Here is a 144,179-nt window from a genome sequence, read left to right as displayed (position 1 = left end):
AGTACTAAATTTTCTTTAAAACCGAAAACTTCACCTCAAGTTTTGAGGAGTATTTCATATCTCTCTACTTTTTTTATCTGTGTATTGTGAAAATATGTGACGTATCTTCGGTCGCAAGAAGAAGAAGAAGAAGGAGAAGAAGAAGACAGAAGCATGGGTAAAGGGAGAGCGAAAAAAATTGTACAGGCAAAAGGACATGGACGTGTCTACATTTCACGTGGCTTAACCGCTCAGGATAGTTAGGTTGGGTAAGTTGAGGATGCATTCACAGCCCGGAAGTGGGCGGAACTGCAGGCTGCGCTTCGGCATTGTAAGAGAACTTTTTTCCTTCTTTCTATTTCTTTCTTCCCTCTTTTCTTCCTTTTTGTAAAAGCCTTTCATCACAACAGAGGCACCAAGCTACTGGGCCAAAAAGACATTCGATATCCGCAATACCGTAATAGCATGCAACGCGTGATGCATTTTTTTGCAATACGTATAGGCATGCACCCACCGTTTTTCAAGAGTGATTTCAAGCATGGCTCTTATGCAGCTCAAGAATCTCGGCCACTTTTGTATCCAAAAAACGCATGTTTCGCAGGTACTTGTGAGCTGTTATTCTTGATCAGCCGCTTAGAAGAGAGTTTTAAAGCAAGCTCCATTCCTATCTAAAATTCCCTTCATTGATTTGCCTCTCCCAAGTTTATCAGCTTTAAATAAGTCTCAAACTAATTAAATACCGGGTTCGTTTCTTCAAAAAATCATGCCACGAACACGATGAGGCTAAAGACAGATAAAATTATTGGAAAACGAGATCCTTGGGGTGACCCTAAGGGTTTTTTCGTTCACGATGCCAAAGTTCAACTTTTCCGGAGCCTGAAACGCACGTGGTTTTCCGCCCCATCACCGCCCCTATCTTTCTCGCTCCAACTACGCAAGATCCACCAGACTTCTACAGGGTCGTATAGTCTTTTTACGACAAGCTTGGGTAGCTGACATTTGACGGCAGATCGCGTAATAAAATGCAATCGCAAATGGCGGAGTGTACCAGGAGTAGGCAGAGCAACACGTGTTGGAAAAGATCGGTTTATCTCGTCTGCCGCACCCTCGTATATAACCTACTCGTTTTGTCTTTATAACTCGAGCGCGCGCAGACTGTAGAAAAGAGTTTTGTTTGGGAGAGGCTGGAAAGTTCTCAGAGTGTATAAGTCATGCAGCGACAGCTACGACTTTCGAAATTTTGTCCTTGTACCTACATACTTGCTGCGAAAATTTCCCCCCCGCCAAGCCAATGGCTGAACATCCTGAATATCGCGAAAACTCAAGTTACTCAGGCTTGGCTCACAGGCCGCACGTGGTGCCCATGGCAAAAATCTCGGGTGTCTATTCCAGAAAGCAATACGTCGCAAGGAAGTGGGTGGTTCGGGGTGTGTCCGGGTGTGCCCGGCCAACTCCATACATCCTCGAAGCCGTCACATGGCTGTGAGCCATATACGTAACGCACACTAAGTGACGCGTTCACCGACGTGGTTATGGCCCACCATAAAACTGGGCACGTATACAAGGGTGGAAAAACGTTTTACTTGTCTTCTCCTGTAGGCGAGACGCGCGGACGTGATCCCTGGGTGTGGTTGTTTCGGAAATCAACCCTTATCCTAGGCTGCCTCCAAAAACATAGATGAATAGAGAAAAAAAGAACGAGACATTTTTCTTTCGATTCGAAGCCTAGAGTGACCGATCCTCGCCGAAGACCTCACACGTCGAAAGCCGGTGCGATAAATCGAGCTTCTCTTTCTCTTCTGTCCTCTTGTTCAAATCTAACACTCATTTTCCGGCCAAACTTTGTCTATCCTGTTTCCTTTTCTTCTTCAACTTTTGCATTATACGTTACATTTATTTTTCAGTGATTGGAGGAAATCCTGCGGGCTGAATACAAGCATAGTTTCACCCTCTTCTGGGGACTGCAGGAAGTCTCAGAATTACACAGCCGCAATCGGTGCTCCGACACACCTAATTATTGACCGCGGAGGTGATCTGGACAATCTCAGTCGGCTGTCGAACCGATGAAAGATGAAAGAAGGAGCCTCGAGGAGGAAGAGGAAAAACGGTTCAGCGACGCAAGGCAAAAAGTCGAGCACGTTGGTTCGGTTGCGGGGGAATCGGAGTGACCTTCTGGACGGCAAGTGGTCGGAAACGAGACACCTAGCCAGAGAAAAAAGATTTAGTGGGGCTGCGCAGCTAGTCCAGCAGCGGTCTTCAGCGGGACCAACAACAAACAGGAACTGAAAGGGGCGGCCCACTTATCGGGTTACGGACTCCAGTCTCCACGGTAAACTGACTGATTTATTTGCGGAAGTCGATTAGGCGCAATCTTACACTTAATTATTGTACAGCCTCGGACTCTCCCAGCACATGGACACACGTGGAGATTGCTCGAAAATTTGTGGACTTTGGTTTCGATCCACTTTTCTCTCAAGATGGTAAGTATCGGCCTTGATAACGATACGTCTCAGCATTGAGTGGGGAAAAACTGTTGAAACTGGAAGACTACTTTTGTGGAAAGTATCAATATCTTGAACCATAAAATCTTCTCTACATATTTCTCTCTGTATTTTATCAGTTTCCTATTTCTTTTATTTTCTACTTTTTGGGAAAGTGTGTCGGGTTTTAATATAGAATAAGGGAAAAAAACTATGGTTAATATTTTTGAAACCTCACGTATCTCCTTATCAACCATTACTTTAAACCGTAGGAGCTAAAATAGTATTTCCAAAAATGTTAGAGTACGAATAATAAATCACTAAGCCCGAAATTTTCCGGCTATCTTTTTTCGCAGCCTGGAAATTATTACGAAAAGGTGCAGAGGTTCGGACGGAGGGTGGCATTGCGATAGATTCCATCAGCAAAGGTAACGTGGCTAATCCATATCATCCTGTGGGGATATTCAGGATTCCCGAATCGCCGACAAGGATGGGGGTCGGATGATCCTGAATAAACACGCGATGAGCCACACGACCTCTACCCCCGCTCCGCAGCCTCCGTGGACCAAGTCCAGCACAAAGCCCCGGGTGCCCCTTGAGCAAACAACTCTCGACAATGATCGTATTGTAAGGGTTTCAGCCCCTGCCTGTCGAGGGAAGACGCCGTGGCAAGAATTGCATCCGTACCTAGGCTCCTGGGACACACTGCATACCTGCCTGCCGGTCCTGCATAAAGTTCGCGTGGAATATTCGCGCCAGTGAAAGAATCGGGGGTGCAGAAGGGGCGGGGAAGCCGGCCTTCGCCAGCCTCCACAGCCGCCCTCGTACTCTGCGATTCAACGATTCTTCGGGGCTCGTTGAATGCTCGAAATACACGATGTATCACGGCCTGTGGCACCCGGGTTACAGAATTAGTTGTGAAAACGTCAGTCCCCGGCATCGGGGCACGACGACGGGATGTGGCTGTAAGACGGAGGAAAACATCCTGCCTTCCAGTTCAAAGTCTAGCTAGAGATGACGGATGGTATCAACTCTCTCGCCCGGTGAACGCGTCGACCGTCAGTGGAAAGCTTGCAGTGATTTTAAACAATTTACTCCTAGTCAAAAGACTAATCACTCGTTTAACCGAGTTTGAATAACGTTTTTGAAGCTGCATCTACCTACGCTACGCGGTACGACTGAAGGCTGTAACGTCGCAGCGACTTAATGAAGATATTTTTTTTCCAAACTGCATGGTTGACCCGGCTTCGCCTTGCGTGTCTTCTAAGCCTATCTTGCTCAGGAAGACCCTTCACCCAAATCGGCAACTGTATATTTACTGTTCCGGTGAATGGACATTGATCGTTACAGTCGCTCGTTGGCGTTGCGGGCTGGTTCAGTAACGACAGGAAGTGGGTCGGACGGATCAAGGGCTGAGCTGCCCTTTTCTATTCTACTAGATCTCATTCAGGTGTAATGGTCAGTTAAGGACTATACAAACATGAGAATCGGTATTCCAGTTTCAGAAACGCAAAACCTCGTCCAGTCCCACGGATATTTAGGCGTCGCGTCGGATCGAGTTGAAACAGTTCAGCTGCAGGCTCTGTTGGAAATCCAGAGCTACCGTGGAGTGATCGAAGTAAGCTGCATTCATGGGCTGATTAAAATTTGATGGAAGTGCCGCCGGTTTGAAGGGAGATGCTAAAGATCAGGGAACACCACCCACGAGTACCTATCTAAATAAATAAATCGCTTCGAGTGTATTTATCCACGTGATCTTTTAATAACAAACGGAGAAATCCTTAAATCCTAAATCAACCTGCCGCCAGCCTAAACCAAAGGCCGACTGCAAACAAGCCGCGATGGACAACTCGAGGGTTGTGCGAGCTGTGGACTCGCGGCAGGATTCACCGAAAGTCAAATATTGGGTAAATAAATACCCTCCTACTCGAGGCTTCTTTACGTTTCCTTCCATCTTTAACGAAGATGTCGTTTCAACGAAAACCTCGAGGCTCACTTTGAAGAATGCCTCTTCAAGGTGACCCTCTCGAGTCAAGAAATCCCACAAAGAACGCTCTCCCCATATCATTACTCACTCAGTATTCATTCGCGAGTGAAAATTTTCACGGGTAATAAAAAAAATTCTTATCCTTTGACAAAGCCTGCTAATCTTTTCGTCGGGAGTTTCACGATTTACGTTTTATATCTCTCGATCATTTCCGAACGCCCGCTGGAGGGAACACAACTTTTCATCCAAACATCATTTATCTCTCGAAGCATTAGCGTGGCTCTGACATGATTCGCGCGGAAGCATTTAGAGCCCCCAAGGTCCAATTCCGCAAAGTGTTTTTCCGCAGCCTTTAAGACTAACTGAGGCAGGCCTAAAGCTTAAGGACATCCGGGGGCTGAAATAATAAATATTTGAGGACGAGAAACGGCAGAGTGGAGACGCGGTGAACCCTTTCATTTGTACGGACGAGCTGAAATTAGTGGAATTAGGCGGAAAGAGTTATTACCAAGGGACGAGGATGTTTTACTAGGACATTTCAAATACGGGAGTAACTCCATGCACTGCGGGGATAACCGAACCGATGTAAATACAGGTGCTCCTTCTGGACGGCGTCGAAAACTGCACGGGCGTTCCGAACACGTCTGAAGAAGAGAAGGAAGAAGAGGGGGGAGAAGAAACCGAAACAAAAAAAAGGATTCACCTCGACCTTATCTCCATGTCGAAGCTCTCCGGTCCGGATCTGCATACTCCGATCCTCTTCGCCTTGACTGACGAGCACCGCCCTCCTAATCTCTCAATCGTAAAAAAAATTAGGAAAAAACAAACGCCTGACGTTGAGGCTTGAGAAAAAGCTAAAACGATATTCGGAGAGACACGCCCTTACTCTTCTATCTTATTTTCTTTTCTTCGTCTTCCTCTTGTTTTTCTTTCCGGAAGAATCTCAATACACGCATCTCGCAGCGTACAAAGCTGCCCTGGATTACACCGGCGGACATGGGGTCGAGCTGCGACTGAGCTAGACGAACGGGGTGCAGGATATATTCGTTCTTCTTCCCAGGCATCGTGCAAATACAGCTCGCGTCGGAGACCGGAATATACCTTAATCCCAGATTTGCACCTGTGTTTACCCGGGCGGCTTCACCGGTTGCACGCGAAAGCCGCCTGTATTTTGCCAACAGCCACTTGTTCCGACTAATTCCCACTTGTCCAACAAATTAAAGGATTCCGTGGTAGCCAACTACCGAAACAGCTGCTCGCTTATCTCCGGCGCAGCAGCAGAGCTAAGATTTATTCAACGCGTGGCGAGCTACCTGTAGCTTACATGCGAAATTCCTGCCGTCTTCTCAGACTCATAACCGTGAGGCTAGCCGCGTCGAGATGCTGCAACACGGCAGAAATTGGTCGGGTTTACAAATTTCCTTTTTGCTCTTTTTTTCGGTTTTTGACGAACTTGGGCTCCAGGCATCGGGGATATTCTACGGGGTGGTTTGAGCCAAGAGGAGCTGGGGTGCAGACAGGCTGTGATGAATGCCTCGTAATTACCGGCTCTGAGCAAACAGTGCTCCAACACAATCGGCCATCGTTCACGAACCTGCATACAGAGCGCAGCTATGCATGCATGGAATTATGAACGGTTGGTGGGCTCACAAGGAAAAACGGGTTTCACTTTTTGCAAAAAGAGCCCCGCGCCGAACGGGAAAAGCCCGTAGAATTTTCATACTGATTCTTCAGCTCCGTAATACAAAGCTGGGAACTAGGAAAGGTCATGAGGAAGTTGCTTTCTTTTATCTTCAGGCTGCAGTTACGTTAACGTTCGGAAATAGCGTGGATGCCAACGAAAGTGGGTTCCTTGCATAAGCGATCTGGAACCAGTGGTGGTCGGTGAGACTGTAAAAAGTCGGAATCTCTTGTAGGCAGTGACTCCATCTGCTTTGAAAACTTTCGTAAGAGTTTGAAGGTGGTACGTAAGCCTTGTATTATACGTTTTTCATCCTAGGTTTCGTGTTCCTAAGGGCTTTAAAAAGTGCTGCGATTACTTCTCTAGAGCACTATTCCGACGTAATTTTGCAGGAGAAATCGATGTAGCGCAGTCCCTATACGCTGGAAGCAACGGATTGAAAGTTACAGCCAGAAAACGAAAGGCGTATTCTTTCAGCTGCTCGAACAAACATGAAGAACCATGATGGAAATAGCACTATACAAACCGGAAGACTCTCCAACAAAATAACTATAGAGAGATAGCCAAATCCTCGACCCCAGGCAGCAAGATCTAAAGGATATCATCATAAGACTCCATAAAGATCCAACTGAAATAGCTTCAAGGTAAAAAGAACTTACCTATTACATGAGATCAAACGGAATGGGGAAGCTAGAAATTTCGAAAACGCACACCTAACACGGACAACGAATGGGAGGAAATATTGAAAATTAAGCATGCAATGAACTACCATCAGTGATAAGGAACATGACGATGTACTCCTTCAGAAAATCAGTCACACCATAGCTCCTACAGACAGGCAGAGGACTGTATAGAAATCTAACGAACCACTATACATGGAAAACGAGAATCAAGGAAGTGACAACAATACTGGAGAAACCAGAACAAAAGGAGACCAAGGAAAGAAGTAGAATAGATGAAAAAAAGAGAGGAACACACTTTACATATGACACAGTTTATTCATAGCACATACAAGATATGATACAGTTTTGATACAACAACATACGTGAACAATACAAAACACATCACTCAGTACACTTAGGAAAATACTTAGGCACACTTACCACCTTATGCGATACAGATTTGTAAAGATGAAAAACATGGACAACACAATACACTTGACATGTTATCCTTAGGCAGGCGCGAGAAAAATATATATGAACACCTCAAAAACGAGTCTCCGTTCATGCAAAAAATGATAATCTAAGAACAAGAATGTATATACACAACATAAAAAATAAATCTATATCTAAATCTGAATCTATGTTCTGCATTTTTTTGCTGCTGGTCTTTGTATCCCGATTTTTCTGCTGTTGTTCTACGCTCTTTTTGCTGTATTTTCTGAGTTTCTGTGCGTCCAATTAGTCCAGAAGGGGTCATACAAATCGATTCCAAGACGAAAGGATTTCAGCTCCGAGAATGACCAAAAAAGTGAGGCTTACCCCTTTGGATTTTTGGCCAGAATTTCGACGAGTTTGAAAAGTGCTGCAATTAATTCTTTGAGGCACTATTCCGACGTAATTTCGCGAGAGGAATCGATTAAGCGCAGTCCCAATACGCTGCGAGCAACGCTTCAGAAGTTAAAGGCAAAAAACTGCTTATTTTCGTCCTCATTTCTCTGCTGTTGGTCCTACGCTCTTTTTCATGTGTTTTTTGAGTTCCTGGGGGTCGATTTACTCCGGAAAGGGTCATACAATTCGATTCCGAGACGAGAAATTTTCAGCTCCGAAAACGAGGAAAAAACTAAGGCTAACCCCTTTGGATTGTTGGCCAAAATTTCGACGAGTTTGAAAAGTGCTGCAATTAATTCTTTGAGGCACTATTCCGACGTAATTTCGCGAGAGGAATCGATTAAGCGCAGTCCCAATACGCTGCGAGCAACGCTTCAGAAGTTACAGGCAAAAAACTGCTTATTTTCGTCCTCATTTCTCTGCTGTTGGTCCTACGCTCTTTTTCATGTGTTTTTTGAGTTCCTGGGGGTCGATTTACTCCGGAAAGGGTCATACAATTCGATTCCGAGACGAGAAATTTTCGGCTCCGAAAACGAGGAAAAAACTAAGGCTAACCCCTTTGGATTGTTGGCCAAAATTTCGACGAGTTTGAAAAGTGCTGCAATTAATTCTTTGAGGCACTATTCCGACGTAATTTCGCGAGAGGAATCGATTAAGCGCAGTCCCAATACGCTGCGAGCAACGCTTCAGAAGTTACAGGCAAAAAACTGCTTATTTTCGTCCTCATTTCTCTGCTGTTGGTCCTACGCTCTTTTTCATGTGTTTTTTGAGTTCCTGGGGGTCGATTTACTCCGGAAAGGGTCATACAATTCGATTCCGAGACGAGAAATTTTCGGCTCCGAAAACGAGGAAAAAACTAAGGCTAACCCCTTTGGATTTTTGGCCAAAATTTCGACGAGTTTGAAAAGTGCTGCAATTGATTCTTTGAGGCACTATTCCGACGTAATTTCGCGAGAGGAATCGATTAAGCGCAGTCCCAATACGCTGCGAGCAACGCTTCAGAAGTTACAGGCAAAAAACTGCTTATTTTCGTCCTCATTTCTCTGCTGTTGGTCCTACGCTCTTTTTCATGTGTTTTCTGAGTTCCTGGGGGTCGATTTACTCCGGAAAGGGTCATACAATTCGATTCCGAGACGAGAAATTTTCGGCTCCGAAAACGAGGAAAAAACTAAGGCTAACCCCTTTGGATTTTTGGCCAAAATTTCGACGAGTTTGAAAAGTGCTGCAATTGATTCTTTGAGGCACTATTCCGACGTAATTTCGCGAGAGGAATCGATTAAGCGCAGTCCCAATACGCTGCGAGCAACGCTTCGGAAGTTACAGGCAAAAAACTGCTTATTTTCGTCCTCATTTCTCTGCTGTTGGTCCTACGCTCTTTTTCATGTGTTTTTTGAGTTCCTGGGGGTCGATTTACTCCGGTGAGGGTCATACAATTCGATTCCGAGACGAGAAATTTTCGGCTCCGAAAACGAGGAAAAAACTAAGGCTAACCCCTTTGGATTTTTGGCCAAAATTTCGACGAGTTTGAAAAGTGCTGCAATTAATTCTTTGAGGCACTATTCCGACGTAATTTCGCGAGAGGAATCGATTAAGCGCAGTCCCAATACGCTGCGAGCAACGCTTCAGAAGTTACAGGCAAAAAACTGCTTATTTTCGTCCTCATTTCTCTGCTGTTGGTCCTACGCTCTTTTTCATGTGTTTTCTGAGTTCCTGGGGGTCGATTTACTCCGGAAAGGGTCATACAATTCGATTCCGAGACGAGAAATTTTCGGCTCCGAAAACGAGGAAAAAACTAAGGCTAACCCCTTTGGATTTTTGGCCAAAATTTCGACGAGTTTGAAAAGTGCTGCAATTGATTCTTTGAGGCACTATTCCGACGTAATTTCGCGAGAGGAATCGATTAAGCGCAGTCCCAATACGCTGCGAGCAACGCTTCAGAAGTTACAGGCAAAAAACTGCTTATTTTCGTCCTCATTTCTCTGCTGTTGGTCCTACGCTCTTTTTCATGTGTTTTTTGAGTTCCTGGGGGTCGATTTACTCCGGAAAGGGTCATACAATTCGATTCCGAGACGAGAAATTTTCAGCTCCGAAAACGAGGAAAAAACTAAGGCTAACCCCTTTGGATTGTTGGCCAAAATTTCGACGAGTTTGAAAAGTGCTGCAATTAATTCTTTGAGGCACTATTCCGACGTAATTTCGCGAGAGGAATCGATTAAGCGCAGTCCCAATACGCTGCGAGCAACGCTTCAGAAGTTACAGGCAAAAAACTGCTTATTTTCGTCCTCATTTCTCTGCTGTTGGTCCTACGCTCTTTTTCATGTGTTTTTTGAGTTCCTGGGGGTCGATTTACTCCGGAAAGGGTCATACAATTCGATTCCGAGACGAGAAATTTTCGGCTCCGAAAACGAGGAAAAAACTAAGGCTAACCCCTTTGGATTTTTGGCCAAAATTTCGACGAGTTTGAAAAGTGCTGCAATTGATTCTTTGAGGCACTATTCCGACGTAATTTCGCGAGAGGAATCGATTAAGCGCAGTCCCAATACGCTGCGAGCAACGCTTCAGAAGTTACAAGCAAAAAACTGCTTATTTTCGTCCTCATTTCTCTGCTGTTGATCCTACGCTCTTTTTCATGTGTTTTTTGAGTTCCTGGGGGTCGATTTACTCCGGAAAGGGTCATACAATTCGATTCCGAGACGAGAAATTTTCGGCTCCGAAAACGAGGAAAAAACTAAGGCTAACCCCTTTGGATTTTTGGCCAAAATTTCGACGAGTTTGAAAAGTGCTGCAATTAATTCTTTGAGGCACTATTCCGACGTAATTTCGCGAGAGGAATCGATTAAGCGCAGTCCCAATACGCTTCAGAAGTTACAGGCAAAAAACTGCTTATTTTCGTCCTCATTTCTCTGCTGTTGGTCCTACGCTCTTTTTCATGTGTTTTTTGAGTTCCTGGGGGTCGATTTACTCCGGAAAGGGTCATACAATTCGATTCCGAGACGAGAAATTTTCGGCTCCGAAAACGAGGAAAAAACTAAGGCTAACCCCTTTGGATTTTTGGCCAAAATTTCGACGAGTTTGAAAAGTGCTGCAATTAATTCTTTGAGGCACTATTCCGACGTAATTTTGCGAGAGGAATCGATTAAGCGCAGTCCCAATACGCTGCGAGCAACGCTTCAGAAGTTACAGGCAAAAAACTGCTTATTTTCGTCCTCATTTCTCTGCTGTTGGTCCTACGCTCTTTTTCATGTGTTTTTTGAGTTCCTGGGGGTCGATTTACTCCGGAAAGGGTCATACAATTCGATTCCGAGACGAGAAATTTTCGGCTCCGAAAACGAGGAAAAAACTAAGGCTAACCCCTTTGGATTTTTGGCCAAAATTTCGACGAGTTTGAAAAGTGCTGCAATTGATTCTTTGAGGCACTATTCCGACGTAATTTCGCGAGAGGAATCGATTAAGCGCAGTCCCAATACGCTGCGAGCAACGCTTCAGAAGTTACAGGCAAAAAACTGCTTATTTCCGTCCTCATTTCTCTGCTGTTGGTCCTACGCTCTTTTTCATGTGTTTTCTGAGTTCCTGGGGGTCGATTTACTCCGGAAAGGGTCATACAATTCGATTCCGAGACGAGAAATTTTCGGCTCCGAAAACGAGGAAAAACTAAGGCTAACCCCTTTGGATTTTTGGCCAAAATTTCGACGAGTTTGAAAAGTGCTGCAATTAATTCTTTGAGGCACTATTCCGACGTAATTTCGCGAGAGGAATCGATTAAGCGCAGTCCCAATACGCTGCGAGCAACGCTTCAGAAGTTACAGGCAAAAAACTGCTTATTTTCGTCCTCATTTCTCTGCTGTTGGTCCTACGCTCTTTTTCATGTGTTTTTTGAGTTCCTGGGGGTCGATTTACTCCGGAAAGGGTCATACAATTCGATTCCGAGACGAGAAATTTTCGGCTCCGAAAACGAGGAAAAAACTAAGGCTAACCCCTTTGGATTTTTGGCCAAAATTTCGACGAGTTTGAAAAGTGCTGCAAATAATTCTTTGAGGCACTATTCCGACGTAATTTCGCGAGAGAAATCGATTAAGCGCAGTCCCAATACGCTGCGAGCAACGCTTCAGAAGTTACAGGCAAAAAACTGCTTATTTTCGTCCTCATTTCTCTGCTGTTGGTCCTACGCTCTTTTTCATGTGTTTTTTGAGTTCCTGGGGGTCGATTTACTCCGGAAAGGGTCATACAATTCGATTCCGAGACGAGAAATTTTCGGCTCCGAAAACGAGGAAAAAACTAAGGCTAACCCCTTTGGATTTTTGGCCAAAATTTCGACGAGTTTGAAAAGTGCTGCAATTGATTCTTTGAGGCACTATTCCGACGTAATTTCGCGAGAGGAATCGATTAAGCGCAGTCCCAATACGCTGCGAGCAACGCTTCAGAAGTTACAGGCAAAAAACTGCTTATTTTCGTCCTCATTTCTCTGCTGTTGGTCCTACGCTCTTTTTCATGTGTTTTCTTAGTTCCTGGGGGTCGATTTACTCCGGAAAGGGTCATACAATTCGATTCCGAGACGAGAAATTTTCGGCTCCGAAAACGAGGGAAAAACTAAGGCTAACCCCTTTGGATTTTTGGCCAAAATTTCGACGAGTTTGAAAAGTGCTGCAATTGATTCTTTGAGGCACTATTCCGACGTAATTTCGCGAGAGGAATCGATTAAGCGCAGTCCCAATACGCTGCGAGCAACGCTTCAGAAGTTACAGGCAAAAAACTGCTTATTTTCGTCCTCATTTCTCTGCTGTTGGTCCTACGCTCTTTTTCATGTGTTTTTTGAGTTCCTGGGGGTCGATTTACTCCGGTAAGGGTCATACAATTCGATTCCGAGACGAGAAATTTTCGGCTCCGAAAACGAGGAAAAAACTAAGGCTAACCCCTTTGGATTTTTGGCCAAAATTTCGACGAGTTTGAAAAGTGCTGCAATTAATTCTTTGAGGCACTATTCCGACGTAATTTCGCGAGAGGAATCGATTAAGCGCAGTCCCAATACGCTGCGAGCAACGCTTCAGAAGTTACAGGCAAAAAACTGCTTATTTTCGTCCTCATTTCTCTGCTGTTGGTCCTACGCTCTTTTTCATGTGTTTTTTGAGTTCCTGGGGGTCGATTTACTCCGGTAAGGGTCATACAATTCGATTCCGAGACGAGAAATTTTCGGCTCCGAAAACGAGGAAAAAACTAAGGCTAACCCCTTTGGATTTTTGGCCAAAATTTCGACGAGTTTGAAAAGTGCTGCAATTAATTCTTTGAGGCACTATTCCGACGTAATTTCGCGAGAGGAATCGATTAAGCGCAGTCCCAATACGCTGCGAGCAACGCTTCAGAAGTTACAGGCAAAAAACTGCTTATTTTCGTCCTCATTTCTCTGCTGTTGGTCCTACGCTCTTTTTCATGTGTTTTTTGAGTTCCTGGGGGTCGATTTACTCCGGTAAGGGTCATACAATTCGATTCCGAGACGAGAAATTTTCGGCTCCGAAAACGAGGAAAAAACTAAGGCTAACCCCTTTGGATTTTTGGCCAAAATTTCGACGAGTTTGAAAAGTGCTGCAATTAATTCTTTGAGGCACTATTCCGACGTAATTTCGCGAGAGGAATCGATTAAGCGCAGTCCCAATACGCTGCGAGCAACGCTTCAGAAGTTACAGGCAAAAAACTGCTTATTTTCGTCCTCATTTCTCTGCTGTTGGTCCTACGCTCTTTTTCATGTGTTTTTTGAGTTCCTGGGGGTCGATTTACTCCGGTAAGGGTCATACAATTCGATTCCGAGACGAGAAATTTTCGGCTCCGAAAACGAGGAAAAAACTAAGGCTAACCCCTTTGGATTTTTGGCCAAAATTTCGACGAGTTTGAAAAGTGCTGCAATTGATTCTTTGAGGCACTATTCCGACGTAATTTCGCGAGAGGAATCGATTAAGCGCAGTCCCAATACGCTGCGAGCAACGCTTCAGAAGTTACAGGCAAAAAACTGCTTATTTTCGTCCTCATTTCTCTGCTGTTGGTCCTACGCTCTTTTTCATGTGTTTTTTGAGTTCCTGGGGGTCGATTTACTCCGGAAAGGGTCATACAATTCGATTCCGAGACGAGAAATTTTCGGCTCCGAAAACGAGGAAAAAACTAAGGCTAACCCCTTTGGATTTTTGGCCAAAATTTCGACGAGTTTGAAAAGTGCTGCAATTAATTCTTTGAGGCACTATTCCGACGTAATTTCGCGAGAGGAATCGATTAAGCGCAGTCCCAATACGCTGCGAGCAACGCTTCAGAAGTTACAGGCAAAAAACTGCTTATTTTCGTCCTCATTTCTCTGCTGTTGGTCCTACGCTCTTTTTCATGTGTTTTTTGAGTTCCTGGGGGTCGATTTACTCCGGAAAGGGTCATACAATTCGATTCCGAGACGAGAAATTTTCGGCTCCGAAAACGAGGAAAAAACTAAGGCTAACCCCTTTGGATTTTTGGCCAAAATTTCGACGAGTTTGAAAAGTGCTGCAATTGATTCTTTGAGGCACTATTCCGACGTAATTTCGCGAGAGGAATCGATTAAGCGCAGTCCCAATACGCTGCGAGCAACGCTTCAGAAGTTACAGGCAAAAAACTGCTTATTTTCGTCCTCATTTCTCTGCTGTTGGTCCTACGCTCTTTTTCATGTGTTTTCTTAGTTCCTGGGGGTCGATTTACTCCGGAAAGGGTCATACAATTCGATTCCGAGACGAGAAATTTTCGGCTCCGAAAACGAGGAAAAAACTAAGGCTAACCCCTTTGGATTTTTGGCCAAAATTTCGACGAGTTTGAAAAGTGCTGCAATTGATTCTTTGAGGCACTATTCCGACGTAATTTCGCGAGAGGAATCGATTAAGCGCAGTCCCAATACGCTGCGAGCAACGCTTCAGAAGTTACAGGCAAAAAACTGCTTATTTTCGTCCTCATTTCTCTGCTGTTGGTCCTACGCTCTTTTTCATGTGTTTTTTGAGTTCCTGGGGGTCGATTTACTCCGGAAAGGGTCATACAATTCGATTCCGAGACGAGAAATTTTCAGCTCCGAAAACGAGGAAAAAACTAAGGCTAACCCCTTTGGATTGTTGGCCAAAATTTCGACGAGTTTGAAAAGTGCTGCAATTAATTCTTTGAGGCACTATTCCGACGTAATTTCGCGAGAGGAATCGATTAAGCGCAGTCCCAATACGCTGCGAGCAACGCTTCAGAAGTTACAGGCAAAAAACTGCTTATTTTCGTCCTCATTTCTCTGCTGTTGGTCCTACGCTCTTTTTCATGTGTTTTCTGAGTTCCTGGGGGTCGATTTACTCCGGAAAGGGTCATACAATTCGATTCCGAGACGAGAAATTTTCGGCTCCGAAAACGAGGAAAAAACTAAGGCTAACCCCTTTGGATTTTTGGCCAAAATTTCGACGAGTTTGAAAAGTGCTGCAATTAATTCTTTGAGGCACTATTCCGACGTAATTTCGCGAGAGGAATCGATTAAGCGCAGTCCCAATACGCTGCGAGCAACGCTTCAGAAGTTACAGGCAAAAAACTGCTTATTTTCGTCCTCATTTCTCTGCTGTTGGTCCTACGCTCTTTTTCATGTGTTTTTTGAGTTCCTGGGGGTCGATTTACTCCGGAAAGGGTCATACAATTCGATTCCGAGACGAGAAATTTTCGGCTCCGAAAACGAGGAAAAAACTAAGGCTAACCCCTTTGGATTTTTGGCCAAAATTTCGACGAGTTTGAAAAGTGCTGCAATTGATTCTTTGAGGCACTATTCCGACGTAATTTCGCGAGAGGAATCGATTAAGCGCAGTCCCAATACGCTGCGAGCAACGCTTCAGAAGTTACAGGCAAAAAACTGCTTATTTTCGTCCTCATTTCTCTGCTGTTGGTCCTACGCTCTTTTTCATGTGTTTTTTGAGTTCCTGGGGGTCGATTTACTCCGGAAAGGGTCATACAATTCGATTCCGAGACGAGAAATTTTCGGCTCCGAAAACGAGGAAAAAACTAAGGCTAACCCCTTTGGATTTTTGGCCAAAATTTCGACGAGTTTGAAAAGTGCTGCAATTGATTCTTTGAGGCACTATTCCGACGTAATTTTGCGAGAGGAATCGATTAAGCGCAGTCCCAATACGCTGCGAGCAACGCTTCAGAAGTTACAGGCAAAAAACTGCTTATTTTCGTCCTCATTTCTCTGCTGTTGGTCCTACGCTCTTTTTCATGTGTTTTTTGAGTTCCTGGGGGTCGATTTACTCCGGTGAGGGTCATACAATTCGATTCCGAGACGAGAAATTTTCGGCTCCGAAAACGAGGAAAAAACTAAGGCTAACCCCTTTGGATTTTTGGCCAAAATTTCGACGAGTTTGAAAAGTGCTGCAATTAATTCTTTGAGGCACTATTCCGACGTAATTTCGCGAGAGGAATCGATTAAGCGCAGTCCCAATACGCTGCGAGCAACGCTTCAGAAGTTACAGGCAAAAAACTGCTTATTTTCGTCCTCATTTCTCTGCTGTTGGTCCTACGCTCTTTTTCATGTGTTTTCTGAGTTCCTGGGGGTCGATTTACTCCGGAAAGGGTCATACAATTCGATTCCGAGACGAGAAATTTTCGGCTCCGAAAACGAGGAAAAAACTAAGGCTAACCCCTTTGGATTTTTGGCCAAAATTTCGACGAGTTTGAAAAGTGCTGCAATTAATTCTTTGAGGCACTATTCCGACGTAATTTCGCGAGAGGAATCGATTAAGCGCAGTCCCAATACGCTGCGAGCAACGCTTCAGAAGTTACAGGCAAAAAACTGCTTATTTTCGTCCTCATTTCTCTGCTGTTGGTCCTACGCTCTTTTTCATGTGTTTTTTGAGTTCCTGGGGGTCGATTTACTCCGGAAAGGGTCATACAATTCGATTCCGAGACGAGAAATTTTCGGCTCCGAAAACGAGGAAAAAACTAAGGCTAACCCCTTTGGATTTTTGGCCAAAATTTCGACGAGTTTGAAAAGTGCTGCAATTGATTCTTTGAGGCACTATTCCGACGTAATTTCGCGAGAGGAATCGATTAAGCGCAGTCCCAATACGCTGCGAGCAACGCTTCAGAAGTTACAGGCAAAAAACTGCTTATTTTCGTCCTCATTTCTCTGCTGTTGGTCCTACGCTCTTTTTCATGTGTTTTCTTAGTTCCTGGGGGTCGATTTACTCCGGAAAGGGTCATACAATTCGATTCCGAGACGAGAAATTTTCGGCTCCGAAAACGAGGAAAAAACTAAGGCTAACCCCTTTGGATTTTTGGCCAAAATTTCGACGAGTTTGAAAAGTGCTGCAATTGATTCTTTGAGGCACTATTCCGACGTAATTTCGCGAGAGGAATCGATTAAGCGCAGTCCCAATACGCTGCGAGCAACGCTTCAGAAGTTACAGGCAAAAAACTGCTTATTTTCGTCCTCATTTCTCTGCTGTTGGTCCTACGCTCTTTTTCATGTGTTTTTTGAGTTCCTGGGGGTCGATTTACTCCGGAAAGGGTCATACAATTCGATTCCGAGACGAGAAATTTTCAGCTCCGAAAACGAGGAAAAAACTAAGGCTAACCCCTTTGGATTGTTGGCCAAAATTTCGACGAGTTTGAAAAGTGCTGCAATTAATTCTTTGAGGCACTATTCCGACGTAATTTCGCGAGAGGAATCGATTAAGCGCAGTCCCAATACGCTGCGAGCAACGCTTCAGAAGTTACAGGCAAAAAACTGCTTATTTTCGTCCTCATTTCTCTGCTGTTGGTCCTACGCTCTTTTTCATGTGTTTTTTGAGTTCCTGGGGGTCGATTTACTCCGGAAAGGGTCATACAATTCGATTCCGAGACGAGAAATTTTCGGCTCCGAAAACGAGGAAAAAACTAAGGCTAACCCCTTTGGATTTTTGGCCAAAATTTCGACGAGTTTGAAAAGTGCTGCAATTGATTCTTTGAGGCACTATTCCGACGTAATTTTGCGAGAGGAATCGATTAAGCGCAGTCCCAATACGCTGCGAGCAACGCTTCAGAAGTTACAGGCAAAAAACTGCTTATTTTCGTCCTCATTTCTCTGCTGTTGGTCCTACGCTCTTTTTCATGTGTTTTTTGAGTTCCTGGGGGTCGATTTACTCCGGAAAGGGTCATACAATTCGATTCCGAGACGAGAAATTTTCGGCTCCGAAAACGAGGAAAAAACTAAGGCTAACCCCTTTGGATTTTTGGCCAAAATTTCGACGAGTTTGAAAAGTGCTGCAATTAATTCTTTGAGGCACTATTCCGACGTAATTTCGCGAGAGGAATCGATTAAGCGCAGTCCCAATACGCTGCGAGCAACGCTTCAGAAGTTACAGGCAAAAAACTGCTCATTTTCGTCCTCATTTCTCTGCTGTTGGTCCTACGCTCTTTTTCATGTGTTTTTTGAGTTCCTGGGGGTCGATTTACTCCGGTAAGGGTCATACAATTCGATTCCGAGACGAGAAATTTTCGGCTCCGAAAACGAGGAAAAAACTAAGGCTAACCCCTTTGGATTTTTGGCCAAAATTTCGACGAGTTTGAAAAGTGCTGCAATTAATTCTTTGAGGCACTATTCCGACGTAATTTCGCGAGAGGAATCGATTAAGCGCAGTCCCAATACGCTGCGAGCAACGCTTCAGAAGTTACAGGCAAAAAACTGCTTATTTTCGTCCTCATTTCTCTGCTGTTGGTCCTACGCTCTTTTTCATGTGTTTTTTGAGTTCCTGGGGGTCGATTTACTCCGGAAAGGGTCATACAATTCGATTCCGAGACGAGAAATTTTCGGCTCCGAAAACGAGGAAAAAACTAAGGCTAACCCCTTTGGATTTTTGGCCAAAATTTCGACGAGTTTGAAAAGTGCTGCAATTGATTCTTTGAGGCACTATTCCGACGTAATTTCGCGAGAGGAATCGATTAAGCGCAGTCCCAATACGCTGCGAGCAACGCTTCAGAAGTTACAGGCAAAAAACTGCTTATTTTCGTCCTCATTTCTCTGCTGTTGGTCCTACGCTCTTTTTCATGTGTTTTTTGAGTTCCTGGGGGTCGATTTACTCCGGAAAGGGTCATACAATTCGATTCCGAGACGAGAAATTTTCGGCTCCGAAAACGAGGAAAAAACTAAGGCTAACCCCTTTGGATTTTTGGCCAAAATTTCGACGAGTTTGAAAAGTGCTGCAATTAATTCTTTGAGGCACTATTCCGACGTCATTTCGCGAGAGGAATCGATTAAGCGCAGTCCCAATACGCTGCGAGCAACGCTTCAGAAGTTACAGGCAAAAAACTGCTTATTTTCGTCCTCATTTCTCTGCTGTTGGTCCTACGCTCTTTTTCATGTGTTTTTTGAGTTCCTGGGGGTCGATTTACTCCGGAAAGGGTCATACAATTCGATTCCGAGACGAGAAATTTTCGGCTCCGAAAACGAGGAAAAAACTAAGGCTAACCCCTTTGGATTTTTGGCCAAAATTTCGACGAGTTTGAAAAGTGCTGCAATTGATTCTTTGAGGCACTATTCCGACGTAATTTCGCGAGAGGAATCGATTAAGCGCAGTCCCAATACGCTGCGAGCAACGCTTCAGAAGTTACAGGCAAAAAACTGCTTATTTTCGTCCTCATTTCTCTGCTGTTGGTCCTACGCTCTTTTTCATGTGTTTTTTGAGTTCCTGGGGGTCGATTTACTCCGGAAAGGGTCATACAATTCGATTCCGAGACGAGAAATTTTCGGCTCCGAAAACGAGGAAAAAACTAAGGCTAACCCCTTTGGATTTTTGGCCAAAATTTCGACGAGTTTGAAAAGTGCTGCAATTGATTCTTTGAGGCACTATTCCGACGTAATTTCGCGAGAGGAATCGATTAAGCGCAGTCCCAATACGCTGCGAGCAACGCTTCAGAAGTTACAGGCAAAAATCTGCTTATTTTCGTCCTCATTTCTCTGCTGTTGGTCCTACGCTCTTTTTCATGTGTTTTCTGAGTTCCTGGGGGTCGATTTACTCCGGAAAGGGTCATACAATTCGATTCCGAGACGAGAAATTTTCGGCTCCGAAAACGAGGAAAAAACTAAGGCTAACCCCTTTGGATTTTTGGCCAAAATTTCGACGAGTTTGAAAAGTGCTGCAATTGATTCTTTGAGGCACTATTCCGACGTAATTTCGCGAGAGGAATCGATTAAGCGCAGTCCCAATACGCTGCGAGCAACGCTTCAGAAGTTACAGGCAAAAAACTGCTTATTTTCGTCCTCATTTCTCTGCTGTTGGTCCTACGCTCTTTTTCATGTGTTTTTTGAGTTCCTGGGGGTCGATTTACTCCGGTAAGGGTCATACAATTCGATTCCGAGACGAGAAATTTTCGGCTCCGAAAACGAGGAAAAAACTAAGGCTAACCCCTTTGGATTTTTGGCCAAAATTTCGACGAGTTTGAAAAGTGCTGCAATTAATTCTTTGAGGCACTATTCCGACGTAATTTCGCGAGAGGAATCGATTAAGCGCAGTCCCAATACGCTGCGAGCAACGCTTCAGAAGTTACAGGCAAAAAACTGCTTATTTTCGTCCTCATTTCTCTGCTGTTGGCCCTACGCTCTTTTTCATGTGTTTTTTGAGTTTCTTGTGGTCCAATTACTCTATAGATGGTCATACAAATCGATTACGAGACGAGAACTTTTCGGCACCGAAAATGACTAAAAAAGTCCGGATTACCCCTTTGGATTTTTGGCGAAAATTCCGACGATTTCGAAAAGTGCTGCAATCAATTTGTTGAGGCACTATGCTGACGTAATTTTGCGAGAGAAATCGATCGAGCGCAGTCCCAATACGCTGCGAGCAACGGATCAAAATTTCAGCCGTAAAACGCAAGACGCATCCTTTTAGCTGCTCGAACACACCAAGAAAATCTTGATGAAAATAGCACTACGCAAATCATAAGACCGTTTAACGGAAAAAGTATCCAGAGACAGCCGCATCCTCGAATACGAGATCGAACGAAATGGCGAATCTAGAAATCACTAAAACACACCATACACGGACAAAAAATAGAGGACTATATTGAAAATGAAGCACACGATCAACAACGATCAGAAATGAGGAAAAATCTGATGTACTTCTTTTAAAAATCCATAACACCATGGCTCCCACAGACAGGAAGAGGACTATATAGAAATTTGACGAACTACCATACATAGGAAACGAAAATCACGGAAGTGACAACAATACTGGAAGAACGAAAACAAGAGGAGACCAAGGAAAGAAGTAGAATGGGAAGAAAAAAGAAGAAAAAACACTTTACATATAACATGGTTTATTCATACAACATACGAGATATGATACAGTTTTGTCTCAACAGAATACGTGAACAATACAATACACATCACTCACTACACTTAAGCAAATATTTAGACACACTTACCACTTCATACAATATAGATTTGTAAAGATAGAAAACATGGACAACACAATACACATCACATATTACACTTAGGCATGCACGAAAAAAATTTATAAAAACATCTCACAAACCTGTGCACGAGTTCATATTTATGTAGGAAATAATAAAATGAAAACAAGAATGTATATTCAGAACATGAGAAATAAATCTAAAACTAAAAGTATTATCTCCATTTTGTTTCTGCTGGTCTTTGCTTCGTCATTTCTCTGCTGTTGGTCATTCGCTCTTTTCGCTGTGTTTTCTGAGTTCCTGAGCTTTCAAATAAACCAGAAAGGGTCGGAAAATTTTCGGCTCCGGAAATCACGAAAAAAGTAAGGCTAACCTCTTTGGATTTTTGGCGAAAATCTTGACGACTTTGAAAAGTGCTGCAATCAACGGAACTGTAAAAAGTTGGAATTTTCGTAGGCAGTAACTCAATATGCTTTGAAATATTTCGTGAGAGTTTGAAGGTGGCACGTGCGCCTTGTATCATACGCTTCTCATCCTAGGTTCCGTGTTTCCAACTTTTTGGCATATGAAACCGTCATAGTTTGTGGACAGAAAAAGACACGGAGAATTGTTTAGAGCACCGATTACCGTAGAATCAACAGTAGGCACGTAATACAGGTTCAATCAATCGAAGCGGTCGAATCGCGGCTTGTAATCTCATGGCTATTTTCGGAACATTCATCATTTCTGTTCAGATTAACATCTTAGTCTTTGGAATTGGTTAGCTCGGTGATCGTCTACCTCGGTGCTGTGCGTATAGCCTCTTGTCTGTTAATTACTACAAGCGTTTAGGCGTTGCTTGACACCTGCAGCCGGCTTCATCAATCTTAAGTCGATCTACATTTACCGTTTCCACAAGGAGAGTGTCCAACTATTTTTTCGTAATGGCCGCCCTCGTATACTTCGGTAAATTAGACACAATGTCCCACGGGCTATTCGGCTAGTCGTCGGACGAGCTTTTCTAATTCTTCAGAGCTGCATGAACAGCTTGAAAATCAAAATGTTGTAGAAAAAATATCATATTCCAAAATCATTTGGATATTGTACAATTGATATCTAGCTGCGCGATACTCATTCAAAAACTCAAAAGTCGCTCCTTGTACACAGCTTGAGAATGATGAAACGCCCGAGAAAGATGCAGCAAGAGTCTGAGAAAATCCGATCCGGACTGAATCACGCCATGGCTAGAATAATAGCAAAGCAGCCAGAAGAACTGAGTATCGTGCGAGATGTTGGGCTGCCTAAGATGAAAGACTCTTAAGTAACATGGACGTTGAAGCCTTGTGCGAGGAAAGATGAGGAAAGGGTGGAGTGAGAAAGTTCACAAGTCAGCGTCGAGCCACGTCGTTTGAAGGACCAGTATCTACCTGTATACATTATACATATACCTAGGCTACTTCTCATGATGATGTTTTGTGTCGAGTATCTTTTTCTCTTATTTCCTTTTCTTCTTCCTTCTCCATTTACTCGGGTTTCTTTTATTTCTTATTTTTCATTCTTCATTTCTCAGCTCCGAGTGGGAGGCGATCAAGCGTGCTTTTCACCCGACAGCCTGATACAAACTTTACCTTTATTCAAATGCATCGATTGATACAGACTCCGACTCGCGCGACGATTTAAAGTCTTTTTCCTTCGCCTGCGCGAACCATCTCTAATCGATAATCATTTTCAATTCAGTCGAAAGACCCGCCGTTACGTTCTCATTACCCCGAGCATTTGTGACTTTGATAGAAGAAATTCTCATTATTACGCTAATTAGGGTGAAATTAGAATGAAGGGATAACGCTAAGGCATCGAGTAATTAATCAAAGCATATTGCTTTCATCCACCTTATGCTGGTATATATATGTGCACTCGATTCAGTTATAGCCAGGAAAAGAGTATCGCTTCTTAGCTATATCGTGATCCGTCATAGCACCGGGTGTTACTGTTCTCTCGGAATGAATTTGCGGACGAAATCTGCGGATTTTCATGCTCACGCGTCTCTCTTTCTCTCTCAATCTCCTGTCTCTTTGTTTACATGCTTCCTCTTTTTGAATTCTTTTTTCCATCTTCTGGAGTGCCTCTCGCGCCACGCCCGTCGCCCTTTCATCTTTGCCGCGTGAAAACAAGGCCGACTTGTCCGCAGACACGGCGTGTATTTAGCAAGGTAACGCGGAGTCGGAGGCTGCGAGCCGCCGGGTTAACCGGGGAATCGCATCTTTCAAAAACACACCCATGTGACAAAAAGCCGTGGAAGATACGAGCCTCGGCCAATTTCGAGGATGACGAAGAGATTTTCAAAGCGCCGCCAGGGGAGTTAGCAACAGTTTGCGAATAAATCATAATGCATAAGGACCCTGCGCGGAACGTTAACGGGGCCAGGAGTAAAAAGTCGAGCCTGCAGCTCGAGGTCCACTCTGTCCTGTCCGCGTGGCGTCAAACGAAACAAGAACCAAAAGTCACCGTGACAACCTGCGGCTCGCCTCGTTAGAAAACCAACAAGAGACTAGAGGAGGAGGTTGTTAATTGCATGCCACGTCAAGTAACCGCCACTTGCTCGCCGTTCATGCTCGAGTTTTTAACATAAATATACCCGCCGCGGCCGTGATGCTCGTTACTTAATTTTCATTACTCCTCTTGCCGCCGTTAAGGTAATGCGTGATTCCATCCGTCTCGACGCGTGGCTAGAACGGGATAATCAATTACATCAGAGACACACCCAGCTCATAATTACGTTATAGAATTGGACAACGAGGAGAAGAAAAAATAATAATCTAATGACTAAATGATCAAATGGTAGAACTGGAGTGCAAAACGAGTTCAAGATGGCGTCATTCTGGCTTGGAGCAGGCGTATAATGCAGGCTGCGAATGAGTGGGTACACGATGCATGTGGATATACGTATACACCTACGTATGGTTCGTACAAGATTCCAAATATTTTCGCCATCGGCTGCAGATGGTGGGTAAAAATTATTGAAAACACAGGTCTTCGTGATTATAGGGTTCGGCGTGTTGGTTTTTGAACCTTTTGCGCGAAGACCATCAGGAGATACGCGTCTCCTGTAATTACCCTCTAGGGCTGAAAACACGTTTCCAGGCAGCGGGGGCTGCTGCTCTGTCTAGCGTCGATCATCAGAGCCACCTTCTTATTTTACCTCCAAAATCGAGCTCCTCTGCAGCGCGTCGTCTTGCCCATGAGAAATCAGCCACCGCCTCCCTAGACTGACGTTGCACTCCAACGCGGCTAAGTAAGGAGTAATCAGTCACTGCGAGCGAAGAAGGGCGTAAGTGAATTATACGTACCGATTTGTTTGTCGTTATTGAAAATAACGAAATGAGAGAGCGAGTGAGAGAGAGAAAGAGAGATGAAGTCAGTGAGAGAGACGGAGAAGGAAACGAAAAGAAATTGCCTCATGTACACGAACCGAAGTAATCTAGTCGCAGTTATGTGGACTTACAAGATATTATACACGTCGTTCGAAGATAAATTATTCGAGTAATAACTCTTCCGCAAAATATCAGTTGTCCATGGTACCATCACCAGAACCCTCTTCAATATACGGCAAGAATGTTTTCTCAAGTGCCTCAGGATGGGAGGGGGGGGGGGGGGGGGGAATCTCTTTTTAGGATGAAAAAGGTTCTCCTACAGGGAGAACGAAGAGTGAATCGGAGTGGCCAGGGTATGGGGATGATTACACGTGTCTTGTTAACACAAAAGGCTCGAAAACCAACACCATAATACGGCGGTGGAACGCTGCCCTGTAATCTATTCCGAAGGGAAGAACAGGAATGAGACAACCATTTTGAAAATTACGATAGCTCTCCCCACGACTTAAAATGAAGGAAGATTGGTGCGGGGCTTGCAGGATGCTCGATAGACAAATCGCACCTTCTGCGGTCGACCTTCCTTTGCTTTTGCCCAGGAACGTCTGATCACCTCTGATGTGCCGACCTCTCAACCGTGACGAATGGTAATTGTCACTCGAGCCTTAATCGCGCGTCGCAGCAAAGTAACGAGCTGTGAAAAAATGCAGTTTTCAGTTCACCTCTAGCTTGAACTGTCACTTTCGCGACAGTATAAGGAAAAAGAAAGAGAAAACCGATCGTAGGAGACTTGTAAGCAAATTGGTTGCCCAGCATCACGGCTTCACATCACGCCTTGGCAATCTCAAAGTTGGCGCCTACCGAGGACAAGAGATAATTGATATCACCTGCCATGTAAATATTGGGTTTCATCCATACCGTAGCCGTCGAATAAAGGGGGAATCTTCGGAACCGAAGAAGACGACGACGACGAAGAGGACGAAGGGAGAAATTACCAAACAACGGTCAGCGGGATAATTACGTGTTGGTTTTAGAAAATCGTTCCGTTAATTCTACACTCGGTCGAGGCGACCAACGGCCGGTTTCGTCCCGGCACAAATCGGCGCGCAGGACGAGCGTGATGATGGGACTTTAACAAGTATGATTTTTGTAATCGAGTGCAGACTGAGCGTGCGGCCCAAGTTCGTCCTCGCATCGACCAAAGCAGGTTTTTGGAGATAAATTCCTGGCGCATGAACTCGCGGAAGCACACCTCAGAAATCGGCGGTTCCATCTGCGGCGGGTCGAGAACCCCTAATCTCGGGCTGAGTAATGTCTCGGCGATAAAAACGTTAACCACAACGTGCAGGGTATCGGGATATATCTCGCTTCGCTCAGCTGGGAGCTCCAGATTTGAATACGTCGAAGGCGCGGCGTCGGGACGCGAGCGTAACCATACACTGGCATGGCAGTGGGCCGTAACAGCCGGTCCCTCTCGCGTCGCAATCGAGCGATCTCTGTATATCTGCGCTCTCAACACCTTCCTTATCGATATCTTACACCTCACTTGTGCCTAATGACACGTTACCGCGGTTAGCCCGGGGTGATATTGGTTTTGAGGAACGTACACACACGCATCCACCACGCGTTTGCTTAGTAACCCGATATACATATAGGCAACGCACTCTCGACGTGCCCAAAGGTGCTAACAGCCGTTTAGAATCTTTGGAGCCTCGGAGCGCGGCGCCTCCTCCACTCGATAGCCTCGATAGATCATCCCCGATAGATTCATAAATCGCTGAACCCCGAACCTAGGTACCGAACATCCGCTGTGAACTGCATTATGGAAATTCTCATGCCTCGGGTTATTGGGCCAGACGCAGCTAGGTGTTTGTAGACGGGGGACGGACCGACACCCGACTTAACATCGCGTTCCCACAACCGCGAGCCCGGCCACGAAGTGCCTTCGAGGGCCCGGTTTATCACGCTTCGTAATCTCGGACACCTTGCGCAATTCGTTCGACTCTCTGCTGCACCGTTCGAATTCTCATTTTCGACATTGCGTTTGAGAAAGAGTCAACCTTGAAACTTACGGCGCCTCCTCGATTGTTTAGGGATGAAAAATTGAGCTGGGCAAAGAGGAGTTGACCAATCTCCGGCAGGGGTCCGGATCCATGGGGTGGAGCGAAATCGGCTGGATAGAAGGGAATCCTTTGTTCCAGGAGATAAAACTGTCAAAATTGTAGGCGTCGACCGACGCGGCTGTTGATTTGGGTCCCTGGGAGATTCAGCGTTTTGATAATTAAATGTTTGAACAGTGGCCTGTAATTAACAGCATTAAGGCTGCAGACTTTCCCTCGGAAGGCGTTGCTGCGTGCAGGTGCCCTGCTCTACCCTGCCCTGCCCTGCCCTGCCCCACGTGCACTTCTCGGAGAGGCGTGAAACTTCTGCCAGCGATATGCTGCAATTAAATCGACTGGCTTGCAGAATTTCGTATTATACCACATTTCAACCTTGCTGGAATCTCCGATCCCACGAGAGGAAGGAGCTCGGCTCTTAACATTTATGGCGTCTTCGGATCGAATCTCTTTCTCTCGACGTCAACACCTGTAACAATATCGAGAGATAAAAATCTGTGAAACTTTCTGAAACTAATGAAAGTATCAAGTGTCATACATAATTCCAGAGTATAAACTAATGAACAAATGCTTGAAAGTAAATTAATTCTTATTGATATGAATTTAGCTGAGGAAATGCAATTTGTTGAACAATTGATCGCGTGGCAAGGGAAGATTTTTTTAGATGCTGCAACGCAGGTCCGGCCTGCATCGTCAGGGGAACTGGCATACGTAAACAGTTATTATACAAACGAGCAATTAATAAAAGATGAGTACGAGTGGGCAAGATTAACTAAATAACATTATTTATCGCCTAGCTGTACAAGTATCGGGAGAAGGTTTATTTTGAGAAGTGAAACACGATCGTGTGGATACAGGCGGCTAATGAATAACGAAAATTGGCTCGCTTCCGAGAAGAAATCGACAATAATGAATATTCATGACGGCTGGACCAGCGAACGCTTGTAACACACGAGACTTTTAAGCTCGCGTAACGCTGTACGATCAGCAATTTTTATTATCACATAATAGTATATAATATTCCTCGAAGACGCGGCGCTCCGTCGCTGTGTTTAAATATTTTATCAGCTCATTTATATCGCATGAAACTCTGCGAACGAGGGACCAATTTGCATGGTAACTGGCTTAAAGCGTAACATAGCAATCGATCAGATGATCGAAAATAGTCTGCTTGTCCATCAAAAAGAATTTCGAAATTTTTTTATTTGCATCTAATGTCTATCTATACTCCATCTCTTTTATCTAAAATTTTTCAATTCTATCAGGACGAATGATTGTAGAAAGCAAAAACGCAGTTCAATTGCAATTCTATTACATGCGTGTAAAACGGCGTACAATCGACCTACTGAATACGACCTCATCGCGACCTGAGAGCGCGGAATTGCACGGATATAATATGGGAGCAGAGGCAGCAATCTCTGAGGCAAATGATGCCTCGGTGTAATCGTCGAAGGTACTCCTTAGAATGCGGTGGTGGCGTGCTGGCGAGTAGCTGGAAGGGAATGGCGTCAGCTAGAAGCCGCAGAGCGGAGGCTAAGTGGCGCGCAAGAAAGTCTCGTGTCTACACAAAACCTGCGCCGAGGCAAAGAATCGCATAAAATTAGCATTTATATCAGCGGGCTGCAGTTTCCCACGGCGTGCGAGTCGCGCGGCTCGCGCGTCTGACTCTGGAATAATAAAGATCCAGCCCACTCGCCCAGCTCGCTCCAACTTTCTTCTCCTCTCCTCTCCTCTCCTCTCCAAGGCAAAGGCGAAGGCGAAGGCGAACTCGGGGTCGGAGATCGAGCCGTACGGTGGAATAGCTAGGCGCCCAGAGTAGGAGTGGAAGTGGAAGTGGAAGTGGAAGTGGAAGTGGAAGTGGAAGTGGAAGTGGAAGTGGAAGTGGAAGTGGAAGTGGATGTGGATGTGGAAGTGGAACACGTGACACGTGCGAGCGGCACGCGCGGCACACGTTCTGTCGTGCGAACCGGAGAACCAGTTTCGAGGAATAGAAACAAGACTTGGATCTCCCACACGCGTGCGCAGGGATTACGCGTGTGCGACGTACGAATGCCAGCACTCTCTTTGGTCGCCGAAGATCAACGGAGCGAGAATCGAGGAGAGAATGACGTAAGACATGCAGACGCGACGCAAGGCGAGGAGAGACGAGGTGAAATCTGTGTGAGATCGGAATCGAGATCGTTTTCCGGGCCCCATTTCTCGGGTTGGTTAACGAGCTCCTTTCGATTTAATAAGGCCCCTGGCAATAACTCCGGGAGTAACAATGAGCACGAATACCGATTAAATCCGATTCGAATTCTCGACCCGAATAACAATCGCGCAATAACGGTTGGTCTTTAATTACCGATGCCATCGCGGCCCCGTTCAACTCCCAGTACTCGAGAGCACGCATTAATCAACCGAATCTCTACTCTCTCGGATGAAACGTTACAGCTGATGCGAGAATTCCATTTATCACCTAACAGTCCCACGTTCTTTCAACTATCGGAACTGTACTGGGAATATCTACGCACGGCCACGAATTCCATCGATATTATCACCGCGATGATTTGAGAGGTCAGGCAGCGATGGCCTTCCTATTTTTCATCTGGTATTCGAATCGTGTGAACGTTTACAAACTCAGCTTGCCTGCCTCCCGGGTCGTTCTATACCTACTTGATAACGGATAACGTTTCTATGATTTTTAAGTGCTGATTGTCAAAATAGGATAAAACTATTTTGTACTTCGATGTCTGAAACTTTCCAAAATTAGAATTTTTAGCTATTATTTGATGCCAAAAGACCATAGAACTCCGTGTCAATGGAATAACTAGGGTATAACGTTGATAATTGAGAGAAGCGAGTGAAAATCACCGGCATTTTCATAGTCATAATAATTATCACAGACACTGCGGGCGCGTTTCGCCTTCACCTGCAGCTGATTTGTAGAACCGTATCCCAACACGTGTCGAGGTCGTACCTGCAGGTTGAATAGAATTGCAAATTTTTCGACAGAACCTGCACACGGTGTGGTCACCCAGGAAAGCCGCGGAGGCAGAGATACCCGCAACAATGCGGCCTCATTGTTGTGCCGCTTACGGAGAACTGTGGGAGTATACAATACAATAGAGACCAGATTTTCAATAGAATACATCCGAAATAATTCTATGGGGATTTCTGTTTTCAGTTATTTTAGTCTTTTATAATATAATGCGGGTTTTTGTGGTCCGAAATAAACGAGCGAGGAGGACGAAATGGCACACGCCTGTCGCATGAGCGCGGAGGCGGAAATGTCCAGCCAACCTCCGGTTGAAAACTGCGAAAATAATCCCGTTGAGAATCGATTTGTTTCAACAAAAGATGGGAGGACTGCGTGAGGCGAAGTAATTCGTCCCTGGAAAGTAAATGCGGCGACGAAAGAGAGAAAGAAAGATAAAAAGAGAGAGAGAAGACTCGATTTACAGATTAAGCAAATACCGATTTTCGGTAAGAATGCCGATATTCCGATCTGTGGGAACAGCCGCGCGGCAGCGGCCGCACAAAGGAATCGTTGAAATTTGGAGAAACGGAAATCCACGCGCGCGACAAACGCAATCGCCGCATCTTCGAGTCACCGTTCGAGTCGCCGCGAGTTCCTAGCGCGCCGAACACCTGCGACCTGGAGGCACATCAAAGATCCTCGCGGTTGGTCCCGCGGTTTCCGGCTCTCTCCCGGTGGCCCGCATAGAAGTGAAGAGAGAGAAGATAGAGAGAGAAAGAGGGAGATTATGATTTAGGAGGTATTTAAACCAGACGAACGAAATTCGGGAACTTTCTCATCTCGTACAAGGTATGAGAACTTGCTGCACGCGCGCTCGGGATGTTGAAAGGAAATTTTTTAATCCCTTGGAGATACCCACGCGCTCCTGTAATTGAAAATCATTGTTCGATGCGCAAGTCCCCGGTGCTTAAAGGTTATTACTGCCTAATACCGGCAATAAGCCGGCCATGCTGCGGTACAACGATGCAATGCTTTGCGCAATCCTCAGGTAAGTCCGACGGGTCTTGGATCAGCTAGGATATATCAGTGACCAGCAGCGGCTCTCAGGACTTTAGGGACCTCCGATATTGCAACCGGTAATTTCAATCGACGAGATGCACGAATAAGATTGCACAGGATGACTATATACGCATACAGTCATCTTTGTATCTTATTTCTGTTTGTTATAGCACTTCTACGAAATTATACTTGAAATCGATTTACGAAATGTCATAGAATCGTTAAAAATTTCGTAAATTTTTTTGCGAACCCCGTGATTGTCCAGAAATCTTACGACCTCTCGTGAATCCCGGTGACTACAATAACACTCCGCGAATGAGAACGGCTGTATTTTTTCCCGCGGCGTTATCCGAAGCGGTGGTTCGATCATGCCTCAAAATAATCAAGATCGCATTGGTCTGTCCCGCTCGATCAAAAACATTAATTTTAAATTATCGAGATTGCACTGGCGCAGCAGAGGAGCGTTCGTCGTAAGGATAAGGGGTGCACGGACCCGAAGGCATTGGTCGGGATCAATGATGCCGAAGACCGAGGCATAGAGATCGAGCCGGTGTATTTCGGCTGATAAAAAAAAGCACTCCGCAGCAATACGAAAGAATACTCACTCTTGTAGCCAGAGAACAGCGATCGAGCCGACGCGATTTCGTGGCCGATTTTACTACCGATGTAATTATTAATATCTGGCCTCCAGCCCCCTCCACCAAATTCTTAAGTATATACACAGGGGCCCCGGAAATGGACAGGGGCCCGATGATCTCGACCAATAAAGCTGCGCCGATCGATCGGCGTGTTTTGCGTTCCGTAGTTGAGGCTGGCAAGCCGCACGGTGCAGATGGGAATCAGGGATATAAAAAAGCGAACCGCTACATCCGCACAAAGCTCGAGCATGAGAGTCGAGCGAACGAAATGCACGTTAGCCACACATACATATTTATAATGGGCGCGAAATGTACTTGCCGTGAGAAATGTCGAGTGGAGATACGGTGCCCCGATTGTAAGAGATATCTCATCAGGGTTGATTACAAGAGGAGGGGCGGGGGGAGAGAAGACATTGACGGTTCGTTGGTAAATTAAAGATTTCTATCGCTGATATTTGCTTAGTAACATTGAATTAACCTCTTTTCATGCGGTTTAATTAATCGATTGCACGATAGGACAGCTCGCTCCGGCGTTTTACACCTGTGAAAGGCTGGCCAACGCCCCCCAACGAGGGGAGATTTTTTTTATAGATAAAACCGACTGACCTATTACTCGCACCTCGAAACGCCCGTTAACTCGCATCTCGCGAGCTTTTGAAACCCACGTCGCTGCTTCAGTGGCTGTCGTGAGGAATGATCGCGATCCACTTTTGAATCGGCGCAATTTGTCCGAATTAGCTTAGCTAAGAATTCATCATTTTTCCAACCGACAAACTCCGCACTTTTCGTAATTCATCACTAATTACCCTCCATGAATAGATCTTTAATTAAAGCGTGGAATAGCCCCGCTGGTCACGTACTTCCATGATCGATCACGCGTGCAGCGAGAGTTCGTGATCTTTGCATCAATTCATCGACGGGACATAATCACAGAGGACGCAGTCATCAATTTTAAACACACGCTTCTTACATCTTGACGTTCAATTCGTGTCGACGGCGTCGATCTCGGCTCGAAGGACGAGGGCCGAGAAAGTAATGGATTTTCATATTCGGTAAGGCTTGGTGTAAGATACGATGTGAAAGTAATAAAAGTTGGAGAAAAAATAATTATTTAATCAGTGTAGACAAACGGATAGACTGCAGACTCGAGTGCTGTAAATCAGGACCTAAAAGACCCTGATTGTCGAGGTTCCGTTGGATATGAGTGACGTTCGTGTGACCCAGTTGCTCAAAAATTGGTAACACTATATCGCTAAGTCCTCGAGATATCGAAGCTATTGAGTTTCATAATCTGACTGGATTAAAACGGTGGTATTTGTGGTAATCCTTTCTTTGCTGAAAATAACACCGATTCGTGCAGGAATCCGACACCCACGCACGCCACGCACCTACTGCATAACCCTCGGGGCTTTGATCCTCGATCGAATATTGAATTTCCCCTGAATATTAACCGGCATGTTTTTGATACAGAAGGAAAAAAAGGAGCGTGCTGGAACTTAAAATATTGGGTTCCACAATATGCATTATAATACCGCATGGGCGATAAAAAGGGCGGTGAATCTCGATCCCGTTTGGGCGGAATCCTCTTTGCGTTAAGTTTTTCACGGTTTTTAGTTTCGTATAAACACGAAGACGAACAACCGCGGCCTGCCGAGGCTTCTTGCATTTGAACCCTTTTTTCCCTCCTCCTCCCCCCCGAGAAAGGTATGCGGCAGGACAAATCTTTAAATCTTGTTTACAACTAAATCCCACAATGCGATATACACAGCTCACCGTCATATTCGTGTCCTGAAATGCAAAGTAAGCGCGAGTCTGGATCCTTTTATGAGTGTGTAATTCAGCCCGAAAGGATTACCCCTTCCGTACGCCGAGAGATACGTACGATGTTTGCCAAAAATGTTTGCTAAACTTATTTCCCCTTGTCCTCGAACAACGCGCGAATTAACCCGAGAAATTGTCGGCCTTACAAGCAATGCAGGACTTGAAAGGGTTAGCCGCGTTGGTTAAGCTCGGGGTTTAGGATTTTAAATCGGTAGAGTATAGCGGTGATTTTTGGCTTTGAGATTTCGGGACATCAGACCACAATACAAACATATTCACCCACATGTACGACTCGACCAACGCGAAATCGATCATAAAACGTCGCTCGATCTTATGGATCTTTTTTTTCGCAGTAAGAAAAAGCTGCGCAAAAAAATTTGACGAACTCGTAAGCTACCGGAGTCAATTTTCAAACGCCCTGCAGCGTTATCGCCAAGCGAAAGCAGGCCGATCCCTGCAGTTATTCCTCCCACGCGTCTGCACCCCCGGGACTCAGCGGGACGCCCAACGGGCAGCGGAGCGTCTCCTAACAGGATTACGCTGACGTGATTGTGTACGTGTCAAGGAAATAGGGTAGCATTGTACGTTGCGGGGCGAGATTGGATGTGGGCTAGACTGAAAATTAGGAATGCGGTCCTTTCAAATCTAAATGTAAAATATTTTGTATTCCTTTATTTGCTACAAGCCATCTGCCGGGCGGGAAACGACGCGACGCTCCAGGACTCTTTGCCCAGCACTTCGATCCTGCCGCCGCTGTCCGGCTGAGTTACACCCGCACCGATCACGCCTCGATATCCGGAGACCTGCAGCTCCTGATATCTCCCGCTGGAAACGAATCACCGTTTCACCCGCACGATGCTCCGCTTCGCTCGACGACGGGATCGTCATCGCCGTCATCGCCTTGGGGTCCTATCTTTCCACCGCGTGAGAAAAGCCCAATTCCTTCGCGCCTCCGCTCCCCGGATAAATCCAATGCCGGACCATAAGCGCCGAGCCCTCGAGTCCATTCATCGATCGGCACTCGACCAGCCTCGTGGTCCTTGTCTTTTGTACAGATAAACGGGACCCGGTCTGAAAGCTAAAACCTATTTGCCAGATAATCGTGAGAGCCGTGGCAGAGAATCACCCGCGTCAGATGGATATAAAACGCGACAAATGTCGGGACGTGGCTGGACGAGAGAAAAATAGGGGATAGAAAAGAGACGAGAGTCGGAGACCAGCGCGAACCAAACCTTCCGGCTTTTACTGGGATGCCAGAAACGATTGTGTGAATGATAAATTGATGACAATTTGCTTTGAAACTTCTGTTAAAATTGAGGGTTGAATTTATATATATTATTAATAACGCCGCGAGAATTTCCGATCCAGATATCTCTCGAGAGGCGGAGCTTCCTGCCTTCGTCACTTAAAAATGTTCCAAGTTTAAAGAACGTCAGGCGATAAAACTATCGTAATTTTTCAGTCGCGCCATCCCACTGATAGGGCGATACATAGAAAGGGGCGAGAGCCACGTGTTTCTTGGTAGGCAGCAGCTGTCCCCTGACTTCCAGGCACCAGACACCTAACACCCCATTTGTTCTGAAAACCCAACTCATTTGTAAGCGAAGGGCTTGTAACCCTGCCTCGAGATAAAAATAAACCGCGGAAAACGTCGATCATCAATTCGCCGGTGCCACTGCCGCCCCTAAATGATCCGATCAATATCACCTCCAAGCTCCAGGCAGTGCTTTGCACGATTTCGCGAAGGGAGCAGCGTCCCAGATTTTTTAAACGCTTGTTAGACGCAAGCGTCCCTCAATCGCCACCCACGCGGTAAATTTCTGCCCGAAAAAAAGGAAGAGAGAAAGAAGAGAAGAAAATAGAATCCGTTTTCGCCTGCCGTCTGTATAATTCTTGAAAAGTTGCACAATATCACAGCGTGAGGCCAAGGTGTCCGGGAGCACAATGTCGAAACGGTGAGAATATAAAGGAGTCCAAGAAATCCAGCGATCCCAGAGCCGGGACCCCATCGATTCACGGTTCACTTAGTTCGAGCCCCTGTTAGACATTTTGTGTACAACTCACTCCAATGTTGTTAGACAACAATCTGCCCATAACGATCGCGATACCAGCGGTGGACGACGGTCAACTGGCGTCGTCCAGTTTTGCGGGTCAGGCCCGAAGTGTATGTGTCGAGAAAACTCAAAATAGACGATTTCTGAATGAAGACGACATTGTGCGAAACGCGCCATTATGGGTGTCACTGAACTGCGCACAGCCAACACAGAAAACGCAACCTTCCTTCGTTCATTTCCACCTCAGCGAGGTTTTTTCAAAGCGTTGAACTTCGCAATTTGGAAGACGAAGACGCGGTCTATAAAGAGATAATATCGGTCATTAAGGAGTTATTTTTGTCACGTTTGGTCGTTTGGATGGTTTATTATTTTTTTTTTTTTTTCATTTTCTTTTTCTTTACTGAGAACTCTGACTCTACCTCACGTTTCAAATTTCAGACGTTAAGCTCTGAAAGCGACTAATCCGAAAGTGTTGAATTCACCGGAAAATATTCTCCGGGTCGATATATCCAATTAGAGGGAAATTTATGGGTCGTATCTTCCTTCCAAGGTTCTTTTTCTTGTTATTATAATCACATCGCGCGTGACGGAAAGTTATGGTTTTGAATTTTCGGTTTCTTTCTCTCTTCCTCCCCCTCTCTCTTGCCTCTAATTCTTTTCTTCCTCGACTTTTGGATTTAAATTGGTTGTTTTAGGGGGCGTTACTAATGGCAAATTTAGATGGTAATTCACAGAATACCCGGTACAGCTGGTTCTAGAAAAAAATTATGGAAATTCGAATTTCGGTCTATCGCAGCCTCCACGCCTCGTGCCATGGTTGAACCCACTCTCTTCACGCCTTTGTAACCACGCCACGCGCTTGTTCAAAAATCGTAAATATCGTTTGACATTGAAATTCATTCCCTCGTCTCCGCCCTTCGCTTCTCCCCGTCGTCGTCGGTTCAATCGAAATGCCCTTCGCCGCAACCGAATCACAAGAAACGACCACGTCTTCGACCGCACGCATGGGACTATAAACGGTAACGTTAGAGCTTACGCCGGTACAGCTGTTTATCCGTAGAGACAAATCGATTTCAAGAAAGTGAAACGAGACGAAGATCGATCACTCTTCGTCATGCGTCAGAACTTAGCGTCGGAGAAACGGACCAACTGGCCAAATACGCGCAACTGACGAAACACAGTAGAATCATTAGACCGGCTTGATTCGGTGGTTCTAATGGTTTTAACGTGTCCCGCGTTATAGGCGTGGTGGGGCACGTATTTTCACAGGCTGGCCTAAGCAAACAGTTTTTATTTGCATTTCGAACTAATCAATCTCTCCACCGCGCACCAGCCACATGAAATTAGGTGTCAAAATCGTCTTATATTTACCCTACTTTTTTCACTTCTTTACCGTAGATGTTCTTCCCTTTTTCTCATTTTTTCCTCTCTCTCTCTTTTCCCACCCCTTCATACGTGACAAGAATTATTACTCACGTCGAGGCTCGCTGCACCCTCAGACAAATGAGCCTGCAGGTATTTTCTTAGCTCTCCGCTAGCAGGATGCGGCTATGAATGACACACGATAAAAACGCGGTTCCATTTACAGGTTCCTTAATTTTTTCAAATTTATTTTCATTAAATAAGTTCAGCGAAGAGCTTCGCGAGACTTGAACTTGAACTCGGGGTTACGAGGTTGAAATCGTAAAGTATTATCGCCAGGCGTACGTGTAACGCGTTGTTTGGCGGCAGCCAAGCATTTGTCGTTAATTACCAGAAATAAAGGAACGATGGAGTCTGATTTATGGGTATGCATTGGCGAAACGATGAAATATTGAGAGCCGAGGGTTCAGAGGTCAGGCACTAAGCTTCGGAATTTTTTGCGTTGTTTTCGCCGTTGGCGTCGGCAAGCTGCAGATTCAAGCCGGTTCAACCGCAGCCGAGAATCGCCCCTGCCATTTGCTGTTAATCTATACCAGAACTCGTTTCATCCTCCGGACTTCTCCTTTTCCTTCTCCTTTTCCTCCGCCTTCTTCTTCTTCTTCGCCACGCTCGCTAATTTTAATCAGTTTCTTATTTTATATCCCCAACTTTTATTTCACGCTATTCGCCGGCCTCGCCGAATCTCCCTTCGTTATTTTATTATACCTACACCCACTTCCTTTACCTTCAATTCCGTGCCCGCCGCCGCAGCCAGACGTGAAACATTCGCAGTATGTCGACTGAATTTTGTGTATTGCGAATGGAGTTTTGCAAATGGAACGTTCCTAGAATTTAAACCTTTGAATTCGTGTTCCGTATGAGTGGCTACATACAAATATTGAAAATTAATTTGAAATAGGGTGCTCGAATAAGGTACCCGTGATGGTTTCTTTTACCTGGAAGCGACCATAAGTCGTAAATTAACAGAATTGTTCGAATCGGTTGGAGCTCCGAGTATTACATCTACGCGTGTTACTGCACGTGTACAATCGTTAAACAAAGGTTCGATAGTGTTGAGCTGAGCGTATCTCTGATCTCCGTTTGCCGAAGCATACATCATCGAGAGATAATCGGGAATAATTATTTGTTAGATAAATAAGATCGCGCTCGATGATAACCCAAGAAATTTACGACGAACCGCGAGGCCGCGTATATATGCACGGATGTATGCACAGGCAGCGAGTAGGTGGCGGGTTACGATTCGCACGCGGCATTAAAGCGGTTCAAAATTCAGCAATAAAAATTTCCAAGTATTAATTGTCCGGAATAAATTATCTTTGTAGATTGCAATCGCTGATTTGAATTCAGGGCAGCCATCTACGTACATCTTTCTTGAATTTGTGTGAAACCTGAAAAGCAGAATTCGTTCTTTTGGCAAATGCAGATGTACAAAAGATCTTTAAATATCACTGCAGCATCCTGCTGGACGCAAGTGGTAAAGCAGGAGATTATTTCTGCGAGGATTAGTCTCACTTGGGAATGGATAAATTTTTTTAAATCTTGAATTTACACTCCTTATAACGTCGCGAATACCGTGTAAAATATAATAATGTGTATCCGGCGATACCGCCTACGTCGAAATTATATACGAAGACCGGTATACTTATACAAAATCTTATACCTCTTAGTGTAATCGAAAAAGCAGTCTTTTCTCCGTCCTTAAGCGTGAGTTCGAGAAAATCAGTAAATTGGTGATATGTGAGGGTTTCAGTTACGCTTCGACGAGAACAATCGGTGCTAATGACTTGCGGTGAACTTTCCGAGAATGACGTGAAAAAATTATCGATTCGAAACGACGTGCGGTGATGATTTTTTTTCTTCCGTTTGAAAACGAAATAATGATACGCCTCAAGTTTATCGCCAAGAGACAAATCGGAATGAGTCGAAAATCGCGGGTGAAGGGGAAGAAGGAGGGTGAAGAAGAGAGTCCGAAGTAGCGTGTCGTATATCAACTTGGTACCGGTGGGCGGACACGACGTCAGTCGTTGACGCCCCGCGAAATTGAATCTAAAGTTTAATTTCGAATCCCTGTCCCCCACCCCTCGCTTCTTTCCCGGCTCCAAGATCTTAGGCCGGACGGATATACCGAAGGAGGCTGCAAATCATCACCTCCCGAAGTTTACAGCAGATTATATGTGCAGTACGACGATGGTAGTAGACTCTGCATGAGCGACTCCGGTGAAGATAATCAAAGAAGGTAAATACACAAGACGAGTTCTCGCCGTGCAAAGTGAAGTACGTAAATTGCAAGGCTGATCTATTCGTGGAATTTATGTGACGTAGAAATTGGACTAATAATAATTTCACCTTCGTCTCAATGAAATCTCAAAATAAAAATCTGACGCAGAGATTTCTGTACGGATATGACATGTACGTATACAATATACAAAGGTGTGGGTATAACGCACGCGGCGATGCGCTGCTCAATGCCGAATAGCTCGAGATTATATCAGGCGTATAGCTGCTGCCATGCTGCAACGGATCCAACAAACGCGAGGCTGTCGATACCTTCGGATAGGTTTTTTACGCCTCCGACGAAATCCTTTGAGGCTTTGTCAGGGCTCCTGCATTTGGCGGTCAAATGATGTCATTAGATATACTTAGGCCGAGTTTATTGGCGTCTTTGTGTCGCCTGGCCGCTCCTCATTCCGGTTAATTCCAAGCCCTACCTGCCTGATACACGATCCGTCAGTTATCGGACCGAAATACGGCCCCAAGCCTAGCCGCCGTCCTTTTACGGCCACGGAATCCTTTATATTAACTTTTATTACCGATGCCTCGGGATCACGCTTTTCTTCCATCCTGCGTCGCCTTCTCAACACCTCGATGTAACTATACTCTACATATCCTCTCCCCGTCTGTCTTTATCGCTCTGATATTCGGACACGCTTCCGATGATTGATAGTAACCTGAATACCCCGAAATAACCACGTGGTTTTGAAGAAACAAAGTTCTATTTTTTCCAGACGTTGCAGAGAAGTTCGTTTGAGAATCGCGTTTCTAGAAACGCGTAGTTCACACACCATGAGTGTAGCAAACTTTCGCCTTCAGCTTGGAACTCGGTAGCGTCACACTGGAAACGATTGATTTTGTATATTTCTTCTCGTTAACTAATTGAAACCAATTTTAAAGGCACAGCTGGGACGAGATTAAATCGATTAGATCGATTAGACGTGAAACACTATACGCCTCTACTTGATATTCTACACACAACGGCGGTGGATAAGTATCATCATTCCCGATCAAAGAATACCAGAATTTTGGAAATCAATATATCTGAAACGTTATTCAATAGCGGAATTGAGCGTCTTGCCGCAGAGAGATAAAGAGTCGCCGCATGTGCGAGAAATCGTGTGTGAGCTGTGTATAGGGTAACGTGATATTGCCAGATGGAAATTGGATAAGAAATCACGCGGTACTTCCTTTACCCGTAAGGCTGTTCCATCAGGAGACGATAAGATCAGCAGGCCGTCTTGTCATTTTTCAAAATCTTTTTCAAAATATGTCCACCAATAATCATTTCCTCCGACGGTTAAAATTCTCGCGATAAATTCATCGCTGATAATTCTCCTCTTTCTTCTTCTTCTTTTCGTCCTTACTTCACACGAAGCCATGTTTGTTTTCGTCTGGCAGCGTATTGTCGGAACGACGTATAACGCGTATTAGAAGTAAACAGAGGGATCGATCGATCGATCTGAGAATCGGATTAGAACACAGCTGAGTTGGCACCTGCGAAGGAGACTCACTCGGAGGAGAAGGAGCGTGCCAAACCAGACAGAAGACATCCAAGCTAATCTGACGCAACTTCTATGGTGCAGAGGCAGGCAAGCACGGTGGAATTCAAGTGAGCGAGTAACGCTCCGTCGGATATTTGAGGCAAACCACTCACCCAAGTACCAATCCAACACATTCATCCTGCTCCCTGCATGTTTTCGCAACGATTATCGCCCTCACGAATCATTTAAGGTTCAACATCGCCTCGTTGACCCTTAAAAACTATTCAAACGAACCGCAAAACGCCCCTGTTACAGCCTCCTACACGATCAACGGCTGGAAAGTGGGTAAACGAATGTGAGAGGTACCATTCTTGCTGAAAGACATCGCCAAACCGTGTCTATACACTCGAGTGTTGTTGTCATAGTCGCGAAACAACACCGGAAAGGTCGACCGAAACGACTCGAGGACGGTGTTATCAACAGTAGAGCTTCGACGCTGGTCGCCATCGGTCGCGTTACTTTGAACAAACGGTACGGAAATTTTTGTTGTGCTAATCACGTGGGTGATTTACGGGTTAAGAATCTTACGATGTTTTTATGTGTCAGTGCGTTGTTACGGTTGTTTTGTGAATTCTGTGAGTGTGCTATAACTTGTGTTCGGAAGATGGAACCATTGGGCTTTGACAACATTCAATGAGGGCATTCCGATAGCCGCATATGCAGAAAAGGTAACCATTTTTAATATTTCTATGATTGTGATGCGTTGCAATTGTCTATAACGCGTTTCATGCGTTTTAACTTTATTTGATCTCACTTGCTCAGCATACAGATAATCAATCAATGATTTTTTCTCAAGCAATTTATCTGCGCATCAACGATGACGGCATAGAGATATAAATAATTTCCAGTAATAATTTCATGTACGAAACACATGAACAGTGTTAATAAACTGCGAATTTTTTTAGAGACTGTAATCCAATATTGAAAAATGAATACAATATGCTGAAAATAGCTGACTTGATAGTTGAATGAGGTCATTGTATCGGATGTGAATCGTTCGGATAATCTTATTGTCACACCGATGGATGTACTCACGTTTACGATAATTTAAAAGAGTCCCCGGATCCCCGAATCACTGCGAGAGATTAGCCATGCTTTTTTTTATCGAAACATGAAAGGAGTAAAAGTGGTTGGCAATCAGGGGAGGGTAAACAGATCTGACAAAGGTTGAATCCGGCACGGTTTTGGTGGGTGGGATGGATGGAGGAATGAACTGCCTCGTGTGTGTTAGAAAAACATAATAAATGTTCGAAAGGCTTTCGATCTGGTGAAGGTAAACCTTGATCCGCGTCGCAAGCAGCTATAATAACACATTAAAGGTAAATTCCAGGAACTTTTGTCCAGGCAATCGCTTTTTGATAATTCGGTAAAGGCTGCGGCGCAGTGTTGTGATGCGCCTCTGCACACGGTGCGCACAAGACCGGAGTATAGGTACCTTGTACGTTCCACTGCCGACCAATACTCCGTTGCCAAGGCTGCAGTAGACTCTTGGACGAATTACATTGTGTAAAAAGTACAATAAAAGCCGTATGAAAGGACCGGGCTTTGTGGCCAGCCGACCATGTCCCGGGAGTCCTGAAAAGATCTTCTCAGACGTCGACCACGTCTCTTCGGGGCCTCCGCAGCCTCAAGCGCCAGCTGAGAAAACATTCTCAAACATGTCGACGCCGCCCGCTACATCGCCGAAATCTATTTATATCGCAATTCGCAAAAACCTTCCGAATGCCCAGCCTCTCCCCCTCCCCAAGTTTACTTACTCGAGAACATCAAATGCACTTATCCCCGATGTTTTATGCACTCACACGCGCACACGGAGTAGTGATTTTTTTTTACCAACATTCTCGACGAGGCAATAAATCTAGTCCCTGTGGCCCTTTTTTTTACTTGAAGACTAAATATTGTATAGAAATAATTAATATCTTGTGACACGGTGTCTAGTTATTCTGAAATGTCGAAGGCTCAAATTGAAAGGGTGTTAATGTATTTTCTGCACCATTCGTAAGATGATATGCTTTTCACTGAGGGTGAGTAAAAAAAAAAAAAAAAACCTGCGAAACGAAAAATGAGCGATTAGCACATTCGCGCGAACCTTGCGGCCGCTTTTTTCACCCGAGAAGTATAATTCTCCGAGGAAGGTTTGGGCGCCGGGTGATTTGTCTTCGTCCTGGTGGGGCGAGGGCCTAGGAAGTGTAAGGAGCCGGTAGTCCGTGAGATAAGAAGATGGGAGCGTAATATCTCGAGACGTATAAATCATAATCAAGATCAGAGAAGAGCTGGCGCGCCGTGATCGCGGCTGGGTGGGTATAATTTCACCGAGAACGTGTTGAAATGCGAAGGAACCGATTTGTATGCCGCACCCACGCGTCAAAGGCGCCGCTCAGGGGCGAAGCGGCAACGAGCCGCTCATCAAAAGGATTACTAAAATATGCCCCACGCTCTTTATGTAACACGCTAATCCCTCGCGCCCCAAAACGGTGACCATAAGGGCTGAGCGACGTGTCTCCGAGGGAATCAGGCGAGTTTTCTACGTCAGCGGAGAGAATTCCCGTGGGGAGGGAGGGGGGGGGGGGGGGGGGGGTGTGTTTTCGAAAACCGGTGCTACGCGGCGACGCTCGTTTCCTTCGGTTTTTCCCACTGCGCGGGGAAAAAAGCCTCGAAAACACGATAAATCATGGAATTCATTAGAGAATCTTCCCGAATACCTACATTTGTTTTCCTCCTGTGTCAAGGCTCGTCGATCCTTTTCTCCGCTCTTGCTCTCGGTGTCCTGTTACTCAGTTCTTGACTCGCGGAGCAACGCGTGGTTCGTTTAGCGACGTATTCCGCATCTGCTTGCCTCTATACATGTACAGGCCATTCCTCGATTTTTACGCCTCAGTAAAGTCTGATGCTACGATATTTCTCATTTGCATTAGAAATAATGAACGAATAAAATTGAGGGAAAAGAATTAAAAAAATTAATCTTGCGGACGGAAGATGCGCGGCAAAAATTTTAGACCAATCAAAATCGCAGGGGACGACCAACGCGACGTGGGACAGCCGCATTAAGTCCACGATGATGTCTAGATGATCCTTTTTTCGGGTCAGTTTCAGTTTAGTACAAGGGATATTGCTGCTCGTGGAATATAATTAGACGGCCGATGCACCGAACATGACGTTTGACATGATTCCCTCTGGACCGGACGGGATCCAAGTCGTGTACCTATAGGTATTATACACATTTTCGTGTAACACACTGCGCTGCAGTCACGTGGACCGATCCCAGAGTTCACTGACTGTATACGTCAAATTTATATTCGGACAGTGCAGATGTCCCGCAGCTGGAAGCCACGCGTAGTATTCTATTCGCGAAAAAAATAAGAAATTCACGACTTCTCATTCTCTCTCCAGTCACTTCGCTTTTTATTTTCTCAGTTTTGGTTTCTTCTTTCAAATCACGTATGCCTCTTTGACTTCGGGCTTCGAGACAGCGTAAAAAACAGATTCGCGATACCACCGGCTCGTAATTCTTTTACTTGATCCACGTTCGTGATTCACGTTGTTTTTTCAGCAACCAATCCAGTTCGATTGTCCCTGAACAATCAATTATAAGTAAATTGGTATTTCTACTTCCCAAGCAAGTTGTGTATTATACCTTAAAATTGTAAAAAGTATACAATTGTTTCTTTCCTTCAATGTGTCAAGAATCTTTATCAAAATAAACGATGCGTCGTCTCGATCTAGCGCAATATATTAAAGCCAAACGTAAAGTGCAGATATTTTAATTTTGCGTGGGTGGAGGAACTGATCACGGCTTCTTGTATCGAAGCTTCTGCCTTTGTCGCAAATATAGATTTGCTGATTGATTAGCATCGTCTTTTTGGAGCAAAACATTTTTTATAACTGGTGGGTGTCGGGTTATCCCGAAGATTAGCTGCTGCGACGCAAGGTTTCTGCACGAAGGATGCTGCAGTTTTGAAAATAGGATTACGCCAGTATAACACAGAAGCGAATATCCCCTATGTCCTGCAAATGTGCATCGTCCGAGTTTGAACGACCCTTCGTAAATTCTCTTTTTTTCCCCCACTTTTTAGGGTCTCTCTTCGCCGAGAGACCGAGGATTATCTACATCCGGTCAATTTTGTTTAACCATTTTTCTTCTCCTTGGTTGTCGATTTTTTTCTCAGTTTTTTTCTCTCGTGCTCGCTTATTTATATTTCAGAATTCCATTCGGAAAATCGAGTGGTTTATTGATCTATTCAACCGTGCAGGAGCGCTCGTTCACTTATATATACGGCGAATGTCCATATATACACCTGAATGCAATTCACCATTTTATTATACTCGTATACACGGCTCCTTTTTCCCAATGAATGCTTTTCTAGTACGATTTTTACTCCAGATTTTTTTCGATGTTTCTTCCCCTCGTTTTTGTATCCTGCACTTTCGGAAAAATATAGATATACCTTTTCTGCTTGGGGTAAAGAAACCAGAGAAAAGGTCGTGCGCCGAGAGGATCACCTGTACCACTTACGCGATCCTTTCCGTGAACTTTGAAAATTCTTAATAAACTCAAATTCCGTACCAGCAATCGCTTCGAAGCAACGCGTGAATGACTTTTTCTTATTTCCACTCACCACGGCTGCAAGAGGGATATTCTTATCCTTTAAGCGTGGCGCAGTCTATCTGCACGATGGAATGACAAGTCTCAAAAAAGCAGGTCAGGGGGCGCAGGTATACGAAGGCTAAAATATGGCGGATTAGCATAATGTGGAAGATGGGTAAAAAACATTTTGACTCGACAAGAGATATACGCCCGGTCCACGGGAGTGGAAAATATTCTGACACGGGTTTAACATTTTTACGTATAAAGGCTGAGGCGAACCACATTTTCGGGATTAGCGCTTTCGTCCTGTAGACTGCAGGCTGGCTTCGACCACGCGGGAAGACGTTGCGTATGCACGAAATTTAAATATAGAATTCCAGACGAAAATTCACGGTTTTATGCCTCCATAACACCCACTGCCCTAACGATTATCCCCTTCACCCTCAGCTGCACATCCGTTTGACGAAGAAGGTGACGCGCTAATTAACCGCACGTCCTCGAGGGTGCAGAGAAATCGAAATTCTTCCGGCAATAATAATTAATCCCTGCCTATCGAGGTCGCTGCGCCCTCCGAGAGCTGATATCCTCGTCCTTCCCTCTTCTCGAATGAAAAATGGAAACCGGTTGAAATAAATGCCGGTAATTATTCGTATAGAAAGTCTTTGAGCTGGGGAATGGGAGGGAGTCGCGGCCACCTGTGCGCTCTTCGCCCTCTCAAGAAAACGCAAAGCTCTTGGTTAAATATGGCGGGGAACCGCGTTTATTTATCACGCTAATGGCCCTCATCCCTCAGACTAAATACCAGAAGTATGTTGGTATTCCTGCCGCGCAAAATATCCGAGATTCGAACAGAGTTCAGGAAGCTTTTCATATGTTAATTATTAACGGCTCATAACGTACTTCGAATCGCGCGAGACTCGCGGTACAGCATGCGAGATTAACGCGGAAAGAGAAACGGAAAAACTTTGCAAATTCCTGTTGTTTTTCTTTTTCTCGGTACACGTACACTTCGTCTCCGCCTTTAGCTGCGTCGTACTTCCTACTAATATTGTTCGAGTCCAGCAGCTGTGCGCCTGACATCAAATTTCAATTTGCAGAGAGTGTAATTTTTCATTTTAATGACCGATGTCCACCTGAACCGAAACGCATCCTTCCTTCGCTCCCAGCGATGAATACGTAAAGAGCACCCTTTCAGTCCAGTCCCAGGGCGGAAATGGTCGCAGCACCTTTTTTCGATTCTCCTTTCACCGCCGTTCGGTTTCATCGTGTGACGTATACGTGAGTCCATAACGACGTATGATTTGCATATCAATTGCGATTGGCTTCAACGATACGGAGCGGGTTAATAATTTTTGTGAAACTAGTTTTTGGCGCTAACGAACGTGGGCTGTATCGAAGGGGAGAAAAGCCCCCGACGAAATTGGGACCGAAATTCTAGTCCATTCGGATTAAAGTTCTATTTAAAATATGAATCATCCCCGCATTTCATAATTTACGGTACAAGTCCCAGTATTTGAAGACCGTTTATTTCCCGTCGGCATTGACGTCCAGATGCTGCGCGAGACCATTAGTCGTTAGTTAAACCATTATGCGGATGTCGTCACGCGTCTCATAGTTGGAAATTTCTTATATATACAATTTTACCTCTCTCTCTCTTCCTCAAATAGACCCACGCGTCTCTCGAGACTCGTCAACAAAAGCACGTAATTTGCAAATATTTTCTAGCCCATTATGTCAAACGGCCGCGAGGCGCGCCTTTCCTCAGTGACAAAGAAAGCCCAAGTGAAATGGGCGTCATTGTACCTCAGGCTAGATCCTCGCATACCTCCGCTGAACCCGCGTCGAATTCGTACTTTGTCAATTTTTGAACAAAATATCAATAATATTTTGAAAATATTTTGAAATTCATACTTTCGGTCAGCTTATATACCTGCTGACTGTCGTCACTCGGGCGTATCAAATTTTGCTAAAATTTCTAAACTTTGTATGGTATTTGTCTGTTTCTTTAAGATCCCTTTTCCCTAATTGAAAAGCATTCACGTAGCCATATTTTCTCTTCTCTTATATTCTCCGGCGAAACGTATTCTCCGTGTAACCAAATACCGACTCGAATTGTATGTCCGAGCTCGTTTGAATCTAGTTATTCCCGATGACTAGCACAAATTTCTCCGAAAGTTACAATAAAAATTACGTTTACGATCGTTCTCTTCCTCGCTTCTAAAACGCAACTTGCCGCACTCGGTATATATATCCTTAACAGCATGATTATTACGCGTCGTTTCACGTGTTAACCAGGAACGGATTGGCATAAATTAAGGGATAAGAATTTATTAAAATCGGATTATAATTCCTCACTTCTAACCATCGTTCAGTGCGCGTTATACAAGGTCTTAATCCTGTGAAATACCGACTGACCTATTAACGATCCGAGGAATAAGGCGTATTATAACTCGCTGCTGGAGTCGAGTTAGCCAGCGATGAAAGGCGGCAATAGGAGTAACCTAAGATACAGTTTAATAGATTTAACTACTTCATTGCGTCAGAGTATAGCCTGCGTGAGTTCGCCTCGAAGTTAAAAAATGTATATAAAAAAAAAATCAGAGGCGGCGCGCACCTTCACGCGAGTCGTGTTATAATGCATCGCGTTGTGAAAATAGGTGTCTAAGGTAGTAAAACGGTGCAAGGGCGTAACACGGAATTGTGAACCTATCGCGTTCGCCGTGAGGTTTTACGGACAGTAATTATGATCGTGCCCCCCGGGCCCCAATTCTCTCATCCGGGGTTGCTCGGATATCATTAAACTTCGATTAAGCCGTACGGATCCGTACCTTGAGATCTTCCGGATTCATTCGCGCTGCAGCTCGTCTGCGTCAATTACGTGATTACAAGACCCGCGCAACCAGCCGACGCCCCTTCGAGCCTTTTTATCGGTCCTCATCACTTTGTACCGATAGTCATTACCTGACTCGGCACTGTACACTTTTCGAAAATTACGACGAATCCACTGCGCGAAAGAGCGAAGAGGAGAGAGAATCCTTCAGAATACCGATTTCCTTTAATCTTGTTATAATGTGTTACTTCGGGTAATCGTTAACAGAGCTTTCACCGAGCTGTTTGAGCTTCCAATTACTTAATTTCTTTTCCTTTTAATAATCCATCATCGTGAAATGTTCGAAAGCTGATCGTACAATCACTACATCTTTCGACTTAGGTATATAGAAATATTTGAATCGAAAGAAATTTTTTTCCACTTACACCGCAGACTGTGTGAATTTCACAATAATATCGTGCATCTTTCTATATGTATAATAATTAAGGGGAGGGGATGCTTGAGGTGTTTCGAAAGTGGATGAACATCTCCAGTTTTCATTCTTTTGTGAATTTTTTCCTTCTCCCATCTTTTCGCCTCGCCTGAAATTATTCATCATTGTTTCCTTTTTCCCATATCTTCTCCACCCTTTTGTTTCGCTTGTGCAACGTGTACGAAATCCAAGGGGCAAAATTTCCCGCGTCACGGTCAGCAATTACCGGCGGCCTCCGCGGTAAGTGAAGGCGGGACGACCCTTGACCTCCGCACTACGCTCTCGCAGGAACAGAGGCTGCCGGTAATCACGTACCGTGCGATGCACGCCTGCCACGCCACGCCAAGCCACGCCACGCCACGACCGAGTCGCGCCAAGCTTGCCGCGTGCGTGCTTGCCAATGGTACACGGGCACTGTAATTTTCTCACAATTTGAAAAATAATTCGCGGATCCAACGCCGCTTCCACGGTGATGCTGCGGTACCCTTGCGATGCTGCCGGTGCACTTCACCTGCACATTCCGAGAATCTAGAAAACGGAACTGAAGAAGCCGCGAGTCTCGTGTACCAACCTTGGAATTCAGGATAATTATTTTGTGCTGTACGGTATTGTAGTCTGCTGTAGCCGCTGCTTTCTTGGTACTGAATTAAGAAATTGCAGACTGTTTTTTTAACCCCGCAGAGTTCATGGTCAAGTTTTTCATTTCTCCTGGTTAATCATCTGCAAATAAACTACCCTGCGTCGTTATTTCTTCTTTCGAATACGATATTCCTCTTGTACAGTTGTAAGGAAAATTCCATGATCATTTCTAAGGTGAAGAGAAAACGCTTTGAACACGAATCTTCGCAGCTGTGCTTATCGAATAGAAATCAACAATCTTTATCTCGCAGAATAAATAATCAACATTCTATGCGCGTTTCACTCAAGTACCAAGATGTTATTTTACCAATTTGCAACGCGCAAATCGTCGTGCGATTTTTCATATCCTGCCAAAGAAGTATTTCTGAAATATGGTTACCCGTGGGATCACTGCCAAATTCCCTTATATCGGGGGGCCGAAAAGTCGAGAGATTATAGACGCAACGAAGTACAACGAAGCTTTCGCGTAACAGCCGTTAAATGGTAACTGCGGAAACGTGGTTTGAGATAAACATACGTTAACCCCGAGTGGGTGAGAGAGAATTGCGCAACTCGCTGCAGGTTGCAAGTTGCTCCGGCAATCACCGCACGTCCTGCAGGACGGGGCATCGAGGAGGAGGGGCCCGCATGTCCCTGCATCTTTACACCTCTAGTAATTCTTACGGTTACGGTCCGTGGGCCGTACTTGTAGATACGTACGCAAATTCCAACCCGTATGAGCATCACGTATTCTCGCGAAGCGGATACTTCCTTATGGCGCATCACACAAACATGTCAAAATTAAAAATATCGATATTCAGACGCGCCTTGTGCCACCTGATTCGCATCTATATTTTATGACCCAAGCGGCTGCACGCCTTGGATTCTTACGGTGAGAGTGATTATCATTTTAATAACCAATAATAATGCTTCATCGCTTTTTTCGCCAATCGTTTCCTTCCTCCCTTTCACGCGCATCGCTCAATTTCACAATGGGCAATTTAGATATTTACATATTATTTCGAGTTTACGACTGTACAGTCAGCACCAACGCGTTATATTGATCGTTGAGGTTTCGCAAGGATGATGGCAGGTTAAATCGCGTGTAGCGTTTAGGCGGGCATTGTTGAAACTGCGGTGAAGATTTCTTTTTCTTTTTCCACGGATGCCTATCGCGAGCGCTGCAGTTCAATTCGAAAATTATTATCCCTGTACACCTTAGGACTTTTTTTTTAAATTTGTATACATGCGCCCTCCAGAAATACGACGCTAGTTATGGCTATTTACGAACTAGCCACCTTTTACGCATGGGGCGAGTTCTTTGTCAATGAATATTGCTCAATATCGTGGAAAGAGAATGAATGAGGACCTTCTCGCGACTCTGGTAAATTTCAAAGAAAAACATTCTATAAAAAATGCACTCCTGTATAATGCCGTCAGGATAATAGAAAATATTTTACCATCGGGTATAGTGCTTGGTTCTATACGAGGATACCTGTCAAATTAAGCATCTTGGTTGTCATTTCAACTGATCGAAATTTATATTCTTCAACCTATAAAAACTAGTGCAAATACCAGTAATCACAGTTTTCGGGGGAATTGACTTTTACAAAAACATGCAAGCGGCTGTCCGATTTATGCATATTCAAAAAGTTAACCTTCGCTGTCACCGTACAGCCAGACGTTCGATTCAAATGTCCAAATTACCATACTTTGCCACGTTTCTGTAATCCGTAAGAGCCTTGCAGGTAGTCTCGCGAGTGCACGATGAATTCAATTTGATCCTATCCAATTTCCTCGGAATCGTTCTAGAAAAGGGTCTGCAATCTCGTTCCTCGACGAGGAGGTTCGTGTGGAGGACTGAGGTCATGCATTAACCAGGACCGAGGGGCGTCGGTGAGGCGGTCATGGAGTCGCAAGTCGTGACCGACTTAAGCAGCGGATCGACACGGAGTGATCCTGTTCCCCGGTTCTCCGTGATGTCTGCTTTCTGTTCTCCGCTCGGAGGCTGAAGTGCCGCAGTTCTCTTCCGCAGCAGCAGCAACAGCAGCAGCAACAGCAGCATCATCATGAACTCGGCATGCGGTATAAATGCAGACGAAGTATATACCCGATCCGTGCCCTCTGGCTACAATAATGCCCATCCCATTATTACGGCAATATGTATATATAAATCACGTTACACGTACTGCACCTTCGGCTCGGCTCTGCTGCAGCGCTTTCTTTCCGTTAACGCTGCACTTGGTCATCCATTCGCGATTTTACCGAGCCGTACGTGGCGGGTGAAAGGTCGAACTCTCTGGCTATTGCCGAAATCATACGGAAAAAACTTGCGCTCTTGGCAACCACTGGATATTATACTCCTGATGATCCCTCGGGAGCACGCCGCGTGCCATACCGTAACGTTAGACTGGTTGCGGCATACAGGCGTTTTAGGACCATGGAACGCTGCCGCGTCCCGAAGGCTTTGGTCATTCGAGCTTTCGGCATATTGTTTCTTTTTCTTCAAGCAGGTGGCATGAAATGTATGAAATCTAAGGTGGCGGAGGTAAGAGCTAAGGGATTTAGTAAATTTCAAAGAATTTTTCATTTATTTGCTACACGGTAACATCACTTTGATGATTCTTTGAGAGAAGTGTATTAGTAGTTTTCAAAGGTAATTTTAAAAACACATAAGTTGTTGCCTATTAAGTTCTTAAACCTCTGTGATCTTTAACGGAATGATTAGAACACCAACAATCAGTTCTGGAATAAAAAGTTGAAATTGAATTTTGCTTGTTGAACTTAAAGTCCGAATATTTTATACCGATAGTATTGAATACCTTCCGTATCTCATAAGATTTCGATGGTTACTTTCGGCCGAATCTCAGCCATGTTTCACAGAATTCCATTCGCCTCACTTTTCTCCCTCTCTCTCTTCCTCTCTTTCTCTTTCTTTCATCCGTGGGTTGTATCACAGTCCGCTGAAGATAAGGACCGCGCCGAAGCCTCAGGGGTATTTATATAATCGATGTAATTACTTAAGGACCAAATTTACGAATCTTGTTTCCGATAACCCCCTCACCGATTCAAACCGTGGTATTTATTCACTTCCCATGCCCGCATGCCCAGGCGATGGATGCTCTTTCTACCTTTTCAATTCTCTATTTTGTTCCTATCTTCATCGTAGATCTGTGTTTAGATCGAGAACCGCGCCTGGCCCGTGTCCTCCGGGGGTGAGGAATCAATGCAGGCGCGCATACATGGATGCATGCAGTCGGGTCGGGGCTGCACAGCCCGAAGTATTCCACACGCGATAAAATCAATTATACGTCGGTAGATTATATGAGGAGAGGAGGAGGAGGAGGAGGAGGAGGAGGAGGAGGAGGAGGAGGAGGAGGAGGAGGAGGAGGAGGAGGAGGTTGGAGGAGGAAAATAAAAAAGAGGAGAAGAAATAATCTAAGACGCGACTAACCGCCGCGCACAATCTTTACTCCCCGTGAAATATACACTGCGGGTGTATCAGGCGCAGGCATAACCGTATGTGAGCAAGCTACCTTATAGAACCAGCAGGCAGGCAGACCACCACGTAACGTGATCATAACTTCAAGAGGGTCCATAAACAAGCAGACTGAAAGTTTCTGGGAGCGTGGCGAAGACCGCTGCAGCACCGCATATACGCGTGTATTGAAAATCCGCAGTAAATTAATGCAAGCGCTTATCTCCTGCTGAAGGTACCCGTGTGTATAGGTACATGTTGGATACGACATGGTGTGCCATAGAGTAGCTACCCCAATCCCTGCATTTCCCGTATCTTACAGGCGAGCTGGGATATTTTCGTATCACGTTGAGTCCGTGTGCCTGCGAAGTAAGGCTGCTCAAACTATCAGCCATTAAATTTTAATTAACGCCCCCTTCTAATCCAGACACCATCACCAGCCCGGTCCGGTCATAATTGCACAAGGAAATTTAATGCCTGGTCCACCGGGTTGTGCACATCTGCAACGTATCTCTACCGACATTGGCGAAAAATTTTCAATCACCATAAACTTTATCGCGAGGAGTATGAAGTTGGTTTAATCGAGACCATAGCTCACCCCCTCCTTAATCTTTACCAACGGTAAGTCAATTTTTTTTCCCAACATTGAAAGGCACGCGTTCCTCGACTCATTTGCGGATCACTAAACTCGAGTTTACTTTACGGAATTCTTTGTCCCTGGAGCACAGGGGTCGAAAAGTCGAGGCATGAATACCTGATTTTTAGGTGCAGGGTTCGGGTCGTTACCTGCACCTATCAAGTTGCGCAAAAATGCGGAAACGGTTGGAATATCGCGACGGTTTGACGTCGTAACACGAGTAGGAGCGAGGAACGAGGGACCCATGGACCATGTCGAGTCCAGATTTCATTCCGAGTCGAAAGCGATTAGCGATGGTGTAATAAAGCTCCGAAGTAGGCACTTTCTCACCGTACGTAAGTGAAAAGTAAGCTCTCCGCAGGCATCTCCTCTACCATCCTAGATGCTGTACGGTTGTACAACGAATTCCAAGAATTACACAACGCCCATCGTGCGTATGCTTCGGTGTATGTAGCTGGTATGTACCCACCTACCCATACGCCGTGGGCATCGGGACGATACGGTGGGTCGCGTTACGCGGGTCAGGCAGGTGCGTGCCGGGGTCAATCTTCTCCCTCTCCTTTGACCACACACGCGAGTTGCCCGCTAATGAGATTCTGCGTCCACCGAAGTGGCCGGCAGGCCTCGGACTTACAGCTCTGCGATACATCCTACCTTGTATAATCTCGATGCTCCATTCCTTGTGGGAAATTAATCCGGCGTTTCTTGCGTAATTTGTTACAACGCCGGGATTCGGCTACGGGTTCATAACGTAACCATAATATAAATTTTTTTCCCTTATTCAAGTTGGGCTAAATCAGCTGCACCGTTTAGGCGATGATGAGTCGAAGAGTTTTGATCTCGTTGGAATCCAGTGGAGAAATAATAAGTGCGAGGGTGTAAGTTTATACGGACAACTTTTGTCGGGATTATTTTCAATGGCTGCAGGGCATTTGGTCTACAGGTTCATTACACAAGTTAAGTGTTACTGAGCATTGGTATGCCGTCGTGTGTTATTTACCTTTCAAAGTAATAAGCATCGGCTGGATCAAGTAGCGGTTTCAACTCTCCGGAAAGACCGACGCCATACCGATTCGGCGAGCTGGAGAGTCTCGGTGAGGCGATCATGGGAGTAAAATTAAGTTAGAGATCGGTGCAGAATCACCGTAATACCGCAAGCGATCCACGGTGAATTTGTTCCGCTGTGCAGAGGTTGAAAAAAGGTTCTTGCGAATCGGTAGATCGCATGTGAATTCTCCCCAGGACGTATCGTATCATTACCTATTGGCTTCCCATCCTGAAGCAGTTCGCCTGCAGAAGCTCTAGGATCCGTAATTACGGCATGCATTATAAACTGCTGCGGACCGGTGCAATTTGTACAAAAATCATGACACGCTCATTATCCATCAGTCCAGGAAACGCTCTCCGTCATCCCTTGCGCCGAGTCTAATCACTTTCACCGTTTAGCGAATCGCGAACTAATTCTTCTTTCATCTCAAACCACTCAATTTTCATGCCCTCCAAATCGTTGCTGCAGCTATTACTAAGTAACCCATGAACAGACCATTTTTTCCAATATTACAATTTTACTTCTTCTCAACTGGATTCGAGATTGCGAAATTATCACGTTGACGTGAGTATTCTCAATCAGTTTTAATAAGTTGCACTCGCTCTCCGGGATATGGAGACCTGTAATAAGTTTCAGACATTGCTCGTACCGACTGGAGTGCTTTTGCCGATGGACAGCTCATTTAAGCTCGAGCTTATATAACGACGCAATACGTACCTTCCACTGTTCTGTATGGGTGCGGGTTACTCGAGCACCGTTGACTTTCGGTCAGCGTCGATCAGCCAGCTCGTTCTCATTTCGACCTGTAATAATACCCTGCTTCGCTCGGCATGTAGATACTCGCGGTGATCCATAAGTTTCACTTCCTAGTTCCCACACTACCATGCGGCCTCATGCCCAACGGGATAATCATACACCTCCAGCCGCGAGGAGTCGGCCATTAATTCATTACGGATTCCGGCAACAATCCGTCAAACTTCATCCCTGATCCTCGTCTGCCTTCGAGCCTCTCTGCGGATGATTTCATTAACGGTGATATTTTGATTGGATTTAAAATTCATCTTATATACATATTTTCTTTTTCAAATATAGTTTTGTTTATCCGATATAAACTAGAACCTCTTTCGTGACTCTAGGAAACAAAATTGAGACTTAGCAGTTGTTTAGTTCTAATACTTGTGCTAACCATTCGAAAACTCTTGGCCTCTGCAACTCTCCGTTACCTGTTTTTGGCCCTGAAATTTATATCTTCCAACCCCTTTCCCTCCAGGACGAGAATCCTTCGGAGGGCGGATCGCGTGGCGCACGTATGACGGACAGGTGACCCGCACCATGGGACGCGTTGCGCCACCCCCTCGGCTGGCCGGAGTGAAGGTGGTTAACTACCAAATAACCATCTCCGCAGACGAACGTAGGAAATAAATTCAGGGAAGGAGAGTAGAGGAGGCCTGAAGCAGACACGAGCGTTATTCGGATCCCCGAAACCGACACGCTCTCTTAATCACCAGCCTGGCTCCGCGCTGTACGTTGTGTAAAAAAACGAGGGGAAGTGGGAGGGGAGGAAAAGGAAAATACAAAGAAACCGAAAACCTCCGAATTCCTTTTTCCCCTTTTTTCGAGGAGGAAGATCAACCCAGTGGTTCTCGTAGCCGCGAGTGAGAAATTAAATTAATATTAATCTGGAGCAGAGCTCGCTGGCTGCGAACGTTGAGACGAAAAATTCCCGGTCCCGGACAGACTTTGGCTGTAATCTACATAATTTCGTATTTTATCCCGGTGCTTTATTTTTATTTCTTTATCTTTATTTCTCTATCGTTACGTTATTCCCGATCTAAATAAACCCGCCGAACGCCAAGAAGAACTCGAGACTCGCTTATAATCCCGTCCGTGCAGACTTGACTTGTCCGCCTCTCTTTGTAAGCGCACCGTAATTTAAGCCGCGCTCGTAATACGCCTACGTGATCCGTCTCCGAAAACGACTCGACCGCCACCCCGTTTCACTTAATTCCCTTTCCACTCCCTTATTCTTATACTCTATCCTCGGATCATTCGAGCGGTCCAATCAATCCGCGAGTAACACACGCGTCGCGTAAATGTGCGGATCAAAAGAGAGCCGACGGAATTCCGACGCTCGTCGTCGTACCGACCGACGCGACGGCTCTGAAATCGCGATGTGCTCCGTCGCGCTCGGCGTCACGGATGCAGCATCCTCGCCTCCTCGCCTCCTCCTCCCTCGTCTCATTTATTTCGTCATTCTCGGACGTGACTCTATGCCTCTTCACTTCGCCCCCGGGGGACCGGGTCTCGTGCCGAGGAAGCGCCCGTGGGACGACGGAGGTCCGATCGTTTCCTCTTCGCGCTCGGCCGCCCATCGACCAAGTGACGGAGTGACTGCCGGTGGCCGCAGCCACGAGGTTTCAGAAAAACGGAGCCAAGGAACGCGCGCAATTTACTTTTGGGTCACGATCTTTGTCCTGCACGCTTCGCTGCCGGTGCAAACTCGTGCTGTACTTATTAGTCCTTCACGATTCCTCAAAGAGATTGGTTGCGGACAAAAATCGGTCATTTCTAGTCATTTTAATGAAATAATAATTCCGAATTATAAACGAAAGTTTAGACGTATCGATGCTTGGTTTCAGATTTCATCGGTATTGTTGAAAATTTAGTAGGTTCGTTCGATTCTACTCTATACGCGACTTTTTACAGTTAACGAAAAAGCTTCTTTATGTGTTTATTGATCGTAATCAATATCGGTGCAATTTTTAAAAATCCATGATTTTAAAAAGTAACTCGCTGAACTGGTGCGAAAATATTCGTTTGAATGAAATTAGCAGTCGTAGAGTGAAATTGAACAAATCTGTTAGATTTTTAACTATTCTATTTTTGTATATTCAAAGAGATCTTCATAGCAGACGAAAGTTGATCGATGATTACCAAATGCCCGAGTACCTCCGAATAAAATTGCAACCAACAAAAAGTATCGACTTACCACCAAACCATCCTCCTTGGAAATAACAAACCTGAAACAAGTAAAGCGATTTCTTCTCGACCGACTTTAGCTGATCTCCAATCTCTCCAAAGTATCTTGCTCTAATTTTCCGCTCGCGAATCGCACACGGAAAAATTTTCTAGTCTGTATGCGGTAGCAACACCACATCGTAGAGTTGCGGTCGTATTTTATTCGGAGGTTATTCCTGACGGAAAAAGGTCGATTGATTGGACGACCACCGCAGCGGGACCACCGACCGATCACCTGAGCTATACTTCAGTCTGTTAATAAGCATTTCCTTGGTCGATTTTCACGGATCTCGTGCCTACCGACTGTAGCGTGGGAGTGAATAGCCTCCTTCTGTGACCACCCGTAGCAAACCAGGGACTCCGGTAACCACGTCCTCTCCACGGTTCAATGAGACATCGAGAATTGTCACGGAATAAACTTGCGCGCACCAACCTCGACACGCTTCCACTACCTGCAGTACCGATTCTCTGCTTCCTTTTGGGGACTTTGCGGTCTTCCGTTCAACGTGATCCGACAAATCCTTGCAGCATGATGTTCCAGGCTATGGATAATACTGCTACGTTTTCGGAAGGACAAAATTTACTCATTGCTTGACGGTTTCAAGACGAAATGTATTTTAACGTTGGGATAACGCTTTTTCACTTGCTTGAAATAGTAGTAATATGATAGAGTGATATTGCGGCAGTCGATTCGAGTGTAAAAACCGAGCATTGCCCGGAAGCAGTAAAACCGTATGAATTATTCACCTCGGCGAATGCGTGAAGGATTTGCAAACGAGGGCTGGTGAGAGAAAAATTCAGAGTAACGCCTTTTCACATGCTCGAAATAAGACGTGAAGGAGCTGCGAGGAACGCTGGTGAAAAACAAAGAAAGAAAAAATTCAGGAACGCCCTGAAAGCATGAAGACGTGTAAATTATCCGCGTTTGTGTTTGGTTGAAAAATTTCAAAATTCAGATTATCTCAGAAAAATTTTAGCTGTCGCTGAATTTCACACGTATTGTTCTCGTTGAACATCCTACGATTTATTTTAACATTAAAATATACATTATTTTTTTCTCATCCTCATCCTACAATTTTTTATTATTATACCCAGCATGGATTATCTCGTCTCACCGAAAACGTGCATTATCCGCCATAATTCAGCTGGTTTCGTATCAAAATTGGCTTAAATTGCAGTCGCGACCAAGCAAATAAGCACTGATGCCATTTTGCATATTTTTTGAGACAGTTATAACGAGGAAATTACTTATAAATCAGAGCTTTCTCGCTGTTATTGCTCATGAAAGTTCAATTTAAACATAACACGATGGCGTGCATATAAGTGTTGGGCCAGGCTGCGTATAGTTAGCATAATCGAATTATAACGAATTGGTTTAAAGCCTTCCCGAGCCTGCGGAATAATTTCAGTTCAGAACGAAAATAGCATGTCATACCTACGTGGCTTCGCAAAATTAATTATACATTAGAATCAAATTTTTAAGAGTCCTGATGCGAGTTTTTACCCTCGTAAACGAGCCGCCCGATCACCGTTATTAATTCGGCAGGATGCTGCTGCAGCATTACCTGAAAGGGTCCAATATTTTCTAATTAAGAGAATGTTCCACTCTCCAAGACAACTCTCCTCGATATATATAATATGTATGTGCGTACAAAAGATAACCTCACGATCGTCAATCCTGACGACTTTCTTGTCGATGTAAATCCGAAGCATAGTTTTTTTTTTTTCTTTTCTTTTCCTCGCCATCGTTTATTCGGCACCTTTGCACGTGCCTCGTTATACCGCCTCCGCTTCTTTTCTTTCAGACTTTATTACGTACTGCAGCTGCTAATTTTTCCCAAAATGGCACAGCTCGATTACCATTATATCCGTAATGAATATGAGGGGGCTTTAAATTTTGTGGCATGATAAACGTGCTGCGAATGCAAATTTTCTTCGACTTTCGAAAAGAGTTATCGGTGCTGAATTAATAATTGATCATTCAGAAAATTATCTTACAGTGTAAAATTTGTTATTGTAAAATCTGCATATAATTGCTGATTTATTCTAGTAAAATTCACAACATTATCCTGTTTTCAATTATTCTATTAAAATTTTAAAACAAAAAAAAAAGCAAACTTCCCTGCGTGATTATTTCTATCAATTTGCATCTCGAACTACGAAGAAAAAGGAAACAGAAGAGAGAAAAAAAAAACAAAAATCAAAAAAGTTAACCGTTCCTCGATCTTTTTCCTACCTCTTAAATACAATTTTTCGGTAATCCGAGCGCGTCAGAAGTCCAAAATTTTCCTGCAGCATACACCTGGGTAATATTTCACAAAGGTTTTTTAAATTAGTTCATTCATTCATATATATATACCCGGGCAAGTTGCTGCTGCCGTCGCGTCTTTTATCCTCGAGGGCTACCGCTGGTAGCACAATTTTGTATGCATAGGGTAGCACAAACCGTCTTGCCGACCGCTCGGGGCACCGACGAAGCGTCTTTGATTTGAAAACGAAAGCCCTTCACCCCCTCCCCCAATTCGGCCGAACACGTTACCAATATCATAATGTTCCGGCGCCTGCTCGCGGAGCCTATACATCTTCCCTCTGGCATTTTTCGGCATTCCGTTGGATGATAATAAATTGCCCTAAATTGTGGGCGTCTCGTTTGCACCTGTATTATATCTCCGTTCCGCGCGAAGAACACGACGCTCTCCGCATCACATAGATAGGGTATGAAGTATTACCGCTGCAGAGGTGTGCAATTCACCCCGAAGTGAGGAGAGATTCTTCGCGGCAATTTCTGACATTTACGTCTTAATGGAGCCGAATATTTTGCCCGAAACGAGTCCGATTTCATGCCTCGAGGAGAAAATGAAAAAGGAAAGAAAATATTTAATTCGACATTCTTTATTCTTTCGCTGATATATATGTATACATATATTTTTATATTATAGATAGGTGTAATACCTACTTCCCTTGAATCTTGAAATCTGTTGCATCGTTTCATCGACCTACTGAGTGATATCGAAAACGCAGCTGGCTGTGAATAATGCGAGGATGAAAGGAAAAAAATAAACTATACCTAAGCGATGCATCCATCGAACAAAACGATATTGCAGCAGCAGATCTCCGCTGTTGTCGACGAAGTTATAAGGCATTATTTTAGGCACGTTCCTTAAGTTCTCGGTGTATAAGTGGAAAGTGAGATTGCGCGACGGGTCGGGAGGGGAAAGTGGTAATTTGTGACGGCACGATTAAGACGTGGAATTACAAACCGTGTCGCTGTCGTGTCGCTTCGGCCTCAGCAGGTCCCGTGCGTGACTCGTCCGCTGGTGCAGCGATCATTAAGGAACCACTCGAATCACGTGCAAGGTGCCGAGTTAATTTGTGGAAGTCCTGCCTGCGAGGGGCGCAAAATCACTCCTCGGGGCACGTCTAGTCTCCATTGACGACAATAAATGGCTCCGGCGAGTGATTGGGGAGATTAAAAAATGAAAATTACGACTGCCGAGGAAGATGCTCGCATAAAAAGGATGGCCTTCCTTGGACATTGGATCTCCGGAGGAAGGTTTTGCGAGGTGAATTCCCCCAGCTATTCTGCAACGCCATAATAACGCCGCTGCCAATACCGCGCGTCTATTGCGCAATTACGCACCTTGATTGCTCCGCTAAATGCACAAACAAGATAAATTCTTCATGGCTTGTGCCTACGATGGGTGATTAGCCGGGAGTCAGGAAGTTGCGCTTGTATATTATGGTATGGCATCTCTCTCTTTCTCTCTCTCCCTCTTTCTTTTTATTATCCTTAAGAGGCTCGCTGCTTCAAGAAACTTTTAATAAAATAAATAAAAATAAATTTCTCTTTCTCTCTCTCTCCTGCAGCCGTTAAGACAATCGCTTATGCCCGTTTTCTACCAAGCCCTAACTATCTCACGTCTCAGTTGTTCTCCAAAGTCAAATTATGGGCTGGTATAAGATTTAAATCACAACGAAAAAGAGAAAAAGAAAAATAAATTACAAACGTAATATACTGTGCAATTTTAATAAACTCGAATATCTGACATTTTTACGCTCTACATAATGCCAGCAAATTTTCTGCACCCGGGAGCGTGGTTTACGTTCTGGTTGCACGTGAAATATTTTTTATTTATAAAAAAAAAAATTTTCTCTTGTTACGAATATTTTTTTTTTTTTTTTGTTTCTCAGCCTGTATAGGTTATTCATTTATTCTCTCATCTTTAAAACATCGGCAAAACTTTGGCCTATTTTCGCCGGTCGTAAGTATATATAATACCTACTACCGTGAAAATTGCTCAGCCTCGAGCTAAGAGAAGAGGTGAATCGACTATCAACGTAAATCAATAAGCTTGACCGGTATACGCGCTTATAACAACGGGCCTCGATTCTTCATCGGACACTGACCAGCTGCTGCTGCTCCTGTCGTCCGCGCATTCCTTCAGCATCGGTTCTACTTCTCGTTGAACGTGATGCTCCGGAGGAAGCTACGTGGATATTGTGAACCGAGATCGAGACGGGATACATCCGATGGGCGAGAACTGAATTGCCAATTTTTCGGACTGATATTTGACCGCAGATATATATAATAGATATAATGTAATGCTGTGGTCCAAATTTCAACGTTGCCTTTAAATTGCGGTCAGCCGTTTTATTACACGAGAGCTGCACAGATCTTCAATGTTCGATCGACTCGCTTATCCTCCGTTGATATTTTCGGACCTGGAATTAAATGTTTCAAAATTATTTAGCTAATTATTGAATTCCATTCACTATGAATCATGTAATAAACGACTGGCTGTAAATTCCTGATGTATAATTTAAGAATTGAAACTTTCCACACGGCTGGTATAATTCGATCGACTTTTATGATCTGCAGAGAATTTTTCAGGTTGCATCAAGCAAGTGGATAACGCTGAGAGAAATTTTGATCATTTTTAGAATGAAGAGTAATTACGGTGAAATACCGTGTTCATTTAAGTGTCTGAATAGATATTTTGTACTGAGAAAAAAGTTTTCTTTCACTTTGTCATGAAAATTTGCTGATGATAAACGACTTGTTGTAAATCTTGTCGCCTCTTTAGTGAACGCTAAAAATTAAAAAAGTCCTTGAAATCGAAATCTAAGTGTAATTTCGTGAATGTTCAATATTATCCAACGGGTAGAATAATCACTCGTATTATTTCAAGATACGAATCAAAGATTTTTAAATTATGGATTTCAATTAAACTTGTACGAGATCTTCAGTAACATGAAACAAAATGAAAACAATGAAATACGAGCCTATACTGGTTCAGTTCATGCGCTGCGGAAGAACTTGCAATGACGTAGCCATCGAATAGAAAGAGAAACGAAAGTAAAAAACAAGGGGAGGCTCGTATTTTATCGGGAGTTATGATTGCGCGGCAAGAAACCAAACTACAATTTATCGGGCAAGCGAACGTCTGCCGTTCGAAGACGAAGAGCTCCGCAGCTCGAAGGCGGGATGATTTTTCTTTCGGCTTCTTTGCACGGGCTGGAAATAAGGTTTTACACCCTGAGCATGAGAGATACGGTATTCAAAAATTACGATTCTTGATGTAACGTGCTTACTTATAAACGACAAAAAATCGACGTTACGATTCCATCAGCTAATTTAATCACTGAAATGCTTTAATTTCTTGTTCTTCAAATTGAACCTCATCTCGATTAGTTTTATTCTATATTATACAACCGTCAAAATATCGGCAAACCTACAACTTTGAATGAAAATCAATGAATTTAAAAGTTATTCGAACCTTCTATATTCTAGAATTTTTCTTATTCCTAGTATTCATAAAACGAGGATAAAAATTTCACCAGACACAGGGTTGAGTTTTTTTTCACACATCTCCAAAGCGAGAGATTCGGCGATAAAGCGTTCGCGGTTTATACCGTCCGCAGTTATACGGCTGAGCTCACATTTCAAAGCGAAGTTTCGAAGTCTCGGGGTCCAAAGTTGCGTGATAATTAACCGCAGTAAATCTGACAAAGCGATCCTCGGTCCGCGGTGTGACGTGGAGGAGGTCACAGCTCTTCCTGAGTGATATCCGCCTGCCTTGAATCCTATCCCCGGTTCCCGCAGGCGCGGATTCCAGGGAGAAGGGAAGGAAGACGAAGAAAGCGAGAGAAAGAGAGAGAGAAGGCTACGTGGGAGTAGGTAGCATGGACTGCAGCCAAAGAGAGGAGCGGCGAGAGTGTGGGAGGCGGGGGCCTCAGGGCGAACAGAAGAGGCTTAATTAATGAGACGTACGCAGCAGCAGCTGCAGCAGATACCGAGCGATGCATTGTAAATACATGCCGGACCCGATCGGGGCTGGAGTAGAAAAACTATTGTCTCCCCGAAAGATTTATGCCCGTTCCAATTACACCGACGCGATCAAGTAGCCAATTTTTTTTTACCTCGTACTTATACGTATAGGTATGCCCACGAGCTTAACACGGACAGCCCGGTCTCTGGATCGGGCCCAATGCAATCGGGCCTTGCCTGCGGTTCCGTGTAACCGCGATTATTATTTTTCAAGCTCAATATGCACTCCGGCGGACAATAGATTTTATACTTCGCTTCGTGTCTGCGCAGCTTCGGTCATGTACACACACACACACACACACGCATGTGGGACCTCGTAAAATTCACCCACGCGCGCATTGTGCGCCCCTCTGCACTTCGTCGCTGCGCGATGCATTGTGGGTGCAAGCTGGACGAGCCTGCTTCTGTGTACGTTCGCAGCTGAAACTCACTGCTTGTTAAGATATGTAACATACTCGTACATTATACATATATATCGAGGAAGTCGGTGTACTAAGTGTCTCGTATCTCCCTATGTCACAGGGATTCCCCGCAAGAAGGCATCGTCTATCGCGTGTCTGATGGTATAAGCAGGGATGCGCTTAACGGATGATTTAGTGCTAAAAGGGAGTATAATCTCGTTTTTTTAACGGCAATAGCTGTAAAAGCAATCAAAACAAAACGATGCAGTAACCTTCGAAACACAAAAGTTTATCGATTTCGGGAAGAGTTTAAAAAATTTTATATTTTCTGAAAAATGATATTAGAAAAAAATGTTTTGCTTGTCCACGCTTTAAAACCTTACACAAGATTTGTTTAGAATTTATTATTTTTTTTTTTCAAAAAGTTATATTAAATGTAATGATATGAGGTCGTATGTGGGTACATGTGACCTTACACCATGTGATGATTTTTCATTGAGTTCGTGGTGGAAGAGCATAACTGACAGTAGACCAGGTACTTACAACCTTTATCGCTAATTGATCCATTTTTCAATTTCAACGTTTTTGAATGCATCGGTATATTTTCCGCGTAAATACAAAGGGGAAGAAAATACGCCTGTTTAGCTTTACGCGTGGTGTAAGGTCGTATAATGGCGCATACGTCCTTTTACCATTATAGGTACACGCGACGTAACTTGACAGATTCGATCCAGCCATAACTTCTAGCTTCGTCAACGTCGGCGATTTTTCTCATCAATCGCCTCGCCCAAGCGAAGTGATCAGGCTGAGTGCCGATTGCTCGGGGTAAACCTGTCGGTCTTAAGCCCCGAATCGGTGTGGATTGTATGCAAATTGCGGTAGCAGCTACTTGATCTACAGCGAGACGGCAGCCGGATCGTACGAATTTAATGGACGAGCACTGCATGGAACCTGGGGAGCAGCGGCATGCCAGTTCACGAAGGGAAGCTGGGGGTGTCTTTGAATAAAACATCGACCCGCGGAATTTCGCGTCGAGGAGTTAAGCCCGAGGTCCGATGCAATGCAGGCAGTTAAGTCTCAGCAGGACTGACGCTAATTAAAATGAGACCTGAACTCTGCCGGAGCGTCTTTGTATCCCCCCGTCGCAGTTTCGCTTCGCGACACCCAATCCGGACTGCGGATATTTTGCACGTGCCCCAATAGCCGATGAATATAAAGATCCTACTTGGCCTATATACACTATATGTTGTATACATATTATGAAGCACTGCAGGCATATAAAATGCGCAAAGCTGAAGCGCGCACGTCACGGCGTGTAATGCACCGGGTGGTTTTTACGCGCCGTGATTACGAGAGAAAGTTCCCTCGGGAGGAAATCCTCGGACCTCTTGGAGGTCCGTATACTTAAACCGGCCGGACTGACTTGAGAATTGAAAATAATTTATTACGCCAGATTTTCTCTTCTCGAGCGAATGTGCGGCTCGAATGGCTCACCTACATCTGATTTTTAACCCTCGGGGTGAATCGCTTTCAGCTATTCGGGAGAAAACCGAGATGCACTGTACGGTCCATGGGATTTCATCGCGAGTCCTTCCAGCGAAGGACGTGAAGGATTCTGCGCCACGGGGAGAACTTATTGCTTGCAAATTGTCCTTGTCAACGAGACGCTGGTAAACTGAGTAAGAAAACCAGCTGCACTCGTAGGGAACAAAAATTCATGACAGCTGAGCATTGCCGACTGCGTGCTACGCTGGCAATTGATAAACTCAATTCCTCGCGACGATAGAGTTTTATTAATCGATCTTGATCGTTGGTGGAAAAATCAGGCGAAGATTAATTTGCACCAGACAGCAGGTGCGCGGAATTTTATTATCGCACTTTGTCGCGCCGCCAGAAAATATTTGTCTTTGTCACACAGCCAGAGATGTGATATACCTATGTTTGTTTAAAGCGTCGAAATTGTCTTGGCATAAGTGAAATCTGAGAGGCAATGTGCAGCCCGTTAAACGTTGAGCTGACGCAACCAAAAGACGAATTATTATACCCGTAAGACAAATATTTTTTAGACCCATAAAGACGTATTCTGCCAAAAAGTTTGGTGACATTTTTCAAAAATTACGTAACACTTTCTCAATTATTATAATTGAACATATTATTACTTTGATTTAATTTGCATCAAATAATCTTGGGGCTCCAAAAATTGCAAGAAGATAAAATCAAACTCACCTCATTTTACTTTATTTTTAGTTTCAACCGGTTTGTAAAAATGCCTACAATTCAGTTTTTACCACTAAAGATTCGTCTTTGCCACAAATTTTTGGGTATTATTTGCGCCGAAACACCGTTTCGCAACACCTCGACATAAATTTCCTTCACAATGCGTCTGGAAATTGATTGTGATTAAAAGAAAAGTTTTTTCTGCTCGTATATTTGCGATGCAAAAACCTGCACCATCACCTATTCATTTTCTGCGAGGAGTATTTTACTGGTCTTGACAGGCAGTCGTTTGTTTCTTCTGTCAAAAGCGTTCATTTATTCATATATTCACGATTCAAGATACGCGATTTCGCCCCTGCACACCACCTCGCAAGTGCGCATCAACGGCACGAATAGTGATTATAGAGCGGAGGTATCACCCCGTAATCCGTCTTCGATCGAACGCCACCCGTGATTGACAGGAGCTCGAGATACTCGGACGAGCAATTCGTCATTCTGCATTAATAATTTTCGCACAACATTTCGCAAAATTCGCGCGTAGGCAGACTGCGTAGGTATAATGCATGTGTGTATGTATGTATGTGTGTATGTATGTATGTCATGTATACTTACATGCATCGACCCGCGCCGCTCTACACGAGGTTTTTATACTCCCTGCCAATTTGTGCCGGTGACTTGCGTCTTCGGTTATACCGTCTGATCGCGAAGTGACGGCGAATAAGTAACCGGGACTACCGCAGACTACGTGATCCAACCGATTCTCCTACCGATATACAAGAAGATAAAAAGAAGAACGTCTTTCCCTAGTACAGTAGACTTTTACTTTTAGCCCTCGAGCAAACTGTCAGATTAACGAAATGTTCGCCGCGTCGCGACGCCGATTGCCGATTTCATTTTTATTCCTCGCTGTCGTTGTCGCGATTAGCTTTTTCGGCGCATCGATCTACACTTCGCGGATCGTTATCTTTCGGGGGGTTCACATTTTTTAGAAGCTGCCGTTTTTCTTTCGAGGGAGGTGTACGTACGTAATAAAATTTTCTTGGCGTTTACCACGTGGCGTCGTTTTATTACAACGAAATGATCAACTCATCGTTGAGAAGACAAGTCCGTAACTTATTCACACTATTGCAAAGTTCTCCTGGTGATTTAACCGTCGAGAGCGATCCAAGCGATCTGTGATCGCGTGTGAATATCCAATTAAGTTTGACCGGCATTTCACGAGTTTTGTCTGCGGTGTGCGAGCTTCTTGCATCGGATGCATCATCCCTCCTAATAAGGTCCTCCCAGAATCCTTTCTTCGCGATCGCGGTCCGTCGGGCTTCTTTTTACCACTGCAGAGTTTTGACGCGGACCTTTTTGATCGGGTTATCAAAGTCGCGTTAGACAATATAATGAGGCCCGACGTGGCGAAAACGAACCCGTGAATACGGGGGGCGTATGAATTCATTAATTAACACGCCGCCGCGTGTGCAGCGCTGCGCTGTAATCTTTTATTTCTGTCTCCGGTCATTTTTTTACTCCATTCTCTCTCCCTCCGTCTCTCTTTCTCTCGTTCATTCTCCAGCCGTCTTCCTTTTAGTTTACACATATTTTTTACCCTTCGCTATATTCTTCGTTAAACAATGCGCAGCTGCCCCCGAACGGCTTCTGTTCTGCGCTCTGCGCCTCCGCGCGTTATGCTTATATTTATAGCCAATGCGTATAGGTATAGCTTGCTAATTAATTGGGGGTAGAAATTAACTCTAGATCACGCAGGTATCGAATGACCATTTTTCTCTGTCAGATTGTCAATCCCGCGCTGGTAGGATATATATTTTTTTTGTTTCTTCTTACCTTGTAACAAGCAACAAAAGATAAAACGCGTACGAATTCGAAGCGGCCAAATTGTGGCCCGGGGGTGAAATTTCGTATGGAAGGATCAGCCGCGGTCTCGGACAAATCTTCGTAACTAATAGTACCCGGGCGATTTAATTTATGCCATTTAAATGGTACCTCTTAGCACCTAAAACGGGCTTATCGACTTTTCACCATCGAATATAGCCGGTATATATAACCCCCGATAATCGAGATGAGATCGCGAAGCACCGAAAAAGAGTTCCTCTAGATCCCATCTGATCGAGAACGGCATCCTCCACCTTGGCCTGCACCTTTGCAGGCCACAGCTATTGTTCTTCACTGACCACGCCTTGCGTCTGTAATTACAGGAGGCCGCGGGCTTCTCGGGCTTTGATGTGAGCGGCGTACTGCAGCCTAGGCTGAAAAAAAATTTTCAAACAAAAATATCCTCTCAAAACGTCCACCAACGACGGACATGATCGATCAAACTTTTGTCTCCAATATCTGAACTGGAATTTAAATCGTAGAAAAAAAATTATTTTAGTATCTTTTGCGCCGTATTTTTAGGCGAGAAATCTCTTAGAGATTTCGATTTATCGATGAAAAACAGTTGGCGGAGGTGGAGAGAAATAATGACGACGTGTGGAGATCCGGCAAATGATCTGTTTTCACCAAAAATCCCATTTGCTCCCCACGGAGCCGATCGTAAAAATTATAATTTCAGACCCCAACAAAGCGTTTCGGTGGTTTATGTGACATTTAATTACCGATACAAGTCCCGCCGACAAACGTTGGAGAAAGAGAGAGAGAGAGAGAGAGCGGGAGGAAGAAAATGAAGAAGAAGAGGAAAAAATATTGGGAAAGTAAAGAACGTTTTCCTTCAGCCTCGAATACCTGCGATCGGGAATCGTAACTTCCGAGCAAATTTTACGGTTCCGTTTTAAGTTATGTTACGATGAACAAACGGCCGGCTATATGTGCTTGGTATGGTCTTACCACGTTCTCTACTGGGAAATTAAAGCGCGTGGGCGGTGCTGCAAACAATAGCCAAAGCTTTTCGAAACCGCGTCGTAACTTAACCAAGGGACGGACGCTTCTCTTCCCCTTAAGTTATGTGACGGACAATCGCCTCTCCACTCGCTCCGGGGCCTCTTTTGCTCTCGATCATCGCCATCTGCTACCTTCAGGGTCAAACCATGATGTAATTCGATTAATGCACGGAATCACCTCCGGCATCTCGCTCCAGTTACGTTACTGTAAACCGATACCTTCAAAGAGAAAACCTGCACGTATAACGCTTCCAACAGAATTCCTTCAACCTGGATGGCATTTGATTGAATGATCGTTTAGCAAATATGAATTCCGATTTTCCCAAGAGGCACAAAGCGGAAGAGATCGGCAAACAAAGTGGAAATTTAAATAATTCGAAATAGACACTTCGTTGCTACACAAACTAAATCCCAATGGCATGCGAAGTGGTTAGCTTCCTGAAGATGTAGAAGCAGTAATCAGAGAGTTTCTACATCGCATGCAACAGTCTCGGTCTTGAACATCTTTTAAAACGACGCGTGCTATCGCTGTTACACAGTTTTTTCAGACGAATCAATCCTACCCTTAACACATGTCCAGAAAATTTTCCAAACAAGCTAAGACAGTCCTGAAGCTTGTAAGCCTGATTCCTCCCTTGGAAGCGGCTGTCTCAAGCACCTTCGTCATCATCGTTCAGTCAATAACCGGTAGCTGCTAGGAGTTATTGCCGAGACGAATGGCGAGTTCGAAACTCATTCTGACGGCGTGCTCGCCGCTCAATAAAACGGTTTACAACCCCTAGGGGCCTTTTGATCGAGAGTCGGCAATATCCTATCAGCTATCACCACGAGCTCAGCTGTTTCGCATTACGTCCGGCGTTGCGGAACAGAAACCTCTGCCTGCAGTCCCTGCAGCCGTCTAGTAGGCGCGTCTCCAATTTCAGTCGATAGTTTTTTGCGATCGTAAACGCGTTTTAGATTAACTTTAACGCCTTCGCACAGCGCAAACCCAATTAAGAAACAGTCGTATAAAGTCTGCCCTACGACCTTGTGGATTCTAGCTAGCGAGTGATAGAAACAATCCTCAGTTAGGATGTTGGGCTAAACGTATATTGAACAGATTCTCTTCGTATCCAATCAACCGATCGGTTATAAAATTCAGTCAAGGATCGGAAGAACAGATCGTTTTTGAAACTACCATTGTATTAGTTGAACATTCCGAAAGAGAGTTTCTTCAAAAATCGAATCAATTTTCAATATTACATATTACTCGAAGTGTTTTCTTGCCGAGGAAGTATCTTCGAGTCAACTACGAGAAATCGACGTCCTTCCGATCGGCTCGGTTATATCTTTCACTCCAGGTTCGAAGGCGAGGCCCTAGCTTCAAGATGGTCTAAAAAAAATTGGAGGTTACTTTTTGGCGTGGCCGCTGCGGGCTGCGGACACAATCGTAAAAATCAAGGATCGAGAGTGTAATGGTGTTCCCTGCTGAGACGGCCCCTGCGATCGGTGGGAAAGCAGCGTACGTTCTCCTTGGGACCTTGCTTGCAAGAGAGCTTCGAGAACTTATTACAGGACCAAATCTATATTCTGCAACTGGTCGAGTTTTATGCATCGATTTTTCTTGCCTTTGCTTTTACTGACTTTCGAGTTTCACGGACTTACATTATCATCTATTACGGAGATGCATTTACATCTGCGATACGGGGAAAAAAATTGAAAATAAGAATTTAAAAAATCCGAAAAAAAAAAAAAAAAAAAAAAAACAACCACGGGGCAAAGTTGAAACCAAAATATATGTACCGACGTTTGTAGATCGTGTTAAAACACTAAATAACCGGTATTACAAGCAATTTGAACGCTCCAACGTTCTTACGTTCACGTAAAACGTACCGCGAACCCTTCGTTACAGTTTTAAACTTTCAATAAGACATGGCAACATGCGATTCAAAATACATTCTTTACACTTCTTATTCGATACAGTTATACTATTCATTTCCCCTCTCGTTTCATTCACCCTTTCTTGTTATACCCTTCCCTTTTCTCTGCCGGATTTCTACCGTACACATGCGCACCGCACGCACCGTGGCTCAAGGACCGAATCCAGCACGTTGGTGATTAACGGAAAAATGATTTTCTGATCGTTTAATTATTCCTCTGGCAGACGAGGCGTTCCTCGTCGGCGCCGTTCCGAGCAAAAACAAACACCCTTGGATACATCTCGTTCCCCTCGTAAAACGCTAACCCACTACGGAGCTATTAGACTTCGCTGCAGTTGTATACTTTCAATACTTAAGTATTTAAGTCGATACTTGCCAACACTTTGGTGTGAGAAATGTTGCCTGAGCAATGTGAGTAAGTAAAATATTTACCTTCGGTACATGTCAGGTGAGCAACTGTTTCTACGATGTAATTTATGCAAAAAAAAAAAACTGAGACATCTGAGACTTTGTTGAGATTCTTTAAACCCCCACAGCAAAAAAAAACTCTCAACTTGAATGTGAATTAATTCGTACCCTTAAGTTTTTTCTCACTGGAATTTCGCATTATCCATGAATAGGGGGTAGAAATTTAAAGCCAAGTTGAGTTATAATTGAACAGAAAAAAATTAAAATCAAAAACTGCGATGAAATTATTCTTCTGTTCTTTGAAACCTTGCTGATCGGAGATTCTTCGAATTACACAGCTACTCAGAAAGTCCTGGATCCTCGAATAACGACGTTACCGAGATGAAGGGCCACCGCGAAGCAATGTCTCAATGCTAATGCTAATGCTAATGACTCTGATTGCAAATTTATGTAGGACTATGTACCGATACAGGCAGAGATTAAAGGGGGAAGGAAAGCGATGTCGCAGCCACGATTTCATGTAAGGTACACGGGGATGAGGATTGATGCGCGAGCACCTATACAGAGGAAAAATAGATAGATGACGAGAAAAAAGAAACTAAGCTGGGGAAAAACGATCAATTTCAATCCTGTCCGATATTCTAATACACCTGATCGCGTCCCCATTAAATAAAATCTTTAGAAACCTTCCTGGGTACAAAATCATCAAATAAGCCGCTCCGGCTCGGTGGTCCTCCGATCTTCGTAGCTGGCTAATGGCGGCGCGAGAAAGCATTGCTGAGGTATTGACCCAGGATAAATGTGCCAGTAGGTAACACGTGTGTGGCATCTTGTAGACTGATTTTCAATAAGGAACCGGTAAATTAACGCCAGGGCTTCTCAAACCGAGGATACATAGCCACAAAACGATGGGTGAGCGATTCAATCTAAGAGTTATAGTCTTGCTACCAACCGCGTTCATTTTCCTCACGTCTTTCTACTGATTATTACTGTCCAGTAAGTTAATTCTCTTCTTACCTTTCTGAGATAATAAAAATCTTCAAATACAATGCAAATCCTAATACAAGGTCATAATTTAATTGAAAAATTTATCAATAGTTATCATCGACAGGGTTAATTGAAATTGTATAGCTGTATCGGTTCCCAGCGATCAAGAAATAATATCTACCGGATTGTATTACCAGTACGTGATTAAGTAATTAGGATCGAATTTATTAATCCGATAGGTTTCTCTGATTTCCAAGGACATTCGCTTACTTCAACCTTGCGCAAGGTTCAGATTCGCAGTCCAACGCCGGATATTACATTTGTTGTTCACGTTTACAGTCTCCGCGCTTTGGACACCCTGTATATTTTCTTTGTACTGATCCTTCTTTCGTTTTGTATACTTTTTATAGCGCAGGTTACGCTTATGCCTCTGGTGATTAAATCCTCACGGAGAATTCGAACGGTTCTTTTTGATTGATACACCTGCATTAATATAAAATTTCGTTCCTTGGCGCTGCTCGATCCGAGAACTCCGCTGCATTATGAACGGTGTATCGGAGAAGAAGAAGAGAGAGAGAGAGAGAGAGTGATGCTGTCATAAATTAACCCTCGAAACATGGTTTTCGAAAGCTGTGGGCGTTTGGCCAGAAGCTCATCAGAGGCGACCAACCCTTAAAAATTGAATTCACCTTACGACTATGGCGCCCACAGAGCGGCCTTATACCTTCCTAATGACGAAAATCAGTTACCATAAAACTAACAGAGAGTAATTAAAAGATGACCGGAGTCAAAAGGTCGTCGTAAATAATTAATAGGCGATTTTACATCGAACGGATATCTTGTAATATAGAAACCCGCGCATCCCCATAAAACGAGTAAAAAAATTCACCAAAAAAAAGAGAAAAAATTAATCAACCAAAAACATCTAAGGGGTTGTTTCGAAGTCGTCAGAGGCGTTCCTAACCCTTGTTTCTATACACTCTGAACCACAGACACACGTGAAGGGTGTTTTACTACAGTGGTAGGTAAATTAGAAACGATTTTGCATCTCACCCGGTCGAAATTCTTGTGGTTAGACGAGAAAAGGCTGGTTATTTTGTGTAATTCGCAGGCACAAGGTGATAAAACGTTCTTTGACGAGGGTAATTTTATTCAATTTAGTTCTCAACCGCCGAAACTGTCTCTGATTAAATGGGGAAAAAATTTGGCAGATGCCTTGAACCGTGTGTGTATCGACGCGACGGGCTACGACCATCCCTATCACACACACTATAAAGGCGTGGACGTGCAGGCGTCCATCGCTCAAATGATGATGATCTGTATATAATTATACGCGCATGCTTTCGGAGTGGCTCAACTTGGTTGCAAAGAGCGCTGATTTCGCTCTGCATAGAGAAGCAACATCTGTCGGCTTCAGCGGTGCCCAAGTTATATGCGCAAATTTTGGCAAAACTGCTGGAGTATAATGATCTCCGCATATTACGTTGGAAAATATTTCACTGCAAAAAGAATAAAAATATGATATCTGATAATTGATGCGATGATAAATGAGCCCAAGTTTCTTAGCTTAAAGCTTAACCAACTGCAGAAATTAAAACGCTGAGTCGTTATTGTTTCAAGAGCAGAATCTTTCTTAGAGGGGAAAAGGAGAAACGCCGTTCGGCTGAGTAATTAGCGGTTCTTTTGTTGCAAATTTAGAGCGGCTGCTCGACTTCCCCACCTCCAGGGAGAACCGCGTTAAGATAAGGTTCCAGACGAGGACGCCTCGTGTGGTCCGGCTTGTCCGCAGCCAAATTATATGGAACGGGGTGCTTCTAATGGCAGCTCTTCTCTCCTCTTCTCTTCTCTTCTCTTCTCTGCTCCTCGAGCCGAGTTCAGCGTTCTTTTCTCGCGGTCTGCGGGGCGCGCTTCTTCGGGCTCGATTCCTGCTTTGGTCACGCTATAAGCCCTTCGATGCTGAGGCCCCCAACTTGGGCCCAGATTGCGCCCCACGTCGGCCACGCGACGACGCCTAAGAAATACCAGCAGCGAACGAACACCTGCTCACTCTCCGGTGACATGCAAGGAAAATTTCGTGACGCGTCTACCCCTAAGACGAGGGCGACGACGACGACGGCGACGACGCATTGTGGCACCGATGCCTGTCAAACACACGCTCAAATTTCACGTGTGACGTACGCCCCCATGCATGCGTATAAAAGCACGACGCAGCGACGGTGAGAAATGTCAGAGAGATGGGGAGACATGTGTAATAATGGGATGACGGTGCGCTTCGTTTCATTTCATCGAAATGTGCTAAGTGAGGCCAAAATTAACAAAGAAGGAATTTTTGTAGGGCCTGATAAAAGAAAATCAATCAGATTGTTGATGCAATTTTTATTTGACAGGCGGATTTTTCGATGAAAAACATAACTGAGGTACGATTTGGACGCCTCGTTTCACTGTAGTTCAACTATCTGTGTATCGGGAATTATGTATTCAATATACTGTTATTGGAAGTATTTTCCACTTCAGAAATAGTAGATTGTTATGTGGAGTATTTTGGAATACGAAATGGAATCAACGTTCAAGTCAGAACAAGTTATTCGAGAAATACAATTCACTGCGAGAAAAAGAATTCAGTCCTTCACTTTTAGGATTTAAAAAATTCTGGAAAGAATTTTTCAGGTTTATCTTCCACAAAACAAATTTTTGCCCCAAGTTTTGGTGTCACGTGAATTTCTTGAAAATATCGGAATTTTACAAAAGCTTAATCGAAACGCTGTGCAAAATTTTCGAGTACGTAATGGAAGTTGTGGTTACAAAGGATTCAAGCTTGGTGGTTTCAGCCCATGCTTCATGGGTGGTATAAAATTGCGGTCGCAATTGAGAGGCTTTTTCTAATACCCAAATTTCAATCAGTCTCGCATTCTCCTAGATAATCACTGGTTAATTTTTTCCCGCTCTTATTATTACCCACAACGTTGTAAAGCGAGTTTTGAAAGTATCCCGGACTTTTTCAGTGCTCTGATTGTCGAGTGGCAGGATCAGCAGCTATAACCCCTCAAAAAATTTAATAACATCCTCCGGGACGAGCTGGCGCACGATTGGTTCCATATTATCCATAAACGCGCTATTATATTAGGCTAATACATTCTTCGGGGTGGTCGAGTTTGCTGATTCTACAGGAAAATATTATGTTTACTCTTTAGTCCTCGATCGTCGATTCTGCCCCAAACTGTAATACGTGACTACAATTTAGAATCCAGGCCGAAAAAAAACCCCAAAGGATCAATCGCCAACGCGATGGCGATGCTGGTGGTCCGTCTCGCGGAAATTTTCTGTAACTAGAATTAGAAAATGCTTCCAGCCTCGGTAATTTCGCGGGATAAACGGGAAGAGGAAACTTGGACGCGGGCGGGCGACGCACGTGGTTCGTTACGTGGTCCTTGATACCTACTTGCAGCTCGCCTCTCAATAAATCACTGTCGACATTAAGTAGAGGGCGGTAGCTCACTCGCGAATCCTGGCGAATCTATCTGCCAATAAAAGGTCTTGTAATTGGCCCTTAATAATCTCGTCATGACTTGGAATTGCCGACCAATCACGGGTCGCACGTGCTCTGTTATTAACCGCGACGATTTAATTACAAAATTAATACGCCCTATTACGCTTCGCGTTGGGGGGCTAACGATATTCGAAAAGGCCCGGGTCCCCGATGACGAGAGTGACATGCGCTCTGCGCAAGTCATCCCCGCGTTACGTGCCGGTATATATATCTACTATAATAATACCTGCATACTCGGATCTGCGATGCACTTACATCCATGTGTTGTAATTAAAAGAGAAAACTGGCTGAAGTCTATCAGTTACCGAGTCCGGCAATCAGTTCAGGCGCAGTACGCGTGACGAGTAAATTATAACGAAGCGTCAAAACGTCAAATTACGAAACGCTGTATCTCGACGCGCTATCGAGCGGAGTGAGATGAAGAATACCTGCGTATGTACCTAACGCCAATCTCACCGCCGTTTTTGGGTTCTTGCTATCTTCCGCTGATTGTCGCATTTGTGTATTGCGCATGTATGCTGCAGTGGGTATACCGCAGCGAGGTGAAGCGATTCGACTTGTTATTTTAGGCTCTGCTGCGCGTCCTGGCATCGCGTGTTTTGTAATTAAACCACGTGCAGCTCGCGCGCCGTGCAATCATGGCGTAATGTTTCGTTAATGCTGGTTAATTAACCCTTTTACATTTAATTGAACGTTTGCCGTTGATTGAGTTGCACCGAGTCGCGCGAGTCAATCTACCGCCAGCTCTTCGGCTTATGTTAGCCCATTTTCGAAACCCAAGCAATGAGATTCTCGGATTCCTCACGCGGAGACGCCGTTTGCGCTGCCTCTTCGACAAACGTGATTCTCCGACTTCGTTGCAGCTCCGTACGACGTCTCGCTAAAAAGAAACCCGCTCTTTTCTCTCTCGTCTCCAAATATTTCAAGAACAGGTGGACAACAGCAAGGCATTACCCCCTCTGACGGCTATACGGCCGGCTCCGGCAAGAAGGATAATTAATTTTAATTGTCCTCCTGTCGGCCTCGAGTGCGCTCCGCGTTGCTAAAATGGACGGAATATTTGCCGGCTGGGTCCATTAAGAACCGCTTGTTGTAATTGCGTCGGGTTTCATCGCTCTTTGCAGGAATCTTTTCGTCCAGCTCGTCTCTCTACCTCCAGTCACCACTCGGTTGTGATTATTTTCCATCCCTTCCACAGTGCAGCGAGTAGTTAGACCCTCTCACCGAGGATTTGAGAAAAATTTTATCATTCGGTTGGTAAAAAATACAAGCTGTACGTAGCTTTGAATAAAACAGTAATTGATTTTTATTTTGGAAATAGATTCGCGATTATTCATTATTAGCTATTTTTCAATCGCAGTTCCTTCGCTCGACTATATCGGTTTGAGTACAGAACTGTTGCTAATCATAGCTGACAGTTTTTTAAATCAGTCACTGAACCGTATGTGTAACATATAAGAAAAGCGGGTATCGCACTCGCGAGGCGAGTCAAGCAACCCTTAGACCCACTCAATCCGAGATCCCTCGAGGTCTGATGAGTATAAAGAAAAGTAGAAAAGTGTGGGAACCGCGCTTGGTGATTGCCGTTGCTTGACGAGCGGTGCATCGTCATCGTCACTTGTTGGCTTGAGGACAAATGGCCTGTCATTTTCGTGATTACGGACAAATAGTTCGTACGAAGGTACGACGAGGCGGGCGTCGGGTTATACGCCCAGAATACGTGTGTCGAGAGTGTTTAGAAGCACCGACTTTCACCCACACGTGCAGGATGCTGGAGGGCTGGTCTCCTGCAGTCGCGCAAGAAACGCCAACGCGAGTAACGCGACACGGTGACAGTGCATACCGGGCGACAATGTAAAATCAAGATTCCTATCTTTGCTTCTTCACCCCGACCCTCAGCCCCTCGATCATCCCTCGGCCAGCCTCCAGGCAATGGCTGAACAAGAATTTTACCGCGGTTTCGAGGAAACGGATTACGCCCTCTTCATACCTACGCTGTTTCCGCAACGCGGTGCAATTGCAGCTCTTCAAAGATGGCAAAGTGTCCAAGGCATGGGTACGATCCAGGTGGTACAGATCTCCGCGTGATCTTATACTTAGATCGACACTCTCAGACGGCGTGGGTCTTCGGATAATGTGACGAATAAATACGGAGCGGTGAAAACGTGACCGAACCGCTCGTGGCTCAATTCCCAGGAGTGTGATAATGGCAGGAAACGCCTTCCGTCACCCGTACAGAAATTTAGAAATGTACCGAACTCGATTCCAACGACTCGGAACGTGCCGGGACATTGCGGGCAAGTTTTAGGGCCGTTCAAAGTTCCGGTTCACGATCCAGCATCCACTGTCCATTTTCTTCGTTCAACGTGTCAATACCGTTGTTTTGTACACAAACGTCAGCCCACAATGAGGCCCTGCCGAGCTCGAGATTGAGAAGTGAAAACAGATTGCCAGGATCGACCTCGTGCGCGGATGCTCGGTACCTGACTCCGCATCGTTCTGCGGGATTATATCGTCGATGAACGGCTCGTTTTTTCCACCGCATTGTCAGCCTCATCCGCCTGGCTCTACCAGCGCCAAAACGATCATCGACAACTTTGGACGGAGTGAAGAAAATCTGTTGCGGCGATTATACGACTTCGGAGAGAGCAGTAATAAGTCAATTTCTAATTTTTTTCCAGCAAATTTCAATGCGAAGAGAGATCCTGGGATGATCTTCTTCTTGGTCCGAAGGATCGGCGGAGGGAAAAAATGGCTCCAAGCGAGTGAGAAGGAAAGAAAGAAAGAAAGGGAGAAAGACGTGTCATATTCGTGATGAAAAATTGTTTGAACAGAGCAGGTGTTCCAGCGTGGACATATCATAGCCAAACCTTGGCCCTGCAGAGTGAAAGAAGGAGATGTATACACTATGGAGGAATTCCACGGCTGGACCGAGCCGCAGCATCAGTCATCAGAGACACCTCTTCTTGGTTATGCATTAACTCTTTCACTGAGATGGTAGATTGTCCTCAGCTGTCACCAAGATCAAGTTATCACGACAGAAAAGGACCCGGTGTCTCACCGACGACGCGCCAACGCGTAAACTCCGAGTTCCAGGGTGCAGGAACCATAATGAGGAACCAAAAAAACGCCACATGAATCACGAAAGATGAAAATTTGTCGCATCTTTCACCCACTAATTCAGCTACTGGATCGTTTTTTGAATTTTTCAACTTTCCATTCCTCTTCAATCGAAAATCCAAACAGTGAAATAAGCCTCCCAAATACCAGACATCGGTTTCGCTTTTATTTTTACAGTGCGAGCGAAGCTATAACGAGTTTCCGTATGTCACCCAACCCGGAGAATTAATAACGCTTGATTATCTACGCTGAGAAAAAATAAAGAAGGAAGGAAAAAAAATATGCGATCGAGATACGGCGCGAGTTCGTTAACAACCTTGTGCCCGCACGGTCTGAATCTGGAAATCTTAAGGCGCGTTCGCTCCTTTAGATAAAACAGGTAGCTCCGAGATCGTTATCGTTTCAGAGGTGGCTTCGGTTAGCGGACCAATTATATATTTATTGATTTTCATCGGCCATCAAGGCAGACGACGACAGTGGCACTTGTCGTTCGAAAATCCAAAGATATACCCACGTATAGTTCCAGCTGCAACGAAAAAGGATAACGTGGCAGATTCAACGTTGTCATTTGTTTTTCTTTTTTTTTTTTTTTCGGGGGGGCGGGGGGGGGGGAGGTTTGGCCGACATTAACCGTCCGCAGCGTGTCTAATTTTCCTCAATTTGCATAAACGTGATTTGAGAATTTTGGTAAAAATCCTTTGAGAACGCGACACAAGGTGTTAAAAAAGAAGGTTGGAGGAAAAAGCCTCGCCTAAAGGGGAGTGCGATGCTTATTTGGATTTACATGTGAGCGGAGGTCGAATAATGGGCACCCGGCTGGCTGGTGAGACGCTTGAACAGGACACACGTCTTTAGAAATGAACAGATTTGTATGTAAACGGTCTCCTTTACGGTCCGTTAAGGATTATTGTCTCGAAATCCACGAGTCGACTGTACGCAGGACTAGTTCAACTTTCTGCCTGTGTATAAGTTATCTTACCAAAAGAATCACGTAGTTCAAGTTTCACTGTGAGCGCATTTACACCCTTTTGAATTCGTCCTTAAGGACGGACTCCGGCTGCCAACGTCCGCGTTATTCACCTCCTTCCGACCGGAAACCACGGGCATATCCTCGGTCACGTTGTTGGAATGGAAATCGAGCATCGAGAGGTGCGAATAGTTGGAAGTCGTGACACTCGACTCGCATGTAACAAGTATCCTCGTAAAATGTCATCCGCACCTGTGACGTGGAACGCGCAGGCGACGTGCAGGGTGTTATTCACGGCTTGTCCGAGGATCGTGTAGCTCAACGTTTTTCAACCCCTTTTTTCTTGAGATTTTTATCGTTCTGTCAGTCGGCAGCGTTACCATGATTAGTTGCTCGGGAATCCAACGTCGACAGGGAAGGGTTGTTTTATAATTGGTCGACGTACCCCGCGGACGAATGTTTTCCCTTTTTCTCGGAGCCCCCTGCTGACTGCTACCCTCTGACGTGTTGAATGTTAACAAGCAACGCCTTCGAGTTATTTGACGCGTGGATTATAATTCTTGAAAAGAAACAACCGCTCGTTCCGCGCCGCTCTGACAACCCCAAACTTATACAAACGCGTTTCTGGAGATGCGAACAGCGTGTGTGTGTCGAAGGGTTGGGTCCGGTTTGCTTGGTTGTATAATATGACTACGGAGGGCGGAGGCGGTTTTCAGGGGTCCAAGCTTTAATTGGCTTTACGGTTTACACGATTCGTAAAAAAGATTTTTTTTTACTGGTGCATTGCAGGTGTTTACCTCCATTTTTATTGCCCGGGGTGTTTACTGCTGTGTAATTCTCATCCTAGTTGTTAATTATCGAATATATATCGATGTTTTCACGTCCTCGAGTGTTAATTGGCTGAAGATGTATTTGATTATTCTTCTTTTACGACAAGGATGGGCCAGCATCCTGCCAGCTTTAATTTTGCTCCTCCTCGAGCGCAGAACGACTGCATTAAACGTCGAAACTTCACCAAATTTAATACCCACCCAACGGTTTGTCACATTCCTGAAAATCATGTTACCTTCGTATCGCCGTTGGGTTAATACCACGAGACCCAAGAACGTTTTTCATTTCTCAACACCTCGAGACAAAAGAGTTGCCTACCTGTTTCTCTTGGAGACACGTGACTTGGTTAGTAGGCGCCACGTAGTTTGAATTCGAGTCAACGAATGTGAGAACGGGGCGATTTTTCACTTCGGACAAAGCAAGGGTTGACTGGAAAGACAATGCTGGCTGTGTATACTTGGGGTTACTTTCGGCTTGGATTATTTACGAGCGATAGCCATCTCGCACCCTTCGCTCCTTACCTTACACTCGCACCGTAGCCTAGCGAGGGGGCGTCTGGAGAGACCGTGAATCGAATTTCAAAAATTCAAGCATACGAAACTTGGCCGGAGTGAAAAGAACCCCTGCAAGTTTAAGTCCTTGGAAAATTCTTTGCTATGGCGGCAACAGCGAAACTAAAAGTCGGACGGAGTCAATCTGTGAAAGCTGTTTTTCTCCTCAGCTAATTCCGCACCGTCGAATGGCTTATGGCCTCCGAATCTGGTACCCAAAGTAGACGGATATTCTATCCTCTGCTCTCGCTCCAATCTCCATTCCGCGGATGAATAGACGGGTAATTAAGTCGATACGGTAAAAAACGCAAACATTGTTTTACGGATAATGGATGACTGATGATTGTATGAATTGGGGAAAGTAAGGGGTCCGAAAATAGAACGATACCTTTGTATAACCCTGCTCTGTCCTTTTTGCTTCGTTCATTAATATCTCTTTCTTCTTCTTCTCTTTCTTCTCTTCCATTTTTATTGACTTTATTTTCCGTTCCGTTCTCTTCTGTCCGGCTCTTTGATATGTGGACGGTAAATAGATACCGAGGCCTCTATTTCCATCCGAAATCTTTGTCTGCGGATGCATTCTCGTTTCATCTTGTATTCTACCCTGGGGCAAACTCGAATGGCGTAACCCCCGCAGCGAGATGGCTCTAACGAGGTTTGCCGTAAGATCCCCATGTCCGAGAGGTATAACTGACAGGTGATGTGAAATCTAGAAGATTCCATCTGTCTAATATTCAGGGACGAAATTCACTGCGGTAGCCGCTCGCTGAGGTGCATCAACAAGTTTAGAACGGGTTTTGACGAGAAGCGTTGGAGGAAGGAAAATGAAAAGTTTGAAAGTTTGCTTGAAATGACTAAAAATTGGGATCGGAGAAAAGAGACACTTGAAATTTATTTTGGTATATGTGTACACGTGACGTAGACGTCGAAGATGCAGCTCGCTTCTCACGGCGCGATTCGAAATCAATTTGCGTATAAGGACGATAAATACCGTTGGCGTAATTAAGCGAGCCGAGAACTGAGGAGTGCGTAAATAAGAACGAGGATCGGTAATTACCAGATAACGAATATCGGGAGCTGCTTGAGTCAATCGATTTGAATCGATACCTACTAACCGATCCCCTGAATTGTAAACTACCGCTGCGGTCTTCCTTTGGAGATCAGATCGGCACTATTCTGTATTCAAATGAGAAATATTTATCTTTTCACGATAAAACGAGTTTATGTGGATCGGTTCGGTAACCGATTTCCATTTCGGGATGGGGTTCGAAGTCTTGCCGCACGCTTCGCCATAGCAATTCATGCGAATATCGTCGAGCAAGTAAACTTGTCACAACAAAAAAGCAAGTATACTTGTATAAAATAAAGCTTAACTAAAAATTTTCACGGTTTATGGAATTTGGAAAAATTGTTTTCGGTCCTCCTCGCTGTAGTTTACGACCTGTTGTACACCTGCGCGATTAAATTGATCGAAGAACCGTTTTTGCAGCAGCTTTTTTACGGCATTATGCTCACTCTACTTCTTGGGTGATAAAATTTTGTGCAATCAGCAGTTACAAGGGGCTCCAAACGGCGCAAGGAGGAGTTTTGAATTACGTTTCCAAAAGTTTGCAGTTGCTAAAGGATTCGGCGTTGGTGGCTAAGAGCATATTGAATAACCTTAAATTCAATTAAGGAATACACTTAGCGACGGACCGGCAAAAAAAATCGTCCCCGAGGGAACGACGTGCTTCTACTTCTGCTGCTGCTGCTGTTAGGCGATCCGAGAGGAGTAATTACGCTGCCGCTACGTCGAGGGCCGATGGACCAGCCGAGGTTCCAGCAAGGTACGCCTCCAGGCAATAAATCCGCAGTTTTTGCACGCGCGTTCCTGATTGGCTCCCTCGGGAACGCCGCATTATCTTCTTCATTCAATTAGCGTCTGCAGAGCTCTAATCGGGAAACTTGCAGTCGTCGGATATTCGATTGATACATTCCTTTACGTACCAATCAAAAATCAGTAAAATCGGATTAAGACGTCAGCTGCTTTGTTTGTAAAAAAAGAGAAGAAAAATCTTTCCATCAATCGAACAAATCTTCTCGCATTCTGCGGAGCGGGGAGATCTCGTCATTTCATCGAATTTTATACGAGTAATCAGAAGGTGTTCTAATTATTCTTCCGTCAATTCTGCTCGACGACTTTCGATCCCAACGCTTGGGAACCCCATCGTTAAGGAACATGCTTAAACCACGTACCTATCAGTCTACGGAATTTAGGAGCGGCGGTTCGTGGCAGGTGGTGCCGTGGAAGTGACCCAACGGACGCCATTAGCGCGATATCTCTGCATACGGGAATATGGACTCGCCAATTTTTTTTTCGAAACCAGATTTTGACGAAATTTTAAGAATACTCGATAGAAATTGGCACGCTTTTGGTTATTGGAAATACAATTTCATTGTTAGTTATAAATGCGTATTATGATTCTTTGTTCGTTCTTTTTTGACTATTGAAAATTGAGAACACTATGTAGATTTTCTCAAAGAATCATGAGATGATCTAAGTTCTGTGAATTAAATTTATCATCATGCACAATTATTATTAATTCCTAGTCATGATTATTATAGAAGAGAAAAATATATGAGAGGTACAAACATTGTTTCTGAAAGATATAATACTTGGTTATTTTTCAGATTTCACGTTTATTCTCTATCCAATCTTCGAGGTCTCTCTTTAATAATTGTACGAACAGAGTCGAGTATTTTAGCGGAAAAGATATTTTTGGCCCATCTCATTTAATTTCGATCATAAAATCACAAATTTCAAATATGATTTCAAAATACCGTACGAATCATTAGAGCAACAGATTTTCTTACTTCAATGACTCGAGTCATTGTACTTACAACGAAAATCGGGCTTACTCTAATTTTTTTTGACAGCAAAATTTGGTTAATTCAATTTATTCAAACTTCTTTCGAAACTCACGTTTCTCCGCATTGAGATACTTGACCAAAAATCGATGGTAACTTTGATCAGCAGTAATATCAGATATTTACGGAATATGTTTTGAACTGTCGTAATTGGCGCCGGGGTATTTGGCTCTGGTGAGCTTGCACGGGTTGGCCAACCGTTGGCTTCCGGGTAGCTCCGGTTACGTCGTCGTATACCCATGAGTTCATTGGTGATACTTCGTCGGGCGTATGTAAATCGGCGCAGTGGTCGCCAAAAGTGAACAATGGACGATGGCCAAATCCGGTCTGCCGTCCGAGCCATGGATTTAAGGCCGCTTTCGTGGCTCGTGGACTTATAAGAGATACGCGAAATCGTGGAGCTCTGAATAATTTTCATAAATTTCTGTTACGGTCGTAAAGATGCGATTGAGAATACTCCAGGACCTAAATGGAGCTCCATTCCCATCGGACCTCCTCCGTGCTCCTTTTGATCTTTCATTTCAACCCATCCCCTCTTCGATTCCCGGATACACCCAACCCTCGATTTATTAGGTTATTATCACAATGCTCTTTTGCCCGTGGGGGAAAAATCCACGGGAAAAAGAAAATAAATAATCAGAAATAACACGGCACCTGCAGGATAAACGCCGCAAAGAACGCTTTGTCACTCGATTTGCGGTTTACTTAATGCGTTTTCCGTGTCAATTTTTACCCTCATATCTGCCTCGATAATATCGCTGCAATGATTTATGACTTTAATGTATATTGGGCGCGTATTTGCCTCGATAAATCTTGAAAAATCGGTATTACGTTAAGTTCTACTTTACACATCGTACATTATTTTGAATTGCTGCAAGGTGCGCATGCCTCGAACGCATCGCGAGGCTGGAACATAAAAGAAGATCCATTCTCAACACTCAATACGTTATTTGAGGAGGGTTGGAAAAAAGTCGTAATTATCCTGACTCCGATCCTCCCCTTTATCCCGTCTCGTCGGTCTCGCTTCATCCCCCGATTTAATTGTCGAGAGAGACACAAAGCGTCCCGCCGAAATCAAACCCGGCCAACTCGAACTTTGATTAATAACTAGCCGAAGAGACATGCTTCCTGCATATCGGTCGGCTCGTGACTCGGCTGCTCTCTTTTCTACTCCAACAGCCACTGTAGGTACCTGAGTTCCGACCTTCTCCTCCACTCTCGCCCCCTCTTTCCTCGTTTCTCTTCGCTTCTCCGGCCGATTTATTGACGCCCGTTTATTTATCTTCCGTGGGGCTCAGGAGATACCGCCGCGGCATGAAACCATCTATACCTGCCTCATAACGAAACGTATTATATGTGTATCCGATGTATAACTTATACACACATATATATATATATCTGCCTGATACGTCGGTTTTCTTTCCCTTTAATCGTGACTCCAAATTTTCGTCTCGACTTTGCCGTTTTTGCAGGTAACTGCTGTCACGAGTATGCAATCGTCTCGCGGATATTGCTGAAATCGGTATTTGCAAATCGTGTAAGTCACCGTAAACGGAATGTACCGTGTTTCGTTAATTAATCGAAATACGCCGCCTCGAAATTCCGTCTTCCATTTATCCTTCTTGTTCTTCTTATTCTTCTTCTCCGTTTATTCATTATCATTAATTGCATCGCTATCGTGTTACTCGCCCGGGTATTTCCCGTAACAGTTTATTACCTCGTCGTTTACTTGCCTCCGAGGTGTAAATCGAGTTACAGAAAATTATTATTCGAGCTATTTCATCATGGAAAGAATATTTATATTAAAAAATTCTTTCGCAAATAATCATATCCTTGCAAAAATTTGATTCAATTCGAACGTGAACCATCCAAGTAGGTATTGCGAAATTTGCAATTCTGGTCGTGCACTGCCCGCGAGTATAATAAAGAAAAAGATATACTGCAACGACTAAAAGCCCCGAAAAAGAGAGATCGTATAAATTAATGCCATCTTCGCAAGGGAGCGAAAGCTGAGATACGCACAAGCGCCTCCCAGTTTAACGAGGCTGCGGTCGCCGGAGGGTGGATTTTAATAAAGAATCGATGTTCGATCCATCGCCCCTGGGCATCCATCGCGACGGGACGGGAGAGGAACCTGGCATTCGTAATAAAGAGCGCATCTATCGAAGGTGTTGCGCCTCGGGTGCGCGAGGGCAATTATCATCGACTACAGGCGTATAGACTTCCCATTAGATAACGAATGAGCAGCTGTTCGAGGCGTGTGTGCGTACGGAATCGACGCGGCATTGTTGCCGGCGCTAAGGATTCGTTCTTTATGGCTGTGAAATGGGCGCTATTTGTTAGCTACCGCAAGACCATTTGTTTTATGGCGAATAGTTACCGCGGAGGGTAACCACCGTGCGCGCTAAGCGTTCTTCTGATTAATGGGCACCCCCTCCTTTTATATATTCAACCGTTCGTTATACCACCTACCTGCGTAAATACGCACTTTACATACGCCATTCAAAAGCCGCGTCTCGCTTTGCTCGAGTAGTTTCTCCGGTGGGTTGGAGATGGTTGCACGAAATTTGGGAAACTGTGGCTTCAAGATTTATGGAAATATTCCCAGGTTTATAAGGTCTTTCCAAAAATTGAGCGAAAAATTTCAAGCACAGAGCTCGAACTTGTTCTCATAATCTTACACGTGACTATGTTTTTGTTGTAAGCGGGTTGTCGAATTTTTTATTTTATTTTATTTTTTATTCTTTCTTATGTAAACGACCATCGAACTTTTGTAACAATTGGAATCTCGCGCCTTTACCTAAACTTCGAAATCTTCAATGTGTCAGCTTCACGGGACCTGCGTGATAAAAAAGCAGGTTACACAGGCGTTGGTTTCCACCTTTGTCCGACGATTAACGTCAATTAGAAAAATTTTAGAACGACGTAATGAATGGTTGAGAGATATTTTAACGCCGGGGTGAAAGGTCTGTATTTTATAAATTTAATCAATTAGACGGAGTATTCTATGCATATGAGGTGATATCAAGGATGCGTGTATGGGGTAAACGTGTCGCGTGTCGGAGTAACTACAGGCGCAGCTGACACCGAAGGCAATCAGCTCAATTGTGAAATTGATGATGTATTTTGTCTTGCAATGTTTTAACAGTGATTTTTGCTGAAATGGTCGGATAATAGATGAGAGAAATTATTTTTTCGCCCATAACCTGTCTTTTGTAAAGGTGGAATAAATTTTGTAAATCTGAAACTGTTGCTCTTTGCGTATTTTGCATGGGAATTCTGTCCCTTAGTGAACACGTCTAATTACAGCCACTCGAGGACGTAATTCGATCCAATAGAATGCATACCTGTACATAGTTTTATTAATCACGTACGTTGCATTTAAACCCTGGGAACGCATATAACGAGCTTTAGATCATAAAATAAGATGAAATCTCAAATATGAATTCCCCTCATAACAAAAATCGAATGAAACGAAGATACTTCATAACTCTTGACCTTCGGTCAAACAATCGTAAAAAATTATACCAATTAGATTTTTAAATGTTTCAAACTGATTGCTTCTTACGTTTCGTCACAGATTTTCAAAGAACTCTGCAGAGTACCTACGAAAGTTTTGCAATGAGTTAATCAAGAAAAGTTGTCGTATAAAATAAGAGATCAGACGTAATACGAAGAATATTTATTATTAATTCTCACTGCGAGGATGGAAACTAATGTAATCGTTCACCGTGAGTGACAAATTGGCAATTCCTTGGAGCAACATAATTTGCAATCATAGGTCATATATTTACGATGTAATAAGATATCTATTAACGATAAGATATTTCAACGACTGTAAAAATTCATAGAGATTGTGGTATAGACAGAATCCTCATCAAGACATTGAATATTAACAATCCTTCTGCAATCGGGCGCACATCTTTTCGCATATAAAGTATATAAGTTTTGCTGACAGTGCGAAAATAAACCTCAAGTTTATCTCCACTTTGTCGAATGAACATTGAAAGTTAACCAATCTGATTGAATTTGGCAACAAGAGAATGAAAAAATGAAAAATAACGAAAGTGCACGTGATGAAATCCTCAAAACAGATCGCTTCGATATTTACTGTTCAGCTTCCAGAATGAGCAACGTCTGGAACGCTCAAAGTTCCGAACGGAGTCAATTGATTGCGTAATATATTCACGTGTTTAACAAACGGTATAATTTTCGAAAAACAAACGAGGCACAAAGTTTTTAGAAGAGAGATTTTGCTCACGTGAATATATCGCGACACTCGGTTATCCGCGACAAGTATTCCTGCTCCGGTGCGATTAGCTTGTTTTCACATAATCCCTTGGAAAGAAGCTGCACGAGAGGAACATGAACGGGTATATGAAAGGGCTTGGAATCTCGTAGCTACGAGGAGGTATATACAGGCTTACAGAATGCCAGGCTACGAGATTGTGCAAGGATTCTATGCAGGCGATAAATTAAAGGCCGGCTTCTACACGAGTCAGGTTGGTGGGGCTAGAAGAACCCGTCGAGGAATGCAGCATGAGCCACCGCGTTGCAGCATCCTGGGATAGTTGCACATGCGCCTCGTCCAGATAATTAGAAACTGTATTAAAATAATTCCTCGCAATATTTTAGTGGCTAATCGCGGATAATCTACTCCACGCCCGGTCGTCTGTCATACTTTGGATCAGGGTTGGTATGCACAAGGCACGCCACGCGGTAAAAAACGTTGCAAAAAACGTATCTCCTAAAAACGCGCCTCCGCGCTTATCGTGGAGCTTTTTCTTGTCCCTTGATTCTTTTTTTTTCGCGCGAATCAATCATCGCGCGAAGAATATGCGTATTATAATATCCGTACAACGCCGCGTGCTTGTGCGAGGGTTGAAATACTGGCAAAGTGTATAAGTATACCCATCGTGTTTATAACGGAGATAAATCGCGGGGAATAATTACGCATTCATATGTAATAAATTCTGGAGCAATTTGCATGACCCGAACGCAAATGTAGACGTTGCAACGTCAAGGGAACCCGCATCGAGCTCCGTCCCTGCCTGCACCGATGCTCTTGCTACGGCTAATGTTTAACGTATTTACAACTTAATATGCGCTCTTCGCTCGAGTCGTACTCTGCCTCGCGTCGAAAATTACATGGACCACTCGCTGCGTACCATAGATTAAAAAATCTTAACCAAACTCAGCCCAGGTTTCATTTCGTGCAGTTTAATGACGCCGATGCACGCCAGCAGAGAAGACCCGCGAATAGACGTCTCGATTAAACGCTCGAGGATTCATTTGGAAATGTTTAACGCTCGATAAATACTGTGCTGAAGATAACGAGGAATTGAAAAGTGCTAATTCGTTTTCAGAACGCCGAGTCTTCGTCTTGGGTATTAATTAAATTATATTCTACATCAACTTGAAACGAAAAGCTTCAGTAGAGTCGCTCTGTTAATTTCTTGCGTTAATTTTGCATCTTCAGATTCGTGTAAGCAGATACTCTTTTACTGTTTAATCCATAAAATATTTCCTAAATTAACCTGTTTCAAAAGGACCCCCTTCGTTTGTTAGACCCCAATGCGCAAATCGAAGTGCAGAATATTGCCATTTGAGTGATTTGAGTGTGGAAAGAATATTCGCACCCTGGTTGCTGACGATGAGCTCAAAAATTTCCGCAGCTGACCAAATCCCTCAAAAATGTGATTCCAATCCTAGTCTTGAGTGAGATCCGGGACACTTATCACTATTTACACATTAATTTTAACAGTTGAATTTGATTTTGTTGAGAAAACTTCAAGAAAATTTCTTCAATTTTCTTCAAAAAAAATTGACAATATTGTATCAAATTATCTGACGGATTTTTTTAATTGATTTTCCCTATATTGATAATAAGCTATTAGTTTAAAGGAAGAATCCGTTAAAAATTACCATCAAGCGTCTGTAACAGCTGGAATCTCCGTGCCTTTACCTAGACTTCGAAATCTTCAGCGTCTCAGCCTCACGGGACTCGTGATCAAGAAGCAGGTTACACAGGCGTTCGTTTCCGCCTTTGTCCGACGATTAACGTCAATTAGAGAAATTGGAGAACGGCGTAATGAATGGTTAAGAGATATTTTAACGCCGGGGTGAAAGGTCTGTATTTTGTAAATTTATTCAATTAGACGGAGTATTCTATTCATATGAGATGATATTAAGGATGCGTGCATGAGGTAAACGTGTCGCGTGTCGGAGTAACTGCAAGCCCTTTGCCATTGAAGTTATACTGACGGACAAGCCGTTATATATGCTCAATTGCAAAATTGATGATGTCCTTGGTCTTGTGATGTTTTAACAGTGAAACTCCTGTTAATTAATAGCTCAAATATTGAGAAATGGTTGGATGATTGATTGGAGGGAAAAAGAAATTTCTCACCAAAACCTGGCTTTGGTAATGTCAAAATGAATTTTGTAAATTTGTAACAATTGCCATTGTACTGGGTCCTTGAAATGTCCTTGAAATTTGACTGTCCTTCAAAAGTCCCGGAAACTATCCTTGAATTTTTCTAATTTCCTTGAATAACCTGAAATGTCCTGAAAATTTCCTGGATATGTTTTAAATTTGTTACGATTTTTTACTGGATGCCATGCATTGGCGCAATTCGAATGGTAGTTCTAACCTTTTATGAACACGTCTTACAGCCACTAGAAGACGTAATTTTGATCATGTATATATAATATACATATATGTATACAGTTAATCGTGCACCGTACATACAAGCCGTGGGAAACTCGCGTACGCCTTTATACACCGTTAAATCGGTTTAACAAGCGTGAAAAATTGGCGCAATTACGTACCTTGTAGGTACTAGCCGGCTAACTGTTTCGTATATAACGAAAAATGAGTATCAATGTAAGTAATATGCTCGTAATTATATACGTTGTCTCGTGGCGTATTATATACCGAGTAAATCAACAGACGTGACCGAAAAGAAATTCAAAGTAAGTGTATAACATAATGTGGACACGGTGCTTTGATCCATCTATAAAAATGCACGAATATGTATAGAAAAATTTGTAAGAAATCACTCGGCGAAGATACTGTCGGGACAGAGGCGTGAATCGAACGTGGTACCCATAGAACTGCAGGCGATTCGAGGGGAAAGTTGAAAACTACAAGTCATCGGACATTGAGCTCGTCGTGACTTTCGTATTTGGGAAACGAAAAAGTGGATTTTGTTCAATTGTGTGTTGGAAAATTGTTAGGAAGTTATTCGCTGGATACTTACAAAGAATCTCAAACGTCACGAATCAATTTGTGCCAGTTCTCACCAAATGCCAAAACACGCCTCTTCAATCTTTAGGCCATACTTTTACAGATTTATTCTGAATCAACGGTATTCATGTTACTTCAAATGGAATCGATGTTTTTCTATTTACTAAGATCCTTCCTGGAAATTTTCTACAAAACAAGATGGCAATGCTAGATGCTCTGTCAATTCACATTGTTACATAACGATCTTTGGATTATAAAGGATGATCAAATCCTAAATATCGATTCCCACCATCACAAAAATCAAAGGAAAACCAAGATAGTTGATAAGTCTGCAATGACTTAAGTCCAAAATATTGTAAAAAATTATCCTGCTCTTTGAAATCTGAGCTGAACTGCGGAAAGCAATCTGTTGAGGACCGAATACTGAACCAAGATAAATAACTTTCCCGAGAACGAGGAACGACAATACCGATCTCGTCATTTTTTGTGATACGAAATAGACGACCAACCGTCGAGTGGACAGAGCAACTGCATTTACATGCGTAAATAAATCTAACATGAACCTCAAGTTTATCTCCACTTTGTTTAATGAACATTCGAACTAAGTCAACCTAGTTGAAGTTAGCAACAAGATAACGAAGAGATGGCAAACAAGCAACGTACACGTGATGGATTTGTCAGAACTGTATGCTTCGATATTTACAAGTCCACGTATCGAATGATAAGAGCCCCGAATTTCTTCGTCATTTCGTTTTCAGAGCACCAGTGTTCACCCTTCAAACATAAATCGCAAGTTATTTCATCAATTCAATTATATCCTGCATCAAATTGAAATGAAAAGTTCCTATCAAACAGCTCTATTAAAAAAATTTCCACTCGCATAATTTTGCACTTTTAAATTCGCATGAGCAGCTACTCTTTCAATGCTTGTATTACAGAATATTCACGAATTAACTTTTCGTACGGTTGAACGTAAATATCGTAGGTGGATTCGTTTCCTCAGATTTGCGAGCCCTGATTGATGCTCAGTTCGGGGCTGACACCTTGCCCATTTTAATGGTACCTTATTCCACATGAATATGGACGCCTACTTGCCTGCTGGCAAAGCATAGGAGCTGCTATCCGCCGGTGTAACAGCGCGTGGCGCTTCAGCCCTTCATCGTAAGGCAGAGAAGCCGCAGACAAACGGGATAAAAAATGTAATTATGATGGTGAAAAATGAAGGCTGCACCCCAAGATGGTTTGGAATGGGCATAACGTGCATGTGAGAATGCGTTTTGTAACATACAACGAGTGTATTATAAAAGCTCGCTGTATAAATGACGGAGGCCTGATCTCGCGGTACCAGCTTACAACTTGCGTTGCGATTTTTTCATTTCTCATGGAAATTTAATGAATTCCAGTCACCTAACGTGCGTCCACTTTGTCTCCACTTGTATGCGTGCACTTTTTTTTATCGGGCGTGTACGTCTTTAAAAATTTTTAAAAGAAATTATAGATTTAAGGAGCATTTCTATTTTTGCCAAATCTTCTTCGGTGCTTGTTTTCAACATTTGAATATTTGTTTGTTTTCCGAATATCAGAGGATTTGCCTCGCGTCGCACAGGCGTTAGAATATACATACCTAAGCTTGATACACGCGTGGGTATAATTAACGACCAATACCCGATACCTTTCTTATGTAAATAACCGATCAACCCTTGCCGCAACCTGCTACTCGAGTCATTATCTCCACAATGAGTTTGAATCGAGTCGAAATTATTAACCGCACCGACTACAGCGCACCTTGCGCCTTATTTATTTTGGTGAGAAAAAAAGAAGTGGAGAAAAATGAAAAGAAGATTGAAAAAAAAGGTGGAAAAAAATCAAGACCGGATAGCTGGAGTCCCGAAGATGCGGAGCCCATTGTCTTCTGATTGGTACGTTAAAACCTGTTTGAAAGGCATCGACGTAAGGTCAGCTGATATTTTCACGATCCTTAAACGGTTTCATGATCCAACCTTATTGTCGGTTGGCTCGAATTATCGGAACCAGAATATGCAGTAGGTACACGAACACTGCGTATCGTAGCTGCGAAGTCGGAGAAATTGGCGCCGATCTCGGCACGAAATCGTCCGGCAAAGAATGCACACAATAATGGTAACAATATTCATTTCGCCTCTGGGATATGTACTTCTCACGAAACCAACCATGCGAGTAAACAAGGAAACACCAAATACAATAACTGCGGCAAATATGTAACACAGTACAGTGCGATGGTATTAAATTATACACATCTACATGGTACAATACCTGTGAAGTATGGATAAAAGTGCAAAAAGTAAAAATGAAAAGAGAGAGAGAGACCCAATTAGGACAGCTTTTGAAACTAATCGGAATTCGATTTATCGACGGAAAGAATCTCACCTATAATTTCAGTTATTTTCAATTCAAGGTGTCAAATGCTTCGATGTAATTATAGAAGATTGCAGACTCCGGAGGCTGGGTTGAACTAAATCCAAGTGCTACCTGAAGGCAGAACGAACGAGATTTCTAACGAAACTAAAGCCGAGGGGTGTTATTAGGCGTTTTATGGATTGGCGCGATGTGTAATTAAGCCTTTATCGATGGGCACAAAGTGCAGAATCTTATCGTCGGTGCAGCCAGGCCTGATCCTACACGCATTCCCCCGCATTGACCGCATGAGATTGGGCGTGGATCGGTAAGGCTAACGTGGCTCTTGGGTGCCAAGTGTAAAAGTACAAAAGGAACCATTCTCGCACGGGCTGCAGACGACCCAACCGTTCCCGCGCAGTAATTGCCCTCGAGAGAATTTCGGGTGTCGGAGATAAACCAAATACCTCAATTACAATATACCGTAATATCCGATTAATCACCAGGCCGAATAAAGATTCACGTATCATTACGATTCCCTGTGACACGCACGGTGTAAATTACCCAAGAAACACCGCGGGGTGCCTGGCCATAGACTATGAGCCGTACACGCTGTACCCACACGTGATACTTATTTGCAATTCATACCAAACGTTGAATAAATGGATTCGATCGATCATCTATCACGCTGAGTATGACGCGGTGCTTCGCGGGTGGTGCAAACCGACGAGCTCTCGCCCCTAACGATCAGTCACGTTTTTTCATCCTCCTTTTTTTTTCACATTCATGAATGCTATTTTTGGAGCAATGAGCATAGCTGGCTATACTTGACGCAGAAATTCATTCTTAGCTGTACTTAAGAGTGTGAATTTCCGATTCGAGAGAACATTTTCAATATTTTCCTGGTAATGTTGTTCGCCTTTCGTCTTTCCCACATTTCTCGACTTTGCATTCGCGTCTGAAGAATTTTAACCGGTATAGATGAGAAATTGTTTTTAACCTGTCGACTCAAGTTTGACTTGGTACATGTATGTATAATAGAATCAACGGAACGCGTGTCTGTGTCAAAGAACTAATTACTCTTCTCGTTTCTAGTTACAGCAGGATCTCATCAGTAGGGCCACATAGCTCATCTTCCTTCTTCTTCTTTCTCTTCTTGTTTCTAATTTCACTAAGAGAGAAAACGAGGAATGGCTCTTGAAGTTGGTATGCGATAGCCGCGGCCCTTAATGTACGGCAAAAGCCGCACGAAGAAATGAGTTTGCAGTATTTGCCGAAGGCCGGAGGGCGTTTTGAATCTTTTCAACAATCTTATCTGCCGGATCGTTCTACGGTAGCCAACTCATCCGTCGATAGCTTCCGTCGGTCCATTGTCTCAACTAGATGATAGACGAACCTCTTTGCCTCTCCATAACGAGCCGGTGGTGGATCAAAGACCGCGAGCTGGGAACGAGTTGAGTCCGAGTAAAAATTCCAGTTCAAGAATAGGAGATGGGGGCAAAAATAGAAAAAGAAAAGGGGAATCGAAGTGTAGAGTACGCAAGCAGAACCCTTGCAAAATGGGTATAACAGTCTTCTACCATGTCTTCGTAATGCAGATTCTTCGCAGACTCGGTTATTACAGCTGGCGATGTATTGCCGTACCGAATGATAATTCACCACGAGCACCTTCCTGTACGACGACTATCCACTTGGGATACAAAGCGATGGTTCGCGTGCGAACGGTGTCAATGTCGCTTAATTTTCAATTAATTCCTGCAACACAAGAGGGAAAAATACGCGAACAAGACGCAACGAACATCGCGCATTCGTGTTGCAATTCATCACACTCGAGGCAGGAATAAGGTACCCTTCCATAAACTTGGATACACGTCGACGTCTGGCAAGGATCGGCTTTTTGCCAAGCTCTCACGTCTGCGTCGCAACTCGCCGATGGGTTTATAAACGCCCCCAGTAAATTTGTTTTGTAAGTATATGTGTATAGGTATACAATACATAAATACGACTGCTTATGAATTCGCCAGTATGGAATGTCGCGCTTAATGGAAAAAAGTCGAGAGATTTAATTATAACCGGTATGACTTAACGCGTAGGAGAGAAATCTCAGAAGAGAAAGATCAGAGTTCCACTGGTTCTCGAACGTCGATCGAAACACTGGTCTCTTGATTTTACCATTATTTTCAGGTGGACTAGGTCAAGTTCAACCCTACGCAAAAAGTGATTTGTTGAACGGAAAAAAAACAGGAAAAATCGAAACTGAATTAGCGAAAATCGGCCAAAAAAGTGTATCGGAAGTATCTGGTGGAAAAGATGTTTTGAGTTACTTTGGTACGAATATATGTATACTCGAAGGATCGAAAACCGTTAGGAGTTGTTAAAGCCCGGGGTCCGCTCCCACCGTCGGTACCAGATTTTAACGGGTTTCGAATCGACCTTTTTCCATAAATGTTGAAAAACATCTAACCAGTATGGAATTTGTATAGAATTCCCATTAGGAGGCTAACATTAGCTAGGAATGTGCTGTCAGTGAATAGATCGTGCGATAATCCTAGAGTAATGTTTATCGGTGTTTTATTGTGCTCAAATCGCTTTGATATATTCCAAAGTCGTGTTGCAGCGCACCGCGTTATATGGGAGGTCGCGGTCTTTTATCCATAAGCTACGCACCATCGTGCTCTCAGCTTCATTAACTTGATAAAAAGTCTAACGACCGTTCAATAAAAAAAGATCAAAAAAGCGAAAAGTCAAGATTTATATTTACAGAAAAACAACGAAACTGGTTAAACCTTTCTGCACGAATTTGAAACTGAGCAAGTTCGGAGTTTCTTCTTTTCTTATTATCAACGTATAAACATTTTTACAACAAAAGGAGAAGGCGCGAGGTAATACGGATAGAATCGATGATACAAGGCAGCGACTGTAAACTACTTAATACAACATAACGGGTTTGGTTAAGCGTCTGTCGTCGTAACCTTCAATTTCACACAAGTTTTTTATTTATTTCTCACACGAGGTCCCCTCAATTACGCAAATAGCTTCGCTGATTAATTGAATAAATTTATAGCTACGTATTTCACTCTCTTACACAAATATGTATATATATGCAAAGAGCGGATTTCTATACGCTGTTTAAGTATGGCACGTTTTTACGCATTTTACTACACACGATATTCAAGTTAATCGAATAGCCGGTGCTCGTGCACCTTATTACCGCACAAATGTCCATCCAGCAGAAGCGCATCGACCCGAGAAACTCATGACTATTACTTATACCTGCAGTCACTTTATAATTAATTATTTTTTACTCTCTCTCGCTGTCCTTCTCTCTCTCTCTCTCTTTCTCTCTCTATATTTCCCAGTCCTCGAGCGCACCGCGAGCTGTCTCCATGCCCATGTTTGATTGAAAACGAGGTGTTCCATCCCCCCATCAGACCACACGCGTAACGCAATCACCTGTGCCTGCTTAATCGCCCCGAAGTAATTCCTTCAATTTATAATTCCCGTTTCTCACTTCCTTCGACGAAAATTATCCTCGTCGTACTGATGAGCGGAGAATATATATGTATAATATCCACTGCAATAACGAAGATGCCGGAGTTGTAAAGCGAATCTGTAAACTGCCTCGAGATCTCGTGATGCAGAGGCGTTCTCTTCATCTCAGACCAAGAGATCGCCAAGCCTGAGCCAGTTTCTCATATTTTCACGGTTGTTTTATGTGAAAGGACGTACGCGCATTCATCGTCGTCGATGTTGCATGATCCCATTACCAGCGGAGCATCGGTTATCTCTGAAAGGATCTCGATACGCGAGATCGTGGTAATTAAATATCGCGAGGCACGTGTCCTGGAACGGCGGTCACGATCAAAGTGTAAATTATCATATTTTCAAAAGTGCAGCTGGACCACGCGCATACATGTTTATAATTCCAGCTCCTGCGCGCAGAACCGGCATCGCTACCCGGGTTTAGTAAATCGCAACAATTATTCAGCCTCTCCCCGACCATCGGGACCCACCTGCCGCAAAATCTCTCGCGGATAAGACGCCCGGTTAGAGAAGTGCGAAATCGTGTCCTGTTTTTGCACCCCGAATTCCTCCACGGTTTCTTTCACCTGGGATCCTGTTTTAGAAGATAGACTTCGTGGTTTTTGGTTGATACGCAAATTGCATCTGCGGTGCAACGTGGATGCAGAAATGTATTTCGGGATTTTTTTTTCTTTATTTTTAACGAGTGATTCCTTTCAAATTTAAGCCTAGGCAAATGTCCAAAAAATCATTGATATTTTATGATGCACGTGGATTGCGGTGAAATCGTGTGAAGAACGCGTTTTGAAGCTGGTAAACCTTCAGAAATGACGAAACTTTGATTGTGGCCTGTGACTGAGTGTAACTTTCGCTTTTATAAAATTCCCACGTTTCATCTTTTCTGTGCAGGATTTATGTGTATGTATATGTTTATTAACTGCCGACGATCGACGCTGTGTTTGGACCCCACACGCGCTCGGCGTGCGCGAGGGACTGATAATGTATACACTTGCATACGGCGCAGGGGAAAAGCGAGGAAAAAATGTACCTACTACCGAAGGATACGAACGAAAAAAGGAAAAGGAGAAGAGAAAAATCGCGAAAAGATGGCCCTACGTGTAACTGGAGATAAGGAATAATTGTCGCCTCGAGTGATCATTGCGTTGAGTGAGGCATTATCGAATTTCAGATTCGCTCCGGATATTAACCTGTGTAAATATATATAATATTCAACTTCTACCCTTCGCTGTGTATTGTTGTGAATTTTTTACACCGATCAAATTTTTGGCAGCTGTGTAATCAAACTTTTCGACATTCAAACGCTGCAGTGTCGAGTATTATAGGTATACACGTGAAAGCAATTAACATTTATTGAATTCACTAAATATGGCAACCAATTATACGGCAAAAGAAATGATTCGTTGGTGCGAGTAAATGCGGTTTCACTCCATATCCGGAATTATTGTTATGATAATTTTTTTGTCGAATCAAGTGACATTTCTTCCACCATATTTGGTAAATTCAACGAACCCTTTCTCTCTGTGAATATCTTTGTACCACGACGTACAGATATACGTTGTACAAGCGAAAAATTCTTCATTCTCCACCCATAAAATTTATGCTCCGAAAAATTCTACGCTGGTTGAAAATGATGCCGGATTTTCAACGGCGAAGACAGGTGCGCTCTGCGCGTTACGTATGCATATGTATATTCTATAACCTATACCCGCGGGGTCAAAGTTCATCTTAAGAAATTCTATACCCGGAGAGTTCATCAACACCGCCAGGTACCAGAAGATAAACCAATAAAGCAGGAAGATAGGGAGTGCAACGACTGGTTCCCGGGGCCGGGGGAAAGGTGGAGGAAAGGTGAAGGCAGGTGCATCGTGGGCGTTGAATTACCGAGAGGGTCACAGGTCAGTCGACCCGAGACTCGAGTCTCCTGTAACCGTTCTTTTTCTTTTCTTCCGTGTTTTTTCCGTCGTTTTCTTTCCTTTTCCACTCATCTCTGGCTCGATGGAAAGAAGTTCGCGGCTGCGGGAGGGAAAGGGGGGCTAAAGTGCATTCGCAGTCCTGCGTGTATAAATGAGACTGTTGAAAAAGGAACAGGAGGAATATTATACCGTAATCGTGTACCTACGACGCTGGAATACCTTTACCGCTGGAACTATAAAAGTCCGGAATCGCGTTTCCGCGGATGGGAAAAAAGTTGCGCGGTGATTATGATCTCCATGGAGTCGAACGGCGAACGGCTGATTGATCATAAGTCTTAATAACCGAGGCGGATACGGTTCGATCCCGTATGGAAAAAATCAACGACTATAAAGGCTCGAGAGTTACGCGCGCAGTGCAACACGGGAGAAAACCACTTGCGGCTGTGACGCGATGTATGTCTGCAAGGTTCGTGTGTATACGTAGGTACCTACAACTTCCCGACGGTTAAGGATTGCGGAATCAGTGTTCGTGTATACGGCAGAAAAAGATCTTGTTATCGAGGCGAGATCGACGGCCCTGCAGTGCAGAGAGCTTGAATTGCAAGAAATCGGAACGTTTGTATTCCGCTCGTCGTATTCTCCTCGCGACCTTTTCGACTCGCAATTTGTGAGAATTGAACGAAAGTCTTAGGAAAAAATTTCGGCCTCCTATGAAATTCAATCGGCTAACCGCGCGAAGCGATCGTAATATTCAAACTGCCACCTCAGGAATCGGCTATAACGATCGGCACGCAACGTGATCGTGATGCTCCTGCAGAACTGTAAGATGTGTTGAAAAAGTTGCTCGGGTGGTATGAAAATTTTTCACTGACTTTCAAGCTTTTTATCTGAAAATTAGGTAATCCAGGTTCTAAGAAATAATAATTGGGTATCGATCCTCCGAAGTTTCTAGTTACTTTTAACTGTAAGTATACATGGAATGTCGATCATTCCACAATGAAATCGTTCAAAAGTACGTTATTGAAATTTATTGTCAATCATGAATTGAAGTCTTCTGTTGCGAAAGTAAATTCTTATCTTACAATTTTTTTTCACACCCCCTTCAACGCCTTTCACATCGACATACACTAAACCGAACAAATAACGAGCTTGTAAGGTGCGCTCTATCTGAAGGAGTATATCAACAAATTTATAATCGAATTTGTTCCGGGGCTTCGTATCCGAAATCAGGGCTAGCTACAGACCAAAAAATAAAGAAGCCGGTCTTTGATTAGACGCAGAACGAGGGCGTCGATAAGATCTAATACAATTTATTACTCTTCGCACTCATGTTGGTATCCTTGGTATATATACTTGGTGATTCTGATCGTTGTATTTACGTGAGACACGGTTGACCCTTTGCACGATTCTCACTGTACAAATCCCACGATTTATTTTTAGCACACGTCTCGATCTCGATAATTTTTTTGCATTGCGAAAAAATGAAAATCAAGTGACGCGAGTTTCATTCTCCATATTATGAGCACCTCAAAATTTGCACAGTTCGCATTTGCCAAGCAGACACCTGCAGCGAAGATGTGAAATGCTTCGGGCAGAAATTTCGGCGAGTTTTTTGTCCCGTTTTCGCAACGGTGTTTGTAGCATGTTTCCATGAATGTAATCGCGTGCATCTGGCATTAATTATCACATGCGACACGATTTCGCTATCAAATACGTTTTTAACGATACCTCCATCATCATTATTATATGTGTGACCTTTATTTCCTCAGGGACCGTAAAACTGCAAAAACGGCCCCGTTTTCTTTTCAATTTATGCACCGAAGTTGCTGCATTTTATGATTCAGCTCAACAGTTTGTTATATTGATTCGAATATAAGATACTGGAGTACAGAAAAGAAAAAATTTCAACTATTCAAAACACGTCATTTTTACGGCTATGCAAGGGAATAGATGTAATATACATATATCATGTTCCGTTAATTAGATACTCTTGTTACTCGCATTACGACTCGGTTTTAATTCAGTAAGACATTGAATCAATCCTCTGGAACTGGCTAATTATCGCAATCGACAAAGGCGATGCAAAGCTATCTCCGCATCTAGGAATCTTATGCCACCTTATGCAGGGAATATCTATGTGTAGCCTGGCCCTTCGAATAATAGACAGCAGACAGTAAGTAACCACTTAAGGTTAATTTAATTGAATCCTCCAAGACGCGGTGTGCTGGGATCGTGCAGCTTCGACGTCCGGATCGTCACGCTCGATTTACATCTCGGTGATTTCTATCAATTTGATCTTTATTTCCTTCTTCAACGTCATGTATTTCAATTTTTAACCCACCCAGGTTCGATCCGCTGGTGTAATAGACAAGCCGTGAAGGTAGGTAGGAGATCACATGAAATCTCGGGTGAAATTGCGCCGGAGCCTATCTGATAGAAATTAACAAGTAAAATAATTGGTACAGGTGGAATGATCGGTTAAGAGGATAACATTTGAAGGAAATAAAGTATGAATTCTAACTTTGAGAAGTCTCAGATATTTCTCATCTGATCTTTAGTCGAAACGAAATAACAGTGCCGATTAAAATTGCTATCTCGGCATAGCAACGTTTCGATTTCCTGCTGCCATTCGTCGCGACCATAGCGCGATAAAGAGACCTCGATATTTTATGAATCCTGAGGAGCATTTTGCTATCGCTGTGAAAGTGTTCTCGGTCGTTAACTTGATGAAGATAATGGCGTAATGTGGCTTGGAGAAATTAACGAGCGCAGACACGAAGTGCAGCGTCGCTGAATGATTGTGAGACCGATTTACGGTAAACTGCAACTCCATTTCGACATCAAATTTCGAAGTCCAGAGTGTGTGCAATCGCGTACGACTCAGGATCATCGTCATCTTTACTTGGCGTGTTTCACTTCCTGTAATGGTTGTATCAAACCGAAAAACAAAAAAAAATAATAAAGAGACATAAACATGTATCAAGAATAAACTTAAACGAATTAAAGAACCGCAAACGAATCATAACGGTGATAAATTTCTGCAAGTCGAAGCCAATTTCCTGCGGAGAAAAAAAACGACGTCTCCGAATGTGCCACCCCAGTTCGACGTAGTTAAAAATCGTAATAGTCTTATAATTGCCAAAAAATTGCAGTTATTTCGGGATTTAGTGTCGGCGACTTCCGTCGGGAACACCCTGAAGCTGCCATCTGTTCGAGCAGTAAATATTTTCGTGGGTAAAATTTCTCCTCCAAAGTGCAACGAGTCGCCGTAATTACTGCGATAATTTTCGCCAATATTCCCGGAGGACAGTCGCTCCGCTGACAAAAGGAGGACGACTTTGAACGGCGTTAATCAAAACTGGCAAGCAACGAGTGACCGACCGGGACTCAACTCAGATTTTACAACCATCTTCACGGCGTTGGTATAACGTCGATAAAACACGCATTAAATCTCTGCTCCTTTTGTCCAGCAAGCCCGTTACATTTTTTATCTCTTATTTCCCCACCTTTGAAACAGAACCGAGACGAGACGGGCGCTACCCTTTGGGTATAGGAGATCAAGAAATATGATTGTTAATTGCCCGTCTCTTCGAGAACCCGAACTAGAACGCAGGAGGCTTCAATTAGTACTGTATTTTGTTATAGCACCTGCAGCTCCGTCTGGAAATATTGTGACGAAGGCCCTACGCGAGACGGCGAAGAGAGCGGAGACAATTTATGTGGTTTGACAGCCTCGTTGACGTGACGTGGTAATTAACGCTAGACTTTTAACCGAGCTTTTGTCAGATCGAAGCGTTGACCACGTGCAGGCGAATTTATGCCTCGTCTTTTAACTTCGAGATCGATGTTGAAGTGCAAGGCGAGGCAAGTCGTGACAGGTTGATCGGCCGAGAGAGGAAGATGACTTTCCGCGTCTGGAATTGAGACGTTTTCATTTGTGAAGAATCACAGGCACTCGTTACAATTTACAACCCGTTGTAATTATTATACCAAATGTATTTATAATGGTCGAGTTCTAATTACTGGAGGGCCGAATTCCTCGACGATATTATATATTATATACTGCAGCATCGAGTCGGTGCGAAGACCATGTGATTTCGGAGCGACGATCAATCAGCCCCGAACAAACATTGCTCTATTTCTAAGACAGGCTAATTGGCCGAATCCGCGTTTAATTTCATACAGGAATTCCCCAGCGTCATCAATCTTCGAATAATATTCACGCGGGAATTAGTCGAGTTTCACGACCGATGCCACATGAATCCGTCGCACGTTTTTTCCTATGTCTAATACCTATATACCGACATTATATGCGCGTTTCATTCGCCGGTTGAAATCGTCACAATTTCTTTTCGAAGCGGTCATTCCTAGAAATAATAATCACACACATTTTTCGAGGTGGGCTTGACTCGATCATGGCTTATGACGATCGTCGGAGAGCGCCGCTGCATTCCTCAGGTCCACGGCCTGAGGACATCCGATGCAACATGGCCTTGCCGTGAAAAAGAACTGCGACAGCAGCAGCCGCGGATCCGAGAGAACAATAAATCACAAATTGCATTCACAAGTTATATGCGATAGCCGAGGCGACAAATTGGAGCCGAATTTAAAAGCAGCACCGTGACTGCACCCTGATCAGATAATTGACTGCAATCGCCGTGCCCTTTTTCAACCGTCGTTTATTTTGCTTAGCCAAATACAAAGCTTCTGGCTGTTCGTCGAAACTGCAACAATCACGATTTTTCCTTGCTGGTGTAAATCCCCGGCGGTAATGACTCATATATTGAGTATCTTGAAAAAGGAACGCGAGTTCAAAACGGAACATCAAACTTCTAGGGAAGTTCCGGTCAATTGCAACTCTGCAACTTTTTTAATACAAGATTAAATAAAAAAAGAACTCAGAATAAATAGATTGCAGTAGTTGAAAATTATGCAATAAGGATCACGCAGCGAAGCTGGATGACCAATTTGGAACTTCGGTGATAAATCAGCATTTGACCAAGTGATCGATCGAGCTTGTATCGACTGTCTTTCTGGCTCTCGGGCGGAATCGCATCGTTCACGAATCGTTCGAGGTGTAATTAAAAGCTGTGGCAACGAGTGTGTTGCACATAAATGCAACGAGACAAAGTAGCCGGAGACGCTGATCGCTTGGCGAGGGCGACGTGGCCACACAAAGAGAATCGGAGGCGCATGCAAAAGCGGATCATTACACAGGCATAAAACCACACAGCTGAACTGGGCAATAAATACTTCGATCAGCCTGCTCTAAGGCGTCAGTTAGCGTCGCGGCGGTGCTCTCTTGACAGCCCAGCGGCGAATCGCAAAGCTTTAAGGTCCGCGGTCCGCTTCTGCAGTCTTCCCGCAACATAGCAGTACTCTTCTCGGATAAAGAACATCGCCGGCACCGCGGACAGCCACCTGCACTCACCAGCCTCGTCGTAGCTTATACTCTCCCCCGAATGATCTGCATATAAGTATAGGTAGAATTTTGTGCCGAGAAGGGAATCCGCAGCTTCCGTCGAAGTCGTCAACGCACGGTGTAGCGGATTTAATCCTCTCCTTTTCTCGATCCCGATCGAAAACGTCATTGTGCAGGTAATTTCCGGGGATTTTCATTCTTAACGAATCTGGACGTCGAATAGAAGGAAACGCCGGAGTTGTTAACAAGGAATTTAGAGATTCTACACCATACGCTCGATCCTGCCCGCAATTGTTGACGACCATCAGCGCAACCCTCGAGTTTCTTATACCCACCTGATGGTGACGCGTTGATAAGACTTTCAGCCCCTGTAAGACAAGAAAGGTTGTCGTCGACGACAAAAGGGTCTGATAATTGGGTGAGCAAAGCCAGGCGACGCTGCCTCACCTGGACGGCGAGAGCGTCGGAGGAACGGAGGAATCGGGGAATCTCCGGCACCCCGAAAGCTTCGCGAGGCCAAAGCAGATCCTGGAGTCTTCAGTCAAGCCACAACGGTGCGATAAATCGGGCGGTCCTCTCTCCAGGTAATTGGGTTCACTCGGTAAGATCAATCCGATACTGTCGCCCAGTCTGTCGCTCCGTTTGTTCCGCTGCCGCGGGTGTCCGAAAGTACGGCGATGGTGCCGGCCACCGGTTAAACAACCCTGGAACCCCGTTCCCGCGTCGCATCGCATCGATGGAAGCTCCGCACCAGCTTAGAAGGACCGAAACTCTGCCATCTGAAATTTGCCGCCACGGCGGAGATTTTTTACGAAGATTCTTCTCCCCTGCGGTATGCGCGATGCGCTCGTTTCGCGCTATTAATTGGGCGACGGGGGCAGATTGCGATTCTTGGAATTCGCCCCTGTGCACGTAGAAGGAGATAATTGCGCGGCTCGTCTCGTTACTGCGCTCCACTGGCCGAAAAGGGGGAGGAGAAAGAATCTTCGCAGCCCCGTAGATCAGAGAAAGTAATTCTTCGATTTGTCTCGCATCGATCGAGGGCACTTCCTCCGGATGTCAGACTCCGGATCGACCGTTCGCTCGATCTGGAGAGAAAACGCTAGCTTATGTGTTGGCTGCGAGAGGGGGGAGAGCAAACCGTCCGGAGCTCGTCCAAAGCTGAGCAGGACTGGCACCGAGATGGGGCGGCACGGCGTTCAGCCCCGCTGCAACCCGGTCCATCGTAAATTCATCTTCAAACCGAGGGCCTCAGCAACGTCTCTTCGTACTGAGGCGGGGACTTCTTAGAGGCCGTTGGGCCTCATTTATTATTCAGATTTATAGCTCGAGTCTTGCCTGACTTTTCAAGAGATCGGCACGGATCCCAAGGGATCGGCAGGTTCTTTGCTACGCCTTCGAGACTGCGGCACCAAATTCGACGTTTTGCATACGACATGATTCTGGCCTGATTTCAATGAATCCACCGCATAACAAGAAGCCTCGGAGCTCTGCCGCCGCATCAGATCTTTTTAATATTATTATTATTCTTGTTATCATTGTTATCGATGTTTCTTTACTCCCTCGCGTCCCAGGATACCGTCTACACTTTCACCGCATCCTCGACGCTCGGGTAAAACGACATTTATCCGCAGTTACGGTAAAACGCGATTCATCGAGGTGAAAAAAAGAGGGCGAGTCGAATCGGCACGACGTAGCCGCATACCTCGACGAGTCCATACAGCGATTTTATGAGGGTTGAACGCATAATCCTTGTACTCGAGGGGCTCTACATCTGTCGCCTGATTTCCATAGGCGAGTGGTGCGGGAGTCAAATAATTCCTAAAGAAGGTTTTACCAGCTCGTTCTACCACTTTAACATCGGCATTCCTTGTTTCCGCGTTGGCGTATAAAGAAGAAGAGCTGAAATCGGAATTCCCGAGATACTGGACCCACTGCCGTAACCCCGGCCCGGCATCCCTTACGGATCCAAAGGCTAGCCCGGGGTCCGATTTCTAGACAACACCTGCTCGGAATGGCTATCGAATTGGAGGCGGGATGCGGGTCGAGTCGGGCCAAGTGGAGCCTTGGCCGATCCTCTCCTCTATTTACCAACCCATGCGATCTTTCCTAATGAATTTCGGAGCTTCGGCGTGAAATTTTGACGATTTCGTAATTGGCCCATCCATTTCAGCGGCGGCTGATCCATCCGGGGTAATTGGGGCAGGCTAAAATCGTCCAACTACAGATTCGGATCACGGTCAGAGCTGCAGCGCCGCGTTTACCACCCCTGCGGGCAGTTATTTTCATTTTTCCTTAAACGAATCGTTTATCAGAACCAATCGATCCTCTAATGGCTACCTTCTTCTCCGCCTTTCACTTCGGCCCGGTTATCATTCTTATTCTCGTTACTCAAACGGAAACTGCATGAGACGTTGAACCAGGTACGTGGTTTCGGGAATTCTGGAAACGTAGCGTGTTCATCTGCGAAGATCAGTGATGGACGCGGCAAGCGAAAGCACAGGATCAAGCAAATCTCGTTTACCGCGTCTTCGTTACCGGGTGTCACGCGGTGCGTTGGACGTTGTCGTTACCGTTTGCGGTGACCCCAAATCCTGAGCTTTTGTCTCCGCCGACGAGGCCCTTAACCACCTCGTAAGTCACGTGGCAAACGTAAACACGTCTGAACCACCGCCAAAGAGATGCGATTAGAATCTTTCCCTCCGTTTCTCTTTCCCTCACCTCCCCTCGTGCCGTGCGGCTCGCTCTTTTCCTCGCCGTCAAAAGATGCCCGCGTTTCTTTGTATTCACCATCCGTCATCCAGCTACAACGGTATTCATCGTGAAAAAATTCTACGTGATCGTTGAACGGTTGAATTTAGAATAGGGATCTCCGTACATCACTCCAAATTCAAAGTTTCAAAGTTGAAATTATAAGCCATGCCGCGTGAAAAACAGCTGCAGTTTTTATAAGTATGCATCGCGAGAGACACTCAGATCATAATTATGGCTTTTCATGCAACCAACTCAGCGGTCCTCACGTTTGAGTCGTAAAATCGTGATCTTCGAAGGTCGGAATTTAAGAATTCAAATGAGATTGCTGACGAGTGGCATCGGCTGAACACTATTCATTCGGTTATAGCCACGCATAGTAATCATCTTACACGACAGATGCGGAATTCGCGGCGATCGCCGGCTGGCGGAATCCTTGACGAGTTTTGTTGAGAGGGCTTTTATGCTTATCGATTTTCTTGTTAAACGCTCAAGTAATGTTTTGCTCTTTAGTAATCATTAGCCGCCACGCGGCATTCGCGGTCAATTCAAATTGTAATTCCACCGTAATCCCCGCCTCGTTCGTTATTCCTCATCAAAATACCGTCAGACATATGGTGCCGCGGCTGCCGAGCCTCTCTTCACACCGCCTGTACGCACGTGCGCATGCATGTGGTATACGTACATACCTGCATCGCGGTAAAAAGGTAATCCGCCTTTCATTGCAAGAATAACCATCAAGTCGAGACAAGCATTCTCTTTACCAAGTGGAAACATTTGCCGCTTCTGCAGATTTCCAAACGATCGCTCAACAATTTTCATTCTCTTTCATCCAAAGTTTCAAAGAACTCTTTTGCTGAGTCGTTCCGCAACGATTCTGAATATTATTTAAAATTTAACACAAAAATATTCTAACGCAGTCCTGACATCTATCAGAGATAATCGATCAGAGATCCCGGGCATCCAAAGTTCCGCAGCATCCCTCCAGACGGCAGCACTTCGCTCTCCCGCGATCATCCGTCTCCCTTCTCCTACCTCCTGCTCTTTTTACGCCGGAGGCAGTCGTCACGCCTGGCACGCTCCTCCACGTGGTTCGTGACTCTCGGTTTCGGTATTCTTCGGCAATCCTCGGGCATCATCGAGGAGCGATGCTCCCACGCGACCAGCGCGAGTCGCTTCCATCGCTCGCGCGTTGCTTCGGCTATACATTACGCTCTGTCTATATATGTATATATACACACCAGCCGGCTGCCTTCTGCAGGCAGAGAGCGAATGCCACCGTACTTGATATTTGATATTCTTCTCAAGTGATTGGTAATTGTTTTTTTTTTTTTTTTTTTTTTTCTTACTCTTCTTCTCGAGAATCTTGATCGCAACTGTTTGTCACATTTTGTACTTATTATTGAACCATAGTGATTAGGATTGTTTAAACATTTTTTATTCAAGTCTGACAGATATAATTGATTCAGAAATTCTCATTTTTTACGTACCACGGATAGTTTAATATTTTTGTTTGGTATGATAGAGATACTGGTTGATAATATTATTTTGAAATATCTGCGAGAGTTTTCGGGGGTTCTTGAAATAGATCGTCGATCCTTATATATAATATTTCGAAAACCAATTAAGAATCGAGACCCTATTAGTCGGACTAAAAACGATAATTGGATGTAGAGCACGGCCTATTAATTTCTAAGATTCTGGTCCATTTCACTAATGAGGCTGCGGTAGCCGAGCCTTCTACCCTGGAGCGGCAGTTCGCAGCCAGAGATACGTGCCTTGAGCCGGATCTTTACCGACAGAATCCTTCTGGAATTTGACTCAAGAGAATTATACGTGAGTCATACAAACTGACAAAATCGCGAAATTCGTTGCGCTATATTGCAAGCTAAAATTTCTCGAGCGAAATCATCAGTCGTATATAATCTCATCGGTCCAAGCTAAAAAAATTCAGAATTCTTCTAATTTGAAAATCATTTTAGATCAATAATCCTCCAGTTAATAACCTCGTAGAATTGATTTTCGTTAATTATTTTTTTTGGTCATTTGGAATTTTGACCTTTCGTTAACTCGAACCATTGATCATGAGCAATTTTGGCTTATCCGAATTGATAAGATTAAAAAAAAATCAATTTCGAGCAGTCCTTAATACTTTTATCCGCGCCGGGTGTTCCTTAAATCTTACTTCGCATTGTTCATCTCGTATTTTCCTTCACCTCTTTTTAACTCCCTTCTGCGGTTGGGAACAAATTGAGCAAGCGATTGCTCAAAGTGGTGTCCACGGAGGCGTATTAGGATGAGGAGGGCCTCAGTTGACCCGTTCTCAAGGCGGTGAATCGCCGCCTGCAGTCGGCCAGCCAGCTAGCTAGCTATATAAATTTAAGTCTCGCGCGGAATGGGTTCTCAGAATCGAGAACTAATGTAAGTCGCAAGATCTCGCCTGCGCCGGAAAGATTCCCACGAGTCTGAGGCCCACGTCCACCTCTGCGGACAAGGATGCGCTAAATACCCGAATTGGATCCACGGCCGTCGTTGAATTCCCCCGAATTCCAGGGGCGGCGAAATCGCAAGGATGCACATTCGGCGTGCAGTATGCTTATATGCAATACGTGAGGTTGCGCTGAAATCGCAAAAGCTTTTCCTCGTGGTTTGATTCGTCCCATAAGCGAAGCCTGCGTTTGAAATCGGCATATCGTGGAGCCACATTCTCCATGGATCGTTACGAGAAAAAGTGACTGAAAACGCTGCACCTTTAATCCTTTATTCCTCTTACCTCTGTGCAGGCTGCTAATCATCTCGTCTGAAGAGGTGTTTGGTTAACACCGGTAATTCTCATTCGTGTATGATATATAATCACGCGTAGTTTACAATTGAAATGCGTATACAGCGGTACCATCACCACCACCTGCGGATGTGTTTAAAAGCCATTAGGAGATCGAGAAATTGAATTAAACGAGGCTCATTATACGAACCGAGAGATGATCTTCAGCCTGTGATTGTTATTTATTTATTCAACTAGTGAAAATTGTGCGCTTAATAACCGTAATGTAACGCTAACTTCACTAACGAGCTACCTATGTGTGTTTACTGTATGGCCATTACAAGGAAAAAGATCGACGTTCGACTCGTTATGTGTTAACCTGTTAACAACTCGACGAATTATTTCTGAACCAACAATACGGTATTTCTTATGAATGCTCAGGTCTCGTAAAAGACGAATTTGAATGAGGGGATACGGTGTTATTTTATTGCCAATATTAGCAATGCGTATTATACGATTAAGGGGGTACCCTGGTCGATTTTAACGTTGTCGTACACATTTTCAGATATCAAGCTCCACGTATTTTAAACGCAAAAAAAGGCTTGAAAAACCATTCTATACAAAGTTCTGAACAAAAAAACTTCAACACATTTTTATTTGATGCAGAAATAGAGAAATGGCACGAAAACTACGAATTTACTACAGCGATTTCGTAGTTTTCGTGTAATTTCTTTATTATTGCATCAAATAAAAAATGATGACAGTCCTTTTGTTCAGAATTAAATGTATAAAATGGGGCTATTAGGCTCTTTCTGCGTTTCAAACACGTAATCTTATTAAAACTTTTTACAACACAAGCGACGAGAATTTATAAAATTAAAATTGAATTTATAAACTGGTATTCTAAAAGTAGTTCTGTAAATAGATTAAGTATACATATAATTATGAGCGTCGATTATCGTAACGCAATTTGTTCGGCCGCACAGCTGGGGCAAATTTTGCAGCGAGGGTCTATATAATTTTGAAAATTTCGTCCGTTACAGACGTGCAAAAAATCGGAGAAACCTTCCCAACCAATCTTCTGAACATCCTGCACGTATGTATCCGCGTTCTCCTTTCTTCGCTTATCCTCTGCCTCAGACATAGCTGAAAAAAGTTTTAATCTCCCTGATTAGAGGCATTTAAGAAGCTTAAACAGCAGCTCGTTTGTGCGGAGTAGAAACCAAGGCCGATGATTGCATGGGAGAATAGTAATAAGATAGAGAGAGAGGGGGAGAGAGAAAGAGAGATCGTTTAGTACGAATCGTAAAATTAGGCTAACGAGTGCGAAGAGGCGGCTAGGTCAGTCGACCCGCCGGTTCACTCCCGAGAAAACGTTTATCACTCGTTAGAATCCCGCCACAGACAAAGTATTGAGCAAACTCTCTTACAGACGATCATTACTTCCCATTTGATCCCGGACCGCACACGAAGCTCCACTATTTATGGAATATTATTTTCAATGATAAATACCCATAATACGTACCTGCAGCATGCTTACAAAATTTACTTATTCTCGCTTGATGATCTGGTAACGAGTACAAGACCAATCAGACCGCGAACTGCAAGGAGCAGGATCACCGTACTTTTACATTTTAAGGATCTTCCGGAGTATTGTAGTGCTTACGGGATCGCGACAGGTGGAGATGGTTGGAACTTCCTGAGGACCTGACAGTATTGCGTAACAACAGGATCGGCCCTCGAGGTCTAGCGGGAAAACATCCTGCACGATGACTGGAGGTGTTTCCTGGTACCGAAAATTGTACAGTTAGTTACTATAAGGGATTGAAGATCTCGTATAAAAAAGATTCACCTTTCCTTATATATTACCGATGTTCATTCGCTTCGTTCCTTACAGGATAATCTTTGGACGACCGCCTGGCTGACGGATCAGGATCACCAGGCAGAAGACGCTTATACCTACCTGTGACTGTTTCGTTGTTGGCCTAACTGTAACGCAGAAGGGTTTTGTGGGCGTGCTACGACCGTGAAGGGCTTGATTTTTAAATTACTTAGTGAATTATAACGGGAGAGTTAATTAAATCAGTGCGATTTGAGTGCGGGCATATGGCACCCTGCGTCACATGGCCTTTCTGGCTAACGGGTCTGAGCAATCATCTGGGCCATCCCGTCACCCTCGATCTCTTCTAATTCCCGTTCCTGGTAGAATCCAAGATTTTTTTCCGCGTCTGGCAAGCCCATGGAATCCAGAAGGACGAAAAAAATACACGATGCCGTAATTTCTGCACCGATACTTGAATGTAATTCACATGTCAAGGTATAATTGAAACTCGAGAAAAATATTCTGCAAAAAACAATTTTTTTTTTTTGCTTTTTTATTCACCTTTTATGGTAAAATTCGACATCGTTTCTATGTAATACCGCTTAGATATTGTGAGCAGCATTAGAAACCTCATGGAGGTGTCCAGTGACACGCCGTTGCGGTAAAAGTCCAACAAAATCCTTAGGCCATACCTCAATTCTGGTAAAAAGGTTTTGCAAATAGCAGTACAGGGGACCGGAAGTCGCGGTGAGGAGTGTGACATTTAAGATTGAACATCCGGTCTACGTAGTGGTCTGAATTTGTTTCACCGCTTCCTGTTAACAAGTGTAACTGTAATACGTCAACGGTCCTGTTCCCACACCGCCAAAGTATACGACGAAAAAATTCAAATGACTTCAAGAAACGGACATAATTTTCGTCGATATCGAATTTTTTTGGAAATCGTTTTTGATTAGTAACTACAAACTGCGTCTTGGTAAATTGAAGAAAACAATAGTTTGTGACTTTTGAACCAAGTAGTTGTTAAGGGGCTGGAAAACTGCGCTACCTGACGTAGCTTCATCCAGGTGAATGACGACTCATTGTTCTGCAGGTAAGACAGGAATCTACACCACCCTTGCTTCCACCGGTGGTAAGATCGCGTTTATGGTAACTCGGAGGACGTATTATACGTGAAGATGAAACAGTTATGGAAACTGTAATTCTACTGGCTTAACAAGTAATGTTCGTGTGATCAAATTTCTTTCAAAATGCACTTGTAAAGGTGTTGCAACAATATTTTTGAGGCTGCTCGTGGGCACCAGAAAATCCTTGATCCGCAAAAAAATCACTTTTCAAAATGTTTATTCATCGTGACAAAAGTCATGAAAGCAGATTGCGAATTGCAATGGCATCCTTATTGATTCAGAATTGCAAGTTTTAATTTGTATTAGAAAATTCCCGACAGTCATGATGGTAAGAGTGATTGCCTTTCGCATGGTATCGTACCAAGAACCGGTTCAGTATGCCCAGTTTGCCCCACAGTGTGTTACCGATTGTGTAAAACCTTCACTCGACACATCGACTTTGGCTGACGGATATTTCAGAGAATCGTCAGTAAGTTTCATCGTCTGATAAAAGTTCAACTTTGCAGTTACGCAAATGCTTTGACAGTCTCGTTACTATTTAAGAAGTCGAAACACATTTTTCTCATCACTTAGGACTTCTTCTTTTGTATTTTCTTATTGTACAAGTAAATTAAAAAGGCTCTTGGAATGCGAGGAAGACGAAACAAAAAATTGATCTAACGAAAAATTCTAAGACTTGCTGACATCGAATTCCTTTATTGATGTCGTTGTTGTTGTTTTTTTTTTAATCTTGCTCATGTCCAAACCTGAGGAAAATTACTACTCTTCGTGGAAACTGATAGCTTCAAAATAAATGGCCCCATCGGTTGTAAGCGGTAAGTTAGGTGCCCAAGGGTTGGATTAATTGACCGGAAGTCGAGTCTTGTAATCAGGGGTGTTTCAGAAATTTTGAAAGCGATGCCGTTCCTTGGCACCTGTTTTCTTTCCCTTGTATCTACAACTGACTCGGAAATCATATATATCACATAAATCAAGTTATTAGTATGCACAGAACGAGTTTAATAATTAATAGCCACCGAGAAAGAGTGAAAAAAGGTAAAAGTATTTAAATCTTTAACTTTAACCGATTTCCTTTTTTCAAATCTAAGGCAGAATTGTAATTTATATATTTTTTTGGGAGAGAGAATTCTACCGAATTACTCAAAAGTTAGACGACAATTCACAGATGCGTCTTATTTTTTCGCGCGTGGAACTTTGACACATATTTCATCTTAACACCGTCCTGCGACTAATGAACAGATGGAACACGATTGATAAGCTGGAAAAAACAAGTTTTGGGGAATAAATAAGGAAATCAGCGACGTATCATGCGTGCATAGACGTGTGTAACGGGGCGATACAAAAACGGAAGGATAGGGTCAGGCGACAGGCATGGCAGGAAACAAGGCTATTTGATTGCGGCCAAAAGGTTGTACCCTCCGGGCAAACCGGCCGTAGCAGATGTCAAATGGGTTAACAATAATAAAACGATAGGGAATTCACTGTTCTGTGGTTATATTCCACTGCGTCTGAAATCTCAAGGATAGGGTTTAACGCATCAGTATTTCGTTGAATAACTTGAACACGATTTGCTCAATCTCATGAAAATTGCGATACGAATGCATGATGTTTGTCTGCGTATCAGCAGTGATTTCCTGGTATTTTACGCACACGTAATTATACGTGATTGCGTTATTCCGTCGTGATTTATCATTACGAGAATCGATGCAAATATTTATTGGTAATTAATACCGGCAATTTAATAAACATCGATTATGCCGATAAACCGAATCGATTTCCACCATTGGCTGAGTATTTTAAACATTGGACTGGGCCATGGGAATATTGTATACGATGAATCTAATAATGCGTATTAATTGAAAATGCATCTGTCACTGTGTCGAGCTATTCGCCATGTGCATCATTGCCCTCACCGGACGTTATCAATGGAGAAATATTGTCCCATGGGACAAACATATCAGACCCTGAAAGCTACGGGGCTGGATCGTTTTTTAAGGACAAAACTTACCACGCTGCTTTCATGCTCTGCCAGGTGTTGAGGCATCCATGGGAATTATGCTGATAACTCATCGCAATTCTCACGGCGAGTTCCGATATTTTTAATACACGCCAACGAAGAATTCGGATTTTGTTCACTTTCAGAAGACAAAAGTTATCTTTTAACTTTTCTAATTTTGTGTAACAAATATTTTACAGTCATTTAACGTAGTTCAGTTCAATCCGGGTAAATCCATTTGCCGGGGTATGTCTTTCATAATTCCTACTGATACATACGTGATTCGAAAAATTGTAAGTCTGTTTAAGGGGGTGTCCTCGTCAATTTCGACGTTGACGTATATATATCTAAATATCGAAGCCCACGTATCTCAAACGCGAAAAAGAGCTTAACCCTCCCACATTGTGCACAATTTTGAACAATAACACCCCAACACATTTTCATTTGACGCAGAAATAAAGAAATGGCACGGGTTCTACAAAATAGACGTAGTGATCATTTCGATTACGTGAAGAAAAGGAATTTTATTTAATATCCAAACCCGCCTGTTTAGTGACAGGTAAGATCATGAAGTTTGTCCTTTTTTTAGGTAGATCCACAATCTGCATTTCATGAAATCAGACCAGAGACAACAAAGTTTTCTCACACTGCGTTTTCTAATCATAATAATTTTCCTCTGCAATTTTTTTTATATCATAGCTTGTGATATTCGAATTTGCTCTGCAGTTTTATTTTTATCGCCTAGCAGGAATGCTGTTTCATTCTTGTTTATTGTTATTTATAGAAATAACGTTACTAAAGATTTTTCAAACGAATTTCTCCTTCTTCCTAACTTCCATTACAGACCTGATTTCACGGGGAGTTGATTTACAATTCCAAAATTGCCTAGCAACAAATTGGTAAAAACTTGTCTTTGGAATTCATCTCTTGAGTATCACAGTAAAACATTTCAAGCTAGACACTCAAACGAATCAATACTTCAGTGGCTCCTCCAATCCAATTGGACTCTGTAGAATAACGAAGTCCACAGTTTCGAATTTCGATAGGAATATTTGTACGGAATATATTTCGAAAAAATAAAAACCCCAACGAAAAATGAATAATAAACAGGCACCTCGCAGAGGAAATAATTTGCAACAATAATAAAAACTTCGCTTACGTGTAACAGCCACTGCTGATCCTCGATAGCTCAATGCGTGACTGTCCTGTCTGCGGTTCCGATTATTAAATATGCCCCGCAAACAATTACCCGAAAATAAATTCCGCTCCTCACGATTCCAGACTGAACCCTTGGATTTGAAGAGTCAAGCATCGGAATGATCAGTTATAGTTTCCCACAACGATAGCAGAGCAATCAGACACATGTTGGCATAGCCTTCCTCGCCACCTGGACTCGCTCTGACTTCGTACCTTCCATGCGTTCCATGCATTGTATACATGCAGTATACCTGCGTGCCAACATACTAGCCATACTACCGTAATACGACGTGTGTTCTCTCATGCTCGACTGACCCTTCTGAACCTAGCAGGATGATACCAGAGGCGGACATTATTTCATTTTAATTAACCTCAACGCTCGTTACCCTCCACTGCATTTCCGTGTCGGTTTGACACGAGGTGTGCAGGTTAAACGTCGGATCACCGTTGGATAGTGACAGTGGATTTATTTTTTTTTTTCTCTAACGGATTCCTCACAAGGAAGTGTTTCAGGAAAACCACAGTCGATTTCTACTAAACAATTCCGAATCTACGAACCTTGAAACCGAATAGTTCCTATGCATGAAAAATTCTGAGACCAAAGTTTAAAATTCTATAGCTGATACGCGTATTCGCTTGAAAGTTTACCAGCGAATGGAGAATTTATATCACATATAGTTGCGTGAGCAATGCGTGTATACGATACATGATACTCGAAGTAACAGCGGCTCTATTATATTCGGTGGTCACCGGAATTTCTTTGGGAAATTTTATTTCATTCTTTTCATTTATTTTCTTTTCCTTTCGTTCAGAGGTGCAGCCAAGAAAATTCTCGAGGGTGCATAATGCTGCAGGGAGTCGCGGAACCTTTATACCAGCACCGAGTGCACGTGAAAGAAACAGGAGTAGGTACACGTAAGGTATGCCTTGAACCATCATCGAAGGGTGCCACTCGCGTGAGAGCGCGTGCGAGTCAGCTGTCTCGTGACGTCACATTACAAAGGTGCGTTACACGCACAACCATTCCTAATAAAAGCGTACGTTTGTAATCTACGCGTGCAAGTCGTTGCACCAGACCCAATCCAGGTATCAGATGCGAATAATGAATGAGTTGCAGTACCTGATTCGAGGATCAGCACTAAACTTGCACTTCTTCGTAACAGAATTGCATGTTCAGGAGCGAGAATCTGCTCTGCAGTACATAAACGAGTCACTAGTTTCATAAGTTTTTCTATTTGCCTTGCTCGTCTCCGTCCGTTCGATGAATCTGAGAATATTGTAGCTGCTCGAATTTGTCGAAAACTTGTTCTGACGGTACAGCGAGAAGAAACAGTAAGAGGATCCCGTTCAAGTTTCCCGTTCCCCGGAGTGACAGGATGCATTTTGCATAATCCGGTATCCTGTATATCCAGCTGCATCGACAATGTCCTCGTTCGTATATATCCTTCGAAGTACTGACCTACTATTTGAGAAAAGACGATAATTAGGTATGCACACGAGGAGCTCGTTCGTCGGTGCACCGGCGTGCAGGAAAAGGGGTATGCAAAGTGCGAGTGTCGAAATGCTCGGGAGTTCCGCATTATTATCGGCTCTTCTCTGACCAACGGTGGTCATGCAGCAATCTAACACGAAGCTCGACGTTTCCACGTTGCACTAGGGCTTTTGTTGGAAACGGTTTGTTCGGCTAAGTCAAGAGAGCCGAATGAAAGGAGAGAAGAACAAGGAGGATGAAACTGGACCGAGAAAATCAGCGCGTCTTGCATCTGTCTTGGCACGTGATCATCTTCTCGCGCATCTGCCCCGATCACACGCAATCGTAACTGCATAGAAATTGCAGGGAACACCCTACGATACTGGGTCGCGGTAAATCCGTAGCAAGGGCGAGTCACGCAGATGCCCGTGACGTCAGAATAAGGAGGCACACGTCACCTGCCTGGCGTGACGTCAGGTCGCGAGGGGGTCCCTGCCCAAGATTGCCGGGGGCCCAAGGGCCCCCCTTAGCTCCTTTTTCTACGCTCGGCACTCACTCGTCTGCACTGAGATTTCGGAGACCCTTCGTCCTCCCCCTGCGTGCTTCTCGAGGACAAAGAGTGACGCGATTTGGGCGCGCGCGTCTCCGAGGAGCCACACGTGGGAAAAAGGCACGTGTCTGGGGCCCGGTGCCACTGCGTCACTGCACCTGGGATTTCTTACAGTCTCTTATCAAGAGTTGGGGAAAGTCGTCTCACGCTATGTTCGATTACTGATGCTTTGCGGCGTAAGTTTCACTCGGAAACGATGAGTATATTGCGTATATTTCCGGAAGGTCACAGATTTAACTTACGTTACAGTTCACTAAGGGCGTTCACATTTGTGCATGTTGATAATTAATTTTTTTATTATATTTACAGATATTTTACTCATTTTTTTGTAAGTGCACGAAATTATCGAGATAATTGATTCCATTGACGCATGTAGATTGGTGTTCGTACGTTGTACATCAATTTTCCTTAGTTTCTCGCTGTTCGAATTTATCCGCTTTCGATTCACTCCAATCGATCAAATCAACAAAATCCGGAAAATAGATGGGAGAAAATTTTGCAGAGAATAAAATGTTAAATACCTGATCTATTATCTTTCATTTAGTACGTAGATTATTAACTGCGTTACGAATAATCGTTGTGCAATTCAAATCCAACGGATAACTAATTCATGCTAAAAGTCATCAAGACCTCTGAAGAGTAGCCTCGATTAAACGTTATTCTCAAAATGTGTCAATTCTTGAATAATAACAGCTTCCTTTCCAACGCACCTAAAAAATTCTTCTAAAAGATTTTGCAGTATAGAATATCCCATAGAATTGTTCCAAGGAAAAATTTTCAATCTTGTCTCCATAAAGCCATTCAAAATTCGAACTGGCAGGTAGTTCGCTGAGATCGTTATAAATTATTGTTGAACGTCAGCTCATCATAACAATTCCTTTTATTTTATTCTCAACAGAGTACAGCAACAGAAAGCGTATGAATAGAATACAATCGTGAATAAAAAGTACAGTGTGTAATTCTAATTTGTTTTCCTCGCCCCAATTTCGGAAACGACGACTTCACGCCCCCGGAAGACACACCCATCCCCCGTTTATGGCGTCCGAAGTTGTGATCAGCATTGTTCAGCCGTTGTAATCATCACGAATCTCAACGTCTTAGCCATATGCTGCACAGAATAATACTTATACTCATTTCGTCGAAGACGTACCTTAAACGTCGCGGGCTGCTGACCAACGCAAGAAGCGTAACGCTGCGCAGCTGCATCGTCGAAGAAAATCACTCCCAGAGGGTCTCGCTGCAGGCAGGTGACGTGAGTCGCGTGCCACGAAGATCTCCCCTTCTTCTTGTTCCTTTGAAAGTTCTTCGCCCCTCGCCTCTACCTACGGGAGTCCACCAATGCATGCAGGAACGGCGCATCTTGCGTCGACGCATTGTTGCTCCGCACCCCATGCAGCATCCTTCTCCCTTCATTCTTACTTTGCGTATTTAACGTCTCGCCGAGTCACTGACGGATTGGATTTCAAATGATAATCAAAATTTTGTCTTAAGTATTTCACTAAGGTTTAAAAGTCTCGCTATATAGATGGCTTATCGGTAATTACATTTTTAACTATACACTGTTCAATGACGCTCGGAATTCCAGACGTGCCATTTCCTCTGGAATGACTTTTTCCGTTCCATATTCTAGCGATCACATGCGGTGTATACATTTTATGCAAACTTGGAAGGAAATTTTCAGAAATCTGTCCGTCTTATTCCTTATCTCTTTAATTAATTGAATGCGCGCTAGGCTCTTGACTCTTAAAAATTAACGGCATTTACTCACTGATACTCCTTGCGGTCTAGCTTCTAGCATTCTCTACTCCACACTGATGACAAACTTTCATGAAATACCCTACACTACATAGCTTGCTGCTGTAGAGTCATCGATTTCCCGGTTTGTCATCATTTTTTTCTTTAACTTTCATTCATAGAATTTCATTTCTCGGTTATGACGTTATTCACTTGACATATATACATGTATATCGGTCACCGAGAACCTCGGGAGGAAAGTATTGTCCCTATAATCCACGTCAATAAATTCAGTAAAAGTAGTCATTACTCTGTACTCCGCATATGCGCTCAATATGCTATTAACCCCGTGACCTAGATATCGACATTACGATTATGAAATTCTCACAATTCAGGCAACAAAAAATGCCTCCCTTTTATTTGAAAGTTTCTAAAATCGTGCGAAAAAATTGATTTATCAAAAATCGATATCATATTTGAAAGTAAAAAATTCAACGCAATTCCGGACTGTTATTTCATTCGATGATAAAATATAACGGTTCATGCTTGCGCACGAGTTCGATCCTCGAATCGTGAGGTCAGCTGCTGACGGCAGAGAAATTCGGGCGCACCGCGACCCCCTGAGAATCAAAGTTCGCCAGGAGATCGGGGCCAAATGGGACAATGCAGCATCCTTGCGTTTGCTCCGAGGGGTCGTCGGTCGCCTCTTTTCTTATATCAAGCAGCCTGCTCTCCAAGGGGGTCGAACAGTTTACCCTCTTCGAATTAGAACGAAGCGAGGCACGCGCCAGACATACGTCACCTGTCCCATTAATTTATTCTGTAATCGATTTGTCGATTTCTTCGCTTCCAGCGATTTTTAGAAACTGGTAGACGACTTCGGTTCCGTTCCATGCGTCTTTGTAAGCGCGATGAAAGTTTCGGCTACAAGTTGAACGTTGATTGATTTCGTAATTATTGCGACAAACTCTTCACCACACGGGCTTTTATGATGTAATTTCTCATAATTGCCACATCACGATGATAAAGCGAATGCTTTCCACTTCCTGCTTTCTAATTCAGCTCCGATACAAAGTTTCGTCGATTTCAACCACAAATGTGGTTTTATTTTCCGCGCAGCTTCACTTGACAGTTTGCAAAACATTATTCTTAATTTACGAAATAAACTTCTAGACATTGGATTCAAAGCTCGTCAGTTTTTTTCTCCATTTCCTTACAGGTATACCTAGCGAGTTCGTTTTACTCCAAGACGCTGGGCTCACCGAAATGAAGGTGTCAGGTTCACGAGGTCAAAGGAGCGCAGAAGAAAGAGGGCAAGTTCAATGATCTGTATAGGATCCAGCAGCTGAATGCAGTAGATATCGCAAGGCCGATATCCGGCGTGAGAAAAAGAAAGGGGTAAAAAATCAGCGAGCGCAAGTGAACGGCGCGCGTAATCTCTGTGAGTAATTCATGATGTCATCGGCTGAATAAATGAAAACATCTCTCTCCCATGTCTGTGTATCTCTACTGCACTTTCGACGATGGAGGGAATATACAAGACATGGTTTTTCGTATGCTAAATTACGTCGGAATATACTGCAGCCAGCAGTGCCAAAGGTTCTCACAGTATCTTCACACACACACACACACACACACGCGCCTCAATGCAGACGACGCAGCCGGTTCGCCGCGAGATAAACTTGTTCAAAGTGACAAATTTTACGTCTAGCTCGAGCCATCTTGCCTCCTTTGTTCATCCTGCACACGCTGATTTGCATAGAGCTCTCTCTGCCCTCGGTTGCATATCGCACTTAGGATTTTCGATCGCCGAACCGGAAACCGAAGATCGACGTAATTACCGAATAGCGACCATTCGCAAGGCGATCGCATCAATTTTTTGTTAATGTAATTAAAGTGCCATAAATTTTATACTAGATATTAAATCCGTACCGCCTCAAACTCGAACGAAATGAAATATCGCTTGTTTAGGATCTTCTTCCGGTTTCCAAAGAAATTGATAACGGTTTAAACCGTATGCCGCTGACGTGATCAATAACTACGTTATTGTGCCTTCTGAGATGAAATGCGACGAAAAGAAGCTCTTCGTCTGAACTGCAAGTCCCCGGAGGCGTTTATTTTTTCAGAGAAAAGCTTTGCCCAGACAGGAAGCACAGGTGGTCTACCGGATAAGGTCAAGATTCGTTGGACAGATACACGGCAGCATCAGCTGCTGGGAAGTGAAGCCGACGTCCACGTCCTGATCGGGAACTCGTACATTTATTTTTTATTTCCTCCAGCATACGGTGGCAGAAGTTTCCCCAACAAAAATAAGTCGCTGCAAATAGTCGCCAATGATTGTTGAAATTAATATACTCACGTATGTGTACGTGAACAAATTCCGAGCATTCCTAGTTTCACATCATCCCGGAGGTCTGAGGCTTCGCATGAGTAAAAACGCGACGCCGCATTGCGCGGCCGCTCTTACATACAGCTGCAATATTAAAAGCCTCCTTGACAGGACCGGTTGAGACGAAAATGGTTGATATGGTCAAACGGGGATCACGTTTAAAAAGAGGAGATGTATTAAATGGTTTCTGGAATCGGAGGGAAAAATCTCGTCGGTCTCGCGCGTCTCCTTCGGAGGATTCCGAGATCCTCGCACGGCGGGTCTCCTTACAAATTTTTTCCTCCGCACGGTCGGAGGACCGACCCCGAGTCCGTCGGCACCCGAAATCCTCCCCCCCCCCCCCCCCTCGCACTCTCTCTCTCTCTCCGCGTTTCGGAGGCCCGCGACTCGTAGGTGTCCCAGCGGCACTCACACCTCCAAAGGATGGAGGAGGTCGCCCGGTGAGGTCTCACCGCGTCGCCTACCGGCGGAATAGCCACCGAAAACCGAGTGCGGCCGAACATCGCCGGAATCACTCGAGGCGATGGTGGGAACGCGGAGCGCCGAATGTTCTCACCAGCTCAAGAGCGAGAGCAGCTAGCTTCGCCCGAGAGCCCAGCCAGGGTATACGCAAGGTGGTTGGCTCGCCCGGTTGCTCCTCGGCTAATGCCGCCTCTCTGCAACCTGCTGCACCATCGTTCCCTCTCTGGCTCTTGGCCAAATCTATGCTTGGACTTCCATCCGCCCACGCGGAGAAACCGAATTCAGAATTTGCATGGCTTGCATCAATTCACCGAGTCCCCTCAACAATGAAATGATTGCGTCGCAAAATTATTGACTATTATTTAACCAGCTGAATAAAATATGGATTTGCGAGCTTTCAAGGCGAATAATCGGTCAACCGATGAAAATGTGAGGGACCGATGGGTTTATTGAAAATATGCGTGTTTTCAGTTTAACGTCCGAAATAAGATTGCTTTTACAATAATGTCGGTTGACGCGAAAATCTCGTTGATTTTTTGACGCATTAACTTTTAAACTTCTTTTGTCTGCGCCAATTATTAGATCATTAGAAAGGGGGAGGGTAGAACGGGTGATTTTACCCTTTGTAACAATACATTGATCAATCTAAATACCAGGTGAAGGAGTTGCAATCTACAAGAGTAATAGTGTTATGCTTGTGATATTTCAAACGTGTGGTAGGTATTAATTATTGTTCTATGTTGTTTCAGACGTTTATTTTTCCTCAGGTTTTTGTTACACAGGATATTACAATCTCAAGTACCACTGCAAATTTACCCTCCAATGTACTTCAGCTTCTACTTATGGAGATGAAAGTACTGCAGAGATGCCTCGTGATATAATTTCAAGGAGCAAAAAAACGTATTTATAACGTGAATACCATGGCTCACGAGGGACCAAGAAGGGATGAAAAACTTAGTCTGTTAATTTTTCGTCTACTACAATAAACGAGTTATCGAGTTTTCTGAATTAACGATGAAATATATACTACTTAAAAGAGAACGTTAAAAGAACCGAGATAATGTTTTCAGCATTTCAAAACATTTCATAAGTGTTTGGTGCATGACGAAGGAATACATTTTCTCATTGGAAATAAATCTTCCGAAGTCACGATATTCAAACGACTGATATTTGAAAATCGTTGAAAAACAACACTTAACATAATATTTTGAATGACCGTTAGAGATAAGATTGAAAACATCGATTTAAGTAGTGGGAAGTCGGTAGGTAGAAGTGTCGTAAATTCATACAGGATGCGAGTTTATCTATAGCCTAATATAAGAGCCATAAACGTGTAGCGGCCACCGAAAGCGAGTTACACCTCCTCGTATCCATGCACGTGACGGACTATCAACTCGAGGCGAAGGAGACAAGCGTTATTGGTCTCGGGTGTGAGGACGCGAGAAAGTAAAACCCTAAACTGAAGGAGAAAAGTAAGGAACCTGCGGAGACCGGGTGGGTTTTATGGACACAGGGCGACTCGGGGTAACGAAGACGAGGCTTACCAGCGACCCTGCTGTCAGCGTCCGAAGCACTTAACAAAACTGTTCGAAAACAAGATCCCGGTTGTATCTGGGCATTAATCACCCCACGCGGGCAGTTCGAGTACGCAAAGGAACGGCCAAGGCGGACCAACGCCAGGGCTTCTGATCCCACGACTCAACTCCAGGGGTCCATTCACTACCGGCGGAGACTAAACAGATCAAGTTTCCCAAAGATCGACCGCCGAATGATTTTTAACGTCAACGACGACCTGCAGGCATCGTCCTTCCTTATAAACTCGAGGTAAAACACTCTCCCGGAATATTAGATTACCTGTACGATAAAACTACCTGATTTCCCGCTCGGGTCCTTGTTCTTTGCCCATTTTCACTGACGAGTCCTTAGGACTTGTCTGTTTTTTCACGAACGTTGCACGGTTTCGTATCCGTAAGAGCATTTATTTGATATATTATTAATAGGTGTGCGGCGGTTGCGAAGCCGATTTATGGGCAATAAAAAAACGTTAATGAAAGCTGGCTGAATCGAAGTAGAATTTAGCGAAACATCGCAGTTATGAAAGTCTGGCGAACCAAGTCGAAAGTAAGACCTGAAACTTAGGATTTTGCATTCAGCTGAGATTTTTCCCGGGTGTCAAAAGTGACGAGGCAAGGATCGAAGAATGGGCCCAAACGGCGAGGCATTCCCACAGGCTAAAGTCCCGGCCTCCCACGACCCGAACCCCCGAGGAACAGTTACTCACACACAGCAGAGGAGCCGGTTGTGTGTAAGGTTGAAATTTTAGCCTTTCTATGCAAATAGGAGCGCCTTTTTCCCGTCCTGTTATTTCCGTGCCAATAAAACGCGGTGCACGCCGGGATTTGGTCGCGGGGCCTTCGTGTGTCAGCCACGCGCTGCCCTAGCGGTCAGAGCATAATGGATGCATTTGGTCTGCTCATTTTCTCTCTCCGTCCCGCTCCTTTCCCCTCCATCTATTGTACGAGCTCCTTGTAGTTGGTCCTGCACGTCGGGCCCAAGAGGGAGACTTGGGAACTCGGGGACTCGGGACTTGGGACTCGGTAAAGGGTAAAGGTAGGACGGAGCGCCAAGACGTGGGAACCGCCGCCAGGTGATCCCGTACGAAAGTTGCGCCACGGCTCGAGGATCCTTCCGGAAGTGGCCTCGCGGCTACTGGACGACGCAGGCTCACGTTTTGCCCCCTGCAGCCGAGCCGAGAAGGGTTCGCGTGCGAGTCCCCAAACCTTCTTTCGGTATTGCGCGTGCCTCCGGCTGATACATCGGATAAAACCATTTCACCCATCCTAACAAGAGTTCGGCTATTCTTTTTACTTGCACCGACATTATCGATAGCAGAAATTTTTTTATAGTGGGATAATTATTACAGAATTCAATTTTCAAACGAGGGATTAAAACTGTTGATTATAAATGCAGGGTGAACTTGTGAATTTTGATCATTGAAAAAATTGATCATCTTCAGTTTTTTCATCGACGTTATGCATTCGCATGTTCTGTTCGTGGCAGTCTGTTACGAAATAATTATTTAATGTCTCCTTGAAATCATTCTTTTTAGTCTAATCTAGTTCATTTTTAGATCGAAGACTACGGATGAGAATTTAGTGTTTCGTGTGCCGCACACGCGACCCTATTCCCAGCGACGGGACCTACTGACCCAAATCGGCATTCAACAGGCTCCTCAAGTTTATGATATAGAATTTTCGTCTTTGTACACTTGCGTGCAGGCAGGTTTTTAGCCACCGAAAAATAGACCGTGTGATTTCACGTGTATATAAAGGCTTCGCTCACCGGTTCTTTGTAGAAGAAGCGAACAAGTAAGCGCGGTCTTTTAACTGTATGAAAATCACTAGTTTTTATTCGGAAAGTTCGTGAATGATATTCATAGAGATGATGGTAATACCAAATAAGCAAGGCTAGATTTTTTACCTCAAAATTCTTGAAATATTCTCATGCAAGTGTGCCGTGCTCACATGGGGCTGCACCGTAACAACATGAAACAAGATTCGGCAGAACCTGATCGTCGCAGGGGTCTGCTTCGTAAATCATTCCGGCATCTTTCCCACCGCGGCAACATATATTCAAGCCGCTACATCTGCTCTGTACTTCGCATCAGAACCCCTCCGCGATACGTCATTTCTATATTCCATGGTAATTAAAAACCCTGTAATATCTTCTTCACTTCCTTCCCACCGTTTCGTTTCATTTTTTTCGCCCACCAAATATGAGGAAATTCTAAAATGTGTGTCGTATCGCAATTGCTTCTATGTAAAGTTCACCCCTGTTATCTGCCCCCAAAGTTAGTTCTAAGCACCCCACATCCTTTTTCTTCTCTCCTTCAAGTTTTTACGGATATTTTTTGGCCCCCTGTCAACATAATTAAGTTTCAGTATATTTCTGGTTCATGGGAAGTAACGAGTTTCGAATGGCACCAATTGGAACAATTTTGCAATTTTAGGTAGGCAGGTAATGTATGAAACTTTTTTAATAAGTACTCATCAATGTGATTTCAGCCATGGAACGGAAGTCCAGATTTCGGGGTTCGGGAATTGGGATAGCTAGTCACGGTAGTTTTTTTTTTCTTCTTCTTCTTTTCTCTGTATTACTTTTTTTCTCCCATTCCGGAAGAATCCCACAGTGGTTTGTCCGGGTTCGGTGCGGCGTGGGCGCGGAGGGACGCAGGTGCATCTTCGCAACGGATCTCTCAGAACGGGGAACGGGAAACAAGTGTTCACGTGGGCGTTCCAAATTTAGACCGCGAGGGTAGGGCGAGAGAACCTTTCGAGATGTTTGTGGTCAGTCCACTGCTCCAGGGCTACAGCATCTTCGGGTTAATGAGAAGGTCGCGACATCTGACCGGACGCCTTCCGTTATGACAGCTATTCGATATATTTATGGGAAATTATGGATCATGGGAAAGGATCGGAAGAAACTTTAGTTAGGATTGGGTGAATGAATTTCATCTTGTCTTTGACATTGCCAATGAGAAGAAAATGAACTAATTCGATTAAGAGAAGTGAGACATATTCTCTCGACATTTTCATGCCTGCATCAATATTCGGCTCCGTGGAAATTTTGTTATACACTTTGGAGAATTGCGCTGCGATTCGACGAATGGATTGTAAAATCGAAGGCCATGCTTCGGGGATCAAAAGCGCCCTTGGAGGCACCAACTCGACCACCATGACCGCCCAAACCACCCTGACCTTACCGTTCCGGAAACAGCGAGCAGAGCGCAGCGTGGTTGGAGGAAAGAGTCGGTCCTTGGTTTCCTCCTGCCTCTTCGAGTGCAAGCTGCTTGGGGTACGTATGGATGTGTATGGGTAGTTCCAATTCGAGGAGAGGCAAGAACAGCACAGAGGTGCACCCTAGCTGCGAGCTGAAACTGCGTAATAATATTATTATACCAGTCCCACGGACAAAGCTGCAGCTTAGCGAACATTATGCGTTTATTGGCGGTACCCAAAATAAAACCATAAACTACCCAGTCACTGTGCTTATTTTCTAGGCTGGTATGCCTGCTTTTCCAGAGACCGTACGACCCTTCGGACTACCACTAGACCAATATCTGGCCCTGAGCTAACGTCGGAGCCTAATCTGCAACGCCATTGCAATTAGACCCTGCAGGCACATTAGCCTGACGCTAAGAGTGTAGTCGGTAACTTACTTGTTACATGAATGGCCTTGTCCTATGATTTTAGAGCAATATTTTGCGAACGCTTATCGAGTGGAAGGAAAGTGCGTATTCGGAGGACCGCAAAAATGTCAATCATTTCCGAAGCTGCGACCTCTTTTGGAAACAAGATTGTTGTTTTCGTGCAAATAAAGGCAAATAAATTTTTATCACCTCTAAAAATAATAATTTCCAATGACCGCAGGTGAAGATTTCTGTTTCGCAAGGCAGTATATTATTATTTTACCAACCGCATGTCAAAAAACGAAATTCGAACCACTGCATCGTAATGGCTTCTCACTCCCCGCAGCATTGCATTAATATAAACAGAGTTATTGTTCAGTGGGAAGCAGCTGCGACGTTATTACACCGCGTTTTGATTTAATCGGGATTAAAGCGAATCTATTAATTGCGTCGATAAATATCAGTGGGAATTCCAGCCGCGAAGAGAACCCTCGGCATTTCGAATTCGCAATCGCAGCATCGCAGGGTCGAGCCGCGGTTTCGGTCAGTCAATGTCGAACAGTTGGTGCCATGTGCTACGTAATTCTTTGTCAAGCTCTTCAGGACTTGCGTGACGAAAGCAAAATACTACAACAGGCACAGCTACTTCGTGCAGAAAAAAAAAGAAAAAAAAAATACAACTCAAACTATAATCGCAGAATAAATTTCGCCGACTCTAACCACAACTCTCGCCTCCAGCGTTGAAGGCTACGGCTACTCGAAATCCACGCAACCCGTTTATCCGACGATCTTTGGCGTGCGATTACGGATCTTGATTCCTCGAGTTGGTCCTTCAACGCTCACGAGTCCTGTTTTATTTTCCACTCTTTCGTCACGATGGATGCATGATTTTGCTTTTTGAGGGAGGGGGGGGTCGTCAAATCGACATTGAAAATTATGCGCACAACCGAGTCCCGGCTCACTTTGAAAATATGACGAAGGATGGCGTCAATTGGAAGTAAGGATAAGTAGAATATACGGTACTTAGGCTGAGTAAAACTCCAGCGTTGAGCCCCTAAAAGTAAAAGTTTGCCGGCTCAGTAATCGGGCGTCGTAAAGGTTTATTCATTTATTAGGGTACCTCTGTTGGTCCCGATTGGTTCCTAAAATGTGCAATAACCGATTTCGTCAACAAAATTACCACTCGGGAAACGCTCTTGCTAATTTTATTGAACGCGCGGAACTTCTCGCGCGCCTCTAGACGAACATTTCTAACGTCAAATACGTACCTGCAGCCGGGCACACGTCCGTCAATAATTGCTTGGCATGCGACCATTTACAACGGATTAAATTACCCAATAAATTGTATTTTCTTACTGCCTCGTATAATGTTTACTGGCAAAATTCTACAGCACGTAAGCGTGCCGGGCGTCAGACTGGATATTAATATTCTCGACAATTTTCCGATAATTTTCACGAGTCAATTGTTATCCGAAAATCTAGACTGCAGCTATCGCAGATACCTAGATCATTGCGCACGTTATTTACGGTTAATCCACTACCGCAAAACTCCACGCATCGAAGTATTTCCTTTGCTCTTCTACGCTTATTGTGGCGTCAGATGTCTTCCTGTTTGTTTCCTTCCCTTACGGATTGTCGCATGCACGTTATGGGTATGAGGTACACGACGACCGATTTACCGTATTCCTCGAACTTCGTTCAACCGCGGAACGCGTTGTAGGAATAAAGTAGGTAACTTGAGAGAAGAACAACAATTTCCGTGTATAGACCGCTGGTTTTTATCTCACTTTTGCGTATGCGGAACATCCTTGTTCGATGCCTATAAAACAGGATTGTTCAAATCTCAGAAGAACGATCCGCTTCAGGAAGAATTTATTTCGAGTGGATTTTCTCTTTTTCTATACGGTCTTTCTTATCTTTCGAACGGAAGACTGTCGAAATACTACTCAACTATAAGAAGTATCTAATTGTGAAAGGAACGAAGTACAATATAAGAAACTACGAACTTAAGTGTATTAGCAAATTTATTTGGTCATTTCAAATCTTACAACAATTAGATCAAATATCAATGAAAAATGCGTTAAACACCTTATACAAGTATTTTCAGTCCAACTACTATCGCTTTAAAAAAAAAGGTAAGATTATTTGCAGCACGCGTATGGTAAAAATAAATTCTCATTTGGGATTCATGATCGGCTCCATAAGAATTTAAAATATCACAAGTCTCGCGAATTGATCGAGATAGAATCGCTAAGGTGTGGGTATCGGGGAAATACCCCATCAGGAGCGGCGTGAATTCCCACACATCAACAGGTCCCGGGAGGGCTGAGATTCCGTGCTGCCCCCTCCCCTCGGCGCCGACGTTGCCCCAGGATCCTCCGTCTGGCCGTCGGCTTCTCCCCCCACTCCGAGAAAATGGGTCCCCCACTCTTCGGTCCCGCTACTGCATCGGCATGCGGTCTTCGAATTGGGAAACGTCAAACAGTTAGTAACCCTCCACACCCCGACCGGGTCGTCGCCACACTCCGGCGATCATCCCCCGCGTCGTCAAGCGAACCTCGGGGTGACTTCGACCCCGCACAAGCGCAGCATCGTCGTCTTAAGCATCCAGCCAATTTCACATTCGACGTTTCGTGATCCAGTTGACCGGATGTACCGAGATACGACAGTGTAATAGAACGGACAATTTTCCGCTTTTGTCTTCATTAGCGTTAATTGGTTCCATGTATTATGCGTAACCAGCTTGTGTTTTGTGAGTGAGTTTTTTCCGTGCGTGTTATTACTGTGCGTGAGAGTCTGCGTCACTGATCCGCACATGTCACGCAGCGATAGGATGTTGTGAATGCGTAACAACACATCCACACACCTATATATGCTGGGTGTCAATTGTCGAGGGGAATTTTATTGCTCGCTACTGCGTCCTATATCGCAATTGTCATAAATGGTGGATTACTACAGCTACAAGATGTCAGGAAGCGACGAAGAGTTCGAGGCTCAGATCTCGCAGGGTGGGATGACCAAGGCGGAACTTCGAAGGGTAAATTTTCTTACAACGTTATTATCCTTTCGGAAAAGTAGCCAAGTCGTGTTCAAATCAAAGTATCGTCTCGGTCTCGTTATCATCTCATTTCACTAGCTATTTAGAATCGTCCTCACACATATGTGCTCATACATGTTTCGTCTACCGTCTCAAAATTTTCCATGTGTATCAACTATGTATTCTTTCGATTGTCTCGTGGTTTCAGTTGTCGTTCAGTTCTCTCGTGATACGGTTCGCGGATATACATAAAATAAATGATATCAATTTATTGTTCGTTGATCAATTCACTTAATCGTCATCCGTTTCACTCACTCCTGTCTGTTATCACTAATTTGCAGATCTTACGTCGACGATCCGTTGTCAACACTTATTTCTTCAAGTGATTATTTTCCGAAAGTTCCAAAGTTTCGATGAGTTTTTTTCAGATCGAGTTTTTAACAACATAAATGCATATTCAATTTTAGTGCACAGTTTTATTTATTATTTCCCCCCGTTATGATTTTGAGGTGAACTTTCATCCCCTAATTTTGACTTTCGATTTGTTTGCGCAGAGCAACAAGCCGATCATGGAAAAGCGGCGAAGGGCGCGGATAAATCAATGCCTGGATGAACTGAAGAGTCTGATACTTGAGGCGATGAAAAAAGACGTAAGTTGACTTTGATTTTGGATCATCACATCCCAGGATTCCGGCATCCTTCAGCTCGTACTTTCGTCGATTGGTACTCATGTCTCGTGCTTTCCGCCGCCTGTTCACTTCATTGCTACTCAAACAAATAGGGATAAACTGAGAGAGCAGCAAGGATAGAGAGAGAAAGAGAGAGAGAGAAAGAGAAAGACTGCGAGATGAGGATCGACGAAACGTGCTCGCCGCGGCAACGTGCGTTCAGAGACACTCGCTGTACGGTTGCTGGACGTCACGGAGATATCTTCGTCATACGTCATACCTACGCATAAATTCACGTGGTTCTGATTCAACGATTGAGTCAGGAAACCATCATTACAGAAATAGAAATACCCGTTATTATATCGAATACCGAGTAAATTATTTGCTTACAATTATTATGAAGACAGCTACTGACTTGTTTCGCGGTATTTATAGTCTGCAGTGAACTAACGTTGCAGCAACGGTCGCTGAGTGGCGACTATATCAATAATTATGAAAGTAGATTATTTCTTTCGATCAAAGATCAGTCACTTGATTTTCTCTACAATGGAAAATAGCTGGAATCGTTCTTCTTATTCTATGACAAAATTCTCACCCTCTCATTACGCCAAATTCTGACACTCTTACCTGTGGCCGAAACTGCATCGTGTCCAACGACGCGTACAGATCAATAATCATTAACAAGTGAATGTGGTTTCCAAAATTTTCTTTATTCATTTTTCAATAAATTGTTTTCACGGTTTCCGATCACTGAGTAAACGTATAAACCGCCAATTGGATATTAAAAGAGAAAAAGTTTGCCGTCTTTCTGTTTCTCCTCTTCCAATGTGTACCTTTAACCACGACGAAGTTCAGTGCAACTCCCTCACGCCGCTGCAGGGCACGTAAATATTTGGTCAGGTTTTTCGAAGAGGATTTCTCGTCCTGTCCGACGGCATTTATTTCAAGTATATAGGGAGCCGGTGACGTCACCGGGAGAGGAGCTGCGTCAGGGGTTGAAGTTTTGTTTTAGTATTTTAGATGCCGATCCGTGGGAACGGAGTGCACGACGCCCGCATACGCGGCTCTCCTGCAACGGTACTCAACCGCTTCGAGATCCTACTTTCGAGCAAATTTCACCTTCGAAGGATCGGATCGCCTTTAATCACACATCTCGCGCCGCGCAGCTCACTCTTGGATCCCCGCAAATTCACTCCGAGTCCAATCATTCTCTCACCGCGTATCGCCGCTCGTTTGGACTCTAAGATCCGCAGCAACACCGTCGATTAATTGAACGCAACTTTCGAATCTGAGAATCCAAAACAACCGTCTGACATTTCTATCACGCCACGAACAGTTGCGATATGATCGTGATTTTCCAAACGAGCTGATCCAACCTCGCCGGCGTTGCGGGCGAACCCTTTTTTCGCACGGTCGACACTTCGGGGCCCAGTAACCGGTCCAGGACTCCCAGGTCTTGGGTCAGGTCTCCTTGGTCGAACGGATCCTCGTCTCAATCGGAAACTTGATCCGGCCGTTGATCGATCTCGCAGACTGCCGTGTGACGATGAACACGCTTTGCTGCTGCTGCTGCTGGTGATGCTGATACACTCGTTGAGCTGATCGTGAGCTACAACTCTAGCTCTCACCGTTCTCCTCCGCCCAGATGACTTCCGCTACCTGCACCTCGCAATTGGATGTCCGTCCATCCGTACGAAACGCCCCCCGCGTTCGTGGGAACCTCCGTATAATTATTAAAAACTCATCTCGGGTTCCAGCCACCTATTGTTGACCGTATCATCTTCGAGATTCTCTCTTATGGGGTCCTTCAGAGGAAAAAAAAACTTGCGCCGCCCATCTTCTTCATCTTCTTCTTCTTCTTCGGCTTCTTTTTTTTCCTTTCGCTCCCTTCGCCTTCTTTTCCCGGTTTTAGCAGGTGCCAGTGTATATGCGCAGACTTATACATAGTTTCCTGGTAGCTTTTTTTTTTTGCTTGCTATCACCTACAGAATCTCTCAAGAACTGGATGCTATTTAATTCACGGTATTATAGATTAGAGTTTGAATTAGAAAGGTATGAAAATTAACCGCCGTTTTACACTTCGTGGTATTTTGATCTAGGGAAAATTTTTCGAGAGAAATCAAATACGCTTTTTAGATTTGACCAATTACAAAATTTTCATAAGCGAGAATTTTATCGAGTGCTGTGGGATTGCAAAAATTATGATGAATTGAACAAAATTAACGGATTCGCTCGTGAGAGAAAAAAAATGTTGTTGCACTGGTTGATGCACGTGGTATTTACGAGGTCTGGGCACGTATATATCGTGCAGCGCGAAGAACGCTGACGACGAGTTGGGACTATGAATGAAAGCGATTCCCATAGGAGTAACTCTTTAGCATAATGGCTGGAGAAGCCGTGACTCCCACGCCTATTGTCAAGGAAACCTACGGACTTTACCATAAAAATGGGAACGGTAACCTTTAGCATAGAAATCTATACCGAGGATAAATCCTGACAATGGGATTTCAAAATAACACCAAACCATGAAACGACGAAAGAGTGCGGCTGTAATATCGAGCGCGGGAAGGGATGCTTAAACTATTCATGAAAAGGCAAGAAAAAAAAACTAAATCGCAGAAGAAGAATAAGAAGAAGACAATAATTCGAACGTAATACTAGGATAGAAAAATACACCGGTTTGAATCGTTTCCAGTTAAACTTGAAGGGCGATCCTCTGTATCTAAATAACAACCGATTATGTGCTAGCATATAAGAGGCAATAATGCTGCAGAATTATATTGCGAAATTTAACCCACTCTCACGATGCTGGAGTTCTCACACTTCGGAACTACTAAAACTGCTACTACGCAAAAGGAAAATCACAGAAATTAGAACCTGCGACTAGAGTTCAAAAATGAAAGATTTAAGTCATGTGTTGTGTGTAATCGGTCGTCAACACAGCCACGGTTGGGATCCCCAATCAAGAAAGAAGGGAATTCACACAACATACTAAAGTATATGTAAACGGCGAAACACATTCTTCGAAAGAATAATTATTCTCTTAGAAATGGAACCGCACTTTCCATATACCCAGCAGTTAATCGAGTCACGACGTGACGCCCCTCGGGGCTCTGAATGTCTTCAAAGATAGCTCAACCGCGTTATTATTCAACGTTGCAGAGATATCAGCACTCCGATGCGCATGTAACGGCCAAAGTAATCAGGCCTAGCAGCGTCATTTGAGTACCTAATGGCAGGCTGCTACCGAGATCGGTAGCGAAAATAAATTATCCTATCAAGGCCCGCGGCGAGGTGCTCGTCCCTCAACCGCCTCTCGTGGAACTGAGTTTTTCAGTATCGCGTTCGCAACTCTCACCCTTCTATTCAAACGAAACGCCTCTCAATTCGCTGAAAATTTATGCTGATAACAGGCTCGGAAAGTGTCGTAGAAGTTTATCACTGCATGCTGTAGTGTAGAATGTCATAAAAGTTGATGTACAGAAACCCAACTTTCCGTCTTTTGCTTTCACCCTTTTTCCTGTTATGTTACCATGACTTTTTATCCTGATTTCAGCCGGCGCGGCACTCTAAGCTAGAGAAGGCCGACATCCTGGAGATGACAGTGAAGCACCTGCAGACGGTCCAGCGGCAGCAGTTGACCACAGCGGTGGCGACGGATCCAGCGGTGCTGACGAAGTTCCGATCTGGATTTTCGGAGTGCGCGACGGAAGTCTCGCGCTACGTAAGCCACTTGGAGAACGTCGATCCAGCTGTGAGACAACGGCTGGTGTCACATCTCAACAGCTGCGTGACAAACCTTCAGCAAATGGCGCCGTTCTACAGCCACTACGTGCCGTATATGCCGGAGCGCGTTTTTCCGGAAGTGAAGGTCGGCTTCCAGAGCGACTTCCACAGCGGTGACGAGAACAACAACGGAAGCGCGAGGATCCAGATCCCCAGCGGTGTCCAGCTCATTCCCAGCCGTCTCCCCAGCGGTGAATTGGCCCTCTTGGTTCCTCAGTCGGCTGGGATATCCGCCAACTTCCCGTTTTTTCCACCGCCACCGGAGTCCGCCTCCAAGATCGGACCTGCTTCGGCCTTCACCGCAGTCCACAGATCGCAGAGCCCGCTTCTAAGCCCATCGACGTCGACCTCGAGCTTCGGCGAGGAGAGTCACCACTCGGAGCACTATCCGCAGGCCCATTCACCCGGACAGCACCTCTTCAAGGTCCCGGATCAGAGTCCAGCATCCTCCTCTTCGAAGAGTTTCTCTTCACCTGAGACCCAGAAGGCCCATATCAGCTCGTCGAGTGACCGGAAGTCCCCGGTCTCGTCCCTCACCGAGGTCAAGGTCGATGTCAAGACCCTCAAGCTGGGAGCGAGTGCCCAGCGTGGCGAGGTGCCGGAAGCTGGAACCATCGGTTCCTCTTTGCCGGCAATGAGACTTCCGCTATCGGTAATAACCGACCGGCCGTACAACAGGAACTCGATGTACACCAGGAGGGAGACCCTCAAGCGTCCATATTTCGAAAATCTCTTGGCAATTTCCGAGAAAAGGAGCAAGTATTACGAGGCCTCTAGCTCCACTGCCTCCATCGCCATTTCTTCCAGCACAACCTCGAACCCGAAACTCAATCCCGATGAGCTTCCTATTTCCGTCGAGGATTTGTCCAACAAACCATCTTCCTCCGCTGCAGGTCCTACCGCTCGCGCCGACAACGTTGGACCTCCTCAGGGGTCAAGCGGTAACGGCGACATGTGGAGACCATGGTAATGTTCGAAAAAAGATGGGATATAAATAATAATAATGATAATAATAACAACAACAACAACAACAACAACAATAATAATAATAATAATAAGACTTCAAAATGCAAAAATTGGCATCCCGATGAATGAAGATTCTCACTTCGTTTCTGGAGTGTGTCGCCGAGTGGAAGATCAAGTAGACGAAGAAGTGGATACTTTGGAAATTTTATAGAAATATTTGAGAATCAAATGCCATTTACTCTCAGAGACGGTAGTGCCTTAATTAATAACGAAGCCTGTGTACCTTTAGATTTAAGTTATATATTATTCCGTATGTCGACTGTTTTTAACAACTACAATACTTAATGGTTAACTATTATTAGTAAGTCGTTGATAGTGTGGGCCGAGAGAATTAAATGATTATTTTTTTACAATCACGTGTGAGTGATGAAGAAGGAATGTATGCATTTTTGAAAAACAGCTGAAGACCACGTGAATATTGAATTTTAATTATGTTGCGAATAAGTGAACCGTAGCCTCGCATGGTTAACCGTGGTCTATTAACCTAAAGACTAAAATAAGCTTTAACGTATCGTTAGTCTATACCTTTCTAAGTGTAAATAATTTTTGTATATAATTGCTTTTCTAATTTAACGTCAATATTATGTGTAGTGGTAAGGATTGAATTATGCAGTTTAAGTCGTTTTCCAAAATGATCCGAAGTGATCGATATTCCAAACCAATTTAGTATTATAACTTTGTGATAAATATTGTAACGCTGTTGAAATTAATAAAGTTTTTTCCCAGTAAAATTATCCATTTGGATCTTCGGTGTTAGGAAATCGCATATGTCAATGATCCGAATCCATGCAGAGGCTCTTGCGATGATAAGTATTTGTAAGGATTTTTCAATTGAATGAAATTACCAAACTTCTTCAGCTGTTTTTCAGTATATCAATTAATTATATAAGAATTTTCAACCTTCTTGTGTAGAAATAGCGAGATATGTATGTGATTCCATTAGATATGATTTTCGACAGCATAATTTTCTTTGGAAACTATGAATACGAGTATCAAGTGTGATTCGTTGCTCAATAATCACCTGAATTTTAAATAATTAGAAAATAATTTACCAAATCTTTGAAAAAGATTGAAGAAAATAAGATTTTCTTTAAGAATCTTTACTGTGGTAAGAAAAGAGCGTGCAGTCAGGTACCGTGATCTAATATAAACGTATTTTGCGAAACTACAATCCGTTTTCATCGTCGTAATCCCATTAAAGAGCTTTTAGCTCTTTAAGAGGTGCTAGAACGCTCTACACCGCATATAAGCGTCAGGTTTCGTTTTACTTTTCTTTTTCTGTCGGTAAGGGAGTAAAAAGTGTCGTTGATGGCAGAAGAGAACTTCAACCACCTGTTACACCGCAAAAACTGTGTCTATCCATTTACCGACCGAGGATTCAAGCTAGTCTTTTCAGTACCGGTTGAAGGAATCACGCTTATGGTAATATAACCAACCGAGTAAACACTGCAATACAAACTGTGCCCACTCTCGATCATCTTCGAGATCGAAATACGCGGCAAATTATGCTCAAACTAGTATTCATAACCTCTGGTATCACACAATATAAGTAAAAAATTGATTTTTTGACACATAATTAGTGTATAGAGCAATTGCACTCGTAGATCCATATTTGTTTGGTTATATTTTCAGTATGAGTAGAGAGATCTTTCGTACCTACAAGGTATCAGGCTTGAAAGTGAGGATCATTCGGCGTACGAGGGTCCGCTGGTAAGATGGCAGTGCAGTTGGTTTTATGACCGATGGTAAACGAATCCTGGTTTTGATTATCATAAAAACGCAACACCGCGATAAAAGGATATTCCAAGGGATTACCGGCTCTGCAAAACGATAACACCACGCTTCTTCGCCTCATGAATCTTTTACAAGCTCAGTTACACATCTCGAACCTTCAACGTCGATGCACAACTTAACTCGGTAAATAAAACAAAAGAGTGTAGATTTAATTCGACTCCCCCGATTCTTCCAGGCGTAAGTAAAATTGAAATGATCGAATACCGAACGAGTCTAAAAATAAGCTTGTTGAAAACTGACCGTTGGAGATACTCGTTGTTGTTCGGGCGTGTCTACCAAGTCTCTGAACCAGTCGTACAAGGTGGTTCAGCGAATAAGGAAAGCTCGACCGATATGCCCGGGGCTTAGAAGCGTAAAAATTAACGTTCCCAGAATTACACGGATTACACCCGAGGTCCGTTGGTGTCCGTGAGCTCTATAAGGCACGACGAACTGGCGAGGAGGAGCTTTTGATTCGTTTGAAAATCAGTGGAAGCTGCAGGCACGTCCCACCCGGGAAGGAGGCTTCGGATAGAACTGGTAGTCAGAGTGAGCACCAACATACACGAGCTAAGAGCTCGCTCGGTCGCAGCGGCATATATCAGGAGTATAAATAATTACTCTGGCGCGTAGCAATTACTTTAAGTTATGGCGGAGCTGCTACAATTTGCAATGTCAAGACATAAACACTGCTACCGCTTACATTTGAATACATTACGCGAAGGCGCGCCCTGATTGGCCAGCGAACAGGGCCGCGCTGCGCATCGGTGCGCTCCTGAGCTACGATCTGCTGCCCTCGACGATTTTTGATCCGACCGCTGATGGATCCCTGCTCTTTGCTCGATCACTCCCGATCGAGAGGATCTGCGCGGCGATCCGGTCGGAGTCAGCAATTCCCAATTTCACCGATTGATCTTGACGGCTTTACGAGCCCCGATCATTCGCCGAGCCGGGAATCGCCGTTCCACACGCGAATCTACCTGCAGCTGCCGATGATGCGGCATCGTTTTGCGATATTTTTGACGGGCGACTGCGACTGGTACCAGCGTCCCATTTACTCTGCGGTCTCTTGATTCCCTGGGAGCGAATTTTCGTCAGTACTCGTTCGAGTTTTAATGTGTTTTTGTGGCATCAGTCATTCAAACTTAATCAGCAGCCACTGCTCTCTCCGCCCTCGTCCCGCTGCCCCTCGCCATCGCCGCCATCCCCTTGGCCGCCGCACCGCAAAACGCGAAACTGGGAATTGGTCAACCCCTGTCTCTGCCACTGTGATAGGAGTGTATTAATTATAACTCTGGCCAGAGGCACGTCAAGAGATGAATTTATAGATACCCGTACGATAAATTGCACTCGGTTTACCAACAAATCTCATTTTCATCGCTTATTACTCTACCAGATATATGCACCCGACCCCGTACCTTGGCCCTCGAGTCTTTCCAACGCGCCGTCGGGTTTCCAAACTCTGATTATCATCTCGGCACATGGACGAGTTTAGATGAGACGAATTTACAAAAATTGTACCTAAGTAAAAGCAACGACAAAATTGCCCAAAACGTAAAAGAAACATCAACATGGCCGCCATTGACGCGCCTCGAATTCCATTTTCGTTGTAAAACCGCAATCAGTGCTTAATAATCGTGGATGAATATCTCATGCTGAATAACACTATGGCAAAAATATTAAAATTATTACTCCACCTTCGATGATAATCAGAAGACAGAGAAAATGACTTGCGAAATTAAGGCGGGCTTCTGCAAGTACATTTGAAAAACAATTCTCTACACAGATCATTCGCTCGAAAGCCACGCGAGCTGCAGCGGATGACGGGCGCCGTTTTATATATTTACGTCTCCTAATCAAGCTTGATTATACTTGACAGAAAGGCCTAAATACGTTTGACACGAAGTAGACAGCTTGGCCGACAGACGCGTGCTTCCGTGCCAATTACCCGCTCGTTCGGGTCAACCAGCGCAGCTGGTTACCCGTTGCGTAAATACGCGATGTACAAAGCCGAGTGTACGTGCTGGTGTAAAAGACAAGTATACCGCGATCGGAAAGAAACCGCGGAATTAGCTCCCACGCGGCGCCGAGGTGCGGAAGCAAGGAGTATGAGAGACATTTATCTGGCCGCCGCGGAGCAGTTGGAAACTCCGTTGGGCCGATGCGAGGGCGGAAAGAGAGGAGAGAGGAGAGAAGAGGAGAGGAGAAGAGGAGAGAGGAATCCGACGAGGTGTTGAAGCGCGGCGAAGGGGAAGGAACTCCGCGGTGTGCTCAGACTCGATCCGGGAGCGAGAGAAAGACGGAATAAAAGAGAGAGCAAGAGGGAGCGAGGATACCCATCGAGCCACGAAGTGAGCATGTTTTATTAAGTGCGTCCCGAGGAAAAAGCACGGCTAATTTTCAGGTGCTAAAGAGACCCGCAAGCCGTTGATAACGCAGCCTTTCGGAAAGGTTGTCTCTCACCTTTCGTCGTTCGTCATTCAAAGCTTTTGACATCGGTTTTTAACACGCCACACTGCGCTGCGTCATTGAAATTTTCATTATCAAACTCATAGATTTGAAAATACCAAAGAATCGAAGTTTCTTTGAGGTTCAAATTTTAGAAGAGCTTGCGACGATACCAGATATGTACCTATGATGACGATGAACATATAATAGGTATGATGTAATATTACTTTCGAACGGATATATTGCAGTGGTGGAATGATGTTTTCGGCTAAATGAAACGTGACACAGAGTCGAAATTAATATTGAATCGCATTAACGAATCCATGACGTGGGCAACGTCACACGCCGTGCTATCGTTGACAGAGTTTCGGCAGGGTTGTACGTCCCCTGCAGGACGCGTTGCCTGCAGTGGAGGGCTAAATGAAAATACCGAAGGACAATGGGAATACTAATGATTGATTGGATACGAAAAAATTATAATTGAAAGAAAAAAAAAAACAATTGAAGTTGAAAAATAAAAAGAAAATGAATAAACACAATGCGAAACGCGCTTGGAGTTCGGGATGAAAAAACGAATGAAAATTTAAAACGAAAAATAAGGTAAATAAAATTCGAACTATCGGGAATAATATATCAAAATCTCCCCTATAGTCATACACGTATACAAATGTGAAAATATGGGGTTTACCCTTTTCGAATAGGAAAAAATTTCACGCAAATTGAAGCTCTACCCAACGCGTATAGATATATATAGTATAATGATGCAGACGAATTCGCCCCTTTGCAAATTCGAATTTTCTTACCAATCCAATATCGACCATCTATAATTTCATTAAAATAACATCGATTTTGATTTCCAGGAGTTTTCAGTTTGATCTCATCCACATTTCCACCTATCGATATTAATTTAAAAACAAACTCGATCGGTACAACAGCAGTGTGAAACTGTAATCAGGAATGTTTATCATTTGAAGAAGCTCTCACACTGCGGCATAGCACAATTAAAATCGGGGTGAATTCGTGCAGGCTGCAAAAACATGAAAGCTACATTTGACATTAAAAAAGTACGCCGTCGTTGAAATCCCTCCCGTTGAAATAGCTACCGGTAGCAAATCATATCTTCGGTAAACCCGGTTGCCGGTACACTCGCAGCCATCCGACAGTGAGGACCTTAATTTCGCACCGTGGATTCGAACGTAAAGTGGAATGGGCGCAAAATTCACGGCGGTAGAGAAGTGCTTGATGCATCGGGACAAACACATTTAGCATTTTAAAAAAGTGTTGAAAAAAGTAGAAAAAAAACGACTCAACCAGACGGGGCGACGTCGGGTACATCGGTCTCGACGGTGTGCGAAATACACGTTTATACCTATATACAGCGGTGTAAAATCGTACTCTCGTTGAATTTTTTTGCGGGAAGATGTATATAAACGGTTTAATTGTTGATTGTAAAGTTGTAATGATTAATCAATGAATCCGTTAAGTAAGAGCCGATGATCGATATATCGAGCATTCTATAAAGTGGAAAAGAAATAATGGAACCGCGCGCGATGGATAAATAATATATAAGCCGCAGAGCGGTAGGTACGGAGATCTGAAGGAATAATTAAAAATAATCCATAAAAATTATACTTTGCTCCTTTTTTTCGGCTCATTAAAATCGGCCATAAATTATGCATCGAAAATTACACGACGGTTCCCGAATATCTGCAGAGCAACGAATATGCGGCACGGATGGCGAATGACGAGGTTGAGCTACAAAGGAGGAGGGGGTGGAGGGGGAGGGAAGAAGCATAATAAGCAATTTGTAATCAAGACGCGTCGTCCGGGTGTTAGTTAGTAAGAAAGCGAACCGGGATACCGTTCGCCTGCCTGCGGACTGCTGCTGCACAACGGCAAAAAGCGCATAAAAAGAATTGCAAATTACGAATTACCATCATGCGCCTCGCTCGTAGCTACTTAAATTATTATTAACTCGCGACCGAATGTCCGTCTATCTCTTTTCGAGCGACGCAACTTGAGGTTCGGTAGTTACAAGTCTGCACCCTCTTGAACAACGGTTCGATCGAATCTGCACCCTGAGCGACAAATTGCACGAAAATACAAAACGCGAATAGTCGAATACACATTCATATAAAATACCTTTCTGTCTCTGTGAACTTTGTACGTGTATTCAACTTCAATTTACCACTCTCGAGTGGCGTGGATGTACCCGTGAACTCAAACAGCATATGGGACTGTGGACTGGGTATACCTACAATTTTTTTCGGTGAGGGAAAACTCGGCGCTCCGTGTTTAAGCAAATCCGCGTATAAATATTATCGCGAGATACGTAACTCTGCTGCACTTTGCTCTGTCCGTATAGTAGGTATGGTACGATGCTGAGCGGAATAAACACGCTGCTTGCATCGGAATATAGCAGCATCCCCGAGCTGCAGACTACGTTGACGGTTTAATTGATGCAACCAGCTTCTTTTTCTCACATTTTTAACTCTTTGTCGTTGAGCCTCCGCGGCGCGTTGCGTTCCGTTGTAATTCGATAAACGTCCCGAGGTTTGGTGATGCGATGTGATCTAGAGACGGTTTTTTTTCTGTTTTTTGCTTTCTTTTTTTGTCGCTTTTATACCTTTACTTAGATCGTCGCAATTGTAGGTGAATTTAATGAGTTATTTCAAGATCGTCTAAAGGTACGGCTGTAATCGGAAATTCGATTTAATCCAGCAGTTAAAAACGTAACATTCAATCAAACCACTCACTCTGCTATACATACCGCCGTCAATATTGCGTTGGCTTTTTGGGTAATTCGAATATAGACGTTCTACGTGGCCACCGGGACGGGTAAATTATTTTATCAATCAATGGAGTATAACGAAAACAGTAAAGTGCTTTTAGAGGTTTATGTTGCGGCTGACTCGTCTAATATGACAAACACATACCGTCCTGTGATTCGTAACAAGCTCCTGTATTTATTACTACTATTAACCAACAATTATATGCACCTACATATGCCATATAGCGAACAGATTTGACGATGTCCGGTCAAAATTAATTACGTCGAACCGCAATCTGCAGGGCAAAGCTTACAACGCGTCTAGTTTCTGTTATACATGCGTGTATGCGTGCGTGCGTGCGTGCGTGTGTGTGGACGAGGTAGCTTTTCCAGTTATCACGATTAACGAAAAAGTCATGACGCGCAGCGTCTAACGCGGTGTAACAAGTAAGCGTATAAGGTATCCCCAAGCTACTGATTATTACAAGAGAACGCGCGACTGCGAAAGAGGCGGCGCGGGCACACAAAAGTGACGCAAAGAACGTCTCGAAGAAACCCAATTAACTCAGCGCTTTGGAATTAAATTATTTTTACGC

The 144,179-nt window shown here is 44.1% G+C and overlaps 1 protein-coding gene across 3 annotated transcripts; it reads left to right on the top strand.

Annotated features, from left to right (window-relative positions):
* The first annotated feature begins 40,303 nt into the window (after positions 1 to 40,303).
* On the top strand, positions 40,304 to 138,035 carry LOC124405311 (protein hairy-like). Of its 3 annotated transcripts, none has more exons than XM_046880122.1 (3): positions 40,304 to 40,981; positions 131,667 to 131,762; positions 135,337 to 138,035. In XM_046880122.1, exons 2-3 carry the CDS (start codon positions 131,682 to 131,684, stop codon positions 136,534 to 136,536), a joined length of 1,281 nt encoding a protein of 426 aa, XP_046736078.1. In that variant the 5' UTR covers positions 40,304 to 40,981; positions 131,667 to 131,681; the 3' UTR covers positions 136,537 to 138,035. The 3 variants fall into 3 exon arrangements, with proteins under 3 accessions (XP_046736078.1, XP_046736079.1, XP_046736077.1); XM_046880121.1 differs by lacking the exon at positions 40,304 to 40,981 and adding an exon at positions 130,588 to 131,112; XM_046880123.1 differs by lacking the exon at positions 131,667 to 131,762.
* The last annotated feature ends 6,144 nt before the right edge of the window (positions 138,036 to 144,179 follow it).

Source organism: Diprion similis, chromosome 4, assembly GCF_021155765.1.
Source record: "Diprion similis isolate iyDipSimi1 chromosome 4, iyDipSimi1.1, whole genome shotgun sequence".
Taxonomy (NCBI): Eukaryota; Metazoa; Arthropoda; class Insecta; order Hymenoptera; family Diprionidae; genus Diprion; species Diprion similis.
The sequence above is the reverse complement of the archived record's forward strand: the minus strand, read 5'-3'. Positions and strand labels throughout refer to the sequence as shown.

Excerpts from the sequence above, each read along its gene's own strand:
- LOC124405311 (XM_046880121.1), top strand. The coding sequence starts at position 131,017 with ATGGTGGATTACTACAGCTACAAGATGTCAGGAAGCGACGAAGAGTTC. Across the intron at positions 131,113-131,666 it reads CCAAGGCGGAACTTCGAAGG|AGCAACAAGCCGATCATGGA; the intron begins GTAAATTTTCTT and ends TTGTTTGCGCAG. Across the intron at positions 131,763-135,336 it reads TTGAGGCGATGAAAAAAGAC|CCGGCGCGGCACTCTAAGCT; the intron begins GTAAGTTGACTT and ends TCCTGATTTCAG.